The 121,896-nt window shown below is 36.6% G+C and overlaps 1 protein-coding gene across 4 annotated transcripts; it reads right to left on the bottom strand.

The window, feature by feature from the left end:
* Positions 1 to 317: 317 nt before the first annotated feature.
* ZNF148 (zinc finger protein 148) lies at positions 318 to 117,839 on the bottom strand. 4 transcript variants are annotated; one of them, XM_080799877.1, is made up of 8 exons: positions 117,631 to 117,839; positions 78,755 to 78,890; positions 68,311 to 68,659; positions 41,240 to 41,365; positions 32,095 to 32,218; positions 30,641 to 30,724; positions 3,592 to 3,710; positions 318 to 3,241 (listed from the first exon to the last, which is right to left on the bottom strand). In XM_080799877.1, exons 3-8 carry the CDS (start codon positions 68,641 to 68,643, stop codon positions 1,643 to 1,645), a joined length of 2,385 nt encoding a protein of 794 aa, XP_080656003.1. In that variant the 5' UTR covers positions 68,644 to 68,659; positions 78,755 to 78,890; positions 117,631 to 117,839; the 3' UTR covers positions 318 to 1,642. The 4 variants fall into 4 exon arrangements, with proteins under 4 accessions (XP_080656003.1, XP_080656004.1, XP_080656005.1 ...); XM_080799878.1 differs by lacking the exon at positions 117,631 to 117,839 and adding an exon at positions 103,863 to 103,999; XM_080799879.1 differs by lacking the exon at positions 117,631 to 117,839 and adding an exon at positions 103,311 to 103,404.
* Positions 117,840 to 121,896: the final 4,057 nt, after the last annotated feature.

Genomic DNA, 121,896 nt, shown 5'->3' with positions numbered 1-121,896 from the left:
GTTAAAGTGGAAATTAGCAACAATAAATTTTCACCTTCCAAGGATATTAATTTTCGATTATCACTGGTGCTACACATCAGTATGTGCATTGTGACAAAGTTGTTGGAAATAAAATAAACAAAAAGCTGGAACAAATTAAAGATGATAATAATATAATAGAACTAACGTTATTTTCCAAAAATTTTAACTGTCCAATGTGTAACTCAAACCGTCATTCTTTAGAAAAGCATATATACGTGTTTATATAAAAGCACTATTTATTGTACCATGCTGTATTATTTTAAGACAAAGTATAAAAAAAAAAAAACATTCGTGGTATAAGGATAAAGTCTGTAGTTTATTTAGATTTTGAAATGCAACAAAAAGTTTCCGATCACTCATCTAGCTGAAAAAGAAACTGTAGTTACTAGAATTAGTAAACACTTTTGGTTTGTAAAATTGTAATGAGCAGTGTTCATTAAAAAGTAATTCAAGATAAAATAAGCAATTAAAATGCCCATTTCTTTAGTTTCTCTGGATACTGTTTAATTATCCAATCTATCAAGATTCTAGAAAGAGAAGGATTAAACCAGGTTTTACAGTTCCAAAGATACCCAATTTCCTTTTATTGCCAAAAATTAAAATAGTCAATTATGAGATGATTATGACACAACCATATCAAACCTAAAAATCTAATTTTTTTTTACTTTGAGAAATCAAAAATACCAAATAGATTCTAAGTGCTCTATGTTAACTGAAGTGTATATGTAAAGTAAAATACAATTAAGCTTTAAAACGTGGAATATACATTTTGTGTAAGCATTATGTTCTTGGGAATGTAATCTACAGAATATCTTTTTACTAAAACTTCAAAACCTTGATACCTGCACATGAAAAATCATAAAAAATATCTAAGTACAACTGTACAAAGAAACTGACACCAATATGCATACTTCCATAGAGAAGTGAATGCTTCAACAGTTATGTATTTTGGTAAAAGTTCTGAAAGTATGCATATTTTAAAAGTAATTAGGCTTTTAAATAGTGGAATCTTAGACTATCAGATTTTTATTACTTTTTTTTCTCAAAAAAAAAAACATGTCAATATAATGCAAAATGAAAATCAAGGGTATATGGCATATCATTCTTTTTAAAAGGTGTTTTCTTGGTTTCTTTTTTCCCCCTACAGGACACGCTAATTTATTTAAGCCATAATCTCTTGACATTTAAACTTTTAAGTTCACTCTGTCTGTAAAGTATACTCAGATTCCCTGCTGAAGTGCAATGACTATGCTGAAAAACTTAGAAACAGTATGAGTAAATTTCACACAATTACTAATCTCCTAAGAATGTACAATGTTATCAGTTAGGAAACAATTGTGCGAAAGTCTTTTTTTCCTTTTAAACTTGGTGTAGGTGGAATAGCAAGTTTCTGTTCTAAAACAAGTAATGCATTGCTTCTATAAAGGTGACAACATGTAAGGCAGTTCAAAGAATGCTGACTAACCAAACAAAATGCAATTATTGGATTATCTTGCTATTCATATCAGCTTAACTTGTTTTAACGCATTGCTCTTAAATCTGTACAGCACTCCATTTTACACAGAGTAACCCCACTCTTGATTAATCTGTTCTAAAGTGCCAGTATTATTTACACATTTTTTTAGCCAAAAGTCTGGCCAGTTGTGGCATCAGGTGAAGATGTCATCCCAGCTCTATTATCATTTACATTCACCAAGGGAAATTCTGGAAATTCAGCACTTGTCCCTGGTCCCCGAAGGTTCACCTGTCCATTGGCAGTGCTAAATTGAGTAGCTATTCCAGCTCTTGATCCATGATATGGAGCACGGAAGGGCTGTTCAAAGGAGCTCATTTGGTAAGCTTGGTGGACAGGCTGAGCCTCAGCTTTTTTCTGAGAAGTCACTTGATCCAAAAAGTCCTGTGTTGATGTGGCAGAAGCATGGTTTGTCTCATCACCTGAAAAGGGAAACGAGTGCTGTGAATCACCAACTATTAGTCCAAAGTGGGACTTATCTGGAGTTGTTCTTAGTGGAGAATTCATTCCTGATCGAAAGCTGTTGATGGGCATGGCTGCATAGACTTGCTTGTCTATGGAAGAGAATGCTGGCTGATTTGGAAGGGTCTGGTTATCAGTCACAAAGTTAAGGCTCGGGCTATTCAAATAGGCATCATTTTGGCTAGTTCTGTCCAAAGCCTGCTGCAGAAACTTTGAGTATTCCTGCAACATGTTGGCTTTATCTGATGAGGATGCTTGGGAGCTTGATCCAACATTCTCTGCCTGGGTGACCTCAGGGACTTCTGAAGAATTTATTGATATGCTAGAAGTCACCTCAGTGTCCGCAACACTGAAGGATATCTCATGCTGTCCATTAGCTTTATGCGAGTAATGATCCAAGAGAGTCTGCAGTACCTCATCTGGAATAACATTTTTGTCATGGTTACTCTTAATCTCCACATTCAATGCCTGTGAATCTAGTATGGACGCTGTAGTACTTTCATCAATGACACTTGCCACAGCTGCTTGTGTTACAGAAGGCTGAGAAGCTATAGTACCCACATTCAGCGCATATTCCCTACTATTGTTACTTGCTGCTTGAAGATACCGCTTCTTCTTCAAAAATTGCATGGCATCATCATAATTAGTGCTACTGTGCACAGGTTTACTGGGCCCCTCTTGCAAATTATCAACCTGATCAATGTCAGCGTTGCCTTCTGAGTCCAGCAAAGCTTGTTTATCCACGAGTTCAAAAGCATACTTTGAAACTTTGCTCTCTTCGTATGTGGATAAAGGCGAAATTGTTTGATTTTGCTCCAGTGGCTGTTTCAGACTTCTCTTACTATTAATTTTTTTGAGAACCAACTTAGGTGGATGTATTTCTCCTGATGCATCTTCTAAATGCGATCCCCCAACTGAAGAATGTGGCATTTCAACAGCATACTCTGCTACCATATACTCATCTTTTACTTTAGTACTTGAAGAATAAAGAGGCAAGTAATCATTTTTGTCTTTCTTCAGGTCAGACTTGTCCAAAGCACTCTCTTTGTCCATCCCAGATGATTTTTTCTCAGTTTTCTGCCTTTTCTTTTTTGGCAGTGAGTTATCTTTTGGTGATGTAGAAAAGCCAGAATCTTCCTCAGATGTCAGAAGGCCACCTTTGATGGCACATCTGTTTAGTTTTTTGTCATGATTTTCATGGCACATACGTTTATGTTTCAATACACGATCTGTTCTGGAAAAATACTGTCAAATTCAGATTTTGGCAGTCAGTTTTTTGTTTTAGTTTGTGTTTTTCGTCAAGCAAGAAAAGAAAAGAAAAAAGTAATTAATATGAAGGTAGATATAAGTATAATAAAATAAGAAATTCCAAACTAATTTGTTCAGCCAGTTGTCTATTGTAAATCTGATCAGCAGCAGCAGGGAAGTTCTTCACACAGTTCTAGTAGCAACATTTTCTAATTTAGTTTAACAGAATTATTTTATGATCTTAACTAGGATAGAACAATTTCAATGTCTATCATACCTCAACAAAGTGATTAAAAAAAAAAAAAAAAACCCAAAATCGAAAACAAACATTTCAAACCACCCCTTACCTGTAAACAGTATTCACACTGGTAAGGTTTTTCTCCACTATGAGTTCTCTTATGCCTTTCCATGTGATATTTTTGTATGAATCTCATACCACATTCATCACAGCGAAATGGTTTTTCACCTAGTATATAATACAGAAAGTTTAAAACAAAACAAATATTGTAAAATAATGAATTACTTTACCACAAAAATCTCTAAATAAATGGCTCTTTTAAAAACTGCCATACTTTGCTCTTTTTAAATGACAAAAACTTTGCTCCTACATTAAATGTATCATCCAATGTAATCTGTAAAAAATATTTTGCTTTACAAAAACAAAAGATTGGAATGTGCCGTTGGAAAGAAAAGGCTGAAGGCAGGTATACTCAGTTTCTCTACCTTTCTATTATGTGTGTACATAACATACTCTTTCCACGAAGACCAGCAGTACCAGGAACTTACAGCAATGTGAACACTGTTTCAGTAGAGTAGCTGATGCTTTACATCTTTTTTAGACAACCATACAAAATAATGTTTTAGAAAATTCTTTGAAAAAAGAAAATGTTACCCATATATAGTTCAACTCAACTCTTGGGTACACCTTTTCAATTCTTCATTTCTTTTCAACAATTATTTGTGGTTAAATGAAATCTGAATCCTAGGAAATAGTCTTAAAAATCTAATTTATTAAAACATAAAAAGACCTTAAATTAGACACTAAGTTTCAAAAGGCGTGTTTATACTGATCCTTTTTCTCAACCTAAACCAGCATTTCTCATGTCCTTTTGGGGAATGAATCAAATTGAGTACTGCTAATCAGACACACAACTCCTGCCTCCACCCCCTCCATTTTGTTTTTTTAATTCATAAGGACCAATTAGCTGTAAGGAACCATTTCTATGAAGATCCAGAATAGTTTTTACTGATAAAACCACAATAAACAGAAGGATGTGACAGTAAGTTATCTTGAATAATACTTTTTTGGGAAGCTACTGTTTCATACATTCAACCAAATCTTACTGAATACTTGCCCTCTCTACCCATAACCCTGCTGTAGGAGATTAAAAGTATAAAATCCATTACTTGGCCTCAAAGAGCTAAAACGTTATTGGGAAAACAAGATGCACACATTATAAAGAGACAACTAATAAACTATGTTCAGCTCTAGTTTACCTTTACAACATTATTTCTCACTACCTCTCCTCTTAGAAAACTCTTCCTCTAGCCATCAAAATACCCACCATCTTGTGCTTTTTCTACCTCTGCTGCAGATTCACACTGCTCCTTCAGTCAAGAATGCCCACCTAGGGGTGCCTGGGTGGCTTAGTTGACCATCCGACTCTAGATTTCAGCTCAGGTCATGATCTCAGGGTCATGGATTGAGCCCCATGACGGACTCCGCACTCAATGAAGTCTGCTTGAGAGTCTTTCTCTGCTCTCCCTCTGCCCACCCCTCCGTGCTCCGACTCTCTAAAATAAATAAAATATTTCTTTTTAAAAAGAATGCTCACCTCTGTGTGATCAAGGTGCCACACTTCCTTCAAGTCCCAACCCATATCCTCTGGGATTCTCTGCCCCACTCTTCCAGGGGAAAAGTATCTTTATTTTTTCTAAATTTCCACAGAACTTCATCTGAGCCTCTCCTATAGCTCTCATTACTATTACTGTCATCTCAGTAATTATTTTGTACATCTCTACTCTACCAGATCACATTTCTTTTGGTCTGAATCTGAGTCTAAATTATCTTCACGTAACTCAAAATACTTTGTGCAATTTTCAAATGCCAAATGAATAGCATAAATGATTATTACAGTGGATTATTACTGGGAAAAATGTTACTGAGCCAGTATGATTTGGAAAAGCTTCTTGCAAGTGTTAGAATTTAAAGCTAATAGCATTTTTTTTTTTTAAGATTTTTATTTGACAGAGAGAGACACAGCAAGAGATGGAACACAAGCAGCTAGGGGACTGGGAAAGGGAGAAGCAGGCTTCTCACTGAGCAGGGAGCCCGATGTGGGGCTTGATCCCAGGACCCTGGGATCATGACCTGAGCCGAAGGCAGATGCTTAATGACTGAGCCACCCAGGCGCCCTAGTGAATAGCACTTTTATTTTTTTTCAAAAATTTTTAAAAAGACTTTATTTACTTACTTGAGAGAGAGAGAGAGCATGAGATGGGAGAGGGTCGGGGGAGAAGCAGCCTCCCTGCTGAGCAGGGAACCCGATGCGGGACTCGATTCCAGGACTCCAGGATCATGACCTGAGCTGAAGGCAGTTGCTTAATCAACTGAGCCACCCAGGCGCCCTGAATAGCACTTTTAAAGAGCATGTGTATGTGGTTAAAGCCAAAGAAAGAAAATGTAGTAGAAAGTAACAGAGAAACTAAGAATTTAGTTACTGTGAAATGTCCAGGAGAAATGGTGCCTAAGAAGAGAATTTAATTTGGTGAAGATTACTTGAAACTTTAAAGAATGCAACTTCTGTTAAAAAAAAAAAAAAAAAAAGGAAAGAAAAGAAAAAAAGAATGTGATTTCTGTAATTGCTATGGAGTTACCGAATTTTAGGGCTAAAAGAACCACAGAGACCCCAAAGGCTGATGGTGGTGTGGCAAATGGCTCTAAGCATGCCACCTAGACTTTAGGACAGAGTAGTTCCACTTCTGTACACTGGGGTTTTAAGTAAGGACTCCAAGAGTTCAGAGGCTTCGTATTCTCCAATTAGATCTATAAATTTCTATAAATCTCAGAAATTGAGAACCTAACCCTAAAATTCATTTGGAAATGCAAGGGATAGAGAATAGCCAAAACAATCTTGAAAAACAAAAACCAAGTAAGACTCACACTTCCTAATTTCAAAACCTAGTACAAAGCTACAGTAATAAGTAAGATAGTGTGGTAATGGCATAAGGATAGACATATATACAAAAGAACAGAAATGAGAGTCCAGAAATAAACCTTTACATTTAAGGTCAACTGATTTTCAACAAAGGTGGCAATACACTTCAATGGGGGAAAAATACTCTTTTCAACAATGATGCTGGGGCAAATTTGATTATCCACATGTAAAAGAACAGAGTTGGACCCCTATCTCAATCATATACAAAACTTAACCCAAAACAGATCAGAGGCCTAAATGTGAGAAAACTATAAAACTTTTAGAAGAAAACATAGAAATATCGTGACCCTGGATTAGGCAATGATTTCTTAAACATGACAGCCAAAGTCCAATCAACCAAACAAAAAATACAATGTAGTTCATAAAAATTAAAAACGTTTGTTCTTCAAAAAACACTACCAAGAAAGTAAAAAGGAAGAAAGGTAGCTGCTGCTGGAAATAGTTTGGCAGCCCCTCAAAATGTTAAACAAAGGATTACTGTATGTCCCAACAATTCTACTCCTATATACATATCCAAAAGAAAACAGGGACTCACTCAAACAGATACTTGTACCTCAATGTTCATGGAAGCAGTATTCACAACAGCCAAAAGATGGAAACAACTCAGTGCCCATCAGCAGATGAATACATAGGTAAAATGTGATATATACTACAATGATATATTATTCAGTCATAAAAAGAAATGGAATTCTGATACATGCTACGACATGGATGAACCTTGAAGAAATTATGCTAAATGAAAGAAGCCAGACATGAAAAGAACAAACATTGAATGATTCCACTTAGATGAGGTACCCAGAGCAGAAAACACACAGACAAAAGTAATAAGAGGTTACCAGGGACTGGGAGAGGGAGGAAAGGAGAGTTATACTGTTTAATGGTTAGAGGTTTTTGTTTGGTCACACAGTACTGTAAATATACTCATGCCACTAAATTCTACGCTTAAACATGATTAAAATGATAAACTTCCATGTTTTGTTTTTTTTTTTAAGTGAAAACATAACCCAGGGAAGGAGGAAAATTATTTGCAAATTATGTATCTAACAAGGGCTGTTCAACCAGTATATGAAACGAGCACTTACAACTCGACAGTTTAAAAGACAAATAATCTAAGAATAGGCCGTAGGTCTGAACAGACATTTCTCTGAAGATATGCAAATAGGCAATGAGTACATGAAAAGATGCTCAACATTATTACTCATTAGGGTAATGCAAATCAAGACCACAATGAGATACCACTTCACACCCAATAAGATAGTTAAAATAAAAAGATAATCACAAATGTTACCATGGATGTAAAGAATCTGCCCATATTTTCAAGACCCATTTGCAGTTTCATCTTTTAGGTTACATCTGATACATTTCGGGTTCATCCTGAGGTTCATGTGACTATCAGTTTTCCAAACACCATTTACTGAGAAGTTCTACTTTTTGTGATCACTTCTTTATCAAAATCATATACTAGTGATTTCTATGGGTCTATTTCTAGACCTTCAATTCTATTCTGCTTCATTGGTCTGACTATACATAAGCCAGAATGAAAACGTTTTAGGACTTCATTATATACTTTATCATCTGGGAGCTAATCCCCTTCCTTGTTCTTCCAGTTTGTTCTGTTTATCTACTTTCCATATTATTTCAGAATTATCTTGTCTAGTACTTGAGGATGAGGGGAAAGGACAGCTGCCTGAAATGTTTACACTAACTTGCAAAAAACTGATATCCTTTACGATGTTGACCTTTCTCACCAAAAAAAGGCGGGGGGGGGGACCTCTTCCCATTTAACCAAATTTAGTTTCATGTCCTAACAGTGTTTTAATGATTTCTTCATACGGGATTTTTCCACATTTCTTGTTGTTGACACTGTAAATGAGGTGTTTTCTTCTATTATATCTTCTACTGTGGATGCATAAAAATATATGGTTTTCTACTTCACTAAATTTGTAATTTTTCAATTGACTCTCATGGATTTTTCAAGTATAAAATAATGTTGGTTGCAAAAATAGTTTTTTTTGCCTCTAATATTTTTCTTTTGTATACTTCTGCTGGCTACTATCTCAAACATCATATTAAAAAGTAATAGTGATAATGTGCTCTATGTCTTATTCCTGACCTTGGCACTTTGGTATGTTCTTTGAATAAAAACAAAAAAATAAAATGACTGATAACATATTTCACTAAGAAAAATAAACACTTCAATGAAATTTCTTTAGAAGAAAATCCCTTTATTGTTTTTCCCTTGAGGACCAGGGCCCCTCCACTAAAAGGAAAGACAACCTATACAGCATTTGAGTGATTTTAAACATACTTGAAATATAACAAGAAGTTTGTAAATACTACTTACAATTCAGGAAAGCAGTAACACGGGGAGGAAAAAACAAGGTGTTCCACTAATGGTAATTTCTAATACTCAAGAGGCCTGGGATTTCTCTTCTAATTGCTGAGACCACAATTTCTTCCCATTGTGGTGTTTCTCCCTAGTAATTTTAATAAGGCACACACTGAGCCTGTCTCTCATGTCTGATCGTTCTTCACAATTCCTTCCTTTACTTTCTGAGCTCTAATCAAAGTGGCCTTCTTGCAATTCCTAGAACTATCATGTTTTTTCTTTCCTTTAGGATCATTTTCTCCCAAAATTCCTCCCCAAAACACTTCTCTGTTATGATAGTGAACTGCAAAGTGCTATATACTCAAGAAATGGTATCTACTGTTCTGATTAATAGGATGAAAGAGATAATTATTTTAATAACAAAGTCTTCATAAAATCTAACCTATGACGAAGTTCACATGGCCTACCTAGTAATACATACTGGACAGCAGAAGGAATCATCCATCTTTAGTAAGTCATAAAAAAGGGTAGGTATAACAAAATTTACAACAATAAATATTACACTAACCAAAAAAGATCATGTACTACTGTGACAAGCATTGTAAGTACTTAAAAATACAGGTTCTACAGCCAGACCAGCTGGGTTTTAATGCTGGTCCTCAGCATTTCTCAACTGTGAGAAATTGAGCATGTTACTTAAACTCTTAGGACTTGATAATCTTATCTGTAAAGTAAAAATATTAATAAAACATGCCTCAGAACCAAATGTTAGATGAGATAACCTGTGGGAACTAATTTAAAAATGAAACCCGGTACGCTTAATAGCTCAATAACTGTTAGGTATTAAAAATAGAAACAAAGAGGCTAATTAATGAATGATTATCATTATATTTACATATTGATTATAGTTACAACCCATTGGCTGGGCTATATATCCTAAATGTTTAAAACATTCTTAACTTACACGATAAATTTTGGAAAAGGGAAACAAGGTGGATTATTGAAATAAATACATGGGCTAGTAATCATATACTCAGTTATTTCCTTAAAACTTTAGGGAATTTAGAAAATATATATTTGGCAAATAGTCCTTCCAGGAGGTTAAAAAGATCATTTATCTGTCTAAGAAGAACACATATACAAGCATACCTCAGAGACACAGCAGGATTCAGTTCCAGACTACCACAATAAAGCAAATATTGTAATGACATGAGTCAAATGAATTTTGAAATTTCCCAGTGCATATAAAAGCTATATTGATACTCTACTATAGTCTATAAGTGTGCAATAACACTGTGCCTAAAAAGAGCACATCCCTTAATTTAAAAATATATTACTGCTAAAAAATGCTAACCATCACCTAAGCTTTCAGCAAGTTGTAATCACTCATCACCATAACAAATATAATAATGAGAAAATCTGAAATGTGACTGAAGTGAAGTAAGCAAATGCTATTTGAAAAATGGCACTAATAGACATGCATGATGCAGAGTTGCCACAAACCTTCTTTAAAAAAAAAATGCAGTATCTGTGAAGCACAGTAAAGCAAAGCACAATAAAGCAAGATATGCCTGTACTGTGCAGGAAACTAAATTCTATAGGAAATAATCTGAGACTAAACTCTAACCAATGAAGTATAAATTAGGTCATTACATAAAAACTGTGAAGCTGCCACAGTAATACAAAGACATGTCAGTTAAATCAAACTGAAAACAAAACAAAAAAACCATAAGTCTTAATTTGACTAATGAGAAAAGTAACTTTCCTGGGTAGCAAAGTTTTAAAAACAACCTTTCTAGTAGAATAGAATGGCTTTATTTCCCTAGAATGGAGGTCAGGGAGAAACTTCAATTCTTGCCATTTAACTTTAGAAACTGGCAGGGGTGTCTGGGTGGCTGAGCTGGTTAGGCTTACACATCCTACTATTGCTGATTTCAGCTCAGATTAGGAGCCTGCTTGAGGTTCTCTCCCTCCCTCAGCCTGCCCCCCACTCAACTGCCCCCCCCAACCCTGCGTGCGCACTCCTCTCTTTAAAAAAAAAGAAAGAAAGAAACATTAGCAATATTTGCCCACCTTAAAAAAATAAGTTGGGGTAATCACCTTCCCCTACAAAAGAAAATGAGGAAAAAGTTCTTTCATTTCCTCTACACTTCTTTTCTTTTGTGGAGCTATGAAATTATGTATTTGCACTGCAATTTTTTAAATGGTCTAGTTTCTGTAAGATGAAACAGCAAATGACAGGTGGGGATTTGTTTTTTGACTTACGTTTTATTAGACTTCTGCTTTATTAAACAGACGACACTGAAAAATAATGAATCACCTCCAGTAAGAGCAACATCCCAGCAGACCCAATTCACAATTTTAAAGATTTAAGTATGAGTTGGTCTAGGAATCACATGAGAAAAATAAACGAACACTGTCCGAATTCTAAAAATAAACACCACCACATAATTACGGCCATTTCCACGACTTATTTTTTCTATCAGTTGTATATTATGCATCCAATGCCTAGCTTGTAATAACATCTAAGCATATTAGCACTAAGTATTTGTCCCAATGATGACATGTAAGCAGTACAAAATCAAAACTAAATACCAAGAGGAAATTTAAATTAGAATCTCAAAATGCGGGGCATTTGGGTGGTGCAGCTGGGTAAGTGTCTGACTCTTGGTTTCAGTTCAGGTCATGATCCTGGGAATGAGTCCCGTGTCAGCCTCCATCCTCAGCTTGGAGTCCACTTGACATTCTCTCTCCCTTATGCTTATGCTCTCTCTTTCTCTCAAAAATAAATACATCTTTAAAAAAAATCTAAAAACATAAAATAGATTTTAAACAACAGTGAGCTAAGTAAACACTATTCTGTAAACATGTTAGTATGATTTTGAACTTAATATTAACCCTTTTTCCAGCTACCTCTTGAAAACAAATGCTCTATAATAAAAGATCAATAATGAAGATTACATTAAGCATATAAAGAGCTTACCAAATCAACTGACTCTACACTGAATCACGTATACTGCATTCCATAAGAAGAAAGAAACCATCATCAGCTAATTTTCTTTCTTATTTATGGCATTATCTTCATGTAAGACTGGACAAATGCCCATCAGCTTTCTTCCCTTTTAAAAAAAAAATTAACTACAGGATCAAAGGGTGAGGAACCATTCTCAAAAATATACTTTTCTCAGGATGCCTGGGTGGCTCAGTCAGTTAAGTATATGACTTCAGCCCAGGTCATTAGCCCAGGGTCTGGAAATCGAGTCCCGCATGAGGCTCCTTGCTCAGCGGGGAGTCTGCTTCTCCCTTGTCTATTGCTCTCCCTGCTTGTGCTCTCTCACTCTCTTGCTCTCTCTCTGAAATAATATCTCTAAAAAGGACATCTGAGTGGCTCAGTCGTTAAGTGTCTGCTTTTGGCTCAGGTCATGATCCCAGGGTCCTGGGATCAAGTCCCACATCGGGCTCCCCACTCTGTGGGAGGCCTACTTCTCCCTCTCCCACTCCCCCTGCTTCTGTTCCCTCTCTCCCTGTGTCAAATAAACAAATAAAATCTTTTAAAAATTAAAAATAAAAAAAATCTTTAAAAAATACATACTTTTTTCATCATTAAAATCTTTTTTCCTAATTTGAGCCCTAATCAGGCTTTTTGCCCACACTTACAATTGTCTCTTACTCTGTTGCAATAAAATGATATGCCTTTTTACATTAACGGCAACCTACACTTTAATTTCATATACAATGCATATGAGAAATATGGCAGTGGTGCTCTGACATGGGAAAGGAGCATAACTGAACTTTTAGGCAAAAAACCCAGATATAGTATGACTGAGAATTAGTGAAATTTCAAGCAGCATATCTTTTCTGAGTTCAGCTGTCCATTAAAGACAACAAACAAGCACCACAGTTCTAGGAACACAGCATGAAGTAGTCTACTTCAAGTACTCTATTAATTTTTAAAGTGTTATCTTAAAAATGCAGGTGAGAAACACATTCCAATCTAGAACACCTGTCTAATTTTGTCTTCAAGCTCAACATTTTATTGAGCACCTACTACGTGCCAAGCATTTGCTGGACACTCTTACACTTAAATCAACTCTATTCTTGTCTATTAAGTACATTATCCACATTTGCCAGGCTAGGAAACTTTTGCCCAAAGTCACGGTACTAATAAATCAGGCCCAGGAACAAACCCTGGTGGCATTCTTTCATGTCCAGAAAAGCCCTATCAGCAACAAATGCATCTACTTAATGGTTTATCTCAGAGCAATACCAAACTGTGGACCAATAATACAGCAAGTTGTATCCCAGACTTTCATCAATTCATCTAACAAGTACTAAGTGTCTGTCACTGTTTGGAAATGACAGTAGAAGAACATGAGTGGTTGCAACCCAGGTTTTCTTGTTTTGTTTTGTCCCCCCCCCCCCACCCCATACACACACTATCTGGCTATCTGGTAAGTTTTTACAAAGGAATATACCTTTGAAAGCATCAACACAATCAAGATGATGCATTTATCTAAAACCACAAAGTTTCTTGTTACTCTGTAAAATCCCTTCCTCTCACCCTTCTGTCATTCCATTACCCCTTCTCAGGCAACCAAGTATCTGGTGTCAATCCCTATAGTTTATGTTAATCATTATTATGAGTATCTTCAAACATACACAAAAAGTAGAGAAGAATATAAAGAGTACGCATGTACCCATCCTCAGCTTTAATAACTACCAACACTCAATTTTATTTTATCTAATTTATCCCATTATTTTTTCTTCCTTCACTTCTTATTTTTAGCAAGGAAACTTTTTACTGGAGTACAAAAGTCACAGAGAAAATAATCATAATCATAGCTCACTGCATTTTCAAAGTCCACTGACTCATTTAACCAGCACCCATAATCAAGAAATAGAACATTACTAACATTTTCTAAGCACCTCATGCAGTCTCCCTGATTACTAATCTCTCAAAGATAACTACTATCTAGACTCCTAACACCAAAGATTAGTCTTCCCTTTTAATAAAATGTAATGGAAATCTTAAAGTATACAAGAAAGTACTCAGAAGATACCCTTATCATATTCTAAAAACAGATTTAATGAGAATATACCTACACAAAAGTATACAAATATATAAATGCAGTTCAAATCTGTGTAAATAGCAACCCACCCAAGAAACAGAATGAGCACAGAAGCATTTCTACCCCCTCTCCATCAGTAACCACTATCTTGATTCCTAGTGCAAATTCACTTTGCCTTGTTTATGAATTGCAAATGAATGGAGTCACAGAGTATGTATTCTTTTGTATCTGGCTTTGTATACTCAGTGTTATGCTTTTAAGATTTATCCACAATATTATGTTTAGTATTCCCTCATATGAGTGTACTTGGGATTTACTGATTCAATCCTTGATGGAATTTTGGGCTATCAATAGCAATGCTGCTTGTGCTTGTCTCTTGGGGAATATATGTACATTATAGAAGCATTAAAAAAAAAACTAGGAGTGAAAATGACAAATTGTAGTGTTTGTATATTTGCAGCCTTGGCAGATACAGTATACTAGAGATTGAACATCCCAATTTTCATACCTGCCAGTGGTATATATGGGTTCTTAGCGATCCACATCCTTCTAAGTATTTGCTACAGTGTGTATTTTTCATTTTAGCCATTCTGGGGTGTGTTCAAATGGTATCAGATTGCAATCTTAAGTAATCTTCCTTATGGCTAATGAAACGGAGTATCCTTTCCTGTGTTTTCTGACCATCTGGATATCCTTTTTGTGTGTTAAGTGACTGCTCAAGAGTTCTCCCCACTCTTCTATTAGCTTGTCTTTTCCACGGTAGTTTAGTAGTAGATTAGATTAGTAGTTCTGTATATGTCAGGCTTAGTTTTCACTTCCTTTTTTTAAAAATTGTGTTATGTTAGTCACCATACAGTACATCATTAGTTTCTGATGTAGTGTTCCAGTGTTCACTGTTTGCTTATAACACCCAGTGCTGCATGCAATCCGTGTCTTCCTTAATACCCACCACCAGGCTAACCCATCCCCCTACCCTGCTCCCTTCTAAAACTCTCCATTTGTTTACCGGACTCCATTTCTTTTTTTTTCTTTAAAGATTTATTTGACAGACAGAGACACAGTGAGAGAAGGAACACAAGCAGGGGGAGTGGGAGAGGGAGAAGCAGGCTAACCGCTGAGCAGGGAACCCGATACAGGGCTCGATCCCAGGACCCTGGGCCCATGACCTGAGCTGAAGGCAGATGCTTAACCAACTGTGCCACCCAAGTACCCCCAGTTTTCACTTTCTTAATGGAATCTTTAATGAACAGGAAGTCTTAAAATTAATGTAACTCAATTTGTCTATTTTTTCTATCATGACTAATACTTTCTATATCCCAGCTGAAAAAGGTTATAGTCGTCTTTTTCCCCCCTCTGTGATATTTTCTAGTGATAGCTTCTATTTCACTAACCTTCTCTTTCATTATCTCTCTTTTTCCATTAAGCCTATGTTAGGTCTAGCCTGTATATCAATTATTTTTTCAGTTCTAGAATTTCCATTTTCTTGGATGGACTGCAATTTTCTGGTAAAATTCTCCATGTTTTTGCCTATTTTCTATGATTTTCTTAAAACTTATTAGTCACAGTTTAAAATGTAAAGTCCTGGGGTGCCTGGGTGGTTTAGTCGGTTAAGTGTCTGCCTTCAGCTCAGGTCATGATCCCAGGTTTCTGGGATCAAGTCCCACATCAGGTGCCCCACTCAGCGGTTAGCCTGCTTTCCCTCTCCTTCTGCCTGCTACTCCCCTTTTTTGTGCTCTCTGTGTGTCAAATAAATAATAAATAAAATCTTTAAAAAAATAAGTGAAATTTGAAGCCCTTTTCAACTAACTCTTACTATCTCAGCCACCCAAGAGACTGTTTTTATTGTCTCTATTTTTCCTCTTAACTTTCTGTGATTCTGTCCTATTATTTGATATGCACTGAATGCAAAACACTATGCATGAAAAATTGTAGAGGCTCTGGATGATATTAATGTCTCTTAAAGAGGGTTCACTCTTTCTTCTGAGCACTTATGTAGGGGTTGAGAACTTAAATCCTCAAATGGATTAGGCCAGTCTGAGATGGGGTTATTTTATAGCAAGCCCAAGATTCTGGCTTTTCAAAATAAGAAATGCTTCTTCTCTTCCCCGTTTCCTGTCAACTATCAAAAAATGGCCAGTGACAAGCAAACTGCCTGACTGCTTTAAAACTCAGTAGCAACTACAATACTTCCACAATAGTACTTCTAAAATTTTATATAATCTGTTCTAATAGTACCAAGTCCCTATGAATTTCATTATGGACTTTGAGATTATTCACTGTGAATGAGGATCATTGCTTACTGAGATTGTGCCATTTATTTAATACATAATGTGTTAACATCATTTTAATTGTTCCAAAGCATGAATCTGCTAAATTACATTCTATATATTAGAATAAATACAATAAATTACATGTTAAAAATATTTTCCATAGGAAATTTATTTTCCCTATGATGTAAATTAAATTCTTTTAGTGCTTCAGTCTGGTATTAAACAGTAATGTGAAATTCAGTTTAACCAGTTTTTTAGATAATAGAGGTTACGTAAGAACACTAATCTTACCCACTGAATATAAAAAAGTATTCATATTATTTGAAATATATAATAAAACTTATGTTCCATATTAATAGGCAAAAAAATGAAGCCTAATGTTTCTACCAAATTTTTAGTTTGGATTTCTGCATATTTCAGAAAATAACTAATGTAGATTCATTATCATTTTACTTTTTATTTTATATTTACACTTAGAAATATAAATTTAATACTGTATATAAAAATGAAATTAAATGTAACATTACTTTGGAAAATACCAAGAGGTCTTTCAAGAAAACAATGATTTTTCTATTAATTCAAAAACAAGTTTATAGGAGAAAAAACTACGTATCACATATCTGATATTAAGTAAGTACATAAAGAACACTCAAAACTTGCAATAAAAACAAACAATCCAACTTTTTTAATGGGCAAAAGAATCAAAGAGACACTTAACCACCTCCAAATACATATATTTACATGCAGATGGCAAATAAGCACATAAAAAGATGCTCAACATGTTTGGTCCTTAATGAAATGCAAGTTAAAAGCACAATGAGAGACAAGTACACGCCTGTTAGAATGACTAAAATGAAATGTGATGATGACAAGTGCTGTCAAGGATACAGATGAAATGGAAGGCTCTTAAGTTACTATAGAAGGCAAAACGTATAGTCACTTGGGAAAACAGTTTAGTGGCTTCTTATAAAAGCTAAGCATACACTTAACGATCTGACCCACAATTCCACCTGTAGGTAGTTTCCCAAGTGGAGTGAAAGCATGTTCACTAAATAGCTGTACGCAAATTCTTATAGCAAATGTTTACAGAAGCTTCATTCATAAGCACCAAAAACTAGAAAACCACCGAACTATACCTCAATTGGAGAATGAATGAACCAACTGTGGTATATCCATACAACAGAAAAATGTTCAGAAATAAAAAAGAATGAAATACTGATACATTAACAACATGGAGGGCTTTCAAATGCACTACGGTAAGTGGAAGAAGTCAGACTCAAAGGTTACCACCATATAGTTTATAGGACATTGTGAAACAGGTAAAGAATGGGAACTGGGAAGGGGTTAACCTTAGAAAGATGTGGAGGAGTTTTGGGGAGTGATGGAACTGTTCTGTATCTTTTTTTCTTTTTAGAAGGCAAGAGCACAAGAGAGGGGTGGGCAGAGGGAGAGGGAGGCAGAGAATCTTAAGCAGCCTCCACGCCTAGCACGCACAGCACGCACGGAGCCAAACATGGGGCTCGATCGTAAAACCCTGAGTTGAAAATAACAGTCGGATGCTTTAACCTACTCAGCCACCCAGGCACCCCACCCTTTTTAAGTAGGCTTCACGCCCAGTGTGGAGCCTAACGCAGGGCTTGAACTCATGACCCTGAGATCAAGACCTTAGCTGAGATCAAGAGTCGGACATTTAACCAACTGAGCCAGCCAGGCACTCCCTGTTCTGTAGCTTGACTGTGGTGGTGCTTACACAAATGTATATGTTTATACATTCGTATACATAGTGGTTACACTAAAAATAGTAAAGTTTATCGTATGTAAATGGTACCTTAGTTTAAAATAATTAGAAAAAGAAGTCTGAAGTCAAGAAAACATACTTCCCTTAAGATGATAATGGTAATGAAAATTTAAACATCTAAATGTGTATCTGTATAAAACATTAGAAAAATTCCAAGCTATTTTGCAAAATAAAATAAATCACTATTATTAGCCCATCTTCCTCCAAAAGATCAAAACTTTCCAACTCATTGATGAAAACACTGGTACTAGGAACTAACTCTGAAGTTCTCTTGATTATTTTGATTTTCTCAGTGAAACAGTAATCAGGCAATCAGCTGAAAGTGAGAGGGCAAGAGGAAATGTTGGAAGTTTATGAAAAGGAGAAGGTATGAACTATTCATTTGAGAGAAAGGTAGTCAAGCTTTTTCGGTAAAAGATCAGATAGTGAATATTTTAGGCTTTCAAAGTCCTATAATCTCTGTTACAACTACTCAACTCTGTTACTTGTAGGGAGAAAACAGCCACTGATATTCCATAAAGGAATGGAGATGGCTATGTTTCAATACATTTTAATTATAATTAACAGGAAGCAGGTGAAACTGCCCCCGGGCTGAAATATGGACCCCATCTAGATGACTGGACTAAGGAACTACGTGCTTTCCAGCAGGCATTAAGGGTCCTGCTTAACATTTAAGGTGACCCTAATTCAGCATAGCTTTCTATTTTATTCCAGAGATTGAGGGAGTTAAATTTCCCGAAGTTGTGATTTAGCCAAGTGAGTATTACATATGAGAGAGAGAGCAAAAAGCGTTGAGTGTAAGCAAGAGAGTAGTTATGATAAATGAGGACAGAATTTAAACTGAAAAGGAAAGAGATGATGAGGAAAAGGAATGCTAGTGAAAGGGAGGTAGAATCACTGGATTATAGGTCCTAGTAGAGACAAAAGGCTGTTAAAAACTAAGTACAAGAAGGCATCAGCAGAAATGATAGGAGGCAGTGCTTGGAAAATGAGAAACAAGTCAGGCAGAGATTAAGGTTTGGTAGCCACTAGCCTAAGGTATGACCAAGTGTGAAGCAGAATGAATGACAAGATTGTCAACAAAGCAGAGGTCTAAGAGCTGAGAGAAGGACATTCAAAGAATAAATTTTGACAGTAGTCAGCAAACTTATCTATAAAGAGCAAAAAAGAGCCAGATAGTAAATATATTAAGCTTTATGGGTAAAGAGGTAAAATCAAGGATACTGCACACATACTTATATACCAAAAGAGAAAAAAACTTTTACATATTCTTACTGATGATATTCAACACATCATGATGGTAATAATGATAATAATAGAACATAACTTCGGCCACACAGATGTACTAATGATAAGACTGGAATTATTCTTTATGGGAGGACATAGCATATCACTGAATTGGGGTTCAAAGTTAGTGTTCCCTACCATCAAGGTTCATTACAAACGTTTATCTGCTAATGCTGATCTGTAATGAGATTTTACATATTCTTTAAAACTGTTTTGTCACAAAAATTCTGATATTAATCCAGAAAAATATAATTTTAATTAAAAAGTGTCATTCATCACTTGGAAGGCATTTATAGAATTCTATTAGATTCTTTTCTTGATATTTGCCTTTTGCATGCCATTACACTGCAGATTAATTACGTCCTACTGAAGAGGAGGTAGAATTACGGTTTAATGGTGGCGAAATATGAAAATTTCTTTTGTACTGACATCAAGGTCTAAAATCTGATGAAAATACAGTTCAAGGTTGGAAAATGTTATCTACCCCATATGTGTGTGGGAATGGAGATTTTGCTTCTTGTAACTTTTAACAACATAGCAAGTGTATAAAGCAGTATTTTGTGATTCAAAATTAGCAGCTGTCAAAACAACTTTACAATAGAAGTTTAACTATAAGCATTGCTTTCCCCTCATAGTATTAGGTTTAATTAACTAAGAAACATTTTCAAATCTTCAGTAAAAGCTTATTTCCAAAGCCATTTTCCAGCGTTTTATAAAATAGTGGTTGACAGTAGTTCTTCTCGTTCTGAAAAACTCCCAATGAAACTTGACCAATTCTAACATATTAAACCGCTGTGCAGTCGGTTAGTCAGGATATTCACTTCTGTATCAGACAAAAATTCATGGGAGCAATAATGGTTAAATCCATTAGACCAAAGAGATTACTGCTGACACTATTGGTTCATGGACACATAATGAATTCAAATGTTTTCCACAAAGTACTGCTCATGTAATACAATGAATAGCCCATAAACTTTAAATGCTTTACATTTTCTCAAGCTTTGTAAAATTAGTCCAACTGAACATTTTCACCTCTACACATAATTCTCCCATCATCAGCTATTAACACATCTTAGTGGAGTCCACTTTGGATTACATACTGAAATAACGTTTTCTCATGCATTCTTTTTAAGGAAATAAAACTATCTTTATTGAGATTTAATTCACATACCATGCAATTCAACCATTTAAAATGTATTACTACATTTTGAAAATATTCTTGCCTATAGTTGTTCCACAAAGGCTAATTCTTCAGTCACTTCAAACCTGGCATTGTCTCCTTGAATAAATAACAACTGGGTAGTAACATCTGTCAACTCATCAAGAGCCAAGGAAACCATTTGAAATTACTTGCCTTGTTTTTTAATTGACTACTGATGTTGCTCCACGTAAGATTTCATTTGAAAACCAGGGTACCATAATAAAAGTTTAAAAACCATTAGCCTTTACTACTTTCACTGTTAGTTGCTGCCATTTAAACTGCTATTAAATTTCATCTATCCTTATTCTTCCTTAAAATATCCTTCATAGCCATTTCATTCAATTTCTAGTCTTAATGCCTTATTCAAAAGTTCAGGCCCTCATTACTTTGCCAGAGTATGATAGTGGTATTCCTAAGAAATCTCATTATAAAAGCAATTGTTGCAATGAGAGAGGAAAAAAAGAAAGATTGGGATTAGTTTCAGAAGTTACTTCCCTACAGGGGAAAAGAAACTTTAATAGCTAATTAATTAATCTAAAACCTGAACACTGCTGAGCAAATAAATTCAGACTGTTAAAAGAAGCAGCAGCTTCAACTTTCAATTCAGCGTTGTAATGCTTTAATGTAAACTTGGTTTATACACAATATTCAGGCACATATTTACCATTCAAGAACTGTCATCCGAAATGTAAAGGCGAAGTAAATATAACAGCTTGGAAGTACCAAATATCCCATGCAATACATGGGAAGAAATGACCAAAAATCCTATTGTCCTGCTAAAATAGTCTGTTACCATTGTCTATTTCTTGGCTACAATCTTACTCTTTAATATCATAAAAAACCTATATAACACGAGTTAGCCGCTGAGCAAATTCTCCTTCTAAATAATAATCTAGAAGTCTCAATGATTAAGCAGAACATAAAAAAATGTTTTCAGTGGTAACTTCTGCCCCCACTTCCTGTAACAATCATTCTCTTCTCTATCCCTGCTTAACATCTCATCTCCTTAATAAAAGCCCCTCAAATGTCTCCTGTCTAATCCCTAATTTTTTATGCCCATGCCTTCTGCATAAGGAAAACCTTTGTATTTTTCACTGAATCCTAACATTTTAAATTAATACCTTTCAGTTCCAGGTTCCCATGAGCCCATCCTCCATTTCCTCCCAAATCTGACATTAGAAAAATAAAACGTCTCAACAGGCAGATTTTTCTGCAGAGATAAAAGTTAGACCTCAAAACTCCAGAGTCAACACTAATCAGACTCCATGCCTCTCCCCTCTACCCAATGATATAGAACTAAAAGGCGATGTAGACAAGAACATACCTAACTGAATTTTAAGGATGAAGACAGTTCTTCCATTATATAAGCATCACAGGCCTATATATAGAATACTATGTAGCTTCAAACAACAGCAATATGAACTGCTCTTTTTGTGCTGGTATTCATTTTATTTTTTTCACAACTGTATTTGTCTTTTTAAATTTTAAGTAATTAATCTGGAGCATCTGGGTGGCTCAGTCCACTAAGCGTCTGCCCTCAGCTCAGGTCATGATCCCAGGGTTCTGGGACTGAACCCCACATCAGGATCCCTGCTCATCGCAGAGTCGGCTTTCTCCCTCTCCTTCCATTCCTCTCCCCACCCGCTTGCTCACACCCTCTCTCTCAAATAAGTAAAATCTTTTAAGAAAAAAATCTAGAGTGCCTGGGTGGCTCAGTTGGTTGGGCAACTGCCTTTGGCTCAGGTCATGATCCTGGAGTCCTGGGATCAAGTCCTGCATCAGGCTCCCTGCTCTGCTAGACAAGGAGTCTGCTTCTCCCTCTGGCGCTCCCCCCTCTCGTGCTCTCTCTCTCTCTCATTCTCTCTCTCAAATAAATAAATAAATAAATAAATAAATAAATAAAATCTTTAAAAAAAAAACTATAATCAAGTTAATTCCCCAAGGTAATTAAGAGTTAACTGAATATATTTTCTAGAATAATTAAAAATGTGCACTGAAAGTTCTTGCTCAGCAATTATTCTTTATGTGCCCTTAGAAAGTCAAAATCAAAACAGATAATGAAATGTAGGTAAGGAAGAATCATTTAAGTCCTGTAAAGAATTTACAGAAAAAAAAAAAAAATTACAGACAGATGAAAATAGATGGGGGAGGGGGAATCAATAAACTTCTAGTTAATCTATCAACTTCTTTACACAGCTGTAAGGAAGAGACAATAGCGAGTCCTATAAGAAATAAAGAGTAGGAAGTACTTCCATCAATAATCAGTAGCACAAACAGCATAAAAGTAGCACAGGAGATGAAGCTGGAGAGAAATAACTACCTATTACTACATTAGGATGTCAATCCTATCACAGTTGCTTAACAGTATCATGAAGTTAGACTCTCCAAAAGATCTACAGAAGAGTAAAGTTATAAAATATGTAGAAGCAGTTACTATTATTGTGGCTGCTTTCAAAGAACATCAAAACACTTCCATAAAATTCAAATCAGAGTTGAAAATGATTACATTTAAGAATTTTTGAAGAATAGAAACTCTTCAGAGATAACAACTAAGGATCTTGAAAGAAAAGTTAAAAAAAAAAAAGAAAAGTAAGAATGAATGACCTTGATAAGTAAATTTAGATTGCCTTAAATATTCTAAATCCTATTTCTTCATCCTGTGTCCCAGACAGTACATTTTGTCAGTCACTCTTCCACCAAAGGCCCAAATAAATATATGAATTCTGAAACTATGTGTCATTAGAAGTCTGTCAAATGAAAAACTTATTCACAACAAAAAAATTTAGTCAGCCAGTCCAGACATCTGAGAACTTAATGAATTCAAGATGTGAAAAGCCTAAGTGTTGGCCATCCACTCAACTGGGTTCTGGAATAATAAGCAGCAGTTGTCAAAAAGACAGCTTCAAATATTGGAGCATCTTTAAGGTCTCCACGTGCTTGAATTCAAGGAAGTAATTGGGTATTTTTCCAAAAGACCTTGTAAAAAACCCCAAGACATCAGATCTAGATTCAACTGTCTTAATGCTTTATCTTCTGTCGAGTGTGAAATAATTGGGGGTACAAGGGGTTAGGGAAAAACTCACATTAAAGGAAGACAAATTAACAAGTGAAAAAGTAACTTGCTTTGTTCTAGACTAACCACATTTTCTAAACTAACTGAAAATGATTTAAAAACAAACAAACAAAACTAAGAAACTGCTCCCAGAAGTAACTTTAAAAATTTCAGGAAATTCTGTGTGTTAACTCAAATGCGGGGAGTCCCTTTTTGGCTCTTTTCCTGAAAATTAGTGCATCCTATACCATTCAAAAATGAAGAGGATCTAAAGTCCAAAAAACATTAACTTTGTTTTACTGTAACACTCAGTGGTTTCCAAAGTTTTGCCTACTTCTCACAAACTGGTCAAAACTGAAGCAATATTACATTTCTTGAAGCTTAATGGTGTTGCTTTGTTTTAAAAACTTTTATTAATATCCAAAAGTAAACTTGATTAATAAACTTGCTATTTTCTGAATTATTCCTCATATTAATTATAGTTAACAAAAAGGAAACACATTCATCGAACTTCCAGTTTTCTTCACAAACCAATAATATTCTTTCAATATGGCATTTAAGTGCCCTGATATTTTATAATGCTTACTGGATTATAAATAAATGGCACTTCTTAACTTGGCATCAAAATCTGACAATACAATTCTAAAATCAAGCTTTCTAGTCTTGTCTCCTCATCTCCACTCGACCCCCCTACCCCCACCTTTTCTGCTCTACTCAGAATGGTCATTTACACATTGTCCATCTTGCCTCTGTTTACTCCTTATCAGGTGAAATCTGTTCTTACTCCTACAACCATAGACTTCATTTCAGGCAGGCATACCCAATTACCTGCAAGCTCTAAGCCCAAGTCCGGGAGAAGTTCTGCTCTTCTCTGAACAAAATAAAACCTCCATGTTTGAAACCAAAAGTTTTGGGGTGCCTGGGTAGCTCAGTCAATCACCCAACTCCTGATCTTAGGGTCCTGGGATCAAGCCTTGCAATTGGGACACAGGCTGGGCATGAAGCCTGCTTAAGATTCTCTCTCTGACTCTGCCCCTCTTTTCCATCCTCTCTCTCCCTCTCTTAAAACAAACAAACAAACAAACAAACAAAAGTTGTCGACTCTAAATTTTCTTGGTGCTGATCTACCCTTTCAATAGCATACTGGTTAGGGCATGAGATCTTCGAAGACCTGGACTGTGTCATTAACCAGATGCACACATTGGGGCAAGTACTTAATCATTTTGACCTTTAGTTTCCTTATCTGTTTAAAAAAAAAAAAAGAAGAAGAAGAAGTAATAGTCCCCTCTCCTCACAGGACTACTGTAAGGATAACGTGAGATAACTTATGTACTGTGTTTAATTCAGTGGTTGGCACCGAAAAGGTACTCAAATTTATCTGACAGTATCATTACGTTGATGAAACTGAATTCTTAGGAATTTCTAGCTTTTTAACTAACTTCAAAGTATCTGCCTCCTTCTGGTTCTTTTAACTTAGCATATGTGACACACCGCTTGTTATCCTGTTATCCAGCATCTGCAATGGTCCTGATACCTGTCAGATTTTTAACTAGCTACTCTCTCTGGGTTGCTGAATTCCTCAGCTGCATATCTGCTTACCTATCCTTGCCCAAACATTCGCAACTTCAGTACACCCCCAATTTTCCTCCTGGTCCTGGCTTCATTGTGCTTCTGTTCTACCACCTATACTTCCCTGATGACACTTAACCGCCATGTAACACAGGGACTACAAAGTCTAAACCGAACCTCACAGGACCATTTAAGTTCTATGTCTTCCATGAGGCCACCAATCTGAATCCTAACTGGTCTATTCCAACTGGACACCTAAAGCACAGGTTGTCTGTACTATTATAGAGAATGTGTCCAATTGTGAGTCATGTCACTCACATGTTCATTCATTCAACAATGATACATATGTAAGAATGAATCCACTTCAAGAAATTTCCAATTTGTTAAACTAGAGACTTGTCAAAACAAACAACAGGGGTGCCTGGGTGGCTCAGTCAGTTAAGCATCTGCCTTCAGCTCAGGTCATGATTCCAGGGTCCTGGGATGGAGGCCCAAGTCAGGCCCTCTGCTCAGCGGGGAGTCTGCTTCTTTCTCTCCCACTCCCCCTGCTTGTGCTCACTCTCTCTGTCAAATAAATAAAATCTCAAAAAAAAAAAATGATAAACTTTTTTTTAACTACAGACACTAAGAACTACCAAAAAACTTTCATATGGATTTCAAGAGAAGGGGTACTCAAGTACACAAAATATACACATAACTGAAAACCAGGCAACTTTCCTTATACCCTCTGGTTCTCCCTATTTCAGTACTAATGCATAATGTCAGGTGTGTGTGTGTGTGTGTGTGTGTGTGTGTGTGTGTGTTTACATGTACAGGTGAGGGTGTATGATTTCTTCTATATCTTTACTGAGATACTTTGTTAAACAGTGTTAGGCTTTTATATGTATTTTATATGTAATCAAATCATTTCGTGTGAATTACCAACAGATTTGCAGAGGAAAAAAAAAATGTGGTTCCTGAATGCTTTGTTAAACCAGAGAATGTCAGTCACAGCAATCTGTAGTTCCCTGGTTAATCTTTCCTGGCAAGGTCTGGCCATGCCAGTGCTAGCCAGCCTCAGAAGTCAGAATGCCAGCAGCTCCTGGTGCAGGCAACATGCTCAGCAGCAGGAACAGTATTCAGTCCCTTCATCTCCATAAATAAGATACACTCTAACTAGGTCTGGAACATTTTCTTTCAGAAAGACCTCTCTATTAAAGCTCATAAACTACAGATTCAAATAACGAGAGGAAAACTGTTACATTTTATTCATAACTGAACTATAATGAAGGAAATACAGTATTGAGCTAACTTAGTCACCGGTGAATCAACATTCTTAACTCCACCCCACTAGCCCAACTGGTTTTAAAAAAAAAAGCTACTGTTCAGCTTTTTTAACATGGTTGTGAATAAAAGTCACAGTCAAGAGGAAAAGAAGATCAACATGTTTTCAGGGATAGAGTGCTAACTTAGGCAACAGGTTTTCCAGTGTTTCTTCTTGTATTTGTATATACACAATTGTATGCATTAAGATAGTTCTTAAGAGGGGAACCTGAGTGGCTCAGTGGGTTAAAGCCTCTGCCTTTGGCTCAGGCCATGATCCCGGAGTCCTGGGATCGAGTCCTGGGATCGAGCCCCGCATCGAGCCCCACATCGGGCTCTCTGCTCAGCAGGGAACCTGCTTCTCTCCCTTCCTCACTCTCTGCCTGCCTCTCTGCCTAATTGTGATCTCTGTCTGTCAAATAAATAAATAAATAAATAATCTTTTAAAAACAAAACAAAACAAACAACAAAAAAAGATAGTTCTTAAGACAGTTCTTAAGGCTTTAGTAGCCTTTTAAAAAAAGGGGGGGGAGGTTGGGGGCAGAAACTAATGAATATGGATTAACTCTGAATGATTTGGTTTATTTTCAAAATACTTTTTATTTTGGGGAGCAAGATCTTTTTATAAAATCTTACCTATATACAAAAATGATTCATAACATTTTTACTACTAAAATAAAAAATTGTGAAAACTGCCACACTATAAAATACAATCACAATTTGCTAAAACAGAATATCAAGAGAGGTATTCTGTTGCTTACTATTTACAGGAATTTAGGGAACTAATAAAAAATTAAAATAAAATATTGAAAATTGTATTTCTTTACTTCTCAAACCCAAACCTTCTCTCCCATGGCAATAAGACTGGTACTTTCTTAGAGTAAAATCCTGACAAAGTGACTAGAAAAGAACACAACCAGGTGTATGTCATTCTAACATGTAGCCTATACATGCATTTGAATATGCAAAGGAAGAAGCACCTTAGATAAAATAAAAACACCTGATCACATCATAAATCTGCCACTGGCAATGAGTGTTTTTAACCTTGGTATGTACCTGACCCTAAACAAAATGATCGATTAGATTTTTATCTTCAACCTTGGCTTCAAGTCTTCACCTTCTCTCCCATATCCCCAAACATACCATAAGTAAGAGATCTATATAATACATTCACAAAAAGATAAAATTTCCCATAATTGCCAAAAACAGCAGTCCCAAGAATATCTGCCCTTTTCAGTGCCTTAGGTTAAAGAAATAAAGCTTTAACCAGAATTTCAGGGATCAGCCTCTGAATGAAAAAGTACTCTCCCTTAAAGTGACATTTTATAGGCTAAGCCAAATCTTGGAAACATAATTAAGTGATAACCTTGTCCAGGCTGAGTTTTAAAATTTTCTATTTGAAAACCAAATTAGACTAGGTTCTTGGTTTTTAAGTCACAGATTTCTTGATTGGTGGCAAAAGTAGCCAAGCAGGTAATGATTTTTAACCACACTGCAAACAGAGGAGAGTACAGGCTTAAGGGTTGGGGAGACTGGAGAAGACACTAAGACCTAAAACAATGAGGGAGGTTGTAAGGAAAGTGGGGCCTGTAAGAACTAGCAGTTCTCACAGACAGGACCTTTGAGGATCTGTTCATAAGTGACTCATTACCTTCTTGACAATTTAAAAATGGATAAACATATGCAAAGTCTCTTTTACAGCCCTAACTATTGTGATGCATTCTAAACTAAGAACCTACAGAGAGAAAGCCTTGACATGCGCAAACTTTAGAACACTACCCACCCCTCCAAAAATGAAAGCCATTTAAAATGTGGAAAGAACAGTAAGGGACAGAGTAATAAACGCTGGAGAACATATATTCGGTTCTAAATACATACTCCCCTTGGTTACAAGACAAAAATACACTACTGACTTCAGAAAAGAGTCCACAGAAGGAACCAAGAAAATGAAGAAGGATAATCAATTTCCTTTATATCAGTCCTACCTGGGGCATTGAGGTGGTATGAGCAGTGTAGCAAAACTGAGCCTCTCTTCGAAAGAACTTTTCTCTGTTAAGGAACCACAGTGACTGGTTTGCCCTGGTTCCTCTCAGTTCTTTTTTTCTAACTGTATTCTCCATATCATGAGAACACCAGCCTACCAGCCTTCCCTCCATCCCTTTTACATATTGCTAAACCCAATTACGGTTTAGTGGCATAGCAAGAAAAACTCAAAAAGGCCAAAAGAACTCATGCTTCTAGTCCCATTCTGCAGTTAATGATTTCACATGTGTATCTGGACTCACAGACTTAGGCTGGAATCTCACTTAGCTCCATCATATATATGTTAGATTATATGTAAATTTAGAAAAGTTTCTCAACTTTTTGTATGCTTATTATTTCTCTATCTAAAAAGTGGGAATGTAATGGCCCCTCTCTTTCAAGATTAATGTAAGAACTAAATGAGATATTTAACTAAATATCTAGCACAATACCTGGTCTTATTAAATTCTAACTATTAACTACTAATTATAACCTGTTTAAAGTCCAAGGACCCCCCTGGCCTAGCACAGTTGTTTTTCCAGTAAGATTACAGAATTGTGACCAGCACATTAAAAAAGAATTTACTAGAACAACAGAAAATACAGAGTGCAATTAAGGAAAGTACTGTTTCAAAAATCTTTTTTGTCAGATACACACACACACATTCTCTCTCTCCTTCTCTCGCTCACATGCACATGCTGTCTTTCTCTCAACTAAGCCTCCTGTAGTTTTCCCTGTGTTGCCTTCCCTATGTAACCTTCAACAGCTAACACAGCTGGCTCTTGCTCAAGGGCACAAGAGCATGTTCTGTAAAACTCTACAACATTTATCAGACTGTGCTTGTTTCTATGTATGTCTCTCCCATTGGAATATAAATTCCAAGGAAACTTCTTTTTTATCTCTGTATTTCTGACACCTGAAAAATACTGAAGACTCAGTAATATTTTTTTAGTAAGTAAATCATCAAAATCTAATAGGTATTAAAAACATACCAAAAAAATTTTTTTTAAAACATACAAAAATTTTTAACCACTTAATCATTATCTGATCAGGTTTTATTCTGTATAGAAATCTAAATTTAGCTGTAGGTCTCCTAAAATCAATAAAGTTGTTTTCTCTCCCGAAGTGCCTATTACACTCCCTTCCATCTGGAAGTGATGATACATGTTTACTTAAGAAACTGAAATGGCTGTTGTGCATAACAATCTTTGAAAAGTACAACTTTAGAGCACACAGATGTGCTACACAGTTGAAGTTGTATTTAAGGAGACCAGCCACATCCATGCTTCTTTGTTAGATGTAAAGAAAGGCATATTACTAGGCAGCAGTTGCTTCTTTTATATGGCAAACTGTCTAGGATCCCCTTTCACATGTACTGCAGGTACTATGAGAACACATCTAAATAACACTGGTTAGGTTCCCGCTTCGGTACTTAATATAGAAAAATATGAAGAACTTTAATATTTTCAGTATCACCACCATTCTCAATTCTACTTAAATGTAAGAATCAAAATGATACAAATACACCAACTCTGTTTTTATTCCATCACAAAAGGCAAAAGACTAGAAATAAGTTCTAAAGAAACTCTTCACAATGCTTACAGATATCAAAGTCAAAAGCTGAAAGTCTACTAAATCAAGGCTACATATAACACTTGGTTTTACACTTGTCAAAAAATAAAATAAAATAAAAGCAAATAAAAGTCTGCTCTAAAAAGAGCAAAAACTTTTAAAAAACTTTTTAAGGTATGGGTTCCTTTAAAGTGATCTTCCGAAATACTTGTTTCTAAATCATTAACAACTTAACTGAAAAACTGGAAGTCTCCAATTTATCAGGATTACAACTCTCTTAATATAGTAAGCTATATACATGGAACAGTAAGGGAAAGAATGGTATCTGTATCTTAGGGCTCAGGCAGCACTTTGCTTCTTCCCCAGACTAATGAGTAAGAATGATCATTTTACCTAACCCTAAACTTGTTAAACATCTTAGGAAACAGCTATTTCATAAAAATCTCCTTTTGCCACTTCAAATACATTTTAAGTTATTTTAAGTTATTATGAAACTCTATTTCAAAGTAATTTATTGGGCTTGGACATTAAAGCCAAGCCTTAACAGTTAAGACTGATTTATTCAAAGAAAAAATACGAGCTTTGATACATACTTTTAAGAAACAAAACTGATTAACAGTGGCAACAAGTTCCTGCTACTTGTTAAAAATTCTTCCCTATATTTGCAATGGTAATTTTAACAACCCTAGGAAGGGGGCAACACTCACCAGTATGAATCTTCTCATGTCTCTGTAGCAGGTACTTCTGTATGAAACGCATGTCACATTGACTACATTGAAATGGTTTTTCGCCTTAAAATAATTTCACATCCACAAATTAGTTACTGGATAAAACACAGTTTATAGTTACTATTTCTGAGGAAAGATAAATCTTAGAAGCCCAAATTCTGGAAAATTTCAAATTATCCACACAATATATTTATACTGTTCATTAATCTAAAAGAATTTTATTTCCTCAATTTCCCCCCACAATTATAAAATGCACATTCTCACAATCACACAAAGATGAGATCAAATCCACTCTATATCCGAAAAAAAGAAAGAAGGAAGGAAGGAAGGAAGGAAGGAAAGAAAGAAGGAAGAAAACAATTTAAAACAACTTAAAAATCAGAAAGCTAAAAAGGACTCTTGGTTATCTACTGTGTCTTAAACAGCTCCTCTCTCCTTTTATCTGAAAGAAGATCCACCCACCTTGTTCTCCATGGCTAACTATCCCTTTATGCCCTTTCAATTATTTTCTCCAGAACCTTCAGAACTTTCAAACATCTTCCCCCTGACTCCCCCGCCCCCCAAATCTGACCTCTTCAATCATTCCCCCTTCTCTGCTGTAACCTTTCCTTCTAAGTATTCTTGAAGTCTGTTCTATGCAAACAATCTTTCCAGAAATCCTGAAACAGTCCCACCTTATTACTTTCTCTCCTTCCTTTTCAACCATACCTTCTTAAAAGTAGTTAACCTCACGTCTCAAATTCTCCACAACCCACTTGTGCTTTAACCCTTACATTCTGCTTTCTTAGAAACTACTTGTGATCTCTTTGCTATTTATTTCAATGGTTTCTTCTCAGTTCTCTATCCCTCTCTATCCTCTCTGAAGATTGTACCACTGCTGATCATATCCTCCCTGGAACTCTTTTTTTAGCTTCTGGGACACTCTATTTCCTACTTCATTAAACCTACCCTACCACTCTATCTTCCCCACCTCACACCCTTTAATTTAACCTACATGTCTAGTCTGTTTCCCCAAGGATCTGTGATTAGTCTTTAGGTCTGCTCTCTGCAATGTCATGTTATTATCATTTTTTAATATTTGAAACTCATATTTCATAAATCCATATTTCAAACTCTATCTGGATGTCTTGCAGAGGAAAATAAATGTTGACAGGCTTTTAATAATACATTCTTCAACTGTTTCTCTAGCTGAAAAGAACACCTTAAGCCAGATAAGTGTCCAATTAAGACTAAATAATTTTACACATCCCTGCTCATTGTTTTCTCATGTAAAGTTCTTCCCTGGTTTCCTTCTGACATTCTGGCCTATGAAAATCTCTGATTTAAAATACCAGGTTAGCTACAGTCTTAGAAACAGATGACACTCACACGAGGTGAAAATAGCAACAACAATAACCTTACTGGCCACATATCCATTTTAAATCAAGAAATACCTGTATGAATGAAGACATGTCTCTGTAAGTGATAGTTCGTTCTAAAGGCAGCATTGCAGTGCTCACAAACGTGAGATTTAGGGGTTTTCAAACCAAGTGATCCATCCTCATTTATTGTAAGGATCTAGTTTAAAAAAAAAAAGGCAAAAATGAAGTTGTAAAAACATAATACTAACTTACAAAAAAGGCAATGCCTTTTAATGCAAACAATCATCACCAGAAATTATGAAAGTTTTTTCCTCATTTTGAAAAGGCTGTAAGAATAAGGTTATCATTAACTGTAGGAAAGTACAAGGTGACTCAGAATGGTAAAAATCACTAATAAAACCTCGGAAGCTGGTAAGATCACAGCACTCTATCCCCTCCTCTCCAAAGATGATGTCTCACAGAGTCCCTAAGTGTTCTCTGCTGGGGTGAGTGTAACTTTATTTTCAATTTCAAATTTTCACATACACAAGATGAAAGTTTTATGTTTTAGACAGACATGCCTTAAGTATCAATCAGTATAGGACTGGTTAAATCATGGAAAATGAATGCAACTTAATATTATGTAGTTGTAAAATAAAACGAGAAAGCTATAGACCTATATGGAAAAAGCCCAAGGATTTATTAAGTAAAAAATGCAAGGTTTAAATGCAGTACATAATTTTGCAAATTTTTGTATATAAGAAAATACATACCAAGATACATATTTATTTGTATATGCATAAAAACTATTTAAGAAAGATATACATGAAACACATATAGCGGGTTGTGATGGCTGGGGAACTGGGCAGAAGGGAGATAAAGTGGGAGGGGGACTCCAAATTGTTTATACTTTAAAATATACTTATATATTTTAAATACTCTTCTGAATCACATAAATGCTTACCTATTACATTTTCTTTCTTTCTTTTTGCTGAAGAAGAGAAAAAGCAATCTAAGTTTTTAAGTCATTTAGCATAGAATTTGGAGTCTGGCTCACTCTAGGATCCCTAAGGTTACTTATTCTAGGATTATTAAACCATCGTTGAGCATATTCCTAAAAACATTTATTGGATAAATAAATCAAGAGTGGGTATGGGGAAGGAAGACAGGTGACAAAGAAATCATATAATCCTGGGCTTCCTGAGGTTGAGAATATTATGGGCCTGGTCTGGACAGTGCCAGAGAGAGAAGCTCATCTTTGGGCTTCATGTATTCCAACTCATCAACCATTTGTTCCACATGCAACATTAAACTGTCTCTCTTATTAGACACATGGCAGAGTAAAAATAATAAATGATCTTTTTTTTTCATTATTGGGGAGATTAGAAATGACATGGCAAAAAAAAAAAAAAAAAAAGGAAATGACATGGCAGAAGATGATGTGAAGATAAGAAGCAAAGAAAGCCAGCAGGAAATCAGATCACTAGAGCACGACAAGTAAGAGGGAAACAATAAATGAAGGTAGGGGCATACAGTGTAGGAGCTATGAAACCGTGTCCCACACAGGGCAGAAAAATCTAGGAAACATCTTAGAAAATACAAGGGCCTGTGAAACTGATTAGGGCTTGTAAACACACAGCGACGACCCCTTTCTCAAACCTAGAAAACAGGAGAGGTAAGGTGGAAAAGGCTTTAGTTTTTAAAACATTCTTTTACTTTAAATTCTGGAAGACAACTCAGCCAGTACTGTATGTAAATCAATGGTAATTATTATGCAAATTATACAGGATACTTGGGTTCTGGGCAAACTGCCAATGCGGTCAACAATGCTTCAGAGTCTATGCACCAGAGTCATAAAGAGAAACATTTGGCACAAGAATGGAAGTGGGTGTCACAGCTTCCTGATGAGAGTCAATGAGAATAGAAAGTTTCATCTCTGGCCAGTCCCTCTAAATGTTTTGACCCCTCCAAGTCACAAAATAATATGCAAGTTAACACTACGCAAAGCAAAACAAAAGCACAAAATCTTTTCAAGGAAGATTCAAAATATTTCTATCATAAAACAAGTAACAAAAAGATGTTAAAAGTTTTATATAAAACAGAACTAAAAACAAGATAGCCCCAGGTATTTTTTTCACACATATGTTGGTAACAAATAAGAAGATCCAGTGCCAAACACATGGCAACTCAACAGCTTCCCTTGGCAGAGCAACTGCAAGGGGGCTCTCTGTGAGGACCGAATCCGGCCCAAGTTACTGACCGGGAAACGGATGTGATCCCTGACTGTACAAAGCCCTTTTATGAAGAGTTAAGGAGTTCTAGGTCATTGTTTTCTGGCACTGAAGGTAATGCTGCCTTTCACTGTGGATTCAAGCTTTAATTCAAGGTGGATTTTATGGATGAAACAGCATAACACTGGCTTGTGAATAAGAAGACTGAAAAATCTAGCACACTTACAAGTTCAAAGACAGAAAACTCAAATTCTTAAACATTTTACTATTTCTCTCTCTCTCTTTTTTGGGGGGCAGAATAGCAAACATATTTGTATAAAGGACACTAAGTAAAATCCATCTTGCCTCAGAACAGCAAGTGGCTCTTCCAATCTATAATCTCTTTTAAATATACCCACGTGATTTTGCCAGTTATACCACTATAACCCCAGTGCCCAAAATGGTGTCTGGAACATAGTGAGACTCTATAAATGTCTAACATGGCTGACTACTACCCACACCAAACATCCTCATGGCTCACCACTTTATTCTTTTTAAAAATTTTTGCCAAAAGTGATACATTTCAATTTTTCGAAGTTATTAGTGCCACAGTGACATGGCTATGCAAAGAACAAAGGCCCTTAATGGAAAAGAAATGGCACATTACTATAAGCAAGATTTTCTTCCTTGGTATAGATATGGCTTCTGTTCTTGTTCACACCCTTTCAAGATCCTTTGGTGGAATGTGATTTACCAATTAAATGTGTCTGCCTTAGAGATTAGCAGTCTCACTTGCTACTATAACTTGTACCGTAAAATACTTTTGCTTTTCTTTTCCCCGTCAATTTATGAACACTATTACAACTGAAGATTTTAAATTTCAAGGTTTAAATCTTAAGATGCCTGCTATATTACCTGCACATGATTTATGTTGCTTCCTGTCACTCCTACTCTTGGAGAAATTTGGTATATTATAAAGACCAAGAAATTGGGCTTTATCAAGAGTGGAGAAGTTAATAGTAGTAATAATACTTAACATACTTGATTTTCTTATCTGTTTATAAATTCAAAACAGAATTTCTCAGTAAAAAAATTTCAAAATCAAATGGAATGCCTCAATTAATCTGCTTTCTTAATCTCATGGTCCATTAGATATATTTTTTGATCTGACCCAAATCTGTTCCCAGCTAGCTACTATATATAATAGTTATCTTAAATAATACATCAATTTTCATCAGGCACTAACAAAGCTCTATTAAATTTAGAGATTTTGCACTCCTCAAGGGTCACTGCCACTGAACAACTTAATACCCTTCAGGGAGGAAAAGTTTTGCTGTCTTAAAAGGCAGAAATTATCTTCTCCATTCTGTTATGTACTATTAAAATTATTAAAGTATACTTTGAGGTAATGAATATAGGTTTTATCATATATCCCTAAATCAACCTAAATCATCTTCTAAACCACCAAAACCCAAAAGACAATATAGAGGAGAGTTTAACTTTCTCCTGCATTGTGAGTCAGTTCACTGCAACGGGGGTGGGAGAGGTGGAGAATGAGATCTTCTAAAATTCTCTTTATTCTTCAAATCCAATTAGAAACAAAAGAATAGTGCCATCCCAGAGACATACAACAAAATAAGCTACAACCATCCATAGCAATAACCAGCATACTATCTTGACACTCCTAACTACTTCTAATATCCCATCCTCACACTGTCACTCTCATTCTTCAGAATTTTCACTATCTCTCCATACTAGATTTTATATATTACAAATTTCATTTTAAAATGACAAGCTTTTGACAGTGCCGGAACACAAAAGTCACTATATTGCAGGCATGGTACAATAATAATGCTCAGCATAGTAACACTGAGTTTTAGACAAGGTTTTCCTTGGTCTAGGTTTCCCAAATATTAGGCAAAAAAATATGTGGTATTTAAGAAAGGTTTATATCAAAATATTTTTTTAAGTTAGGGTTCAGTTTTGTGAGAAAATTGTTTACTCAAAACACATAGCTCCCTGAAAAAATTAGAGAAATAAAATGCCTGGGTGGCTCAGTCGCTTAAGTGTATGCTGACAGCTCAGGTCATGATCCCAGGGTCTTTGCTCAGCAGGGAGCCTGTTTCTCCCTCTCCCTCTGCCTGCTTCTCCCCTTGGTTGGTGCGTTCTCTCTCTGACAAATAAATAAAATTCTTTCTTTTTAGAAGTCATATTTTCTTGTTTCTGATGCAGTGCTCTTTTTCTTTTTAAGATTCTATTTATGTATTTGACAGAGATCACAAGTAGGCAGAGAGGCAGGCAGAGAGAGAGGGAAGCAGGCTCCCTGCTGAGCAGAGAGCCCGATGCGGGGCTCAATCCCAGGACCCCGGGAACATGACCGAGCTGAAGGCAGAGGCTTAACCTACTGAGCCACCCAGGCACCCCATAAATAAAATTCTTAAAAGAGAAAAGTAAAATACTAACACATCCTTTTACTAATGTTCTTCTTCATTTTTCTCTTAAGTACTATTCTGTACTTCCATCCCCCATTTTATAATCAGTTCTTCAGCTTCAAAGCCCTTCTTCAAATCAACGCGTAAGAGAAAGTATGACACATGCCTGGTGTATCTATTTCTTGTTCCCTTTAATTAAGTTTTCCTCATTGAAAAATTCAACAAAGGTCTTTTTTATATCAAATCACAAATCTTTTCTGGGAACGAACGGTGTATAATAAATTGCTAAGAAAGGATTCTCTATATAATTTACAATCTATTTGATCTGTGGAATACTCTTATCCTTCCTGAGTTCAGCACAACTTTGAATAATCCGTTTCTACTCAGACCACCTAAACTGTTAAAACAAACAAACACAGCTCCTTTCTTCAGCACCTGATGAGAGATTCTGGCACATCATAGGCACCCAAATTGTTTGCTAAGGGAATGAAAAAAAAAGATACATTTCTGAATAAGAAGTAAGGAATTAAAAGTACTCTACTCTAATCATTCAGTCACTAAGACATTTGAAAAGACCTATACAATGTACACAATACTGGATTAATATTGTTATACGTATTTTTCTTAAAAAGATTCTTAGAGTTCATTGATGTTGACTCAATAATCCTCAAGGAAACCTCTGTGTTACTTCCTAATTCACTTAACAAGTCAGTATCTAAGTAAAGTGGTAACAGCTCATTCCTTACTTCTTATTCCACAAGTTTCTGGTATTAAGACTTTGGATTTTCAAGCATAAACATAAATCACAATTGCCCTGAACTCTTTTAAAGTATAAATGGAAATCCCCTCAATAAGAATCCCCAAGGATAGGTCCTGGATATTTATAGCTGGAAAAGACCTATAGGTGACTCTAGTAAGAGCCAGGAGGAGATGCACTGACATGAATGCACGGAGAATAAATTATGTTTACTAAAACTTTTCACACATTTCTGATAACTTTATCTATCCACAGTGCTCATTCACAATAAAACGAGATTCAAAGGGGCAATGGAACTAAGTATAGCAATGTAAAAAAGAATAGCATGTCATTAAGGATGAGACAATGAAGCAACTATAAGCATAAAAAAAAACCATTTAAAGTCTACCAGTCAGGAGTTTTCAGGGTTAAGAGGTGGGGAAAGCCCTAATATCTCAGTCCTTCCAAAGGGCTTCATTATAATACATACAATTTTTTAAAAAATGTTTACATCATCAACACAGACATTAGACCAGACATTATCATTCAAATGCACTATATTTAAAAAGAACACAACACATTAAAGATTTCCAACAAAGTTGTTAAAATTAAATTAAATGACATTAAAAAGATTTTATTATAGGGGCGCCTGGGGGGCTCAGTGGGTTAAAGCTGCTGCCTTCGACTCAGGTCATGATCCCAGCATCCTGGGATAGAGCCCCTGCATCGGGCTCTCTGCTCAGCAGGGAGCCTGCTTCCTCCCTTCTCTTTCTGCCTGCCTCTCTGCCTACTTGTGATCTGTCTGTCAAAGAAATAAATAAAATCTTTAAAAAAAAAAAAAGATTTTATTATATAGAAAAATTTACTTTCATAAAACAGCTTAATCCATGACAGCACCAAATACCTTCACCTAGCTAACATTCCCTAGCTTGACTATCCTCTTCTTCAGTTATGTTGCCAAATGTATTTTGGCAATTTTCAAGTTTCAAATCTACCTCTGCCATATCAATAAAGGCTTAGAAAGCAATTATTACTTAAAATCCATGGCAACTAATGATGACATAACAATACAGTACTTCTCACTACAGAGCGGCTCTTGAAAGGAGTCACATGGATGTGTATACGGATGTGTAAGCTCTAATATTTTAACTACAAGTCTATCATGTTAGTTATATTTTCTGTACAGATCCCCAATCTAATATGACACAATGGTGGCACACACCCAAAATATTCATAATGGAAAAATTCAAGGTCTAGGAATGATTTTGGGAGACAGTAGAGTCTTCTAAACATAGTAAATTTTAATTCTTTATGAAACGTAGAACTGTTTTTAAGGAATTTAAAACAAGCAACACATTGATTTATAAATGAGATAAGCTTTTCTTTCTCTTCTTCTAAAAAGACAGAACTAGTTACTTTAATGAAAAATATGAAGTGTAAATTTTTAAAAACATACTTGAGAAAATGTAAATTAACTCAGTGGTTCTGCCTCAAATTCTAAGACGCCAGAAACCAAAACCATTCATCTGGACACTGCAGACCAGTGTTAGAACACAGTCACAACCATTCTCTGTTACATTTAATGTGTCAGGACAGTTTAAATATAATTGTTTTTGTTATTCTCACCCCCTCATCTTCCATGTATTATTTCTAGTTATTTCATTCTCCTAGGAATTCCCTAAAAAGACCTCCCCAAAACATTCTTACATAATATACTTAAAATATGCCAAATCTTTCATCTAGCAATACAGATATAAATTTACATAATACCCTTAAAAATATTCTAAGCATTAGAATTAATTCATAAACATTATGAGTTTATCTACAAATTAGACAAGGAAAATAGCTTTAAACCTCTAAAAATCTGATATGCACTTAGAAACACCTAGAACATAGCACCAAATAAAGACTTCAAGTAACTCCCTACTAGAAGATAATAATCTGAGTTATAGTCAGAATTTTAGGATACATTATATTCAAGAATAGTACCAGAAAAAAAAATGGCAATAAAATATCAAGGAAAATGTAGAACATACAGTTTTTTTTAAAGACTTTATTCTCCATAGATTAGCAGTGAACCCAAAGTAATAATCACTATTGCAATACTATAAATTAATTTTTCCTCAAACCGTGTATTGCTCTGTATGCTAAAAACTTGATTTACTCATTAATGTAAAACAACAACAACAAAAAAGTAACATAAGTCACTGAGAAAAAAAAATAACCCCAAGAAAACAAAGGGAAGGAGTAAGGAAGGGAGGGATTTCACAAACCATGAAATATAAAATGCCAATAATTATGGGAGAAAAAAAAGTTTAGTATGGCCATTAACTAAAGAAATTAAAATTTAAACTATAATGAAATGTCCATCTTAAGCTACAAAAAACGAAGTCTCACACTTGAAAGTACAGACAGGACACACCTCAGGTCCACTACAGGTAACAATGTAACTGGTACAACATTTCCGGAAGGAGCCACTTCATCAACACTTTTGAACAATTCATGCCCTCTTGACTGATGACTGATTCAGTAACACATGAAGATCTACACACAATTTAAGTGCAGGATGATTTAAAATGAAGGCAAAGATAACACAACTTCCAACAACATAGCCATCACCAAATATAATGTGATACATCATAAAATTATGCAGCTGGTAAAATCTAAAATCTTTAAAAAACCATTAATAACTTTAAATGTAAAAACTGCTTACACACTATTAAAAAATTAGGACATTTAATCAATTTATGTACACAAATTTGAATACAGAAATGGAATACGGCAGAAAATTATGTTAGCTATCTCTGGCAATGTGACTACGGGTTATTATAGTCTCTATATTTTTCAATTTTTTCTATAGTAGGTATACATATATATGCCAAAAGCTGTGGTATGTTGTTAATGTTTACCAACAGAATAAGGAGTCAGGTGGTGGGAAGTGTTTGTTGATATTCAAGGTGTAAATATTCTCACTATGGCTAATTTTAAGTTACTAATGATTTTAGCACTGGCTTGCAAAATTCCTGTAAACTTAGCAAACTCTGGCAAGCCAATACAAGCTGGCTCCAGCCCATCACTGAGTCCAAAAATAGACAAATTATATAAATAATGATGATTATCTAAATCACAAATGCAAACATAAGGAGCCATCAAAATTAAAAGGTCATGTTATATTATGACTTAAAAAAAATTCTTCTTCATTATATGAGGGAAAACAAAAGATGAAAAATAACTATAAAGATGTAAACCTACCACTCAGAATTCAGAGATGTCGTAGGAATACCAAAATGCTGCCTACAGTCAACTATTACTATACCGAAGAGGAAAAAAGCAGGCAATTACTACTAGTATTTACTAAGTCACTTATTTACTAATCTATTCATTCACCCATCAAGTATTTATTAAGGGCCAATTATGCCTACCATTCCAGGCTCTTGGGATATAACTGTGAATAACATAATCCCTGCCCTCATGGAGCTTACATTCTAGCACAGGTATCCAACAACCTTTCCCTGATGAATAACTGGTGCTGAATTTTCTTGAAATCGTAATATTAAAATAAATAAAACTAATATGAATGAGAAGCAAGGGCAGAAAAGAGACACGTGGGAAAAGAAAAGTTTGTTTTTAGAAAAAAGAGATGGTAAAAAAAAGTGGAACAATTAAAACCAATGGCCCACCACCTCCATGCAGACATGTATCCCATCCTCCTGGAGATTCTGATACAACATTCCAACTTCACTATGCCACATGAGATTTTTAATGTTTGCTTTATGGTCCAGCCAGGTTCCTGCCCATAAGATTAACCAAAAGTTTGGGATTAGGAGGTTAGGGACCACCGCCTTAATATATTCTCTTACTTTTGCAGGAGAACGTTGTTTCCGTTTCTTCTTTTTCTGTAAGTCTACTGGCTCTCTGATTTGTTTTTTGTCTCTCATCAGTTGCTCAGATACATCAGTAAAAGTAATTTCCTGCTTTACACTTATCTGTTAAAACAAAAAAGCCAATTTTAGAAATAAACAAAAAGTCCATTATGACAAAGCCACTGCATGTTTAATTCTTTGCTAAACCTACATATAGATGCTTCCAAAATAATTGTGTGTGTGTGTGTGTGTGTGTGTGTGTGTGTGTGCAATAGTATGTTGGAAGAGTTCATTAACAGGCAATAGAGTAATAAGAGTCAAGAGTATATAAACTAAGAAATAGACTAAGATTTTACAAAAATCTACCTGGAAAAGAAGATTGAAGATATCATGGGAAAGGATTTTAAGACCAAAGAATAAAGTAGAAGTCAGGACAAAGTAAGATCAATTTCACTCCCACAGTTAAGGAAACTGATGCTGAAGTTAAAAGCACAAAAGGAGGTTTAAATTTGAAAAATCAGTCAAATACTGGGGGGAATAAAAGGTATTCAGACTTCACAGTAGGCTTTGCTGCCATTTATAAAATACGAAGCAACACAAAATTCTAAAAGGTAAACACGTTAGAAGAAAGGTAAGACAAACAATGAAAATTTAAACTCAACACTCTGACAATATCTTAGCTTAGCCTGTACTTTCCTGGCCTATACATCAAATCATCATCAAATAAAGATGTTTATAGAACTGGATATGGTTCTGGGCCACTGTTATGCACAAGGCAAGATACTAACGACACAACAAATAAAAACTACAAAAATGTTATCCCATCTTCAGTTCTCTGTTTTCACAGATAAGAAAAGAGATGCTTGTCCTAAAAAAAGAAAAGAAACAAAAAACAGAAACGCACGAAGGTTCTTACATCACTAACGGTGATGCCAATTCTAATCACAATTGATCATACTTAGTCATCTGCTCTTTCATACTACATTTTCCATCTATCCTTGAAATGAAAACACAAGAATCTTAAAATTAAAAAACCTTTCAACTCAATAGGCTATGAACCACATTAAACATCCTCAACCTTTCCACCACGTAAGGACACAAGAAGTCTGCAACTAGAAGAGGGCCCTCACCTTACCATGCTGGCACCCTGACCCTAGACTTCCGGCCTCCAGAACTGTGAGAAACAAATCTCTGTTCAATAAATAGAAGCTAAAATAAATAAATAACTCCTTAAAAGCAATCCAGGAAGTACCATGTACGAGTGGCTACATTTTTCAAAACACACACTAAAAAAATGGTGCAAAACATTATAAACATCTTATAGATTCACAGTGTAAAGTTGGAAGACAGCTGTGTAGAAAGGGTTCATGAGGAAAATGGAACATAAGGCAGGGATTTCAGGCTGACAAAATAAGGAACTGGAAGCTCTCATAACTTCCTGAAATGTAAACATTTTAAGAATCACAAATCAAGAAGAACCTTGGCACAAAAACAGGACGTAAATAATTATTGGGCTAATAATTCTATCAGGTTATAGAGTAATACTAGCGAACCTTCCCATGGCTTCTTTTGGTATCATTACTTGGGACATAAAATAAAATGGTAAAATCACCACCACCAAGGCTTTGGAATACAGACATGTTGCCACCTCTGAAGTGATGTGTACTGAAATATAAAAATTTGGGTTGGGTGTGAGACAGAAGAGATGATTACAGACTATGTAATAAGCAGCTGCTGAATTGCTCTGTCCCATTTTGCAGGGGCACCAAAAAGTAGTTCCAATATTTCCATTAGCTTCTAAATTGCAAAGAAACCATGAAAATGTAACATGCAGCAGTAGGAAACAGAGGAATTATTTTTAGCAAAAGTGCCAAGTAGAGTATAAGACAAATTCACAAATAAATTCTGCAATTAGCAGATATTCACAAACCAAGGAAGAGCCTTTATGTATAAACACTGAAAAAGATTAACAAATGTATCTAAACCTTTCAGTTATTTCCATATATATGGAAAGTGGTTTTTTTTAAAGATTTATTTATTTGTCAGAAAGAGAGCACACAAGCAGGGGGAGCAGCAGGCAGAGGGAGAAGCAGGCTCCCTGCCGAGCATGGAGCCTAATGTGGGACTCAATCCCAGGACCCTGGGATCATGACCCAAGGCATAGGGGGATAATTAACGACTGAGCCACCCAAACATCCCTGGAAAGAAGTATTTGTACTAGCATTCTCAAATATAAGGCACACTTTTAACATATGAAAGCCCAGCCTCAAACCTGGAAGTATCAAGAATCAAAACATTGTGAATGTCAGGCACACAGGAAGTTACATTTTTAGAATGCACGAACAAGCTTATTACCCATAAATGGAATAAATTAAACTCCTCTATATATAACATAACCACGCACTAAAGTACACAGATCCAGCCTAAGGTGCTTAGAAAAGATGAAGGTAACTCAAAACCATAAAGAGATAGACAGGTATGGTAATAAGTCAGCTAGAAAGAATGAATTGCAAAAAAGTCTGAGAAAACTTAAGTCTCCTTTGGTTTTAAGAAGACAACTGTACTCTCAAAAAAAAAAAATTTTTTTTTCAGTTTTTTTATAAAGTGGGCTCCATGGCCAGCATGGAGCTGCCTACATTTGAGACCTGAATTTCAATGCTGTTGTCACTACTAACCCAGAAATACCATCAAACTGTCAATCAGCCTAACTATCCTTCTTTCATAAGATCTGACTAAACCCAGGCTCTTCTCCATCTAAAACCTGAAGCCCCCTCTAGATCTCTCACTTTGAGATTAGGTAAAACTGTCAAGCAAGACTGCCATATCATATCTACCTTCCATACTCCTCCTCTAACTTCTGACCCAACACCTTTAGAAGAGACAGAATCCTATAATGCCATACCTCCTCACCCCTGGCCACAGCCCAAACTGGTTCTTTCTTGCTACTTCTAAAATGTATCTCTTAATTATCCTGATGTTTTCTTCATTTTTTTCTTTCACTTCATTCTCCTGACCTTAAATATAAAGAGGCCTCTCTACCTTGAAAAATACCCCTCTCTTAATTCCCATGATCACTAGTAACTTGAGCCCAGAATCCAGAATGACTCTTTCAAGACTTATTTCAGTTCTGGCCCAAAAATAACAACAAACTATCCTACTTTTACATCTAACTATTTCGTGTACTTGTTATCTTGATTATCCACAGTAAGATATTCTTCTTTGGTATTTCCCATAATAGCTTTACTCATTTATTCATGCAACAGCTACTAAGTGTCTGCAATGTGCTAAACTCAGTCTAAAATAATTTAATAAAAGCTTTATATTCACTAAAATTCTCATATGTACAGAGCACAATTCTAGATACCGAGAATTCATTCTAAATATAAGGTCCCCATTTCAAAGGCCTTAAAAATGTACACGGGGAGTTCTGATGCGTAACAACAACAACAAAACTACCTAGCAATTCAAGATTGTACATATTAGGCAGAGAGAATAAGGGCAGGAATCAAAAGGAAAATTAATGAGATTGGAAGTAACCGCAAAAGGCTTCATGAATCAGAGACTTAACCAGAGCTGCACGTTTATTATATATATCCCCCTTTTATTTTTGCCTTCCAACCCTGCTACCCTTCCCAACTTCTTTCTTCCAGACTCAATAATGTTAATAAGTGATATAACAAATGTGAAATGTGCTAAAATAAATTTGCCAGATACAGTGTGCAATAAATATTTCATTTGGGTTACACATTTTAGGCTACCCTCTACCCATAATTCTCAGGTGAGAAGGTTTATTTTAGACTCTTCCTTTTCTTCATTCTCAGTATTCTACATTCATACCCAGCAACATCCATTTCACTCTAACTTTATCAACCTTGCTGCCTTACAACATTATCTCCCTTATATGTTCTCCCATGAAAAAATTAATATATAACTGTCTTGGGGGGCACCTGGGTAGCTCAGTCTGCCTTCAACTCAGGTCATGATCTCAGGGTCCTGGGTCTGAGTCCTGCATTGGGAATCCCTGCTCAGCGGGGAGTCTGCTTCTCCCTCTGTCCCATCCCCATTGTTCCTGTGCACTGTGCACACACGCGTGCACTTCTCTCTCTTCCCCTCTCAAATAAAATCTTAAAAAAACAAAACAAAACTGGTTTTCCTGTCATCTCCCCAGTGAGGAATCTACAAGAGCTCCTTGTTGCCCCCGGTATCAATTATACTCTCTCCAGCTCAGATTTCAAGATTCTCTATGATTGACTTTACAGAAAAGACCTAGGTCACTTGGCAGGAGTAGCTCTCCTTACCACCTCTCCTCTTTATTTCTGGAGCCATATGTTCCTTTCAATTTTCAATTTCCTCTGTACTCTGTGCTACTGACTCAATTCCTATCTCCACGGCTCTGCTGTTTCACTGCCTTTCTAAAATAATCTTCCTTATTCTACCAGCTACATCTTCTCTGCCTAAAAGCACACTTATATTTCCTCTATAAAATCATTTCTCATGAACCACAATTTTTCTAACAATTTCCTTCTTCTTATGGCCAAATTTTTACAATGAGTAATCTGTGATAAGAATACCGACACGGGGCGTCTGGGAGGCTCAGTGAGTTAAAGCCTCTGCCTTCGGCTCAGGTCATGATCCCAGGGTCCTGGGATCGAGCCCCGAATCGGTTCTCTGCTTAGCAGGGAGCCTGCTTCCTCCTCTCTTTCTCTCTGCATACTTGTGATCTCTCTCTCTCTCTCTCTCTGTCAAATAAATAAACAAATAAAATCTTTTAAAAAAAGAATAGCAACAAAATAACTGCCCCCAAATTTAGAGAAATGGTTATTCCTGAGAGTAAAAGTAATACACAGCCATGTAAAAAGGATCTGTTTATCACTATAAGGGAATTGTTTCAAAGTATTGCATCTAGGTAACAAAATCAAGGTGACTGTAAATATAACAAGTGAATGAATATAAAAATAAAGATATAACAAATTAACTGTACTGTAAACATACTGCCTAAGGAAAGAATGTTAGCTATACAGAAGAATACTCCTAGAATCTGGAATAGAGAAAGTTAAGACCAAGAGAAAGAGAGTGAGTTAGTGAGTGAGTGTGTGTGTGTGTGTGTGTGTGCACGCGCGCGCGCGTTCACAGGATAGTTTTGGCAAGAACAGTTAAATGTAACTGATCAATAGGAATAGTTCTAATTCTAAGCTCGCCAAGTCACAGAATAGGGCAAGGAGAGGAAGCAGCACACTGATGGAATAGGCCCTTTGTGTGATTCACGAACTATAACCTTCCCTTCTGCCTGACCCATGATTGCATTCAAAATTTTGAATGGAGCTACATTTGTCAGGATTTGACAAGGTCCACAGTGATCTTTTGATTTTGAAGGGCTCAGGGATCCATAGTTCACAGCAAATGTTCTAGTCTGTTCCTCTATATTTCTTATGATAAATGTGCATTTGGGCTGCAATGCTAGCAACTTAATAAATTAGATAACTATAAGACAAAGTAGATGAAGTGCTCAAACAAGTTTTCCTACCTGAGACAGTGCTGACTTCCCCCATTCTACATGGACATTCCATTCTTTCAACTTCCATAAAATCATGACTTAAGTTCTCTCCTAGTCCTCATGGAAGTTTTCTGAATCTATCCTTCTAATTAATATATATATATATAGAGAGAGACATATCTCTCTCTCTCTCTCTCTCTCTCTCTATGTGTATATATATATATATATATATATATATCTTCATTTTGTAAGAATTTCAGTAAATCTTTATCAGTGGTTCTCAAAGTGTGGTCCAGGGACTCCTGAAGGTCCCTGACACCCTTTCGGGTTGTCCATGAGATCAGAAATACTTCCATAATCATACCAGTTCTTTTTCCACTCTCCTCTCATGAATACATAGTGGCATTTTTCAGAAGCTAACATGTGATATCACTACAGAGTGAATGTATTAGCAAATATGAGAATCCAGTTATAATAAGCCAGGTAATATGCATATTAATAAAACTGTAAAACAAAGTCTCTCTAAGTTTTTCATTTTAGAAAACAAGGTTTTGTTTCATTAAAAATGTTATATGTTATTTTTCAAAGAACTAGAATATATAACACTGAAAGGTATAGGGAACCAAAAAGACCCCACGTACCAAAAGCAATCTTGAGAAAGCAGAACAAACCCAGCGGTATCACAATCCCAAATTTCAAGATATACTACTAAGCTACAGTAATTAAAACAGTACGGTTCTGGCACAAAAAGAGACACACAGATCAGTGGAACAGAAAAGAGACTCCAGAAATAAAGCCACAATTATATGGTTAATTGATCTATGACAAAGGAGGCAAGAACATGCAAAGGGGAAAAGACAGTCTAATAAATAGTGCTGGGAAAACTAGGCAGCTACATGCGAAAGAATGAAACTGGACCATTTTCTTACACCATACACAAAAATAAATTCAAAATGGATTAAAGACCTAAATGTAAAAGCTAATACTATAAAACCCCCAAACAAAAACACAGGCAGTAACCTCTTTGCCATCAGCTGGCCGGAGAAACATTTTTCTAGATATATCTCCACAGGCAAGGACAAAAGCAAAAGTAAACTATAAGGATTACATCAAAATAAAAAGCTTTTGCACAGCAAAAAAGAAATCATCAACAAAATGAAAAGGCAACCTACTGAAGGGAGAAGACACCTGCACAAGATATATCTGACAAGGGACTAAAACCCAAAGTATATAAAGAACTTACATGACTCAATACCAAAAACAAAACAAACCAAAAAACCCCACAAATGATCCAATTAAAAAGTGGTGAAGGACGTGAATAAATGTTTTTCCAATGAAGACATACAGAGGGTCAAAAGACACAAAAAGGTGCTCCTTAATCATCAGAAAAATGCAAATCAAAACCACAATGAAAAAAAAGAAAAAAGAAGTATCATCTCATAGCTAACGAACTGGCTAGAAGCAAAAGAAAAGAAATAACCAGGGTTGTCAGGATGTGGCGAAAAAGAAACCCTCATGCAGTGTCAGTGGAATCCGAATTGGTGCAGCCACTGTGAAAAAGAGTATGGAGGTTCTTCAAAAAATTAAAAACTGAAATATCCTACAATCCATAATTCCACTCCTGGCTATTTACCCAAAGGAAGCAAAAACATTAATTTGAAAAGATATATACACCCCTATATTTACTGCAGCATTATTTATAATAGCCAACATATGGAAGCAACCATATGGAAATGTCCAATGGCTGGATAAATAGCCATGTGCCACATGCATGCATAATGGAGTATTACTCAGCCATAAAGGAAGAATGAGATCGTGCCATTTGCAACATAGACAGACCTATGGGATATTATGCTAAGTGAAATAAATCAGACAGAAAAAGAAAAATACCATATAATTTCAATTCTGTGTGGAATCTAAGAAACAAACGTACAAACAAAACAAAAAAGGAAGAAACAGATCCACAAATACAGAGACAAGCTGGTGACTGCCAGCAGAAATGGCGGAGGGGGGAGGGGCAGAACAGGTGAAGAGGAGTGGGAAGTACAGGCTTTCAGTTATGGAATGAATTAGTAACAGGAATAGAAGATACAGCATAGCGATTATAGTCAGTGGTATTGTAACAGCATTGCATGGTATTACATATGGTTATACCACAAGCTACACTTGTGGTAAACACACCATAATACACAGAGCTGTCGAGAATCACTATGCTGTACACCTGAATCAATGGTACACAATGTGAGATTGTGTGCCAACTATGTTTCAACAAAAAAATGAAAAAAGAAAACCTCTTGTTTAAAAGGCAGAAAAATACCACCATTGGTGGGTACCAGTTAGTGGACAATTTCCCAATATTATTTTTTAAAGGTATATTCTATGTTAACTTGCAATGCAATTTGTTATTTACAAATTAATAAATAAAATTTTCAATTTCTAAAATGGTAAATAAAGATCTATATAACCAACATAAGCAAGAGTTATTAGGAGCATTCACAATTTTTTAAGAGCAAAAGGGTTGTAAGACCAGAAATTTTGAGAGCTGCTGACATAGACACATCTTAACTACATTTTGTGTTCCCTTCCTCTTCTCCATTCACTCTCTTTTAATAGGTACCCGGACTCCACCAACATAAAGAAATGAGTACAGATGAGTGTGCATGTATGAGTTAGCAGACATACATATATTTCCTGGCTCACTCTACTGAGATTACAAAGGAGCAACGATATCTAACACACTTAGCGCCTAGAACTTAGGTTCTAAACACCATTATCCAAATAAGAGGAACTGGGGCTCCTTGGAGAAGTGACTGATTCCAGAACTTGGTCCAGGGAAAAATATAAGATGACCTTGCAACATCCTGTGGTACCAGAAACTAAAGAGCCAGAAAAAGGATGAGCATGTGTCCAAAGGACACAAGAACCAGTCTGGAGGAGCTCTTAACCAGCACAGCTGAACAACTTGAGCAACAAAGTAATGACATTACTGGATTGGAACTCACAGAATAAAATGAATACCCATGCTGAGAAAAACTGAAGTAACTGGAAAAAATAATACAGAAGAAGAGACAGCTGCGATTAACATAAATACAGCAAGAAGGAGAAAAATACAAAATCACAATTAGGTAAACACCACATTAACTACAACTCGCAGGGTCCACTAATGAATGCTAAAACCAGTAGGTAGAAATTTGAGGAGAAATCAAGTATTTAAACAGACTCAAAGATATCTTAATTACAAAGGGAAAAATAGCGACCTTATACTGGGGAAAACTGGCAGATACTACCTAAACAAAGAATCAAGGTTAGTATCACCAGTAGTAAGACATACCAAATTTTGTATCAACATCATTTCTTTGGGGTTGTCAAAAATGCAGAGCTTTGGGGCACTTGGGTGGCTCAGGGGATTAAAGCCTCTGCCTTCGGCTCAGGTCATGATCTCAGGGTCCTGGGATCGAGCCCCGCATCAGGCTCTCTGCTCAGCTGGGAGACTGCTTCCCCCCTCTCTCTGCCTGCCTCTCTGCCTACTTGTGATCTCTCTCTCTCTGTCAAATACATAAATAAAATCTTAAAAAAAAAAAATGCAGAGCCTCAACCTAGTCATAAGAAAACATCAAACCCAAACTGAGAGCTATTCTACAAAATAACTGACAATACTCATCAAGTATCAAACGTCAACGTCACAGAAGACAAGGAAAGACTCAACTGTCTCATAATGCAGGAGACTTAAGAAGATGCAAAAACTAAATGCAGTACAGGATCTTTTTTTTTTTTTTTTAAGATTTTATTTATTTGACAGACAGAGAGCACAAGTAGGCAGAGAGGCAGGCAGAGAGAGAGGAGGAAGCAGGCTCCCCGCGGAGCAGAGAGCCCGATGTGGGGCTTGATCCCAGGATCCTGAGATCATGACCTGAGCCGAAGGCAGAGGCTTGAACCCACTGAGCCACCCAGGCACCCCTGCAGTATAGGATCTTATACTGAATCCTCAAACAGAAAAAGGGCATTAGGGGTAAACAAATGAAATTCAAATAAGCCCTTAGTTTTACCAACATTAAGTTCCTGATTTTGATAACTATTATGGTTGAATAAGCTTTGATATGAGAGGAAGCTGTGTGATGGGTTTATACGCACTCAAAACTATTTCTACAACCTTTTTATGAATCTAAAACTATTACAAAATAAAAGATAAGAAAATTTTGATTTTTCTAACTACAAAAATACTTAGCACCCCAAACTTACCATATAGTATACATTAAATATGTGCGGATCTTCTGTGAATTATACCTCAGTAATGTTGGTCTTCTACAAATTTATAGTTTCTCCTCCTCAGCATGATAAATAAAGATTCACCTACCATTTACTGTGTACTGGGCACTGTCCACTGTTCTAGGTTCCTAGGTGCTAAGGCTACAGGATTGTGGGGCAGGGGGTGAGGGGGAGGCAGGTGGCACATGCTCTCTAGCCCATACAGACTATTACAGGTCATCTCAGTTTCACAGTAAAATTATTTTCATCCCATCTTAAGAATAAGAGAACTAAGGCCCGGAAAAGTTAAGTCACTTGTCTAAAAATCCCATTAATTAAAAGGGGAAATCAAAATTGAAATCCAAGTCTTCCAAATCTAGCAACTGAAATCTTAACAGCTGTGATCAGTGAATTAATTATTACCTTCAAGTTACCAATAAGGAAACTAAAACTTCAGGGAAGTGTCTTACCCAAACTATTATATTTCAACATTAGGACTTAAACTAAGATCTTGTATCTTTTAGTCCAGTGTTATTTCCACTACTATAACAGCTTCTTAATAAATCTGAATTATTAAAACTGATTTTAAAATAATTTTTATGTGAAAATTTTATTTTTCCAAATAGGAACTACAGTTTGCTTGCTGCCAGAAGGTGGAAAAATTTCTAGAGGTTCTAGAATGGCTACCACAAAAGGGAGAGAAAATAATTTTAAAAATAACAAAGTGAGGGACACCTGTGTGGGTCAGTCGATTAAGCATCTGCCCTCAACTCTGGCCATGATCCCAAGGTCCTGGGATTGAGTCCCACAACAGGCTCCTTGCTCAGCAGGGAGTCTACGTCTCGCTCTGCCTCCTCTGCCTGCCCACTCCTGCTGCTTATGCCCTCTCTCTCTGACAAATTCCTTTTAAAAAATAAATTTAAAAATAAACAAACAACAAAATGGACAAAATATCATCAATATATAGATGAAGCATAAGACGTGAGTTTCAATCCTACCTCCTCTAATTACTATCTGGCTGAACCTGGCTTCTAGTTGGAAAACGATGGAAAAACACGAAAAGCAAAGGTGGGGAGTTAAAGGAAATACAACCTAATTCCAAAAAATATTAATACCAGTGTGAGGCTGAACTAAAATTTAGTCATTTGGGACCTTCCTCACCTATACAATGGAGGAAATAATCCTCACAGAATTTCTCCAGAGTTAAAAGATATTATATATGTAAGGCATCAACTACACAACTACAAAACATAGCAGTTGATAGTGGACAGATTCTTGATGCCACTAATGATCATAATCATTTCTTCACTTCTTAATCATGGTAGTAATAATAGCCAGCATATACACAACAGAAAATCAAATGAGATTACATCAAGAACACCTTGAAAACTTTCATTTTCTAAACAAATATTTATGGTTATTAATTAACATACACTTACAGATGGGTTACCAATTTCTACAGAGTATCTCCACCTAGACATCCTATTATCTAAATCAGTATTTCACATTAAGAACCTCCTTCCAAATTCCCTGCCTTGCAATACACTGTATTACCTCAGTCTTCTGTTTAAAAGCATCTTTTAATTTTCTTCTCCACTGCCAACCCAAGACCAAGTCCAGTTGTTTTTATTTCCCTTGACATCATTTACAAATCTAGAAATTCTATTTCCTAGTTCCTACTCTAGATCATTTATAAAGATATTAAGTTGGAAATCTCATACACTACTAGAGGAAGAATAATTGGTCAACTTTTATGGTCTACAAATTGACCAGGACATATCAAAAGTCTAAGAAATCTATACTGAAACAATAAACTCACATGGCAACAATGTCTACATATAACATAACAACATTCTTTATGGTAGTAAAAACAAAAGTGCAAACAGTCTAAGTATCCAGCAATAAAGACTGAGGTAAATTACAACACCACTATTTGACGTTATACAGTTATAAAAAAATCTTAGTTTTGGATAATATTAATGACATAATGAAATGCTCATGGTGAGGAGTAAATATATAATTATGTAGATAAATATATTTTACAATATTATACAAACACACAAATACATATGCAGCAAATTTTATACAAACACAAATACATACACAGGAAAACAAACAAAAAGCAAACACTAAAATGCTAACAACCAAATGTTAGTAGTGATTATCCTATAGTGACATTAGCAATTTTTTGCTATCTTCTTTATAGTTTTAGAATTTTTACATTTCCTCAACAAGTATGCATTACTTTAAAATCTTAAAAAGATATTAAGTCCAGTGTTACTATAAATCCCTAGTAGTCATCAAAGGAAAAAACCTGTTTATCATTAACTTAACATACTAAGTTATCCTAAGAACTAAAACATTAAGCCAGCGAAGTGAGACTGAAAAAACTTCTATTGTGAGTGGGGGGGAAAAAGCCATCAAATAAACCTTGATCCCTATTGCACATCATCAGCAAAAATCAATTCCAAATGGATTATTAATCTAAATGGGACAGAAAAACCATATAACTTCCAGAAGTTAACAAAGTATCTCTGTGATTTGGGGGCAGGCAAAGAATTCTTAAATAGGATACATAAAACACTAACCAAAAGGAAAAGACTTATAAATTGAATGTTATTAACAACAGCTTCTATTTATCAAGAGTAAAAAGGCAAATCAGAATGAAAAAGATGAGATATATACCCAAAGATAAACAGATACCCAACAAACAGATAAAGAACTACTACAAATCTGTAAGAGAAAGAAACCTAATAGAAAAATGGACAAAAAATAAACATGTGCCTTACCAAAAAATAATACCCAAATTGCCAGTAAGTACGAAACAGTACTAAATTTTGTTTGTTTTCAGTGAAACATAACCTAAAAATCACAGTGCAAGACTACTACCCAATCAAAATGGCTAAAATTAAAAGGACTGACAATACCAAGTACCAAGGATATGGACAATTAATATAAACTGGAAAAACCACTTAAAAAAGCTTTTGCCAGTACCTACTAAAGCTGAACATATGCAAACCTAGCAAATTCAATCCTACGTACATAACCAACAAAAATGAGTATGTACATGCACCAAAAGACACATCCAAGAGTATTCACATCAGCACTTTTCGTAATAGTCCACATCTTGAAATAACCTATACGTCAATTATACTACAATGGATAAATTTTGATATATTCACACAACTGATGCTTATGTAGAAATAAGAATAAACTAGTACTTGCAAAATGTGGATACATCTCACAATCTGAACCAAAGAAATCAGATCCTACAGAGTGTATGAGTCTTTATAGTCAGTACAAAATCAAGTAAAACCACTAGGCCATGCTAAAAGTGTTATGGTAGTGGTTAACTTCAGGAAATTAAAAAAGGATTGTGACTAAGAAGATGGGGAGGTCCTCTGAGCTGCTAATAACGTTCTATGCCTTGATCTGGGCAGTGGTTACTCAACTATGTTCACTTTTGAGAAAATTTCTCACTTACAATTTCTGTACTTTTCTGTATGAAATGTTATACTTCAATAAAAGACATACACCTAGAGAAAGAGTATTACAAATGTGTAGGTACATACAGATATAAGTACAAGAAACATGCTTATATATATAGGCATCTATGTCTGTATCTATATAAAAGTATGATCCTTTCACCATTATTACTTTTTTCAAACAGATCTAGTAGTAACATAAATATCCATCAGTACTGCCTTAAATAAGGCACACCGTTTAATCAGCTATTAAAATAAGTTTCATACGCAATTACAAAATTTCTATAGGATGTGTTTTAAATAAACACAGCTAATTTCAAAAGCATATAAACAACATTATCATCTAATCTACATAAAACAAAACATACGCAGGTTTTCATAACAGATTTTAAAACCATATTATATAGAAATAAATACACATACACACTCTGCATGTTTGTTAATAAATTAAAAATTTCCACAAGGCTATCAATATTAGTAGTATCTTTTGGGAATTAAATTAGGTAAGTGGTAGAAACAATTTTTACTTTTCACTTTATTCTGAACTATTTTAATCTTTACAATGACTATGTGATCGTTTATAATAACCTACATCAGATCATTATGAGAAAACCAAAGTAGATCTCTCTGAGACTGATCTAGCTAGGCTGACTCTATAGCCTTGTCCATAATGATTTTCAATTTGTGTACTACTGTCCTAAGTAAGAGAGTGTAACACTCATTCAGTACCACTGTCTCACAATTCCAGATTAAACATCAAAGATCAGACAGAACTGTATTAAACTTAAGAGACTGGCTATGTTATTAAAGTCATCTGGAAAGAAATCTTCTATTAATAATTTATGTCCAGGGACGCCTGGGTGGCTCAGTGGGTTAAGCCTCTGCCTTCCGCCCAGGTCATGATGTCAGGGTCCTGGGATCAAGCCCCGCATCGGGCTCTCTGCTCAGCGGGGAGCCTACTTCCCCCCTCTCTGCCTGCCTCTCTGCCTACCTCTCTGCCTACTTGTGATCCCTCTCTCTGTCAAATTGAAAAAAAAAATCTTAAATAGTATTAAAAAAATACTAATTTATGTCCACATAAAAGGAAAGAAATAAATTAAATCAGACAACTCTAAGAGCATGAAAGGATACTAAAAAATTAATCATTGTGGGGGCGCCTGGGTGGCTCAGTGGGTTAAGCCTCTGCCTTCAGCTCAGGTCATGATCTCAGGGTCCTGGGATTAAGCCCCGCATCGGGCTCTCTGCTCAGCGGGGAGCCTGCTTCCCCCTCTCTCTGGCTGCCTCTCTGGCTATTTGTGATCTCTCTCTCTGTGTCAAATAAATAAATAAAATCTTTTAAAAAGTTGTCAAAATAATACATATAAAAAAATAGATCATTGTGGATTAGCTCCCTAAAACAAACTCTTATTTTTTTGTTAGGATTTTATTTATTTATTCGAGAGAGAGAGAACATGAGAGAGCGAGCGAGCATGGGGATGGGGGGCAGGGTGTAGAGGGAGAGGGAGATCCAAACTCCCAGATGAGCAGGGAGCCCAATGCAGGACTCAGTCCCAGGATTCTGGGATCATGATCTGAGCAGACGCATAACTGACTGAACCACCCAGATGCCCTAAAACAATCTCTTAAAAGGGATAGCTTCAGTCTTCTGCTTTTCAAGTAAGTTGAAACAATAAATAAGCAGTAGCATGATTCACTCCAGGACAAACTATGAAGTACAATTACTTACGCCAGGTTTTCTGCTCATATATTGATTCCTATCAAACATGGCACTAAGATCTATATAGCATGTGAATAAAATCTGGTTTTAAAAAAAAACAAAAACTTGGGCACCAGGGTGGCTGAGTCGTTAAGCATCTGCCTTCAGCTCAGGTCATGATCCCAGAGTTCTGGGATTGAGCCCCGCATCGGGCTCTCTGCTCAACAGGAAGACTGCTTCCCTCTCCCACTCTCCCTGCTTGTGTTCCCTCTCTCACTTTGTCTCTCTCTGTCAAATAAATAAATAAAATCTTTAACAAAACAAAAAACTTGAATTGATATAAATTACCACCTCTTCTCCTTAAAATAAGCTCAATTAATGAATCTATTTCTGAAAAAGATATCCAAAGAGTATGCTGAAGTAAAAAGTATTTGAATGGGAAGAATAAAAACACTTCCTAAAACACAGAGCCCCAGTAATAGCCAATGCAATTACGGGACCCCGACAGCCAATGAACATAACAAAACTACTTCTAAATCCCTCAGATGAACTCTAAAAGAAATGTAATGGTAATAAGAATTAGCTACAGGTAATAAATAACCGTTAAGGAAAAAAAAGTATACAACATAATGGGGATAATAAGTTGGGGAATTAGCCAAAAAGAAACATAACCTACTAATTATTATTTAAGCAAATAAATATAATAGCAAACAGATCTCTCACCTTCCAGGATGCTTGTGAAAGAACACTGTCACCAATAAATGCAGTCCAATTCTGGAATTACACCAGAGTACAAAATATGTGGCAAAAATAAAAAAATATCTTAAAACTTAGGATTGATTTTTTTTTCTTTTTTCTTTTTTTAATAAGAGGGAAAAAGTTACCCATTACAAGATATATACTCAAATTGCTGGCATGAGCATGTTAGGTTTTTACTGACTAGAACAAGAGGCATATGGGAAAACATCTATATAGCCTTTCTTAAATTAATAACAGGATTTAAGAAAACTTAAAAAACTAAAAAACCAAACATAGGTCTCACACCAATGGCCAAATATATGTTGAGTTTCCTAGGCCACTGAACAAAATATTTATAAATAGGAAATACATGAAAGTATTCCTATAATTTTGTTCATGCTGTCTTATAGTACAGAAATTCATGACTAAAATAAAATGCTACACAAATGCTGACATGTATTTTTTCAGGAGTTATAAGTACCTGAAATATTTTACATTTGATTATATCATTATATGACTAGAACATGATTTTTTGTAGTTCCTAATTTACAAAATCCTTTTGCTCAAGTGATACAATCTAACAGTTTTCTAAAAAACAATGTAGCATATATCATTATGAATTACAATTTGCTGCAATTTGTCAACACAAACATGTCTTTACTCTTGAACATGCTTACCATCAAACTGGAAAAATAAAGACCATAGAGAGTTATGATTTCTCAATTCTTACTGAATGAATGTAAGAATTAAAAGAATAAACCAAATACTTTTTTCACAGTTCTAAAATAAATTTAGTTTCTGAGTTAAGAGCTTTCTAGTGTTTCCAATAAAACTTTCTGCAATGTTAGAAATGTTCTTTATCTTTGCTGTCCAAAACAGAAGCCACTAACCACATGTGGCTACTGAACACCTAAAATGTGGCTAATGAGACTGAAAGACTTATTTTATTTCATTTTAATTCAAGTTTCTAACACATTAGAAAACAAAGTTCTAATAAATAAAATGTAGACATTTCAAAAGGTGGCCTGCAGATTGCTGCTGAAAATGGACGGCCACTGAGTTTGGGTGACTGATTAAGAGTAAGATTAAGATAAACTGAAAATTAGCAGTTACCATAAATGAAGAACTTTTACTTCAACTGTCACAAAACACTGGAGAGTTTACATAGGCTACAGAATCTTAACTGTTATTAACAATCTAAGAAAACTCAAAACTTAACTTTAGTTTTTAGTTAATGAAAGAAGTTAATATGAAATAAAGTTCTTTGTGGCTTCCAAATGAATGAGCAAATAAAAGAAGAAAATCATTAATGTGCTCAAAATCTATTTTTAGAAGTCTTTAGCACACAATCTAAAGAGGATGAAAGGCCTGGTAACTTAAGTTTTCTTCTGGGGACCTGGATCATATTGTTCTAGATCAATATCCTCTCTATAATTCAAAAATATATATTCATGATCCCAAGACTTACCCTTCACCACTGTGCCATATTGGGAATATGTGCCATAGTGGAATATGTGCCTAAGTAAGAAAAAGGGATATGATTTCTTGTGCCTGTTGCGTTCCACTATAGAGCAACGTTACACAAATCCTAAATTCTGCCCTCTGGTATATAGTATGAGAAAACTTTTCATTAACTCTTTCTCGAAATGGACTCAAATTTATCATTACCTAGTAGGAGTAGCAGGACTCGATTACAAATTACCCATACATATGGAATATGAAACAGACATTTAGGAAGTATTACAAGAGTAAGAAGATAAGAAAAGTTCAAAATATGCTGGTAAATGAAAACAGTCTATAAAAAGCAACATGATCCTATGTCTGGTATAATTATCAAAAAAGCACATTAGTACATATACCAAAACGTTAGGAGTGCACACCTGGTGGCGGGAGTATGACAGAGTATTTATCATATACCTATGCTCACACAAAAACCTATGCATGAATGTTCATAGCACATCTGTAATATCCAAAATGTAGAAACAACTAAAATGTCCTTCAGGAAGTGAATGGTTAAACTGTGGTACATCAACACCATGAAAAAAGGAACAAATTACTAATACACACAATAACTCAGATGGCTCTCAAAAGCATTATATTAACTGAAAAAAGTCAAAAGATCTAAAGATCAAATGTAAAGATGACATACTCTATGAGTCCACTAATAAAACATTCTCAAAATGACAAAGAAACAGAGGTGGAAAATCAATTAGGAGTAAGACAACCAGCGGTTAGAAATGGTGGGAGAAGAGATGTGACTACAAAGGGGTCACACCACAGATATCTTTGTCATGATGGATTCAGTCTGTGTCCTGATTGTGATGGTCATTACACATATCTACATGTGTGATAAAGTATACAGCACTGGACATATTATAGAAACGTCAATTTCCCGATTATGAGATTATACTATAATTATGTAAGATTTAACCACTAGAGGAAACTGGCTGAAGGGTACATGGGACCTCTCTACTAATTTTTTAACTTTCTATGAATTTATGTAATTTCAAAATTAAGTTTAACCAAAAGTAAAAGGACAATAAGTCTTGTCCCTTCCTCTTCCTGCCCCTATTCACCTGTTCTCCATGAACCATTCATTCCTAAAGCTATAAGCTGAAGCATAAAAGGGTACAAAATCCCAGACAAGATAAATGGGCAATTGCTGCACAAAGATGTCTGAATGTAAGCAGAGTAAGGAGCTTCTTCACAGAAGACAGCTCAGGGTAAGGTGTCAGAACCCAAGCAGCATAAGGGTCTACGTTATAGAGGAAGGGTAGCTTGGAACAAGGTGTCAGAAGCTCAGTAGAGTGAGAAAGGTACCGAAGGTGAGCATGGACCAGCACAGTGCAGAAGGAAGGCTCCATATGGTAAAGAGGTCCAGTGCAAGTTGTGAAAGCACATGGAGGAAGCAGAGTATGGTCTGAGGCATAGACCAGGATTAGAGAAAGAGGGCCTCTGCACAGGAAGATGGGGTGACGAATGATTTACACATGGCAAGGGGTTTCTGATCAAGTCAGGAAATACACCAATGATTAAGAAAGCCAGATTTCTCACTGTCTAAGAAGGGAGTTAAAAAATACAGAAGGGAGAAAACTAAAATATACTCTGTGGTAATGGACTGTAATTGGAGGGATCAGTGTGACTCATAGTTTTATAATACTGATAGATATGGAGATAATTATAGATAGAAGTGGGTGTATATGTATACATATGAATGTATATAATTATATACATACATATACTCTCTGGCTTTGTCCACTCACAGTCCTGGAAGCAGCTATACCTCAAAAGCATTGAGCAGCACATTAGGCACCTGATCTTGTCTTCTAAATGCCATTTTCCACTAAAATGAACAAGGATTCCTTAGAGAAATGGCTGATTCCAGGGGTGAAGCAGCAGAAAACACACACAAGACAGGCCTAAAACATCTTGTAACAGAAGGCAAGCATGTGCTAAGAACACTGATGGGACATGTCAAAAGAACAGAGAAGTCAGCTTGAAGAGGATCCAAATGGCCAAATCTTAAATCAAGCATTAAAATAATCATAGTAATAGACTTTAACCCAGTTAATAAAACTCCTAAACTCATACCGATACAAATAAACAAATAAATTAAAAAGTGTGATGAGGAATAAGATTACAGTGACAAAATCTACCAGCCATCACCTTAATCAACTTATCAGAGTGAACCATCAGAATGGGGCAAATAAAAATCATGTACCACCTATTAGAACGCAATGCAGAGAAGACATAGCATCACTTTTTGTGATAACCCCTCCCAGAGATAGTTACTTAAGTATCAATAAGAGGGAAAATCAGATAAACCTAAACTGAGAAACATTCTTTAAAAAAAAAAAAAAAGGTCTATTAACCTTCAATTATTAGGATCATAAAACTTTAAAGTGAGGAACTAACGCAGACTAAAGAAAACTAAAGAGATGTGTCAACTGATGCAATGTGTAGTTTTCAACTGGGTCTTTTTACAAGTAAACTTTAACTGTTAGAAGATAAGTAGATCAGTACAGGATATAAATGTTGAAGACCATTCCAAAATACATAAAGAACTCATAAAACTCAATAACCAAAAAACAAACAATCCAATCAAAATATAAGCAGAAGACACGAACAGACATTTCTCCAAAGACATACAGATGTCCAAAAGACGCAAGAAAAGATATTCAGCATCACTTACCATGAGGGAAATGCAAATCAAACTACAGTATGTTATCACCTCATACCTATCAGAATGGCTAAAACCAACAACACAAGAAACAACAGGTGTTGGCAAGGATGTGGAGAAAAGGGAACACTCATGAACTAGTGGTGGGAATGCAAACTGATACAGCCACTGCGGAAAACAATATGGAGGTTCCTCAAAAAGTTGAAAATAGAACTATCCTATGATCCAGCAATCACACTACTGAAGAATACAGAAGCACTAATTCAAAGGGATATATGCCCCTCTATGTTTGTTGCAGCATTATTTACAACAGCCAATATATGGAAGCAGCCCAAGTGTCTATCAACTGATGAATGGAAAAAGAAGATAGAGTACACATACATGATGAAATATGATTCAGCCACAAAAAAGAATGAAATCTTGCTATCTGCAACAACATCGATGATTCTGAAGAGTATATGCTAAGCAAAATAACTCAGAGAAAGAAACACCGTATGATTTCACTCATATGTGGAATTAAAGAAACAAAACAAATGAGAAAAGGGGGGGGAAGAGAGAGAGAGAGAGACAAATCAAGAAACAGATGGTTAGGGGAACCTGGGTGGCTCAGTGGGTTAAAGCCTCTGCCTTCAGCTCAGGTCATGATCCCAGGGTCCTGAGATCGAGCCCCGCATCAGGCGCTCTGCTCAGCAGGGAGCCTGCTTCCCTTCCTCTCTCTGTGTCTGCCTCTCTGCCTACTTGTGATCTCTGTCTGTCAAATAAATAAATAAAATCTTAAAAAAAAAAAAAAAGGAAAGAAAGAAACAGATGGTTACCAGAGGGCAGAGGGATGGAAGAATGGGTTAAATCAATGATGGGGATTTAGGAGTGCACTTTGATGAGCACTAGGTGATGTATAAATTGTTGGATCACTATACTGTATAACCAAAACTAAGATTAACTATGTTAATTAACTAACTGGAATTAAAATAAAAACTTTTTCAAAAAAAGTGTCAAAGATCATAACTAGGCCAACTTGACCTAATTGACATTTATAAAATAACCTGCCCAATAACTTCCAAAATACACATTCAAGAGTATAAAACCTTGACCAACTAACCATATACTGAGCCTTAAGACAAGTCTCAATGAATTTTAAAAGACTGAAATCATACACTGAATATTCTCTGACCACAATAATTAAACACCAATGACAAAAAAAAAAAAACCTGGAAAACTTTGAAACATTATAAGTTAAGCAAAAAAACTTCTAATTAACTCATGGGTCAAAATGAAATCACAAAGGAAGTTAAAAGAAGTTTATAGCTCCAAATGCTTATATCAAAAATGAAGAATGGGGGTGCCTGGGTGGCTCAGTGGGTTAAGCCTCTGCCTTCAGCTCAGGTCATGATCTCAGGGTCCTGGGATCAAGCCCCGCATCGGGCTCTCTGCTCAGTGGGGAGCCTGCTTCCCCCTCTCTCTCTCTGCCTGCCTCTCTGCCCACTTGTGATCTCTGTCAAATAAATAAATAAAATCTTAAAAAAAAAAAAAAATGAAGAATGGCCCAAGACAGTCATCTAGCCTCCCACTTTAAAAGCTAAGAAAAGTAGAGCAAATTAAAAACAAAGTAAGTAGAAAGAAGGAAATAAGGAAATGTTAAAGCTTAAATGTACAATAGTATCAATCAATAAAACCAAAACCTGATTCTTTGAAGAGACCAATAAAATTGATAAGCCTCTATCCAGACTAATCAAGAAAAGGACAAACTACCACTATGAGGAATGAGAAGGAAAAAATCATTATAGATCTTTAGACAATAAAAGAAATTTTAAAATTATGAAAAATTCTGTTCAATTAAACAAGAAATGGACAAATTCCTTGAAAAGTACAACTTATCAAAATGGATTCAGGAAAAAAATTTAAAAATCTGAGACACCTTAAATATGTTCTAAAAATTGAACTTGGAATTTAAAACTCCTCCAAAGAAAACTCAGTCCCAGATTAGCTCTAGTAGTGAAGCCTATCAAATATGTAAAGTAGAGATGTACGTATCTTACACAAACTCTTTTAGAAAATGCAGTAGGAAATACTTCCTAACCCATCTATGAGACCAGCACACCTAAAACAAAGATACTGCAAGAATACTTGTATCTCTCATAAATGTACACTTAAAAATTATTTTTAAAAGTTCATAAAACTGAATCTAGCAATGTATAAGAAGGATGACACATCATGACCAAGTGCAATTTATCCCAGGAATACAAGGATGGTCTAATACTTGAAAATCAATCAATATCATTCACCGTATTAAGATAAGAAGAAGAAAAAAATCATGATCACTTAACAGACATAGAAAAAGCATTAGGGGGAAAAAAAAAAGCATTTGGAGTTACAAATTTATTTATTTTAAAAAGTTCCAGCAAACTAGAAAGAAAATTTCTTCACTGTAATAAAGATCTTCTATTAAAAAATCTACAGCTAAAATAATTCTTAAAGGTGAAACACTAAATGCAGTCCCCTAAAGATCAGGAACAATGGAAAGATATCTACTCTTACCACCTCTATTCATCACTGTACTGAAGGCCCCAGTCAATACAACGAGACAAGAAAAAGAAGAGATATATACTGGGAGGAGTGGGGGTGTGGGAGCAAGGGGAGATAAACACTGCTGGAAAATGTAAAATGCATGAATAATATGATCAGACAATATGACTGTGAATAAACTTAAGGAATCAACAAAATAACTACTAGAACTTATAATATACATATAACAGTCACAGGATACATGGTCAGTATAAAAAGAATCAACTACATTTCTATATACTAGCATGAACAATTAAACATTGAAATTTTTCAAAATACCATTTACAATTGCATCCAAAACATGAAATACTTAGGGATAAATTTAACAAAATATTTCCAATAACTACACTGAAAAGAACAAGGCCAAGATAAATTACAGAAAACCTGCACAAACATAGCAATATACCATGTTCATGGATTGGAAGCCACTACTGTTTATATGTTGATTTTTATCAAGTGAATATGTAGAATCAATATAATCCCCCCAAAACCCAGCTCACTCTTTTTATAGAAACTGAAAGGCTGAGTCTATATTTTATATGAAAATACAAACAACCTCAAATGGTCACAACAGTCTTGCCGAAAAAATAACAAAATTGGAAGACCACACTACCTGACTTCAAGATTTACTATACAAGATTCAGCAGTCAAGACAGTGAAATACTGGGGCGCCTGGACAGCTCAGTTGTTAAGTTGTTAAGTCTCCCTTTGGCTCAGGTCATGATCCCAGGGTTCTGGGATCGAGGCCCACGCTGGGCTCTCTGCTCAGCAGAAAGCCTGCTTCTCCCTCTCCCATTCCTCCTGCTTGTGTTCCCTCTCTGCTGTGTCTCTAACAAATAAATAAATAAAATCTTAAAAAAAAGAGAGACAATGTAATATTGATACAAAGATAGACTCTAGCTCAATCAAACAAAATGAGAACCCAAGAGAAATGTCTTAATTATATCAAGAAGTACCCAAAAGAAGTGAAAAAAGACTTGTACAAGAACGCTCATAGCTTATAGCAAGTTTTCCATAAAAGCTGAAAACTAGAGATAACATGACTGTAAAAGGGGAAATGAATGAGCAGATTTTAGGACAATAACACAACAGAATACTAATCAACAATAAAAAGGAATGATCTACTTATGGATACACTCAACCAACAAAGATAAAGCAAAAACACTGTGCTGAACAAAAGAGGCCAGACACAAGAGTTATATATGATTCTATCTACATAAAGCTCTCAAGGGGATTTATCAGGAAGAAACACAGGGAAACCTTCTACGATGACAGAAATATTCTGTATCTTAATGGGCTGCAGGTTATACAAGTCTATGCAGTTTAAACTTTAAACTTGGCATCTAAGAGCATTCACCTTAAACTTCTCTTCAATTGAAAAAAAATATACACACACAAACACATACACATGCATAAACTTTTTTTTCACTCAAAAAATATCTGACTGCCTACTACAGCCCAGGAATTGAGAACACAAAAGTAGAAGGCAGGATATGGAAAAGGGACCTTACAGTCTTGCAAGCAAAGAGATGCAAAATGTTAGTTTTCATAATGAAAATCAAATAAGAGGAATCTTTTCAGCTGAGAAGTAAAAACCAGCAGATTGCCAATCAAAGAATATTACAAGTGTATACAACATATACAGAAGTAATAACAGAAAAAATCATAGTGGAGCCAGGCAACTAAAGTAATTTGATATGCTTAAAGTATAAATGGATGAGAGAAGCTGCTGAACTACTGTCTAAAGGGTTGTTAGAAAAGATCTGATTATGATTATGCGGGCTCTTTCTGCCTCTGCAATAAGCTATATTTTAGCTGTTTAGCAACGGGAACCTCTGAAGTTTTCACAGGGGAGTGAGAAATATAACTCTCATTCAGAAAGATCACTACAGAAACTATATGAAATATAGATTGGATGAATCAATCTATATTTACAGGACAGTCAATCCTATTAAAAAGGCTAATGCAATATAGACCACTTCATCCTCAACAAGAAAACACATAATCTTCTCAAGCTCACATGGAGCAGTCACAGACCACTTTCAGAGCCATAAAACACACCTTATCAAATTTGAGAGAACAGAAATTATACGACATATGCTTTCAGACCACAACAGAATTATTCTGGAAATTAATTAACAGAAAAATAGCTGCAAAATCCCCAAACACTTGGAGATTAAACAACACACTTCTAAACAATATGTGGATCAAAGAAGAAATCTGAAAAATTAAAAGATATACTGAATTAAATGAAAATAAAACTATAATTTATCAAAATTCATGAGATGCAGTAAAAGCAGTGCCTAGAGGGAAATTTATAGCATCAAGTGCATTTATAAGAAAAGATCTAAAATCAGTCATCATATCTTCCACCTTAGAAAACTAGAAAACAAAAGCAAATAAATCCAAAGTAATAGAAGAAATCATAAAAATTAGAGCAGAAATCAGTGAAATTTGAAACTGGAAATCAACAGAGAAAATTAAAAGCTGGGGGAGCCTGGGTGGCTCAGTTGGCAAAGCATCTGTCTTTGGCTCCGGTTGTGACCCCAGGATCCTGGGATGGAGCCCTGCGGCAGGCTCCCTGCTCGGCGAGAGCCTGCTTCTCCCTCTCCTCCCTGCTTGCGCTCTCTCTCACTATCTCCATCGCGATCTCTCTCTCAAATAAATAAAAATAAAATCTTAAAAAAAAAAAAAGAAAAGAAAATGAAAAGTTGCCTCTTAAACTAGCAATAAAATCAGCAAGCTTCTATTGGGGTCTGGAGAAAAATAGGGAATTCTTATCTAATAGGTATAGAGATTCACTTTGTTTTCTTTTATTAACATATAATGTATTATTAGCCCCATGGGTATAGAGATTTAGTTTTGAAAGATGAAACAGTTCTAGAGACCTGCTGAACAACAATGGATATTAAAAGGATAACAAAGGAATATTATGAACAACTCTAGGCCCATGAATGTGATAATCAAGATGAAATGGAACTAATTCCTTAAGACACAATCTGTAAAAACTCACACAAAAGAAATAAACAATCTGAAGAGGTCTACATCTGTTAAAGAAATTAAGTCAGTAAGTAGTAACTTTCCAAAAAATAAAGTACCAGGCCATATGTACTCACTGGTGAATTCTATCATACATTTATGTAGGAAATTATACCAATTCTCTACAATCTCTTCCCGAACTCAGAAGCAGAGGAATACTCCTAGATCATTCTATGAGGCCAGGATTACTCTAATATCAAAATCAGATACGAAGGTATTACAAGAAAACTAGACCAATATATATCATGAACATAAATACAAAAGTTCTCAACAACTTATTAGCAAATTGAATCCAATAATATATAATGAGAATTACACACCACAACTGAGTGGGATGTATTACACGTGTGTAAGGGTGGTTCCCCATTCAAAAATCAATTAATATAATCCATCACATGAACAGGCTAGAAAAAGGTAAGGCTACTGCAATGGGCTAGGTAAAAGTTGGTGAGCACATGTATTAGAACACAACTATAAGTGTTATTCACTCATTCATTCATGTGCCAGCACCTGGGATACAACGGAACATAAGAAAAAATTCATCCTCTCATAGAGCCTACAATTTATTAGAGAGACAGACACTGGACAACTGTCCCTATTGCAGGAACTCAACCTGGACTAAACAGAAGGGGAAAGCTGAGAATGATGAACCACTATCTAGATTAAAAAACAGGAAGGGGGCGCCTGGGTGGCTCAGTGGGTTGAAGCCTCTGCCTTCAGCTCGGGTCATGATCTCAGGGTCCTGGGATCAAGCCCCCCCACCCCCAATCTAGCTCTCTGCTCAGCAGGGAGCCTGCTTCCTCCTCTCTCTCTGCCTGCCTCTCTGCCTACTTGTGATCTCTGTCTGTCAAATGAATAAATAAAATTTTTAAAAAAAAATAAAAATAAAAAACAGGAAGGGGGTATGCCTGAGGGGAATACTATAAGCAGGATATGTGAAGGTTCTGAAGGAAAAGAAAAAGCACAGTATATTAGATATAATGAAAGAAATTCAGGTTTAATATTACAAAAAGAACTGAAGATTACATTATGGTTATGATTTTGCTGGTCATCAGGTTAAAAAAAAAAACATACAAGAAGGCAAAAAAGTTATGGGTGCCTACAAAAGAATACTTGACATCCAAGATAAACAGGAAAAACTAATAAAGCTCATATAACTAAAAAAGCTCAAAAACTAAAAAGTTCATATACCTTTTAAAAAGATAATGAAAAAAATAGAGACACCAGGAATTGTCAACTTACAGAATTTGAAGGGAAAAAACCCTCAAGTGTCTGATCTTTTCCTAGTTACGCTCAAGATTCAATCTTTCTCCTCTTCAAGGAAACCCAGAAGTTAAAACAAAATCTTTAAAATTTAAGCACTTAAAATTTAATATACAGTAATCTTGACAGAGAAACTTTATCCTGGAAAAGATTAAGTTTCTAAAATGTTTATAATACAAAAACTTAATTTTGCTTTTTCAAATGTGATTTCTGTCAACATTTAGACCTATTCAAGAACATCCATTTGAGCTATTAAGCCTTTAAATATTTTCTGAAATTTCCTCAATGACTTGAAGTACTACTGAACACAAAATTAATTATGTTTCTAACTATAAGTTATATTAATCTTATAAAGGAATTACTTACAGGGACATTAAGTGCATACTGTAGTCCTTGAGGAAGTCTTTCATGTGTTTCCATCTGCTCTTCATCATTTTTTACTGTCTCCTCATGGACCATGAGTTCATCATGTGATATCATATCCTGTTGTCTCATTTCACTTTCTTGTAACACTTCATCTGCAGCAAGGATCTCCTGGTGAGGCATACTCCGGTCTTGAAGTACCGACTCCTGCAGTTCCCCAGACACGGTAGACTGGCCAGACACTCCACCCATTACAACCATTGCCCTGGAAGACTGCATTTCGTCTATGCCGCCACATTTAAGAAATAATCCTTCCAGTTTGTCGTCAATGTTCATGCTTAAGTATAACTGCCTAGAATAAGTTTGGCAACAAAGCATAACAAATTAGTTTTATATGTCTACTTGATACTTTTTAAATTTCAATTATGAAAGGTACACACTTTAACAGAAAAATTTTATTCATGTAATTCATTATCATCTCCAATTTTAAAATTACCAAGATACGTTTCCAAAGGCTAGTAGAATACAAATTTTCATTTTTGACAATATGGCATAAAATCTTAATCTATTTCATTATGAAAAATGAATATGACATAAAGCAAACTGGGGGAAGTATTTATAACAAAGGATTCATATCATTTAACATATTAAAGTGTCTTAAAAAATAAAAAAGGTGCATTCATTAATAAATAGACAAACCACTATTAGGCAAATCACTATATATGTAAAAGAGACGCCACTTATAGCAGTAATCAAAAAAATGAGCATTAAAACAGAGCTACCAGATTTCATCCACCAAATTGGTATGATTCTTTAAAAAAAAAAAAAAAAAGTCCAATGTTGAGGTAGATGAAAAAAAAAAAGACATTCATTTCCTAACGGTAGGAAAATAAGTTAGCTCAATTATTTTCAAAGGTAATATAGTACTATGTATCAAAAGCCATAAAAATGCACACCTTCTTCAAACTGGTGATTATACTTTAAGAAACCTATCCCGATGAAAGAAAATGCATAGAAAGTTATACAGGAAAAGTCACTATAGTATTATTTACATTAGCAAAAAAAAAATGGAAATAACTATGCATTCAACAAAATGAAACTGGTTAAAATATATTCATACATATGTTTTAAACTATAGTGATGGTCTTACAAGTCAGTAAATTTATTAAAAATCCCTGAATTGAAAACTGAAAATGGGTGGATTTTATCATATATAAATTACATCTCACAGTTATTCTTAAAAATAAAACCAGAATAATGGCTACCCTGTGAGGGTTGCTGCTGATAGTAGGTAGGAAATGGGAGAGGTCTAGGTGCTAGCAATATTTTTCCTTGAGCTGAATGCTGACTGCACAGGTGTACTTCGTTTGTAAAATTTTCAAGTTGTACATCTGTAATATGTGCATGCTTCTGTCAGTTATTATACTTCAATACATCTGCTGAAGCTCAGAAAAGCATGTATACAATAAAAATATTCTTGAAAGGGATGCCTAGGTGGCTCAGTTGGTTAAACGTCTGCCTTTGGCTCAGGTCATGATCCCAGAGTCTCGGGATCCAGTCCCACATAGGCTCCTTGCTCAGTGGGAGCCTGATTCTCCCTCTGCCTGCTATGCCTGCTCTGCCTGCAGCTCTTTGTGCTTCTGCTCTCTCTCTGACAAATAAATAAATAAAATCTTAAAAAATATATATTCTTGAAATATATTTGAAAATGTAAGGGAATATCCAAATATACTAAAGGAAATGTGTGTGTGTTTGAATGTAGAGATTTCTAAAATGCTAACAATATTAACATTATCACTAGGTGGTGAAATTGTCATAAGTTTTTTCCATATTTATATTTATCTCTAATTTGAAAATAAAATTTTATTTTTTACACTTTTTAAATTCATTAAAATGAAATAAAAGTAACTTGTTACTAATATCATCTTAAATAATAGCACATGAATAAATTTAATAGGTCATAAGAACTACACACAATCAAATAATTACATTACCTTATTTACTCCATTATTTAGAAAAAACAGGCAATATTATATCTGCCCTTCTAACTTTGGTTGTTGTAAATTCAAATTCAACTGTGTTACTGCAGGAACTAACATAACAATCATGAAATCCAAAGAAATTTCATCTCAAAGAGGCTGAAAGCACTGGTACAGAGTTTGTTTTTCAAAATCGCTTTCTACTGTCAGACTGTGTAAAGTTAACATACATATCCTACCCAAAGGGAAGGGTCCACAAGTAGTAAATGCATTAACTATGTTTCAGTTTGGTTACCTCTTTCCCAAGTCAATCAGGTAGATAATGGTTAGTAGCCTGATCATAGCTTTCAGAGGTAAAATAAATGATCAGGTACATTCAAACACACTACTGAAATTTAAATACGCTTTCATTTACTAAGGTTATCATTTACTGAAAAACTAGTACTTAAATGAACAGCTCAAAAAAAAAAAAAAACAACCAATACACAAACAGCAAAGTTAAAAAACACAAAAAATATAATTCTTACTTACTAAACTTATCTTCCCTGGTACCAGGTATTATCAGTCCAGAATACATAAAACAAAGGACGCAGAATCTGATTTTACTTTTCAAAATCTTTAAGTAGCAAACTTGGATCAAACTCCACATCCAGGTCCCTGCTCAGCAGAGGCTGCTTCTCCCTCTGCCCCTCCCCCAGTCCCTCCTCCCAGTCATGCTTACTTGCTCTCCTGCTCCCTCGCTCTCAAATAAATAAAATCCTTTTAAAAAATCTATAGGACAAAGATCTTAAATAAAACTCCGAGTAACTGTCCTCTTCTAATACTCTATTTGTCACGTTTCTTAGAAAATAAACTATCCCATAAGAAGGTGAAACTTGGAAGTCCTACAGGGCTAAAATTTGCTTATTCTGGCCATTTCTTTGGAGGTTCATACCAAATCAATTACATTCTTCTAATCTATTTACTGTTTCCTTAAAGAATGTGGAAAGTCCCTAATTTAGAAGGGAATTATGTATACACAAAGCCACCCTTTATTGTAATTCTTCACTGCTGCTACAGCTGCTACTGTCACATTGTTATTAAAAACAAAATACAAAAAACTGGGGAGCTTTTAAAGAATATGGGAGATGTAGAAGAAGTCATTAAAAGGTCAACTTAAAACTGACCTAGGACAGAACTTATAACTTTAAAGAAAAAGTGGCGAAAGTTGAAGCTGACTTGTTAACCTGACACAAGGTCTACACTTCCCTAAAGCAATGGTCCCCAACTCCACTTTTTATGATCATGCACCTCATCACTTTTTTAAAATTGAGCATATCCTAATATATGCATACTATTTAAAACTATACCCCTAAAATACTGTTAACGTAAAATGTACATATGAAAATAAACATTAAAATATAATTTTTTACTGACCTTATCCCTAACATGAGGCTAAAACAGTAAGTACTGAGGAAGTCAAAGTACTTTGGGGACAGAGACTATTTGGGAAAAAAGGTGGGCTTACATTAAGTGCCAGGGTGAGGAACTTGGAACAGGAAGATACCACACCTCAATATAGAGAGAGCAAATGGAAAAGGAAGGGGAAAGACTAAATAAAAAAGACAATCTGACCTCTTCGAAAATCTGCTTGAAATCAGGCCACAGACACAGAAAAAGGAATCTCTCTTCCTTTTTACGTATGATTTCTTATTCCTGTGACCCCAAATTAAGCCATATATTTTGAGTTACTGGCTAGCTGAGAAACTGTTTTGAAACAACTTCCCTGAAACACCAGAAAATACTAAGATACAGATTTCAGTATCAATGAACACTGCTCTGACAAGGGTTTAAAGCAAGCCTTGGAAATATCAAAATGAAAACTGCATGCCCCCTTGACCCAGCAACCTCACTGCTAAGAATATACATAATCATATAAAGTAATTCATCAAAATTAACCGAAGATATATGTACAAGGATGTCTGGTGCAACCCTTCAGTGGGAAAAGACTGGAAACAACCTAAGCATCAACTGATAGAAGACTTGTTCAATTAATTATGATTCAACCATACAATGGAATGCATGCAGTCATTAAAAGGAATGAGGCTGCTGTATGTACCAGGTGAAAAGTTCTGAGTTATATTAGGTGAAAACAATCAAGGAGAAGACACATAGACATATAAATTGAACCATTCTTCTACCATACATCTCAACTAGTAAATGGGCAGAGTACGCTGAACAGGAAATTAGATAAGGTTCTCAAACAATAAAGTTAATTTCACCAAGCATAGAGTAAAAGAAAAAAGGACAAAGCTACAAGAAAAATGATAAGGAAAGACCATTTTCTATTGCCTCTGAAACTCTCTTAACATTCACTCACCATCTTTAACTTTCCCCCTTCTAACTCCTGCATGGTCTCAGTCAAAGCTCTCAATGTGCTTCACTGCACATTCAACAGCCCGAATACAACAAAAGGTCCTTATGCACAAAAGTTAATATAGACTACTTTCCTTCTTTAACTTCAGTTATTTCCAAGGAGGATCAGCCAGGAGTAAAGAAAGGAAACTGATATAATCAATCCATGTTAAAAAGTGAACATTAAATGCTAAACTGTCAAAAAGCCAACTAATGCTTTTTGACCCAAACATCTATACAATTAATGGAAATGTAGGTGTTCAGGGTATTACACAGCAGAGAGGAAGAAAGAAATAATGTTTCCTTTAAATCATGTCACTTACATGAAAGCCTGCTCTGGAAGAAAAAAAGAAATAAACAATTTGTGTTCCCAGGAGCTTCTGTCCAACCAGGGAAAAAAGAAGGGCTAGGTGGAGTAATAAACAGCCAGTCACCCCGAGTTCCTTGTGATGACAAATTCTTTTGTAAGGGACCATGGGCAGCTGACAAAGAGTATAAAACGTCACAGCTGTTTAGAGCCAAGACAAGATGGACAATGATGTCCTAGGGCTAATTCAGCTAGAGGGATAGCCCTCTTTCTTCTGAAGTTCAGAGTTACCCAGAACAGAGATCACTAAAAACCAGAACATAGCAAAAGGGAGGAGAAGAGGAAGAAGCCAGCCCACCTCAGGCCAATTTCTCCTAAATCTCCCTTTAGCAGATTACTTCAAACTACATTCTTTCTCCCTTCCAAGTTTTATTCTTCCCTCATCTCCATCTCTCTCTCTCTCTCTCTCCCCCTCTCTCTGTCAAAAAAGCTGACAGGTACAGCAACAGGGATATTTAGGGCACCACAATACAGTTTCCTGCTCCATTGAATGATCCGTCTCCCACACACTCCTTACCATCCTCTCCTAATGAAAAATGTTTGGTTCAGCTGTGTAAAAGTAATTCAAATTGTGGCCAATTAGGTAGCCCCTAGTCATTAAAGTCTAACGGCAATGCTCTACTCAAAGAGAACATAAATTATCAGCCATCACTTTCTCCTGTCTTCCAGAAGGGACAGCTGACTCTCCTTGTCACCACCTTCTAATTTAATGCTTCTAATCAACTGTGTGCAAGCAATTAAAAAGTAAGCTTTATAGATTTATAAGAGGAAATGGAGTAAATAAGCTTTGCGTCAGGGTTTTCAATAAGGAATTAAACACATGGGCTTTTAATAAAAGCATTTGTGATAATTATTTCTAAGCTGAGGGGACTGTTTGGGCTTGCTTTCAGAAGACAAAGTTAACAGAAGCATAACATATGGACAAGCTGGCCACTACTACTCATTTTTAATCAACTCTGCAAGGCACTTAAAGTGCCTACTGATTTTTTTTTAAGGGACTTCTATGCAATTAATAAGGAAAAGGACTTTCTGAATTTATTAATAGGTTTGGGTCTGCATTATAAAGTTCAGAGATTATCATTACCTGGAGAGGAAGGACAACTAATACAAGTTGAGGATCTGCTAGCTGTAAGACACTGTGCTGGGTACATTTATATATATTACATCACTTAACACGTATAGTAACACTCAAGACAATAAAAGTATATCCCCATTTAACAGATAAACTGGGGTTTACACCAAGTCATAGCCAGGAGGTACACTGGCATTTCAAAAGGGGCTTAGCAGGGTTAGTGCACTTTTTGCCTTAGTATACTAACCTTCCCCTTTGAAAAGGGACATGAACACATTCAGAACTCACAAGACTCCTCCTCTTCTCACTCACCTACTCTGAGGCTACTGCGTCACCACTGCTTGGCTTGGTAAAGCAATCCAAGTCTCCTTAGCAGACTACTCCCACCACATGGTATCACAGGAGAACTTTGTGACACAAAATCTCATTTTTGCCTTTGGAAGGCAAATGGACACTTCCTACATTTGCTATTTTCCCACTACCACTCACACCTTAGTAAAATCCTCCTGTCATTCTTTTTTGCATAGGCTTACATATACCATCTTAATCTTTCCTTTTTTTTTTTTTTTTTTTTTTTTAAGATTTTTACTTATTTGTCTGACAGAGAGGCAGGCAGAGAGAGGGGGGAAGCAGGCTTCAAACCTTTACCAAGCTGGGGCGCCTGGGTGGCTCAGTGGGTTAAAGCCTCTGCCTTTGGCTCAGGTCATGATCCCAGGGTCTTGGGACCATGTCGGGCTCTCTGCTCAGCAGGGAGCCTGCTTCCTCCTCTCTCTCTCTGCCTGCTTCTCTGCCTACTTGTGATTTCTGACTGTCAAATAAACAAATAAAACTAAAAAAAAAAAAAAAAAAAACCTTTACCAAGCTACTTCAGGCAACTCCCTTTCTCTTTTACCTAACCATTTTCACTTGGAAATCAAACAAAATAATCCTAAGTATGGCTGATAAATATAGGAGAGGTTCTAAAGAACACCTGATTCCAAGAAAAGAGGGCTGTATATTTTAAGGTGAAAACAGATTTGGAAGACTTCTGCCATAATCCTCTAAAATTTTTGGAAGCACCTAGTTCCCCCTCAGAACGTACACAAATATTCACCTGCCACTTTATCACCATTAATTAAATCTTGCATTCAAACATGAAAGAAATATTTCTCATTTAAAGATACTGCTTTTCTGTTTGATTTACTTAGTCTGGTTGTATATTATTTTCCACCAACTTTATTGAACAATGTAGAGCTTCCAACATTATGAGTCAAAACAGATTATAATGGGCAAGGTTAGGAATTAAACATCATTCTTTTCTATAAAAAGTATAATTTCCAACTCAAAATATTCTCCCAAATCAACAATACCCTGCCTTGTACCAGAACCCATTCAACCTATAAACCTCACTTAAAGGCAGAAGAAAAGTACTCAAAGGAACCTATTCTGAAACAGAAAAGCTACGTTTTACAAATTACTTCTGACCCAAAGCAAACTCCTTGCTGTCTGGAGGATGCTGGTTATATTAATTTGGATATTAACATTTCCAACCTATGTATGAGTCAGTGAGAAATTACAGCTTAAAAAATACCAGCATTGAAAACACAAGTATCAGTCAGCCTCAAGACCAACCGCTCAGACAAAGCAAACCATGATCAATATGGATTAACAATTTGCCACTGGTCATTCTTAAGAAGTTTCCTATTCTCTTTCATCTTTCAAAAGAATAGTTTTATCTATTAAAAAAAATGCTTCATCTCTAATTTAAAAACAAAGTCTACTTCTTGTCTAGGCATATTCTACATTCAGAAACCCCTTCAGATACACCTCTGTATAACTACCATTTTGCATCTATAAAGTATATCTTGTAAACTACACTCCTTGATGATTTTTAAATAACTACTAGTTCAAAACATTCTAACAGGAGCATCATTTATAATAATGGCAACTGGACAAAATGCTCTTTCTGATCAGTGCTAGCAACAATTAAAGACATTAAATAAGAGAAAATATAAGCTAAGATCTGTCATTTTATATAATATAACAAGTAAAGAAAAATCTCTGACCCTTTCTTAACCACAGAAAAATAATTTGCAAATATTTAAGTCAAAATTAACAGGCATTTCCATATGCTTGCTTCCCCCTTTAAATAAAGCAGAATCTAAACATATTCTGTATTCCAAATACTCTTCACCAAAGTCTTCTAAAACAAGGTAACAAGAGACGCCTGAGTGGCTCAGTTGGTTAAGCGGCTGCCTTTGCCTCGGGTCATGATCCCAGCGTCCTGGGATCGAGTCCCACATCTGGCTCCTTGCTTGGCAGGGAGCCTGCTTCTCCCTCTGCCTCTGCCTGCCCCTCTGTCTGCTTGTGCTCATTCTCGCTCCTCTCACTCTCTCTGACAAATAAATAAATAAAATCTTAAAAATAAATAAATAAAACAAGGTAACAACAAGAAAATAGTGATATTTAAAAACATTAAAACATCGAATTTTTGGCAACTCATACTGTTAAGAAATAGCTGTAAATTATCTTGAAAATGAGGAAGGGGAATTAAAAAAAGGTCCAAACAAAACAGAACCCTACATTCTGCTGGATCTAGTTGTTTCATCCATCACATCTTATGCCAATATCAACAATTCAAACACTAATGTTAAAAATACTTATTCTGTTAAGAAACTATGAATTTTCTATAGTTTTGTATAATAAAAGGAGTATCAAAAACACTTCTTAAAACAAACTTCCCTGTACACTAAGAACATTAAAGACCTAAGTTATTTTTAATATGTGCTACATAGTAACCAAAACTTATTTCAAAACAAAGAAGTGCTATTAATATCAACAGTTTTTAAACTTAGATAAATGCTCTCATTTTAATAATACAAACCCTGTTTTTTAAGTATGAACTAAGGATGTATTTACATCTTCAATACCAAAAACACTACTATAATGTCTTACCCTATTCAGGAATAACCTTAAGTCAACAGGACTACTGTAAATGCTCTATGTAAGTACATAAATTTATCAAAACTAACTGTTACCTCAAGTCTTTTAAAAAGGGTTCCAAGGTTAAAATATGTTGACATAAAATAATGTGGAAAATTGGTAACTGGTTTTTAACACTTTAATAAATTCTATAATATATAATATTTGATACTTGTTTCCAAATACAATATTTACAACAGGACAAGAACCAAAAAATACAATGTATGATGACGTATTTTTCATCTAAAAAGAACTATTTGAAGTGTATAATGTCTTTGAGGATAAGTTGTTCTGATCTTAAACATTTAGAGTAACAGACTCTTTAGAATTAGAAGGAGCTAGTTACAGATCATTTAGCTCTATGTGTAACTGAAAAGATCCTCCCATCCAAGACCCCAATCCCCTTGTTTTAGAGTGTAAAATAACAGACAAATCATTTCACCCTAATGGCAGTGAAGAAAAAAAAAAAAAAAGGAATTATCTCAAGGCGATTTTAACTTTTAATACCTTATTTCATCTTATGATATCAAGATTAGCAGTGTTTAGTCAAACAAACAAAAAAAAGGCATGATGACTAGTCACAAAACTTCAACTGTCTCAGAATGCAAGTAAACACAATTTCCAAAATATGTCCCAGGCCAAGAGGTAATGTTTAGATAATAAAGATTATATTTTAATGTTAATCCACACTAGTTAATGGAAAGTAAATCTGAAAGAAACCCTAATATAACACACAAAATATTTCCCCTTCTTCCCCACAACCAATCTCTTCTCTCCTTCTTGACTAATAATAAAATATTAAGTGAGACACATGGCTACTTTAGTAAGATTCATTTCTCAGCCTTCTTTATACAGCTGGCTGTGGTCATGTGACAATGTTATAACCACTGGAATATGAATAGAAATGGTATATATAACTCCTCTTAAAGGGAAGGAAAATGTCCTTCCTTCCTTCCTGTTGACAGACACAATGGTAACCATCTGGGACCACCAGAGAGAAGCCACGTATTAAGAAGAGCAAGACAAAGACATCCAGGTCATGATGATTCTAGAACCTCTATAAAATCTCAAGATTGTTTATATGGACTTCTCAAATAAATATACTTCTACCTTTAAAGCCTCTGTCACCGTGGCCAAGTCTATATTTTAACTAGTATCTCTAATATAAATGATTAGGCAAACATACAGTATGTACAAATGTACAGTAACTGGTATGTTTTTCGTGTTTTATAAATTATATGCTAAACACTACTGAATTTGATAATAGGTTTAACTAGTTTTCCAATGTATGAAAACAGAGTTTCCACGGAAATTCTGAAAAATTTAACATGGGTTTGTATGTGTTAATGGCAAATGAGTGAAAAATACAATACCCTGCTGAAAAAAGGTTAAAAGAGAAAACATCTTCCCACTTAAATTTCACTTAAGTTACATAATAAGCTACACATATTTTTCTGCACTAAACTTAAAATCTAAAATGATATCATTACTCCTCAATTGTCTCGTAAGAGTTTTCTTAAGAGAAAGATTAAAATTCCAAGTTTCTAACAGATATAAACATCAAAACATAATCTATGGTACAAAAATCAACATGAAATTCTATCACCCAAAAATGGTTTCACATTTGAAAAAATTAATTTATTCATGATTATGAAAAACAAGTGCTGACATTACCTGAGACTAAGGTAAAAATGAAGACTTCAAGGAAGGGAATGCTGTAGAGTTGAAAAAGAAATCATGGTTGAGTTTCTACCTTTCGTAAGCTTCAGAGACCCTCAACACCACCTTAATCACTTATGCCATCCAAGTCCTACAAAAAAGAAAGAAAGAAAGAAAGAAAGAAATAGAAAAACACACAACAAAATACATTACTTATGAAGGGAAAAAATACTGTACAAATACAACATGGAAAAACTGGTATGAATAATGAAATGATCATTCTTTGTAAATAGGAAACCATGCCTGAATGACTGGTACAATGACTTGCTCTTAGGTTTGAAATTAGGAAGATAAAATAGTGGTAAGTAGTAACTGTGAAATAACCTTGGTCTTAAAAAAATAATTTGCCTAGGGGTGCCAGGGTCACTCAGTCGGATAAGCGGCCAACTCTTTTTTTTTTTTTTTAAAGATTTTTTATTTATTTATTTGATAGACAGAGATCACGAGTAGGCAGAGAGGCAGGCAGAGAGAGAGAGAGAAGCAGGCTCCCTGCCGAGCAGAGAGCCCAATGTGGGGCTCGATCCCAGAACCCTGAGATCATGACCATGAGCCAAAGGCAGAGGCTTTAACCCACTGAGCCACCCAGGCGCCCCAAAGCGGCCAACTCTTGATTTCGGCTCAGGTCATGATCTTGGGGTCCTGGGACTGAGCCTTGCATCAGGCTCCACCCTCAGTGAGGAGTTTGCTTCTCTCCCTCTCCCACCACTCATGCACACACCCATGCTCGCTCGCTCTCTCAAAATTAAATAAATAAATCTTTTTTAAAAAATTTTTAAAAGAATAATTTGCCTAATCTGGAGTCTACAGCTTTAGAGATAAGTGATGCTTAGGGAAATTCAGAGGGTTACAGACCTAAAAAGCTAGAAAAGAGAAAGCAAAGATTACAAAACCACTTAATAGTATTATTCATATCTACTTTGCATGTATATGAAGTGAAGAGGGAAGCAAACACAATACCAGGCCTTACAAATAACAGAACTAGTCATGTAGAGAATATGTATTTATTCACAATAGAAACAATTACAGTTGTAAAATCCTATTAAATACTTAGATATAGAAACATAATCAGCCAGGTCACCTTTAACAGGAAAAGCTGACAGTAAGATGAGTACAATCAACCATTAATCACAGGAAGACAGTATGCCATACCCAAAAAAAAACAAAAAATAAAAATGAAGAACACAAGCTATACACAATCAACCTGTCTGACAGTATTTCTGAGCATAGCAACAGAAGACTCAAGAGTTTATGGAATTTCCTATCATAAGTCATTAAAAATATCAGATTCCTGGGGCATCTGGGTAGCTCAGTGGGTTAAGCACTGACTCTTGATTTCAGCTCGGGTCATGATCTCAGGGTCATGGGATCAAGACCCACATTGGGCTCCCTGCTTAGAGCAGAGTCTGGTTGTCCCTCTCCCTCTGCTCCTCCTCCTACTTATGCTCTCTCTTCCTATCTCCTTCCCTAAAATAAAGGCCTAGTTTGCAACAATAAATTACAAGATTACAAACAAATGAAAAATGTAACCTAAATATAACAAAAAATAGCAGTCAGTACAGTTTCTAGAGTATCCTCAGATGTTGGTTTAAGCAAACAAGATTTCAAAACGTTTATTACAGATATGTAAAAAGAACACATATTTAAATTTTTTTAGTTATGAAAATAATCAACAAATAAGAGAGTCTCAATAAATGTATACAGAAATGACATAAAAGAACCACAGTGGAAACTCTGCAATTGAAGAGCACAGTAACTAAAACAAAATATTTACTAGAAGGGCTCAATGACAGATTTAAAATGGCAGAAAAACCTATGACCTTAAAGACTATCTACTGAAATTATCCAGTCTAAAGAACAGAGAGAAAATAAGTTGAAGAAAATTGAACAGAGCCTTGGAGGCTAACTTATTAACACTTCTGGAGTCCCAGAAGGATAGGACAGAAAGGGTAGGGGGAAAATTTTTTAATAAAATACTTGCCAAAACTTCCCATATTTTATTTTAGTTAAAAAGAAATCAAATTGGGATGCCTGGGTGGCTCAGTTGGTTAAGCCGCTGCCTTCAGCTCAGGTCATGATCCCAGGGTCCTGGAATCGAGTCCCGCATCGGGCTCCTTGCTCGGCAGGGAGCCTGCTTCTCTCTCTGCCTCTGCCTGCCTCTCTGCCTGCGTGTGTGTACTCTCTCTCTCTCTGGCAAATAAATAAAATCTTAAAAAAAAAAAAAGAAAGAAAGAAAGAAATTAAATCTACAGGTCTTAGGAGTTCAATGACTCTCAGGTAGGATAAATATAAAGAGGCCCACACTTAGACACATCATACTCAACTGGTGAAAGCAAACACAAAGAGAGAATAATGCAAGCACAAAGAGAAAAATCACTCAGCATGTGCAGGGAACCAACAGGATTAACAGCTGACTTTTAATCAGAAACAACAGAGGCCAGAAGACAGTGGAATGACATATTCAAAGTGCTGAAAGATAGAAGCTGTCAACCAAGAAAGATAGAAGCTGTCAACCTCCAAGAATGAAGGCATAATAAAGAGTTATCTCAGACAAAAAAAGGCTTAGAGATTTTTTTGCTAGCAAACCTGCCTAACAAGAAATACTAAAGGGAGTCCATCAGGCTTTCAGCTTTCAGGAAAAGACAACAGATTCAAATACACAGGAAAAAAGAAGAGCACCAGAAATAGAAAATATCTGGGTTAAACTAAAGGACTCTATAAATATATTTTTCTCATTTCTTCTCTCAAGATCTTTAAAGAACATAAGAATGGGGGCATATGGGGGGCTCAGCCATTAAGGACCTGCCTTTGGCTCAGGTCATGATCCGAGGGTCCTGGGGATCAAGTCCCACACTGGGCTCCCTGCTCAGTGAGAATCCTGCTTCTCCCTTTCCCACTGCCCCTGCCTGCTTTCCCTCTCTCACTGTGTCTATGTCAAATAAATAAAATCTTTGAAAAAAATAAATAAAAAAATAAATAACATAAATGCAGCTAAAACAGTACTTAGAAGGAAGCTTGTATCTTTATATATTGGGGGGGAAAATGGTTCTCAAATCAATAACAAAAGCCTCCACTTAATAAAATAGAAAAAGAACAAACCAAACCCTAAAGTAAGCAGACAAAAGGGAATAAGATCAGAGCAGAAATTAATGAAATACAAAACAAAATTAGAGAAAAACTTGGTTCTTTTAAAAAGATCAACAAAATTAACAAACAAACAAACTAAGAACAGAGAGAAAAAAGAGAAATTACCAAAAACCAGTAATGAGTGAGGGGATGGTAACACAGACCCCACAAAATGAAGAGTTCTACAATTGAAACTAATAAAAATTATGTTAATTATACCTCAAAAAAATTTGAAGAATTATAAAGGAAGGAATATTCTAACAAATTTAAGCCAAGAAATTACACAACTTTTATAAAATGGACAAATTCCTAAAAAGACTATAGCGGAAACAGAAAAATCTGAATATAACAAATAAACAAACTGAATTAGTATTTTTAAATTTCTCACAAAGGAAAGAACAGGCCTAAATGGCTTCACTGATGAATTTCATCAAATATTTAAAGAAGAAATACCAATCCTTCACAATCTCCTTCACAAAACAGAAGACGACGGTACATTCTGCAACTCAATCCATGAAGCCAGAGTTACCCTGAAACCAAATTCAAAGACATCACATAAAAACTACTCAGCAGTGTCTACAATTATAAAGTTAGATACAAAAATCCTTACAAAATATTAGCCAACTGAATCTAGCAACATATAAAAAGGCCTATATACCATGACCAAGTAGGATATATCCCATGAACGCAAAGGTTTAACATCTGAAAATCAAATAAGGTAATACACTATATTATGAGAATACAGGACAAAAACCACATGGTTGTCTCAAGAGACACAGAAAAAAAACCATCTGACAAAATTCAACACCTATTCGTAATAAAAACTCTCAACAAACTAAGATGGGAAGAAAACAAATAAGCATGTTCAGCAATATCATAAAATATTAAATCAATAAACAAAAATCAATTTTATTTTTATAGTGAAATGACAGCTTTGTATCACAACCTCCTACCAAAAATCTGAACTGATTCAAATCTTCTTTATCCCTCAGTAGAGTTTCAAAATTTTCTTCAAGTAGCCCGCTCCCAGGCATTTTATATTTTTAATTGTTATTGTCAATGTATACTTTTTCTTCCATAATATTAGTTCTAATGCCTACTGTTTGTATAAAAAATTGTTTGTGTATATTAATTATACAACCAGTTCCATTACTGAATTCTCTTAACACTCTCAGTATACAAAGAGGCAAGTAGATGAACTGAACAGAAATTATTTCAGACAGATGCCCTTCAAAAACATGGAAATTCAGTATATGATAAATGTGGCATTTCAAATACATAAAAAAGAAATGCACCATTCAATAATTGGAATGGGGACAACCAGCTAGCCAGCTGGAAAAAAAAACTAAAGCTAGAGCTCTACGCCTATTGTTTATACCAAATACATTCAACACACATCAAGATTTTCAGCAATTTAAACCATTAAAAAGTAATAGAAAACCTGTATACTTCTTTTTCAAGTACCATAGTTCACCGAATCTAAAACTACCAATCTTAAGATACACAGCTATTTTATGGGTTACTAAGAAAGAAAATAATAATGTCAAACTATGTCAAACCAGGGATTCATGTCATTCAGAGACATGACAACAGAGAGAAAAAAGTGAGTCCTATAACCAAGGATGAAGAGCTTTTAAACTTTACATAGAAATCCCCCACCACCAGCCATAAAGGAAAAGATCACTAAATTCAATCCTACAAAATTAAAACTTATATAAAGGCAAAAACAAAATCTAAGGATAAGAAAAAAAAAATTCCGTGAAAATAAATTTGCCTAACGAATGGGTAAGGGCTCAGCATATGACCGAAGAGATCACTGAAAATATATATATGGCCAATAATGATGGGTAATTGCTCAGGCTCACTCATAATGAAATTTTGGAAAGCAATACTAAACAACAAAATACTGACAAATATTAAAAAGTTTGACACTCGCTAGTGTTGCCACAGAGATAGAGACTCCCATTATCCTAGACTACCGATAATAGGATAATCTTTCAGTTAGGCAATTCATCTACTTAATTATCAAATGTACACACTCAGGCCAAGCAATTTTTCCCTTAGGAATTTATACTGCAGATTTGTTTTGTTTTGTTTTGTTTTTGAGAGAGAGCTCATGCACACACAGGAATTGGTGGGGGAAGGGCAGAGTGAGAGGGAGAGAGACTCTTGAGCAGACTCCACATGTGGAGCCTGATACAGGGTTTGATTTCATGACCCTGAGATCATGACCTGAGCCAGAATCAACCAGTCAGACGCTTACCCGACTCACCCACCCAGGTGCCCCTCATACTGCAGAAATATTTTAAAATACATGCAAAGATATGCCCAAGATTATTCACCATATTACCACTTATTATAGCAAAAAACTAAAAATGTAAATATACATAAATAAGTTAGTAGTTAATATAATTATGCTTTATCCAAATATTGGAATACTAAACAGAATGAAATGAGAAGGAATGATATGCAAAAATATAAACGTTAACAACAAAAAGACATGTTGCTGAATAATATGTATGGTGTGATCTCATTTGTGTAAAAAATATGTAAATACAGGTATACATACAAAAGTCTGTGTATATATATAGAAAACGTCTGACAGAATACACATATACACACAAATGTTAACCATGAATAGGAATGGAGAGAACCTTTTCTTTTTTTTTAAACCTTATAACATTCTCTACCGCCTAAGTGTGTATACTCTTGTAATAAACCTGGGTAAGGAATGAGAAATGTTGAACATGACAATTACCAGAAAATATGGAAAAAGAAGGAAATCTTAAAATATGGCCACTATATTATTTTCACATCCTCATTTTAAAAGAATTCTCGAAACAAAATTTATGGGGGTGCCTGGGTGACTCAGTGGGTTAAGCCTCTGCCTTCGGCTCAGGTCACGATCTCAGGGTCCTGGGATCGAGCCCCTCATCGGGCTCTCTGCTCAGCAGGGAGCCTGCTTCCCTTCCTCTCTCTCTCTGCCTGCCTCTCTGCCTACTTGTGATCTCTGTCAAATAAATAAAATCTTTAAAAAACAAAAAACAAAAACCAAATTTATGAAAAACTTTAGAATTTCTATGATCATTAACAATTGACACCAGAATATGTGCCATTGACAGAAACGTAAATACCCTGAAAACTGTTAAATACTTAATTTTCTTTCACTAGTTTGAAGGATAAAAGCATAGGCCTAACATATGTACTAACTTAAGCCAAAAAGAAAGGAGAAAATCATCTATCTTCCTAAAATAAGGGAACTGGGGCCTAAAAGAGACATACAAGTAATATAGCTAACTAAGTGAGAAAAGATAATGATCCACATCCTATAAAACTAGTAACTTTAACTCTTTCAATGTAGATATTCATTATCTCTATATAGTGATACCATCTTTACATACATAATTCATGCTTGTATTTAAGTGGGTATAAAAGGAAAAGGGATCGTCCAATAGATACAAAGTACTATCCAACAGTTGTGATTAGTTTATCAGTGCAGTTCATACCACGCGCATGGACATCTATCACAGGTAAAAATTAAAGACTAAGTAAAACAGTGTTGGATTACCTATAAAATATGTCAAACAAATGTCCACCCCACCAGACTACTTGGCTCAATTTCCAAGCTCCCAATTCCTCCCCTCTACCTTATAATAGTACAGAAATACAGGTTATCCCTCAGAAGAACCAGGATTAGACATGTTTTTAAAGTCAAGTAAAATAGTGGTATCTAAATATGCCAAATCTAACAACATTCTCTTCATGGTAGAAACTGATGGATTAAATAAAATTAGTAGTAAATGCTATCCCAAGGAAATGAGGAGACACTAAATGGACTTCTAATTTAATTTCTAGTTGAGGATTAAGATTTCTTTAAAATCTTGGCAATAACCCAGAATTATCTTAAATAACTTAAACAATGAAAGTAGGGACAGCTTGGTGGCTCAATGGTTTAAGCGTCTGAATCTTGATTTTGACTGAGGTCACGACCTCGAGGTCCTGGGACTGAGACTTGTGGCAGACTCTGCACTCAGCAGGCACTCTGCTTGAGATTCTCTCTCTCCTCTTCCTTTGCCCCTCCTCCCCACTTATGCATGCTCTTTCTCTCTCTAAAATCTTTTAAAAAAATAAAAAATAAACACAAAATGTGTTTCATTAAAATCTTATGTTGATACTCTCCATCATTCAAAGAGTATCATTTCCTGATGAAACCCCAAAGTAACATTTCCCTCAGCTCAAAAGTCCAACTACATTAATATACTATTTAAAAATACAAAAACATTAAGTATTTATTTAAAAATTTCAAGGCAAAGGTATTTAATAATACTAAAATAGACTACACATTTTTTTTTAAGATTTTATTTATTTATTTGACAGACAGAGATTACAAGCAGGCAGAGAGGCAGGCAGAGAGAGGAGGAAGCAGGCTCCCCGTGGAGCAGAGAGCCTGAAGTGGGGCTTGATCCCAGGACTCTGGGATCATGGCCTGAGCCGAAGGCAGAAGCTTTAAACCACTGAGCCACCCAGGTGCCCCAACTATACATATTTTTAAATGTTATGCTATACTAAACCTTTTAACAGAGACTAATACGGAAAGTTAACACCCTGTGTTGATATTGCACTGATATTAGACACATACAATTTATGTAACTGTAGTGTTTTTTTTCCTGGCATATGAAATGGAGGTAATGAAGACTGAAAGCTAAAATTTTATTAGGAACAAAGAATAAGCCAAATAAAATATTTTATTCAGAAATAATAAAGCATTTATATAGCTGCCCTCACACATTTTTAGGGCTCAATAAATATCATAAATAGCTATAAATGAAAAGCAAAACAAGTAACTTTAAATCTTTAGAAAATAACCAATATATTAATTCAAAGTTCTGTTTATATAATTTTATCAAGGCATCACAAACACTACAGCACTTTCTAGTCCCTCAGCCAGTCAGTAGCTTTGTTGCTAAAATAGTTACAAACTAAAATCTCTATTTTAAACTGCTAAACTCTTGATTGCCTGCCTCAGAGTTTTGTTGCGAAGAATTCAGAAGAGCATATATGCTACCTTCTCAATTATGTAAAACAATTTTTTAATATGTATTTGCCATAAAACTATACTACTGTGGTAGACACTATTATAAACAAATAGAGCAACACTGTATTTGCACTACACTGCTATTCACTAGTCTATGTGAAGAACACATAGCTGTGTTCAACTTTTAGAATTTCTAAGGCTATAGGAATACTGGAATGCTGAACAGAAAAAGCACAGCAAAGTCTATATACAGGAAATAAAAATGCCTTCAAATTATATATTTTAGTATTACATTATGAGTCTTTTTCAAAGTTGATTGGGTATATTTACTTCACAATCAAGACATTATTACATATGCCATCACAGAATATGGTAAAATCTACAGGCTGGACAAATGTTTTCAAAATGTTAATATTCTGTTGAAAACATTTTCACAAAAAGCCTACTCATCTTCTTGCATCACTTTTTATTGAAAGCTCTAAATTAAGGCTCTCACACATCAAAGAATATAACTAGACATGTTAAAAGAGAATGAAACAAAAAATAAAACAGTAACGCAAGAAGGAAAAGGAAACATGCACCCCCCCCCACACACACACAGGCACACTCACATGCACAGAATAATATAACCTCAAGGTCTAAATCTATAAACAGAAATTTTGGAATATCATCTCCATCACAACCTTTCCTCTACCATGGAAACACACAATTTCCTCTAACTCACCTGTCACAAAGTCTCTGTCTCTGGAACCCTCAATTCATGGAGCATCATCTACCAATTTCACTTTTCCTTTCAAGTCTCTATCTTTCCTCCTCCTCTCCCACTTCTCTCCCCCAAAAATGAGAAGAAAAGAACCTACCAAGCTGGAAACTAAGACCCTATAAGTATAAAAAGAGGTATCAAGTTACTTGGACAGCCACCTAAAGGTCAGTTACGATCTTCCTCTTTTCCTGCTTCACTCCCTCACATCAGGAGTTAGTGAATATTCCTTAGCAATTCCTCTGATTTAAGATTTTGCTGGCTAAATATTTCCTCATAATACCACTTGTGCAGATATAAACAGTGAAATTAAGATTAAAAACATGTTTTAAGGCAGGAGTATTATACCTTGCTGTCAAATCAAGATATTTATCTTTAACCAAAGATAGCAGGATGTTACTAGATCTATACTATGCTGTCAATATGGACTTCTAATTTTACATAGTATGAACCCTCACACTTATTTAATAATTAAGGTGATTTTCTACCATTACCAATTTTAATAACTATGGTACAGAAAGGAAATAAATGAAATATTTTGCAAGGACTATTAGCTACTGTCCTTCATTATTCAGTTTTGAAAGACTGGCAATATTCACACACACACACACACACACACACACACGTGTGTGCAGGCGGGCTGATTCATTAAGCCAACATTTTTGTCACTAACTGAGTCAACATTCTGACCACCTGATATGCATGTACAACATGCTACCTAAGATTCCTAAGACATGCATAAAATACCATGGCCTCTGCCCATAGGGGTTAATAATTTAGCAAAGATGGCAAGTATACAAATAACAAATAAGGTCTGTAATAATAACATAATGTGATAAGGCCTATAACTGAAGTTGAAGCAATTTATTATAGAAAAAATCAAAGCAGAGAACAATCACAGGCTGTTGGGTGGCTCAGTCGGTTAAGCATTCAATTCTTGATTTGGGCTCAGGTCATAATCTCAGGGTGGTGGGATCGAGCCCTGCACTGGGTTCCACACTCAGCGTGGAGTCTCCTTGAATCTTTTTCTCTCCATCTCACTCTGCCCCTCCTCACTCAAGCTCTCTAAATAAGTAAGTAAATAAATAAATAAATATTAAAAATCTTTAAAAAAAAAAAAAAAGGCAGAGCAATCAATCCTTCCTTTGCTACTAAATGAAAAAGAAGGAATCTTTTAATGTTGATTCCACATTTTAAAAATGCAATGAACGGGGTACCTGGGTGGCTCAGTGGGTTAAGCCTCTGCCTTCAGCTCAGGTCATGATCTCAGGGTCCTGGGATCGACGCCCTTATTGGGCTCTCTGCTCAGCGGGGAGCCTGCTTCCCCCTCTCTCTCTGCCTGCCTCTCTGCCTACTTGTGACTTCTCTGTCAAATAAATAAAGAAAATCTTAAAAAAAAAAATAAAAATGCAATGAATATCTACTTCCTAAGACTTTGTAGTTATTAACTCACTTAATCCAAACAACCAATTTAGGAGACTGGAACTATGATTACTCACAGTTTCCGAGAGAGGGTTAAGTAACTTACCAAAGGTTATAAAACTAGTAAGTGGCAAAACCAAAGTCCTCATAATGGTCTGCAAGGCCCTCTACAATCTGTTGTGCTATGCTCTCCCCACCATGACCACCAGCACCAGCACCTTTCAGACCTCATCTTCCATATTCTCCCCCTGCTCACTCCACTTGAGCCTCACTAGCCAGACCTCCTTATCTCCCTAGATCTTCTAGCATGCTACTGTCTCCAGGCATATTGTATTGGCTGTTCTAGGCCTGGTACATTTCCTCCCAAAGATACTCCTAAGTAAATCCTTTACCTACTTCAAATCTTTGCTCAATCATCATCTTATTTAAGAGGCATTTTCCTACCATACAATTTAAAATTGTAACCTGCCCCCACATACACTCACCCAATCCCACTTTAATCTGCTACACATTTTGCATAGTAGTTACCACCTCTCAACATACTATGTAATCTGTTCATGATCTTTTATCATTTTTCTACTCCCAACTATAAGCTCCACAAGGGCAGGAATTTTATTTTGTTCAATGATACATCTTAAGTGCCTAAACAGTTCCTTGCCCATAGTAGATATTTAATAGTTTTTAAATGATTATATAAAGCTTAATTCCAACAGAGAAATAAAACTTCAAAAGCTTAATCACCACACAACACTATCTCAACTATAGAATCACAGATAACAAAACTAAAGCATCTAGAAAAGTCACATTAACCTAAAGAAACAGCAAAACCTGATACCAAAACCAGCCTAGTGAGGTTTTGGCGACATTACCCTTCAGATTGGTAAATCCCCCTAAAAAGTTTTAGAGGTCTAGGGACACCTGGGTGGCTCAGTTCGTTAAGCGGCTGCCTCCGGCTCAGGCCGTGATCCTAGGGTCCCGGCTCACCAGAGAGCTTGTTTCTCCCAGACACTCTGCCTGCTCTCTCCCTGCTTGTACTCTCCCTCTCTGTAAAATGAATAAATAAAACCTCAAAAAAAATTATTAAAAAGTCTTAGAGGTCTTAAAAATAGATTCAATCTACTGATGTGTTTACTATAAGCTTTATGAAACATTGTATCAAACAAAATCATTCTTAGCAATGTAAAGAACCATTTAATCCTACCTAATTTCCTTTGTTTTAAAAGAGTGCTAATAACAAATTTCAAAGGTACTGTTAGAAAAGCTACAAAAACTGCATGCACTTTACAACAGATCAGAAGAAACTTTAGTTTTTTCAAATATTTCACATGCTCCATGTTTAATTCTACAAACCTAGGCAACTCCTATCTCATTAAATATTTTCAAAGTGTATCTGTATGTTGTTTGCTCAGTGTATTTCAGCCTAGCATATTGTTTCAACTGTCATCTTTGCCTAAAAAAGTAAGATTGCAAAAGATGTGGTTTTATGAATTAATGATCAAAATCCAGATAAGAGAGGAAACCCCCACAAGAACTGTCTATATTAATTTCTGAGACAATCTAATCAAAACTTAGCTGTTTCGTAAGTATTTTATTATATATTATGCACCTTAATGTTACTTCCAAATACAACCATTCTAGAAAAGCTAACTGAAAAAAACTGTAGTTCTTGGTTAATTATCTCTTTTAAAAACCTCATTTTTAGGGGCACCTGGGTGGCTCAGTGGGTTAAGCCTCTGCCTTCAGCCCAGGTCATGATCTCAGGGTCCTGGGATGGAGACCCACATCGGCCCTCTGCTCAGCAGGGAGCCTGCTTCCCCCTCCCCTTTTGCCTGCCCCTCTGCCTACTTGTGATCTCTCTCTGTCAAATACATAAATAAAATCTTTATTTAAAAAAAAGTTTTTAAAAAACCCTCATTTTTAATTTCACTGAAATGTGTATGCTTACAAAATTTCAACTACTGATGCTTCCGTAAGTACTACCAAATAAAAAGGCTACTACCTCTTGCTCTTTAAATGTAATCAAGAAAAGCACAAAGCAATAAAAGAATATGTAATAGTACATATGGTATAAGAATCTGAAACAAAAAAATACTTTAGTATCTTTTAAAGTCCTTCAGCATCTTTTAACTACATCGCATTTTAAGGTTAGTCAAGTTCTAGGATTACATTAGTTCTTATTTTTGTGATTTAATGATGTTTTCTGAATGTTTAAAAGGGGGTGGGGGCTTGTTCCAGGCAAAAGATTTTTATAAATATGGCTGGAACTTCTAAACAGTAACAAAGCACTGACATCTGTTTCTTTAATTTACCCTAGCTGCAGTAAAAATTAAAGTTATTAGAACTCTATATGAATGACAGTCCAACCGTGTATTTTTCATGACCAGATCTTTCCCAAGCAGGAATGAGAGCCCAAAAAATTCAAACCAGCCACCCCAGAAATTACCATGCCCAGGTCTTTCTAGAACCACCTGCCATTTCTACTCTCAACAAAAATCAGACCAAAATCTTATAACCTTTTCAATTAATGTGGCTAATCCACTCAGCTGAAAATGAAAATCCTACAAAGGAGTAATCAAATTCTTAAAAGAAAACTGACCAAAGTGGGTGAAATAAAACCACGAACTGAAAATTTCCATTTGCCCTTGACCTTTTCAAATCACCTAAACTTGTTTGTCAAACAAGAAACCAATTGTCCACCACAAGCATTTTTATAAACTCCTTAGACTCTAAACCGCTAAAGAGGTAGGACTAACCTTGCAATCTAAGTTACCTGTTAAGGAGAGACACCTCCCAAAAACCATGACAAACTATCAAGCAACTAACTAATACTTCCCCAATTTACTAACAGAAATTCATTTTTAAGATTGGTAAACCACTCTCAGCTGGTTAAGCATCCAACTCGGTTTTGGCTTTGGTTGTGATCTCAGGATCCTGAGATCCAGCACTGTCTCAGGTTCCATGCTGGGCGTGGAGACCACTTGGGATTCTCTCTCTCCCCAACTCTGCCCCTCCACCTCCTGCATGTGCAAGTGCATTCTCTTTCTCTCTCTTAAAAAAAAAAGATTAGTAAACCAATAAACTCAAAAGGAAAGCTGCTTTACTTTTACTTGTACATAACTTTTTACTGAATACACATTAATTTGTAAATAACATTTATACTATGATGATCAAGATCACACAAGCAAATTTTTGAATGATGTCCTCAAAGATGATACAAGCATACTCTGATAAAGTACTTCGTGGTATACAAACTGCTTTCACTTGTCACATTTCACCTGACCCCCTACAATTACCTAGGCAGGTATTATTGTTTATCTCTGAGGTTCAAGGGATTAAGTACACAAGTCCTTCCCAAATTAAAAATATATTTAATGCTACTCTTAATAATGTCCTGGGAGTAAAAAAAAATATATATATATATATATTTATATATTTATACATTTGAAGTATAATAATATCAATGAGCATAAAATTTTAAATTAAAATGCTATCTATGACAGTTATCATGTAAGTAAGGAAAATTAAATAACCATAATTTTTGTAACACAAAAATTATCCCAATAATAACCAAGGAAACCCTAAAAAATTATAATACTCATTTACAAATTAGTTTATTTACATTGATTTTTTAAAGTGTCAATTCTTTGTGAACAAAAACATAATGTTAAAATATTATTAAAAAACCAAAGATAAGATGAAACTGGAATTATTACTTCTCATATGGAATATAATTAACTCTCATTTAAAAACATACAAATGGTCCACAAAAAGCCAGTTCATATTTTGAAATTTCCGTCTTATTCAATCACACAATTATTCTTATCTCCTATCTAGAATGCATGCATGCCCAGAGTTACACCAGACACCAGTACAATGTAGAGTTATGCCCACACATAAAACAAATGATTTTTAACCTGATTAGCAAACTGAGATTTGCTATCAGAGTCATTCAGAGAATACCTCAAAAAGTGGCTGCAAAGGAGCCCAGTGAACATAACTGCAGTAACTATATTAAGTTTTAACAATTTATGAAGTATGTTTGTGAGACTGAGGAGAAGTCGATTTAGCAAGTCAACTCATTCAAAAACACGAGCTTCTACTAACGTAGAGTGATGTTTTATTTGGGCCAATTTATTCTCAATTAGAAAATTAGGAACTGTAAAGGCAGGACAGGACATTTTATCTGCTCTTTTCAATCCATGAATTAGAAACAGATTAAACTGGCCACATAATACAAGATTTTCAGTATTGTTCTGAAAATATTAATATTAAAATGCTACAATGTACTACTGGAATTATTAAACATCTTAAGTGCAAATAATTTATTAAACAAACAGATCTTTGAAAATATACTCAGAATTTATAACCTCATTTTAATTAACTACATAACAAAATTCTGTTTATGTGACAGATGCCTAGTAAAATAGCATGTATCTATTCTCTAGCACCCTCCTGAACTGGTTAGGACTGACTTCCCAAAAACTTAGGTGTCTGTTATTCTGATTTATAACCAAAGCAAGCATTTATATAGTGCTTAAAACTTCATAAAGCATATATCCATATACTATTATTTTCAAAGCTAATATAACCTGACTGGAGATCATGTAGGTTCACAAAAATTAAGGAATCTGAACTCCCTGTCTAGATAAGATGGCGCAGATCTGTTTTCCTCTGCTCCTCCTCACTAAGCACAATTATAAACCATGGAAATAATACAAGAGACAACCAGAGGGAAACTGAGAAAATGGTAAGAAGGCGGTGAACCAGTCTGGGACCAGAAGACAAGAAACAAAAGAGCTGCAGGGTGTTTTGAGTTCCCATACCCAAGAGAAAAAGGCAACCCAGACTGGCATTTCCCGACCACCAACTTAGCAACAGAAGGCAGACCAGAAAGTCACATTCTTCCCCCAAATTAAACAGGAGTACCTCTACAATATAAAGGGGAAATCCAACTGGAAGTCCAGCCAATAACAATGACCAGGGGAAGAAATTCTTCCTTACCCACTTGGCCTGAGACTGTTTTCTGCCCAGAGATAGAGACAAGTAGGCAAAACTGAGGAACCCAACCAGAGCAAGCAACTCAGTTTGGACCAAGCCTCTCCTCTCTCACCCAGAGACGGGAGGACAGAGAGAAGAATGGGGAGGCATGGGATGAACAGTAGGAGGATCTTACCACAATTCTCTCCTTCCATCTTGCAATATCCAGAAGCCCAGCATGGGGAAAACCCTTTTGCTCCCCCAGGCAGCATCAACAAGGGCTAAATGGGAGCCCAACAGCAACAGATAAATTAAGGTGACCACAAAGACTCTGAAAATTAAATTGCCAATGGAAACACAGCTTACAAAAGTGGGCCCAAATCTGTATGCTAAATCTAAATAGGGTCTACTAAAATAAAAATGTAAATAGGGCCCAGAGACTCCTAATAGATAAAACAGAAAAGACTCAAGAAGTAACAACATGAGTGAGGAAAAGATCATCAACTAAGGCCAATGCAGAGATGAATCAGACACTGGAATTATCTGACAAGGATTTTTAAAAACCATAATAAAAATGTGTCAGCAATCAATTATAAATATTCCCAAAACAAGTGAGAAAATGGAAAATCTCAGCAAAGACACAGAATTTATCTTAAAAAAAAAAAAAAGAAGCAAAAGAAAATTATAGAGCTAAAAAAATACAGTAACAAAAATTTGAACTCACTGGATAAACTCAATACAAACACGGAGATGATAGGTAAGAGAACAACTGAACTTGAGGACAGAGAAATAGAATTCACCCAATGTGAACGAGAGAGAGACAAGAGAAAAAAAAATTAAGTCTGGGGCAACTGTAGACCAATAACAAAAGATCCAACGTTCATATCACTGGAGTCGCAGAAAGAAAGGGGAGGTGCTGAAGAGTATTTGAAAAAATGATGGCTTAAAACTGATCAAATGCGGTAAATACAAACTTACAGATCCAAAAAACTGAGCAAACCCAAGACAGGACATACACAAAGAAATTTACACTAAGATACACCATAATTAAATGTTCAAAATTAAAAACAAAGAAAAAACTGGGAAGGCAACACACAGAAACAACATACTATTTATAATTGCACAACAATTCAAATGACACCAGATCTCTGAAATCAAAGAGACCAAGAAAAGTGGCAACAGTATTTTTTGAATACTGCCAACCAAGAATTCTATATCCAATGAAACTATTCTTCAGGAATTATTAAACATCCATTTAACAATCCATTTAAACTGTGACAACAAAATACTACAGAATGGGTGGCTTACGCACAACAAAAACTTATTTCTCACAGTTCTGGAGGCTAGAAGTCCAAGATCAGGATGTCGGTATGGTTGGGTGAGGGCTCTCTTCCAGGTAACAGACTTGTCTTTGTATCCTCACAGGACAGAAAAGGGCAAGAGAGCTCCTCTCTGGCTTCTTTTGTAACAGCACCAATTCCATTCATGAGGGCTCCTCCCTCATGACCTCATCACCTCCCAAAGGCCCCAACTTCCAGTAGGATTTCAGCATATGAATTTTAGGGAAATACATTCAGACCACAGAAGAAACAAAGGGGCCATTTTCAAAAAGCATTCCCCAAAAAAGAAAAACTAAAATAATGTGTCACCAGCAGCCATACTTATAACACAGACTGGATGAAGAAAACATTCCAAACAGGAAGAAAAGAAATATAGGTATACACAACAGATTATCCTTTCCATTAGTTTTATAAATCATACTTGATGACTGAAACAAAAATGACAACACTATTTCATACCCAAGACAATTATCTTTAAAAGTTGAGAAGGTGGGGTCCCTGGGTGGCTCAGCCAGTTAAGTTGCCTGCCTTCAGCTCAGGTCAGGTTCCTGGGGTCCTGGGACCAAGCCCCATGTCAGGCTCCCTGCTCAGTGAGGAGCCTGATTCTCTCCTCTCTCTCCTTCTCTATCTCTCAAATAAATAAATAAAATCTTTTAAAAAAATTAAATAAAAAATAAAAGTTAAGAAGGTCTAAAGGGTAAAAAAGAGGTGAAGTTAACACACTTAGGTTGAAATTGTAAAATGCTGATACCAGCAGAACATTACAAATCATATACAGCATACTGCAAAATAACTACAACCACCACGTAAAATCTACACTAAGAGACTCAAAAACATTACAAATAAATCTTCTGCACATTATAAAAGATGGGAAACCTAAAGAATGTTCCAGTAATCTGCAGGAAGGCAAGAAAAGAGAAGCAAAATCCAAGAATCAGAGAAAAGCAAAAACAAAAACAAAAACCAGCAGACATGAGTGGTGACCAATCAATAATTACCTTAAATGCAAATAGTCTAAATAAACTAACCGGAACACTGGCAGAGCAGATTCTTTTAAATGGCCCAACTGTATGTTCCTAGCAAGAAATCTGATAACATATGTTGAAAATAAAGGAATGAAAAAGCCATAACAGTATCTTTTTTTAGAAAAGCAGAGCGGCTATATTAATAACACAATCAACCAACAGAATCTAACTGATACACAGTTGATCCTTGAACAACTCCCTCACATAGTCAAAAGTCCACGTATAACTTTTGACTCCCCCCAAACTTCACTACTAAAGCCTAGCTGTTGACCAGAAGCCTTACCGATAATATAAACAATCCATCAACACACATTCTATATACTACCTTATATACTGCATTCTTATATAAAATTAGAGGAAAATGTTAGAGAAAATCATAAAGAAAACACATTTAAGTACTGTATTGTAAAAAAATCCACATATAAGCAGACAAGCGCAATTCAAACCCGCATGGTTCAAATGTCAACTGTACATAGAATACTCCACCCAATGACAGCAGAATATACCCATGGAACTTTTCAAGCACCCATGGAATATTCACCAAGATACACCATATCCTGAGCCACAAAACAAACCTCAACAAATTTAAAAGAATTAAAATAATACAGAGTGCAGTCTGTGACCATAATGGATCTAGTAATCAGTAACAGAATGACAACAGGGAACACACGGGAAGGGGGGAAAAAAACACTTCTAAAAAGACCATGGGTGAAAGAGGAAATCTCAAAGAAAAATTTAACATACACAAATACATAAGAATGAATGAAAATAAAAACATGTCAAAATCTGTGAGATGCACTGAAGCAGTAGTTAGAAGGAAATTTATAACACTAAATGCTTACATTAGAAATGAAGAAAGGGGGTGGGGGATTGTGGGGGAGGGAAGGAAAAAATGAAACAAGATGGAATCGGGAGGGAGACCAACCATAAGAGACTCTCGATCTCACAAAACAAACTGAGGACTGCTGGGAAGTGGGGGGGGGGGGGGGTTAGGGAGAAGGTGGTTGGGTTATGGACACTGGGGAGAGTATGTGCTATGGTGAGTGTTGTGAAATGTGTAAGCCTGATGATTCACAGACCCGTACCCCTGGGGCAAATAATACATTGTATGTTAATAAATATAATTAAAAAAAAAAAGAAATGAAGATCTCAAATCGATTACCTAACTACCACCACAAGAAACTTAAAAAAAGAAAAACATAAACTCAAAGCAAGCAGTAGGTAGGAAATAATAGAGAACAGAAATGAATGCGACTGAAACAGGAAAATGGAGAAAATCAATAAAGCAAATTTTTATGTCTCTAATATGACTAACCAATAGAAACAGAGAAGACACAAATCACCAAGATAAGGATTTTAAAAAGGTTATCACTGGGCCACTTGGGGGGCTCAGTCAGATGAGCATCCAATTCTTGGTTTCAGCTCAGGTCATGACCTCAGGTCATGGGAACTGGGATGGGCCCCAAGCTGGGTGCAGAGCCGGCTTAAGATTCTCTCTCTCCCTTTCTCTCTCTGGCCCTCCCCAGCACCCCTCCCAACCCCCCCCACCTCCCACACACATGCGTTTTTTCACACTTTTTCACTCTCTTTAAAAAAAAGAAGTGGAAAATTGGTTTAACATTCAAAAATCAAGTAATATAAATATCATACCCTATCAACACAATAGAGGACAAAATCTTTATTTTTTTTTCTAGATCATCTCAGCAGATGAAAAAAAAACATGACAAAATCCAACCCCTTAGCAATAGAAGGAATAGAAGGAATATAAGAAAATTTCCTCAACCCGATAAAGGCCATCTACAAAAAAATCTAACATTATACTGAATGGTGAAACACTGAATGCTTTCTCCCTACAACCAGAAACAAGACAAAGCTGTCTACTCTTGCTTTTTTTTTTTTTAAGACTTTATTTATTTATTTGACAGAGAAAGAGAGCACAAGCGGGGGCAGTCAGCAAGCAAAGCAGGTAGAGGGAGAACCAGACTCCTCATTGCACAAGGAACCTGATGTGGGACTTGATCCCAGGGCGCTGAGATCATGACCTCGGCCAAAGGCAGAAGCTTAACCGACTGAGCCACCCAGGCACCCTACCAGCACTTCTTTTATTAAAACACTGTACTAGACAGTCTAACAAGGAAAATTAGGTGAGAAATTTAAATAAAAAGCATTCACAATGGAAAGGAAGCAATAAACTGAACCTCTATTTACAGATGACAGGATCTTATATACTAAAACTAAAGAATATACTAAAAAAAAAAAAAAAAATGGGACCAGGGAGGGAGACAAACCATAACAGACTCTTAATCTCAATAAACAAACTGAGGGTTGCTGGGGTGTGGGGAGAGGGACATGGTGGCTGGGTTATGGACATCGGGGTGGGTATGTGCTATGGTGAGTGCTGTGAAATGTGTAAGCCTGATGATTCACAGACCTGTACCCCTGGGGCAAATAATACATTAATTATATGTTTAAAAAAAAGAATATACTAAAAAAACTATGGTTACATGAATCAAGACAGTGGGGTAGTGACAGAGGGACAGACACATAGATCAATGCAAGAGAGAATACAAAACTAGACCAACATAAATATGCCCAAGAGATAATATAATTCAGTGAAAGAAAGACTGTCTTTTCAACAAATAGTGCTGAAATACCTGGATATCCAAAGGCAAAAAAAAGTCTTCACCTAAACCTCACAACTTCATATAACAACTCAAAGTGGATCATGAATTTAATGTCAACATAAAACTACAGAACTTTAGATGAAAACACAGGTGACATCCTTCAGGACCTAAAGAAAAGGGTTCCTAGACTTGGAACCAAAAACATGATCAATAAAAGAAATCAGACTTCAGGATGCCTGAGTGGCTCAGTCAGTTAAGCATCTGCCTTCAGCTCAGGTCATGATCCCACTGTCTGGGGATTGAGCCCCACATCTGACTCCTTGCTCAGCAGGAAGCCTGCTTCTCCCTCTGCCTGAGACTCCCTGCTCCCCGCTCCCCCTGCTTGTGTGTGCATGCGCGTGAACCTGCCCTCTCTGTCAAATAAATAAATAAAATCTTTAAAAAAAAAAAAAAAGTAACCAGACTTCATCAAAATTAAAAACATTTCCCCTGAGCAAGAACTTGTGAAGAAGATGAAAAGATAAACTGCAGACTGAGAAAATGTTTGCAAATCATGTATTTGACAAAGTCTTATATCTGGAATATATAAAGAACTCTCAAAACTTAACAGTAAAAAAATACATATATTCTGATTAGAAAATGAAAAAAAGGCACGAACAGACAGCAAAAAAGTACATATGAAGATGTTCAATATCATTAACCATTAGGGAAATGCAAATTAAAGCTACAATAAGGTATCACTGCATATATATTAGAATAGCTAAAATAAAAAATGACAATAACAAACATTAGCAAGCATGAACAACAAGTAGATCTCTCACACACAGCTGATGAGAATATAAAACAGAATAGCCACCCTGGAAAAACAGTTTGGAATGTTCTTATAAAACTAAACTTGCCCTTGCCATACAACCTAAAAGGCTCACTCTTGGGCATCCATCTCAATACACAACTGTATACAAAAATCCCATATGTGAATGTTCATAATCAACTTGTTTCTTAATAGCGAACAGTTAATATACCCAAAGTCCTTCAACACATTAGTTTTGAGTCACTGAAATATGTATTAATATATCATTCTTGAAATGACAAATCTATAGAGATGGAAAATAAGACTGCGATGAGACAGGGAGGACTTCTGGGGTGGGATGCAAATATAAAGGAGCAGCAAGAGGGATTTTCTTTGTGGTGAGGGAACAATTCAGTACCTTCACTGCGGTGGTAGTTATATGAACTAATATATGAGAGAAAACTGCAAAGAACCATAAACACACACAAATGAATTCATGTTAAACAAATGGTGCAAAGTGAATAAATGTGGCAGTTAAGAGTAATGTACCAATGTCAATTCAATGTCAGTAAGAGTAATCTACCAATATCAATTTCCTGGCTTTATAAAATTTGTCACCATTTGGGAAGCTGGGTAAAGGATACACAAGACTGTACTAATTTTGCAACTTCTTGTGAATCTATAATTATTTCAAAATAAAATTTGTTAACAAATAATATGAAAGGGGAGAAACAGGGTAGAGGTATAGATGAAACAAGAATGGCCATTAAATGCTAATTGTTGAAGCTAAATCGTAGTTATATGGAGAGTCATAATACTATTTAATTATTTTTCCCCCATATAAAAAGTTAATAAGGGGCGGCTGGGTGGGCTCAGTCAGATAAGTCTGCCTTCAGCTCAGGTCATGACCCAAGGGTCCTGGGATTGAGCCCCATATCACATAGGGCTCCATGTGCGGAGGGGAGCCTGCTTCCCCTCTCTCTCTGCCTGCCTCTGCCTACTTGTGATCTCTCTTCCTCTCTGTGTCAAATAAATAAATATGAATAATTTTCAACTTAAAAAAAAAAGTAACACTACCGAAAAAAATTTTAAAGATTAAAAAGAACCCTATTGATACTTCTTCATGGAAATACACTGCTTAATTTGAAAATATTTCATCTAAATACCCAACTTGTATTTCATCCAATTAATTTCACCTGAAAGTTCCAATATCTTTTTCTACAGTTAAACCGAAAGGATCTTGCTAGAACAGATTTACTATTAGCACAGTAACTCGCCATTATAGTGATCAGTCATCACACAATTCAAGACACCCAAAGATGTTTTAACAGTTCCAGCTGGGTTTGTTTTTGCACTGTAGCCTAATGTATCATAATTAACTTTGAACTGTTCTCTTTTAAAATCGAATGTAGTCTTTTTAAAATTTTCAAACACTTTTTTAAATAGCAGATGCTGCCAAATTTACACAAGTTACAAAACCATGCTGGTGAATTTAACAAACACATGGGCATCTGAAAAAGTAACAATAATTCACTAAATACTGAGATTTTTCACCATGCAATTATTTTTTAATTATTTAAATATATCTGTATGCCCAAGAAAAATGACCAATACTGTTTCCCTCAGTACTGAAATTAATTTTAATTCAGTAAATTATAGTAGAAACAAGAGACCTGAGCTCTGCATTATCTGTGAGAACTTGGGTAAGTCACCATCTCTCTGAAACTCCATTTCCCCATCTACATACTAAAAGTTAAACTTGTTAATCCTGCAGCTCCAAAATCCCATGTATTGGTGATCTAAAATATACTTCATAACTTTTGACCCATGATCATTCTAATGACAACTTGGAAAAAGATTCGTAACAATGTGACAGAGATTTCAATCACATTATAAATAACTTTTATAGATTTAAATTATTTGGGAGAACGTTATTCTTGATAATATGAGGTTGGGGTTTCTCAACATCACATTACTGATATTTTGCACTGGATAATTCTTTGTTGTAGGGCTAGTATGTGCACGGTAGGAGGTTCAGCATCTACCCACTAGATACCAATAGAATCCCCCAGCATGGCAACCAAAAAGGTCTCCAGACATTGCCAAAATCACCCCCAGTGGTGAACTACTGTATTAAATTAAAAACGTCCAGGTTCTTTGGAGATGGGAAGGAGGAAAAAGAAAATACTATTTTTGCTTTTGTGAGATAGGAGGAAAGGCGTAAGAGATGTTAAGGAACGAACAAAACAAAAAAGTTCAATTGCAATTCATATACTATGAAAAGAAAAAGTACTCTTTTCTTAAAGTCCTACCAAAACACGTGTTAACCAAACATTGCTGTATGTAGCTAATGCAGTAATAGTAATGATATGTATAACAGTAGAGAGCGCCGAGGAAAGCCCACATGTATTCCATCTGTACTTTTCTAAGCATTATAAAAAGTGCCCAAGGTTTTTAAATCAGAGGTTAATGAAGTTAACATAATTCCTCTTCTCCCTTGCATTTGTGAGAAGGCTAAACAGTCTCAAGTTACCTGCTATTCTCCAGCCATAGAGAATATCCACATGAAAAACAGTTAATTACAATAAGCATCTATCTATTTGAATCAAGTGTAAATGTGCTACAAATGACACGAAAAGTTAACACTGAGGAATATCCTAAAGTCCCTTTTGTATTCAAAGAAAGGCCAAAGACCATGTGAAGAAACATTTAAATGTTGCAACAGAAAATTAAACGTTCACACATTCACTTTTTGGCTCTTTAAATACTCACTACAAAATCAACTCAGCCATATTTTCCACCAAACAGAAAATTACCCAGTTTCCTTAGTCTATTCTTGGATAGGTCACCAGACTGGGAATAAGAGACCCAGAGTCTATTCCCAGTTGCAAAACAGACTGGTAATCTCAAGCAAATTATTCACTCAGGTTAAGGTTCTGAACCCGTATCATGCTGACAATACTGAAAATCAGCCCAGAAACAAGCACGACAAACCCAGGACTTCCTCCTGCACCCAAAGGACAACTGCAAACATATTTTTAGATATATTAAATCTAAAAATCTGAATAGGATTTTATTTATAGCAACATTTAACATAGTTGAAATTTCAAAACTGCGTGGTGCCTTTACCACTGCCCCCTATAAAAGTAATGAAATGCTTTTTTAAAATCATGCTATGCCCAGTTTTGCAAAACTATATGCAAAGTATATAATAATTATGTAAAACAAAAAAAAGCTCTTTTTAATTCAAGTTCTTGGGAAGGGCTTTAACTTTTGCATTTCCTAATAACTCTAGCTTTTAGTCTAGTACACAAGAAGTTCTGTTCCTGACGCCGTAAAATGTGCTCCAGAACGTCTGCAAAGCAAAAGTTTACCCCGTATCCTAATTACGGAGAGGCCTTAGGACAGTTCTTACCACTAAACATGCAGGCTTTACTAGCGCAACCAATATACGATCCTGGTGTTCATTTTTTGCTCTCATTTGTCTGGTGGACCAAATTACCCGTCTGACCTTACGGCACACCATAAGACGGTAAACAAAACCCGGTCCAACAGAACATTTGAAAAAAGCAGGATTAGGAAAGAACGGGAGGGGGACTGTCAATTAACATTCGCCGGTCCCCGCTGACAGGCAGACACTTGTTGGCCGCGGACAAGCCACTCACAAAGTTTGCCATCTCGCCGCGAGCAGGGGCCCTGCCTGCGCCGCGGGCCTCGACCCGGAAGACCGGTGCTGGAGGCCCCGCCACGGGCCGAGGCACCCCGGCAGGCAAAGCCCCAGCTTCTCGGCGCTCCTCCGCCGCCCCTCTGCACAAGGGCGCACTCACGCACGCGCGCGCACTCTCACACACGTACACACACAACAAAAGGAAGCCGTGCGAGCCGCGTGCGGAGGTCCACTGGGGGCGCTCGGGAAAGCCCCTCCTCCCGGCCCCCACCGCACGGCCCGCGCGGCCTGCTCACTTACTGGAGCGCCCTCGGAGAGGCCCGGGTGCGCGGAGCGCCGCGCCGACCGCCCGCCGAGCTCTGCTCGGCCGCGCTCGCGGGGGGCGGCGACGGCGGCGGCTCGGGGCCCACCACCGCGCAGCCCCGCGCCGCTGCTCCGCCCACCGCCCGGCCGAGAGCCGGCTAAAGCCCGCCTGTGCGGCCGTGTGAGCCGGCCCGGAGCTCGCGTCTGCCCTGGCTTCTCAAGAAATCTAACTCTTAACACTGATATTCCCACCCCCACAAACCAAGGGACGTTTAAGCCCCCTCCCTTACTGACCACTCATCAAAAATAGTACCCAACACAACACTCCTCACGATAAAAAAATTTTTCTGTAACCTCTTCCTTAACCCTTCGGCTTACTGATTCTCCACACCTTAACTTACCCGTTTTAGTCTTCCTTTACCTTCCTGCTTCTACCCCCCAAAATAATCTTCCCTAAACCATCTCTCCAATCTTGAAACTTACTTTTCTAGTACAAACATGCGTCCTTATAACTTCCTTCCATTACATCTCCCGCTTACCTACTCAAAACCTCTCCACAAATTAACTTTTAGATATGTATCAGCTCCCACCAAATCAACTCACAACTTTCTGAAACTGCATTTTGTGTGTTCCCTCATTCCCTCCAAAAGAATGCTCTCCAACTTAACACACAGATTTGCCCCAAACTGCCCTCAAATTTTGTGAACCAATTCCAGAGAGGCCATCAGAGTCACTAAAAATATCCATTTCCCAAGCACACCCCCAATAACTTGACAATGATCTTTCCAAAACATTCTCTTACCAATTCACTGGACTCACTCTTAAGACTACTATGCCCATTTCCCCAAAGACTCTAATTATAGAACTTAATGGAATTAACACAGTATGTCTATCATTAAATGTATCTACACATGCAGGTGTGCATGTGTTGACAAATGCACATATATAGGACCCTACAAAACATTAGGTTGTGTATTTCATTCTAATCCCCCAGATACTGGCTCTTCTCAAATTTAAAAGGAAAACTCCTTGATGCCAACCAAGATTTTCAGGCATCCAACCCCTATCTTGTGAAGTCACTTATCTGTTAAATTAATATAATTACCATTAAAACATTCTCTCTCCATTTCCACTACAATCAGACCCAACAGCTTCCATAAGATCCACTGTTCATCTACCGCACACAACCCACTCAAATAAGGCATGCCCGCGGGTCCTGGAAACAACTCTAGACCAAATCAGGCAGGCTATAGCAAAGATGTGAGATTGGCAAAGTGACCTCCCTGGGCCCTCTTAGGCTTTTCAAAGCTGTGGGACTCCACAGGTCCTTCATTAATAAATTTCGAGACTGACTTAATGCAGAAGGGGGCAGGGGGGAAGTGACGAATGACCTGGGGTTAGATTCTGGAAGTAAAGCTGCACTTGGCAGAGACCACAGCAAGGCACTGACAGAGACTCTCAAAAACCAGTCAGGTAAGCACTGAGAGTCAGACCTTTGATAGTACAAGGGAAAAGCTGATAGACAACAAAGACTGACAAAATAGAATACTACTACAAAACTGGAAAAACAAAAGTTTAAGAGCAAAAACAAAGCCAAAGAATAAAGGGCCTGGTCTAGATCTTAAATATCATCAATGGAAGATGATGATGGTTTCAAGCACTGAGATTTAAAAAAAAATCAAAACAAAACAAAATAGTTTAACTATATTTAGTTTTTGAAACTGGCAATACAGCTCCTTTGGACACATTCAATAAATGATAACTAAAACAAGACAAGAAAGCATATTTAGAACTGTGCATCTGGGACTTACCTCTATATAGGTAGTTAAGTGAAATGAGAAAACACACCAACCAGCCTCCTAAGAACACTAAGAAATATATGAGATAAAAGCCATTATAGAGAAAAAAGAAAAAACTACAGAGGCCATTTTAGATTCCTCAGGACCTCTCCTTCCTATCATCCATCCCATTCTTCCCACTTTTTACCTGAACCTCTTTATGTATATATATGTCACTAGTTTGTTTGTTTTTTTATATGTATACAAATTACCACTACACACTGATGTGGTTTTGAGGAACTCATGTAGAGGTCAGATGTCAGTATCTCTATTATGCTGTTTTTTTCAATACTTATTGCATGATGCACCATTTTTATAAACATCATGGCTGGCAAGGACTGTCCTTATGTGCAGAGAGAAGGAATAGGCTCCTGGCATTAGTTATTTCCTAGATAGCATTATGTTTTCCCAGTATTTTCTCTGCTACAAGTTACTTAACTCTCCTCTTCTCCTTACTTGCATTCCTATTCAGGTCAACCCCAACCTCTTCATTCATTTCTGTTCTACGCTTTTACTAGCTTCTATCAGCTTATTAATGTTCTTCTGTCAACAAAATGCCCTGTGTCCTTTGCATTTCATATTAGTATTCCTCTACCTTTTTTGTCCTTGCATATGAATGGCTAGGATTTTGCAAGTATAACTTATAAAGAACTTTAAAGAACAGGTAAATGTAACAAAATTGTCTATCTCCATTGCACATCATAAATCAGATACTATCATCTCTTTCCTGGATTTTTGTGACTGCCCCTTCATCTTTTCCCGAGCTTGGCTCTTTTTGGACAACCTATTTCTCTTGTGACTTAGCTATCCATTCTCCTACTCCTTCAGCTTGCTAAAAGGACCAATTGCTTCTTGCTCCAAAGGGCCAGTCATATTACTAAAAAATCTCTTTGCAATTTACATTACTCACTTAAACCATTCCATATACAACATTCACCAAGTTCCAAAATACCCTCCCCTCTTCCTTCCCAAAGACTTCAATTCTACTTTGTACCACAGTCAGCCATTATTCTCGGTAACTTCAACAATGATGCTGAAGTACTTTCTACACCCTGACCTTCCTCAACTCCTAAAGCCTTCAGCTGCACTTCAGCCACCCACACATATATAATGAAAATAGGTCACCAATTGGAAGTGCTGCACCATTAGGATTCTAACTTCAGAGACCTCCTTTTTTCTTTTCTTTTTTTTTAACCACAACTACTTTATCATTCTATGCTTGCTCTTTACCTCCTTTTGGCTTCCCTAGTCTCCCTGCACAATTTAAATCTGTCCATCAGCCATTTAATATTGCCCTCTCCAGAATATCATGACCTTCCATTATATTTACCATGCACCTCCCCAATGACAGACAATCTTCACCATCTGTTTTCTTCACACCCACACACTGGATGTTAAGTACCACCAGAAAGCTATGAAGTCTTCCACAACTGATTTATTCTAAATACAATTCTCTGTCTCATTGACTAACCCTAGTCATTTTCATATTTAAATCTTTAATCCCATCAAAAATCAATCTCTCCCATAAAATTCCTTCAAATCACACCTTCTCCACCTGTAATCAAATCCTCTTTACAGCTTCTAAAATGCTGTATCTTCATCCATCTGTTACTTCTTGCCTCCAGTTTTGGAAAAAGAGCTGTTCCTCCTTCCTAAAATAAACTTAATACAATTCCTACATTCAATGTTTCCATATTCTCCCAACCCACTCAGTCCTTTACTCCCATGCACTGTGCTCTCTGATCTGCTCTCCTGAAGACCAAAAAAAAATTTTATGTACCAAATCCTATGACCTACCATCCAAGTCCTTATCCCCTCTTTGGCAATGACACTTGAACTACCACTGAGAGTTTATGTCACTGTACCACAGGATTCTACTGTGGTCTCTCTAGTTGCTGCTTCTATCTCCAACAATACTGGTCCTCTTCATAGCCCAAATAGCGGGTATTTTCCCAAATTCAGTCTTTCTCTAATTCTCTCCCCTTTGGCATTTCATCCCTTAACATTGTTTCTATATTTTCATTCCTCAGCAACCCTCAGCTCCCAAAAACAATCTTTAAACCATCCCCCACTGCTACAATCTAATTTATTCCTTAGGAACTAGAATATATAATGATTTCTTTTCACCTATATTCTTCAATTATTGCTTCAATTAATACCTCAATTATCAGTCCAAATAATTTCATTGCCATTAGCACCCTACCAAATCCAGAATTAGTAGCTTCAATTATCAACTCTAGGTACATATTCCCAAATCTCTGTAGACCTCCTTCCTCAGCTGAATTCAGTATTCCTAACTCTAGCTAAGTAATTCCCCTTGCCTACTTCCACTGGTGCCCCACACACTGGTCATATGTCTTAAAACCGAAGTAATTATTCTTCCTCACCAAAATAGTTCTGCTAACTGATCCAATAATTTTTATTAATGGCACTACCATTCTCAAGTTACCCAAGAAAAGCCCCAGAGTTTCCCTTTTTTCTCTTTTCCTCCAGTTTCCCAAAAGCCATTTGCCATCAAATCCCTCAATTCTTTCTTCTACGTATCTGCTTTCTCTTATTCCCGTTACCACCACAGCAACTTAGGTTCTCAATACTTCACACTTTATTATAGCTTTCTGACTTGTCTCCTAGTCACTAGGTTCTCTTCATTGCAAAAACAAAACATAAAAAAAACAGGTCACCACATATGTATTCTTAAACCACCTCATTTCCCCACTCAAAACTCATCAGTGGTTCCCCACTACACACTGAGTCTAGTTAAAAGTCCTTAGACTTCCAAAAAACAGAAACTAGCCAATAGCCCAACAATCGTGAAATGAACAAATACACTGTGATATGTTCATAATGGAATCCCACAGAGAAGTGAAAAAGAATGAACTACTGCTATATGCATCATGGATGAATCTCACAGACATGGTAAGCATAAGAAGCCGGACACAGATGTATGATTCCACTAATAAGAAACTCAAAAACATAAAATTACTCTGCCGTAAGAGAGATCAGAAGAGTACAGCTGACCCTTGAACAATGCAGAGGTTGCAGAGTCAACCTCTCCCCACAGTGGTCAAAAATCGAGGTATAACTTTTGACTCCCAGAAACTTTACCAACAGCCTACTGTTGACCAGAAGGCTTACCAATTACAAACTGTAGATTAACACGTATTTTGTATGTCATATGTCATATATACTGCATTCTTACAAAGAAGTAGGCTAGAGAAAGGAAAATGTTAAGAAAATCATAAAGAAAACACAGTACTATACTGTAATTATCAAAAAGAATTATACTTGTAAGTAGATCTGTGCAATTCACACCCATGTTGTTCAAGAGTCACTGTAATTACTTTTCATTGAACGGGACATCAACTTGAAGGTGACAAATTAGGGAGTCTCCTGGCATGTTGGAAATGTTGAACTGGATGGTGGTTACATAAAATGTCTACCTTCAAAAATTCATTGATCTGTGACCTCAAGATTTGGGCACTTTATGTACGTAAAGTCGAATCTCAATCAATATTTAAAAATCCAGGGCACCTGGGTGGCTCAGTTGGTTGGGCAACTGCCTTCGGCTCAGGTCATGATCCCGGAGTACCAGGATAGAGTCCCGCATCGGGCTCCCAGCTCCACAGGGAGTCTGCTTCTCCTCTCTCATGCTCTCTTTCACTGTCTCTCTCTCAAATAGATAAATAAAAAAAATCTTAAAAAAAAAAATATTTAAAAATCCATTTAGTCTAGATTTTTAGATGTTTCCTCTACTTCACAGCCTTATTTTCCTCCATTCAAAATATGAACCCTAAATTCCAGCTAATCTAGACTACCAACCCCTAAACACATCCACAACTTTTCTGTCATTCATATCATACTCCCTCTTTTTGGAATACTAACCCTCACCATTTGCCTACTATAATCCTATTCATCCTTCAAGGCCTAAACTACACACCAACTTCTCTACAAAGTTGAATCTGCCATAGTACTTCTGTCATAGACAGATGCATACACATTTTTGTCCCTTGATAAACTCCTAAAAAAAAATGAACTGTGTCATACATAAACATGTATCCTTCACACTGCCTACCATGAAACACTGCACACAGTAAGTATACAAAAATACTCCCCAAAGAAATGCTTGCAGTCCCTCAAAAGCACCCTTCAATCCCACCCCTCCTTCTCAAACCTATCCATTACTGCCTCTACTTACAATTCATTCAATTTACATATTTAATCATTCAATAAAAAAAACTGAGGACCTACTATCTGCAAGAAACTGCAACTACTTACCCTAATGTACCCCACTAAACTACCCCAACATGTATTCCAGTTTCAGTTGCTGCCTTTTGAATTTTACCACAGCTCTAAATTTCCAGTCATCCTCCCCTCCTCTTGCCATCTAATCGCATTCTACCCCCTCATTTCTAATCCTGCTATCAATCCAATTCAAGTCCTTAAGTTTTTCCAGTAGAGTCCTAACTGGGTCTGTCACCCCCCAATCTTACTCTACCACCACACTGGCGCCAATCTACTCTGTACAGTATAGCTATCATCAGATTAAGATATTTAATATACAGGCCTTTATTCCATTCTCTACTCAAAAAAGTTGAGTAACTACATATTATGATGTGTGAACGTACTTTAATCCTATGTTAACATACTTTAATCCTCAAATCCTCGCCTCAGCCCTTGCCAGAAGGTATAATAATTACCAATTTATTTTTTCTTTTTTTTTTTATTTTATTTATTTACTTGTCAGAGAGAGAGTGAGAGAGCACAAGCAGGGAGAAGCAGGCTCCCTGGTTGAGCAGGGAGCCCAATTCAGGGCTTGATCCAGGGCTCCGGGATCATGACCTGAGCTTAAGGCAGAGGTTTAACTGGCTGAGACACCCATGTATCCCAATAAATTATCAATTTCTTTTTTTTTTAAGAGTTTATATATTTGACAGAGAGAGACAGCCCAAGAGAGGGAACACATATGTTGTGGGGACTGAGAGAGGTGAGAGAAGGAGAAGCAGGCTTCCCGCCCAGCAGGGAGCCTGATGCAGGGCTCCATCCCAACGGCCCTGGGATCATGCCCTGAGCCGAAGGCAGACGCTTAACAAACTGAGCCACCCAGGCACCCCAATAATTATCAATTTCTTGAAGAGAAAATAAGAGTCTCAGAAAGGAAGCAATTCTCTCCAGAATCACAGCACATGTAAAACGGAAGGGCCAAGACTAAAACCCAGCTTCTGTTTGCTTACTTAGCACACTACATCATATCAAACACAAACTACTTAGCTTAGCTTTCAAGGCCATCCATTTTCCACCCAACCCCACTGACCCTTCCTACCCTTTATCATATTATGCCCTATTCATGAACTCTCTGTGTACCAAACTACAAGCTGTGATCAATTATTTAGTTAGTCATGAAATCAGTTTGTGAGTGACAGCCATCTTTTTTTGGCCAAATGGAAGAGAATGGAAAATGTATGAGTGCATCCAACATAGTAAGGGATATGGCTACTGAAGCATTTTGTTTTATACTTACACACAAACATACAAATCATATAGTAGCTGAAGATATGACATGTATTTCTTACTGTGGATCACAGTAAAAAAAAAAAAAAAAAAATTAAACACTAACTCGCTATTCCCCACACGTCTTTGGCTTCTCACCTTCAAGTCTTTGCTTTTGCTAATCCCTCAGATTGGAAGGCTCTCTTTCCAGTAACTCCTACCAATAAGAATCCTATCTATCCCTTCAAAGACTAGCTAAAAAGCCACTTGTATGCCATTAAAAATGTAGTCCCAGGTTTCCCTCTAGTCAAATGTTTTTCCCTAACTTTTAACTTCAGTAACATTCTGTATTTTTTAAGATATGCTGAACATAGTGTAGTTATTTGTACACAAGTCCAGCTTCACTACTAGAATATAAATCCCAAAGGATTCATTCCTAACTACATCTAACAATGCTTTTACATACAAATGTTCATTATCTGTTGACTAAACTCACCCCATCATTTTCTGAAAATTGCTATAAATCCACATCATAAACAATTTCTACTACATTCTAAACTTTGATTTACTATTATCCTTCAAATTGTCTATCTTCCTCCCCAAAATAACCATTTCAAATAATCCTTTAAACTTTCAATCTTTTCTTGCTTTCTGCTAAACATAACCTATCATGTATCAATAATCTTTTTCTTCTTTCAGAATCATGCTTTCTGTGGGATAACACCCTTCCTTCTCCATCTGGTTATCTTCCACTTTACTCCTAGTTCTCTAGCATTCATAATAATAGATCTTATATTCTTTAAACAGATTTTTCTTTCATTTTCTCTTTAACTAGACTTCCTCAAATATTTCAATTCATATTACAGTATAAGTATCTGTCAGCCCCAATAAATCCTTTGCAGAAAAAAAGGCAGGTTATGAATAAACTGAAACAATCAGAAACATATAGACTATTTAGAGCTTCTAAATTATCTGATACTTTCATTCATTCATTTATTCAACAAGCATGTGTCTACTAGACATATGCCCTCAATTCTCTGACTATTCTATTCTGTAATTCAGAAAGCAGCTTTGAGAAAAGCACGCAGGAAAATGCCAGGATAGCAGAGCCAAGTTGACTCATGCTCTTCACTCACAGAGACCAAGTAATTTGTGGGGTACAGGCTCATAAAAGGAAAAACTGAAAGTTACACTAGACATAGATGGAAACAGACCCCCCCCCTTGTTCCAGGGAGCTCAGAATCTACCCAGCAAAGGAGAATTTGAAGAAGAACAAACCAGTAGGAGTAGCTAAAATGAAATAGGCAGAAAGCATTCAGACAAAAATAGATCCAGACTCTAGGTTCATTCTAGGGCTGCAAGAGAAATTTGGAGCACTTTAGTTCCTCTCCTGAGATCCCTAAGGAATCCTTTCAAATATCTAGCTAAAATATGGTACACTTAAATCCTTTCCCCTAACCTTAGCCAATATTCATTTCTCCACTCCCTGAACTCCTACAGCATTTACTGTCCATAGAACTCATTTGGGATCTTAATCATAAAAGGTCTTCTTCACAGTAATTAAAGTGTTTGTTAACAAATATACCTAGAATTTATTTACATATTAAAATCAGTGAGGTCCTAAGGGCACCTAGGTGGCTCAGTTGATTAAAATCAGTGAGGCCCTCTTTAAAATAGTTGCCTTGGGAGGCTACCACTCACCCATTTATTCACTGCATCCATCCATCCATCTGATGCACTTAACCAACACTTACCTAGTGTTCGACTACATACAAGTGAAGCTATCATCATTGTTCAACATATTTCCAACTTCATCACAGGGAGTGTTTTCCAAAGTCAGTTAATAAGTCAACCAAGAAAGCCATTCCTATTTCTGTGACTAAGTGAATTTAAACCAAAACTATTCTTTATTCACTCTATTTGCTCTTGTCGGAGCTGATGGATCTTCAGCATTTCTAAAAATCAAATCTTTCAAACTAAAAAGCTTTGTCACCAATGAGACTATTCAGAATAACATTATGCCTTGTACTATTTGTAACTGCCATCCTGAAGGGACTATGAACTCTGAGGATGGAGACCACGTTTAAACCACCTTTACAACCCAGTCCCCCCAAAGCACACAACAGGTACTTAGTAAACAGAAAAATTGTATAGAATGTGCTGGAGGCTCAGAAGGGAATTCAGAAAAGGTGATCCAAAAAAGTTCTGAATGCTACTACTGAAAATGACTACCAAAATACAAAAATTCTCATTCGGAGGTATATTTTTGATACCTGTTTTACAAAATCAACTTTCTGAAATCCTACACTGTTACTAAATTACTTCATAAATGTCCTTCTCCTCCTAAAAAAATATAAATACTATAAATTCCTTGAGGGAATAAATTTCACCTAACACTTTTTTACTACCATGCCAAAAATGAATTAAATCAGACAGAGTCTTAAAACAGCTAAAAAATCTCTAAGCAGTCATTTAGGTAAGAAAATCCAAATTAAACCAGCCACTAACTCCAAATCCAGACTTAAAATTTACTCAGATTTGGGCACCTAGATGGCTCAGTCAGTTAAGTATCCAACTCTTGATTTCGGCTCCAGTCACGATCTCAGGGTTACGAGATCGAGCCCCACATGAGCCCTGTTTAAGATTATCTCTCTCCCTCTCCCTCTGTCCCTCCTCCCCCACAACCCCTTCCCTGCTCATGCCCTAAAATAACAATAATAATAACAATAATAATAATAATATACTCAGTTTAAACTAGCCTCAGATTAGAAGAGAACCTTTGGTCCCACCGCTTCAATGCTTTAGCAAGACTGTACCAATCCCATTCTATTCCATTCTGTCTTCTTCCCTTAAATCCAAAGGCTTCCCCAGTCAGATATCCCTTTTGTCCATCACTCTCTCAAACACACACACACAATTTTTGTCTACAGACTCCCATGGTACTCAGCAATTTGACACAGTCCCACTATTATCACTGACAGTGAACACTACTTTCTATCAGTCATTCAACAGGTATTTATTAAACACTTAAAAATCAAACTGTTTAGAGTTCCCCGGAGATTAAGGAAAAGTCTTGGCTCCAGAGTAGGCTCCAGTCAAGCCATCCTTTGCAAAACAAAGAGAGAATAATTCCCATAAGCAAATACAAGATTTAGCAGTATATAATCTGCATGTGAATGCTGTTCTTATTCAAAATAAAGATTCTCAAGACATGAGGTTACTTAAAGAAGACTTCTGCAAAAGGGAGCAAGTTCTTTCTATTCTCCCCATCCGCCTACTGACTTAGCGATGTTAAATCTCATACACAAATTTCAAAAACCGGAATTTTACAAATCAATCCTAATATATGGGCAGCATACTTTTTTCTACCACATTCCCAGGATATTAGTGACTTAAATATGCAAATTTCCTTGTAACTGCCACAATCTGCCCCACCACTATAAATTTAAATCTCCTTCACATCAACTATACCCAAACATCCTCAGAATTCTTTACCCTCTCTTCAGCCTCCTACAAATTTATCACCACCTCCATCACACCCTCACCTTCATCTTCTTCCCCCTTTTATCACAATTCCCTATCCCTTCTTCCCTCCACAAAAAAGAAACATATTATCCACAACAATTCATTCCTTCCTAAAAACTCTTGTTAAGAATTGCTACAGAAGCCTGGAAAGAACAGTCAAGGGTCCTTTTTACTCCATTCCCAGATTCCCCACTCTAAAACTCTCCAGAAAACTGTCAAAGAACACTGCACAACTGACCTGGTAACTAATTCCAAGATGAACAACTATCATTGCCAAGCAACTCCTCCTCTCTAACTAGCAACCCTTATGTTGCAAAGATGTTGTTTCCCACAACCTAGTGTTTCTCACAGGTCCATCCATTAAACTTCCCTTTACCTTCTCACCCAGTCTAATTCCAGTCTAATTCTAAATGCTTTCTCTTTAAGAATATGAAAGATATAAAGACAGCTAATAAAAAAGCTAAAACAATAACTACCAAAGGTTTGAAAGGAGGAGAACGGGGATAATGTCAGGGACACAAATCCTTTCCATTCATGAAAGTCTTCTGAGTCCTTCATAATGTCATTTTAATCAATCAAGAAATAACAGTACATGTATATTATTTGCAGACCTGAAGAAAAGCATGATAAGAACTACAAAACTTAATGCTTACAGTAGGAGCCTCTGGAAAGCTGGACTGCAATGGACAGGTGAGACAGGGGCTACTGCTTTTCACTAGATGCTCCCTCAGGACAATTTCACTTTTTAATTATGCACGTGTTATTTCATACAATTTTAAAGGGAAGAAAAATAATGACATACTATATTTAAGTCCATTAAACCTACAGAAATTAAGTGATAATATACAGTGCAGATGAGAGTAAAGAAAACAGACTCTCTCATTCTGTGATAACAATAAAAATGGGTACACCCTACTATGTAATATACTGAAGCCCTTGAAAAGAAAGAGTAAATCTAAGTGCACTGACATAAAAGTTTTCCAAATTAAAAAAAAAAAAAATCCTGGATTATTTCCATTAAAAATTTTTAATAAAAGTCCCTCTCATATCTAATGCCAAATTCTCATCCTCCTTTAGATATATTTGCTAAACAAATGAATGACTGAATTTTCCCATCCCTCTCCCAACTTTCTTTCCGTCTTCCCCATTAATCCTTCCACCCTCTACTTCCATAAAAAGATTGTTTATACTACCCTCTCCTCAGTTAAACTATATTACAATGTGATGTGTACATTGTAATATTCTTTCTTAATAATAAAAAGTGAATAATTTTCAGGTAAATCTTAAGAGTACGGTTCTAGCCTGCATTTCCCTCTTGAAAATCTTGTCTGGTGGGAGCTCAGCAAATCCAACAGGCCTTGGTTCATTTCCTGATATGGAAATGCTAAAATTCCCTCTAACCTGGCTCTAGAATCATCCAGTCTCTTCAGGTTCCCCTAGACCTCAAGACAACCAACCAGTCCTGACCTCCTTGCAACCTAAGACCAAAACAGATATTCTCAATCCTCCATTCTGCAGGCCCACATTTTGCAGGCTGATGCATTTTCTTCAATACCACAATGCCTCAGTGAGAGTATACATTCAGGAACCATGAATAGCAAAAGATCTCCCACCAGCTCCAGAGTTAGGAACCAATCCCATCAGACTAATTTGGGCTCCAAATGGAGCCTCCAAAGAAAGGCCACCGTGCACGGACTCCCCCCACCATTAATTATAACCCTGTGTACTGCAACCCAGGGTTAATAATATGGCATCAGTTCTCCTGGACCAGATAAGCTGGGCAGTGGAGAAGAAAACCGCCAAGTCAAGTAATTTCCATTCCAGCATTAGTGTTCACCCAGCCTCTACTAAATGACAATACTTCAAATTTGCTAAAACCTAAACTCATGGCTTAGGGGATCCCTGTAGGTCAGGCGTTTTCTTACCGTCTGTTTCAGAAATTCTCATATTCAATAGTGCAGGTCTAAAACGTCTCAGACACAAACTACGGACTAAGGTCTAATTCTCAGTGACCCCAAACACTGCGGGACCGCACTTACCAGATGTCATCTACAGAAGAGCCCAAACAGGTTCAGAACTAGGCCATCCTGGCCCATCTGGAATAACTCTTTAGTCCTTGGGCCAACATTTATTAATTCTACTACATCTGTCTATTCTATCATGCATTCTCTTCATAGTCTCTAGAATTTAGCACTTCCTCTGGCTTCAAACGCGATCCTTTCTATTCGCGGAAACTCCTTGTATCCCCGCTTTCCTTTCCTTAGAAACGCTTCAGTTCTTTCCATAACGAAATACCTAATGTATCTGCACAATGAACGCCCCCCGGACTCCTCAAGGCTCCTCCACCGCCACCCTCTGCATTCCTCCACCTACCCGGCATCTTTCCCTCCGGCCTCTCTCTCCCTGCACACACTCCCACTACGTTCCCCGCAAGGATTCCCTTTTCTCCAACCCCTGCCCTTCCCTTCTCCCGAAGAACACACTCCGGCAGCAACAGTGACTGAGGCCTGCGGTGCATAAAGCACTGCACCAGGCACGACGGACAGAGAACTGGTGTCTCCCTAGCCTTTTCACACCCACACCCAGCACCCCCCCGGCCTCCCCCTGCAAACCTCCCACCTCCTTCCCTACCTCTGACACCCGCCTCAGGCCTCGGAGGCCGCCTTCTCGCCTCCGCCACCCCCGTCATTATCTTTTCTCAACCCCCCAACCCACCATCCGCGCCCTGCTTCCTCCCGTCCCCCCAGCCAGCTCCTGCGCTTCCCTCGGCCTCGGCCGCTCCCCTGGCTACCCCCAGCCTCGCCACGGCTCACTCCCCCCGGGGTCAGGCCGTTACCGCCGCGCGCTCCCCCCGCGCGCCGCACCCCCTCCCCCGCCCTCCCCCGGGCCCGGGCCTGCCAGGCCCAGCGCTTTACCGCGGGCGGGCGCCGAGTCGCGCGGTCACTGACTGCAAGCGGCGGCAGCTCCAACCTTTCTAGGGGCCTTGAGAGGAGGGGAAGGGGGGGAGGGGAGAGAACTTTTGCTGTGGCAGCTTCGGCAACAGCTCCCACCCCTGCGCCTTTCTCCTCTTCCTCCCCCTCCTCCTCCTCCTCTTCCTCCTTCTCTTCCTCCTCCCAGAGCAGTCGAGACGCAGACATGCCGCGGCTAGAGCGCCGCCGCGGTCGCCGCCACTGCCGGCGCGGTGCATTGTGGGAAGCCTCGCTCACGGGAAGCGCTCCGCGGCGCCCGCCCTCCCTGGCCGGGGGACCAGGCTGGGAAGACCCAGCGTGGCTTCGATTCCGGCGCCTGCGTGTCACTGGCCCAGCGTGGCCGGGGAAGCTGGCAGGGAGCCACGGGTCCCCCCGGGATAGGCATGGGAGAAAGCAATTCGGGAAATACGGGCCCTGAGGAAATCTCTTCGACAGGGGGTCAAGCCTTCAGCAGTTACCAGTGCCTAGCGCCCTGAGAAGTGGAGGACTCGGGGGTCGGGTGCGTTTCAGGCCCGGGCAAAAGGAAGGGGCGGGAACCTAGGTGAAGGACCTGTCTACCAGAATCCCTTGGCTTTTTCGTTTCTGGTCTCTTATCTGCCCTCCCCCACCACCTCCAGTCGTTGACCTCTATTACCCCCAAATGCCACCTCTTTCGGAAGCAGCCCTCCTGGGCTCTTGAAACCAGCAAACCTTGTTAGTGTCTGCAAACTGAGAAGCAGGATGTGAGTCTAAAGAAAGACTCTGTTCCTGGACCCTGTTGCTCAAGGTCTTACAGATAATCTCCCTCTCGCTTCACCTGGGGCCCAAACCTACCTCTTTATGGTAAAGACTTAGGAATGATCTATATACATCAGAGCTAGAATCACCATGGAGGCCCTTTAAGTGACCTTAGCCAAATTGTGACCTCTTTTTAAGGGTACCTTCATTCAACTGACATTTATAAGGTGCCTTGAGGTGCCCATACTGTGATTGTTTACAATTACTCATCTTTGTGTCCCCACCCTAGCACAAGGTCAGCCATGTAACATGAAAGATGCTCAGTGAATGTTGAGTGATGAGCATCAGAAACTTACCATGGGATGAAACACCATCACGATTACTTAATAGTCTGAAGATTTATTTAGCATCTCTCTGCAATACTTAGACAGAACGTCGAGGGGGAAAGGGAGAGGGAAAGGAAAGACGTTAGTGTCTGTGTAACCATTTCTGGAGTTCTCCTTCCCTTGTCCACGCCCACCTTCCCACCCCTTGCCAACTGAATGTTCATTTGAATAGTGCTTTTTGGCAAAACTCCAAACCCTGGCATTATGCACTTGTGATGGCACTGAATTAGATTAGTGTCTGCAAGGTTAATGTTCCCCCAGGCATTAACCTTAGTAAATCGTTATGTGTGTTTAGGAATAGCTAAGGCCCAGAGGTTTAGCTTAACTTAGACACAGGTAACTAAAAAGAGCATGGATAAGCCACAGTGCCACAATCAACTCACCATGTGCCTTCTCCAATAGAAAATATACATTTTAATAAGATGACAGTGCATAATCTGAATGCTAATTGTAACAAAACCGTGATACAAGGTAGAGCAAGAGACAGTTATCTGGAGGACAGCCTTCTGGCAACTTCTACCATCTGCAATGACATCGAATTCAAATGTTAAAATATAAAACACCTCTGGCAGCAAAGAAACAGTCTCTGAATGTTAGGTAATAGGAAAACTAATAACTGAAAAGGTTTGAAGGCCTGGCAATCCCACTCAATGGGTTAAAATTGATGGGTTTGCCATTAGGAATAGATCTAGTTCTCTGCTCAGTACCATGACAGAAACAATAGAGAAACCACTGCCTAACAATGGCTGACTAAAAAGCATCATAGAGGTAATGACATCAGGAGTCATGACGGAGACCCAAGTTAAGGCTTTTGTAGATAAATCTTCTGGAAATATTTCTCAGCCCCAGTTTGCTTCTCAATGTTCCTCTTGCTCACCTCCCCAAATGCCAGCCCTAGGCATTCAGCATACCTTCCTTTCCTTTTTTTTTTTTTTTTTAATTTCGTTTTGAAATAATTGTAGATTCACAAGAGGTTGCAAAAATAGTAGAGTCACATTTACCTTTCACCCAGCCTCCCCCAATACTGATATCTTACAAAGTTCTAACACCCAGGTTAAAACCAGGAAATTGACAATGGTATATTACCTTTAACTAGATTACAGAACTTAGTTTTTAGCATTTTCTTTAAGCCTGCTGTGTGTGTGTGTGTGTGTGTGTGTGTGTGTGTGTGTATGCAGTCTTATTCCATGTATAGATTTGTGTAACCACCACTACAGCCAAAATCTAGAATTGTTCCATCACCGCAAAAGAACTCCCTCATGCTGTCTTCCAGTATTCACAAATCCATCTCCCCTTCCAACTCCCCTATTTCATTCCTGTCCCCTAGTGACCACTAATCTATTTTTCATCTCTGTAGTTTTGTCATTTCAAGGATGTATGAATGGAAACATACAGCATATAACCTTTGAGAATGATGTTTTTACCTAAACATAATACCCTTGAGGACCAGCCAGATTGTTGTGGGTAACAAGCTTTCATTGCTTTCTATTGCTGACTAGTACTCTGTTGTATGTACCAGGGTTTGTTCATTCGTGTCCCAGGTGAGGTACAGTTGGGTTGTTTCCATTTTTTTTTGCCATCACAAATAAAACTTCTATGAACATTTGTGTGCAGGTTTTTGTGTGAACTTAAGTTTTCATTTCCCCAGTATAAATGCCCTGAGAGTATAACTGATGGCTCATGTGGAAAGTGTGTATTTAATTTTTTAAGAACCTGCTAAACATTCCCAGAGTAGCTGTGTCATTTTACATTCCCACTAACAGTGTATGAGCGATCCAGGTTCTCCCCATCCTCACCAGGGCTTTGTATTATCACTCTTTTTTGTTTTAACTATTTTAATAGGTATGTAGTTCTCTCTCCCCCAAACTGGTTCCTGAACAGGATGCAAGGCATCTCTGTAAGTCCTACTTTCCCAGGTAGGCTTTTAAACAAGCTCACAGGTCCCTTTTGTTGAAGGATTTCATCACATACCACTGTAGAGAAGCACAACTCTCGTGGGTACATTATTAAATTTCTTGAAATATTAAGCTTATATAGCGTATGTCTTTTTGACACCCTTTTTGAGGTAGCTCCAGGAAACATCCATTAAGTGGGCCTAGGAATTTCTTTTGGGAGATGTTCTACATTAGACTAAGCTGCTCAGGATACAGTCCACAGGTGGCAAAATTCAATGCCCAACAAGCCAAGCAGGTAACATGAATAGAGGAAGCAGCCAGATGCAAAGACAATTGACAGTGGGAGGGATTGTGAAGAGTCAGGGAGCTCAAGCCAGTCTGAAGGTCACAGCCACTACTCATTTCCAGCCGATGACTTCCAAGTAGGAATGTGAAGATCAGGAAATTAAGAAAGATCAGGGATCTGAATTTTGGGGTGAACACTCCCAAATATCAATGTTGGCAACTAATGCCACTTCTTTAAAACAGGAAAGCATGTCAGACAAAACATGTCTGTGGGGCAGATCCCGCATAGAGCCATCATTCTATCTTATCTGATCTGGACTAACCCTAAGAGGCCTGGCTGCCCTGCTCTGACTATCAGTGCCTCCCAAGGCCTTTTTCCTTTCCTCTGGTTCTGGGATGGTCCTCTTTAGTCTTCTGCCTCTGGCTTCTTTAGGAGAGGAATGTACCATCTCTTGTCCCCAAAGACTTCACCAGGTCTTCAAAACCCAACCATCTTCTAAGTTCCCTGGACTTCTCAGGCTCAGGAGTGTGTAGAGGTACTATCTTCTCTCCCCACGTGGTTGCTTGCAGCACACGCTATTTGTCAAGGCGGTTTCTACCTAAAGAGGAAACTGGACTTCTCTTTGCAAAGCTCCAAATCCATAGCCTTGTCAGAGATTTGGCCATGGGAGCCTGCTGCCTACTACATCTTGTCATTCCTACTAGAGGCAGGAAAATATGGCTTTTCCTGTTCCCATGGGCCATCTTTTCCTGAGATACCTCCCCTTGAGTTCTTGCCTCAGAACTGAAGGGCACTTCCAGATCATTGATATATCCTAAAACTAAGATATGGAAAGATATGGAAACAAATTAAGTGCCCATCAACAGATGAATAGGTAAATATGGTGTATACACAATAGAATATTTATTCAGCCTTTAAACAGAAGGAA

The sequence above is a fragment of the Martes martes genome (genome assembly GCF_963455335.1).
Source record: "Martes martes genome assembly, chromosome: 1".
Lineage (NCBI taxonomy): Eukaryota > Metazoa > Chordata > Mammalia > Carnivora > Mustelidae > Martes > Martes martes.
Note: the sequence above shows the minus strand (reverse complement) of the source record. Positions and strands in the feature narration are given on the sequence as shown.

What these genes read in the sequence shown, in the direction of transcription:
- ZNF148 (XM_080799877.1), bottom strand. Translation starts at nt 68,643, where the DNA reads ATGAACATTGACGACAAACTGGAAGGATTATTTCTTAAATGTGGCGGC. An exon ending in AGTATGCACTTAATGTCCCT is followed by an intron (nt 41,366 to 68,310) that starts GTAAGTAATTCC and finishes TTGTTTTAACAG; the next exon opens with ATAAGTGTAAAGCAGGAAAT. An exon ending in ACATGTCTTCATTCATACAG is followed by an intron (nt 30,725 to 32,094) that starts GTATTTCTTGAT and finishes AATTATTTTAAG; the next exon opens with GCGAAAAACCATTTCAATGT.